Below are 144,179 nucleotides of genomic sequence, written 5' to 3'. Positions count from 1 at the left end.
AATAATTATAACTAATTTAGCTCTGGCAACTTTAATAGATTAGTTGATAGGAATATTCAGTAATATTTAACTTTATACATGTAAACTAAACAAATGTTTAAGTGATTTAATTTAATTCTATTATAGAAAGTGTATTTGTTTAGTGTCTATTGTATAACACATCTTCCTCTCTGCTGATGCTAGAGCAGAGAACAATTCTAATATACCTATCATTGTGGTTCTTATGCTTTAATGAGCAGTCAGAGAATTAATTAGCATATATAAAGTCAATAAGTATATGTAAATATAAATTAACATATACTACATGAGAAATATTAAATTGGATAGTTGCAAGAGTAGAGCATATTATTAGACATATATTTCTGAATCAAATATATTACCATTTGTAGAATAAATACCTTCTCTCATAACTTTTGCTAAAACTAATTTTCAATTCATTCACTTATTTATTCAATAAATATTATTTGATAACATTTTATGTGCCTGACACTGTCCTTGACACCAGCAATAGAAAAGTGAGCAAAAGGTACATGTTCTAGCTCTCATGTGTCCTATGTATTAGTGGGAGAAGAGAAACAAAGAAGGTAAATATCTTCTGTGTAGTTGGTCCAATAGTGTATATGCTGAAAAATACAAAGTATCTTAATAGGGAGAATTTAATATAGAAGGCTTTTTCAATATTTGTTGGAGACTAGAAAAAAATATGGAGGCAATAAAGAGATATTAAGTAGAGAAAGCTGTCAATCCTAAAGCTAGTGAAACAGGTGAGAGAAGGTAAATACATAAGACCAAAAATTTCAAAGAAGATTTTCATAATCTTGGGGCACAGAATTCTGGACATAAAGCATTGTTTATCTGTTGCTATTATGTCAGGAACTCAGAAAAAGAGCCTAATTAAATATTTGAGGTTCAGATCTCTTGAACAAAGCTCTATCTAGGCTCAATGGAGGGACTCTTAAGAATCTTTGAATAGAAGACATGAACCAGCTGCTGTTGCTATATCTACAGTCCTGGAAAGAAGTTATACAAAACTCTAATTCAGATGTTCTTGAAGAAGATGTTATCAAGATTTTTCTGGTACCTATGAATTCATGTCATTAGAGTGGTTCTGTGAGTTCCAAAATAAAGAATATGGCTAGTGACCAACATGTTGTTTAGCACAAGTCTAGAATTCATTCACTAGAATGAGTAGCAAAGAAGGATGGAAAAAAAATGGGGGAAAAAGTAAAAGATCCACAGGGCAGGAGTGTTGATTAATTTACCTGCACATTGAAGTAAACAAGAATTACAATATAAGAAAAGTTACATTTACTGTAAGTCAGGTGTTAAAATATTCAAGGAATAGGAAGGAGTAACATAAGAATTGAAAGATAAATGAAATATTTGGTCAATGTGTGGTATAGTTTCACAACATGAAGTTAAAGAAAATATATCTTTATGAGAAGGGGATGAAGAATTATCTAGAGATGCATTTGGAGCAAGGACATCACCTTGTGTTACATAACATGTTACAAAAATATCAAAGATAAAAAGTAGAAGGGAGGAGCCGGGCATGGTGATGGTTAAAACTTGTAATTCCAGTACTTGAGAGGCTGAGACAAAAGTATTGCAGGTTTGTGGCCAGTCTCAACTGCTTAGTGAGGTCCTCTGCAACTTAGTAAGATTCTTTTTCAAAATAAAGAATAAAAATAAGGCTGGAGAACTCTGGGTTCAATCCCCAGTACCAAAAAATAATTAGGGGAGAGACTAATGGATTAGTGAAAGGGGATTAGTGAAGAGAGGAGAGGGAAAGGGGAGCTGTAGGGAAGAAAACAGACCACATAATTTTATGTGCTTATATGTTTCTTTGAATTTCATTATCATGTAAAATTATAATGCACAAATTAAAATTATCATAAATAAAATAATTGTTTGAAAGTGCCATGCACTGAGAAGGTCATAGGCAATATAGTGCCTTAAATGCAAATCTAGGTATTAGAAAGGGTGTCATTAGATAAAATGTTGAAACCATAGGGTTTGTTGGGTGACCCTGGTTATAAAAATACATGGTGAAAGGATTTCATAAGATAGAGTGCTGTACGATATTTGAAAGAAGAAATGTTCAGTGCAAGGAGATTAGAGTTTTAAAGATGAGGAATGATTTAGGAAACAAGCTTCTTGAACTGATTTTAATGATCAAAGATAAAAGGCAGGATGAGATTCCTGATTGCTTCTGATTAGACCTGATTTGTGGAGATGGAGGCTATTTACAAGAATGTAATTATAATAACCCAGTTTGGGCCAAGATTTTCCTATATTATTACAATTAAACTATAGGTGTCTTTACTTTCACAGAATAGAGATTAATATATTAAATGTGCCAGCCTATCACTTTTCTAATTTTTTTCATGTCTGGGCCTTCATTTATGTATCCATAAAGCTAATTTTAAAAGAAAATATTGAAGCTTATAAATCATGTTGTCTTAAAAATTTTATTTCCTACCATATCACTCAGTTTTTAAGAAGTCAGACTTAAAAACAAATGTATCTTGATATCCATCTTTAGCCTAGTCAACTACTTTTAACTCCAAATTTAATCTTGGAACAAAAATATAGAACAGAGAAATTCAAACTTCTAAGTAATGAATACCAAACAGAAGTTACACATAGTAGTTTGGTCCTTTGGTAGGCCTGGAAACAAGATTATGTTCCAGACCATGACCACAATATATAAAACAATGGAGACATAAATCTATTCTTAAATGTTGATTATATAACTATACATAATCAGACCAGATATGCTCTGTTAATGTCAAACTCTTAGAATATAAGCAAATAAAAATAAATTGAATCTTTCAAGATATTAGGCATTACCCTCTAATTCTCCTCAAATAATCAACTAATATAATACAAGAAAAATAAAGTAGTCTGCTGCTCTGCAGAGATATTTTACTTGGAATTCAGGAAGAAATAATTTTTGAACAAATATTTATTATTTCCTGAAACTATATTTTTTGCATTTTATCATTGAGTTTACAATTCCAAAAATTTCTTCAAGTGCTGGCTTTTATCTGTAGTTTATAAAGAACCTTGAGATTTCTAGACTAGGTAATTAATATCTAGAAATTTCTAGTGTCTTTTTTAGGAAGGTCTGCTTAGCATTTATTGAATTTCTAATCATCACCTTTAAAACAATTCAGGATTATCTTATTATGATTCATTTCTCTGATATTTTGCCTGTTAATATTACTCAGTGAATTATTCATGTAAGAGAAAAGACACAAATAAAATCCCCAAAAGTTCTTATGTGGAATGATCTCAGTCCCCTTCTTTCTAATCTATTCTCAGTGAAAGTTAGAAAAATACATTATTAGGTCCCAGAATGTCTGCAGTTCTGAATCTTGTGACACTCAAGTAATGTAATCATTTGGAAGAAAAGGGCATGGAGAGAACAGACATAAACATTTTCAACCATTACAGCCAACAATTATAGCCTTTGCACACATTAGCATTAATTTGAATTCTTCCTAATTTATTCATGAATCTCTCCCCAGTTAGATGCATGCACTCTTTCAACTATTCCCATTTGGATAAGAGCTTCTAGCTCCTTTACAACTGTCTTCCTGACTGACAGGGGCAGGTGTCATAGCTTCTGTTGTACTCTTTTAATATCCTCATGTATTTTTAGCTCTTTCATAACCCCCCTGGATAAAAATGAAAATTGATGGTAATGCTTTCCTTTTGGAAATCTGTCACTGACAACATGATAGGCAGGTGGGAGTTTGCAGAATGACACAAACTGAAACTGAAACATAGGAAAACCTTGGTAGAGCTTGCATGGACTTTGTGCTGCTAACAAGGAGTTTGAGTCCATGGGATGAAGGAGCCCCATGAGTTTCCGAAACTCTCAAAAAATTATGAAAGAAGCAAACACCATTTTTTTATGATCCTGCATTTTCAAAATCCCTTCTACATTTGCATTTTGAACTCCTACTATTATTGTCACAAGCTGGATGTGGTAGTACACACCTGTAGCCCAAGTATATGAAAGGCTTATATAGGAGGATCACAGGTTTGAGGATGGCCTAAGCAAGTAGTGAGACTCTCATCAACCTATCAAAATCTTTTTTAGAGATAAAAATAAAAATTAAAATGGCTAGGGTTTGGCTTGAAGGTAAAATGTCCCTAGGTTCAATCATCAGTACCATACATGCATACATACATACATACATACATACATAGTCACAAATCCATGTTCAGAGTTAACTGGATGCTCTGCACAGAAGAAAACTACATTCATAAATCAATTCACACAAAAAATATTGAAAACAATTCATTTTCCTTGTACATTTTTTAAAAAGGAAGCCAAAGGATTTTTCTGTTGACTAAATCACAAATTGTAGAATACAAATTATTCTCAAGGCACAACTAATTGTAAACCTTCAATATTATTTTAATACAAGTATATACTTGAATACATTGCTCCAAGATCTTTAAAAAGGATTAATAATTTATTTTTCTAAAACAGCAAACAGCAAAGATAATGAGTCCATTCCTATAATGAGACTCATTCAACTTTGTCTTCTTTCTGTTCACATTATATTTCTAAACCCATAATTTTGATATCTGTGAATAAGAAGAAGAAATACAGCTTTAGTAAATATCCACTTAAAAGTAGCCAGAGTGAAATTATATTTTTATTGTTCCTTTGTTTTGTTTTGTATTGTTAGTAATGGTATTATTTATGGGTTCTGCATTAATCATTGCTATTTTGTTTATTTACTTTTATTTTGCTTGGGAAACACTAAAATATTCTACTGCCTTCCTTTTCCTTTCCACTGTTGGAAGAAGTAATGGGACTTCGTGCTATGGGAACTACTACAATTGCTTCCTCTAGAGGACAAATGATGGACATTAATTAAATGGCTGTTCATGCCATGGGGACAGCACTTAGAAGTCATTGTACAGGTTTTCATGACCAAAGCCAAATGGAGAACCGAGGCAATTATCCTGGTCCTTCAGCCTCAAAACTCAATTACTGCTATCTGAATTATCCATATAATGGCTTCAATTCTCTCTAGTGCTTTAGGCTATCATTGGGAGATGTAGTTATCATTTGTAGGGCAAACCCATTGCTTTATTAAGTACTTATTAGTCCGACTATGAAGGTAATCATTACTCTTTAGCCACTCATCTTGCAGTTGGTTTGTAATGGGATATTTGTGCAAATGGAGTAGCTAGTGTTTTGACATGGTATATTTTAAAGCCGATTATACAATTTTAAATCAAATAATTTTGTCATCTTTCAGAATATGGCAGTTTTGTTGGACAATGAATGTTTCAAATATGTCAATAAAGAAATAGAACTTCAATTTAATTTGAAGTGGATCTATATATTTTTAAATGTAAGAAAAATTAATATGGTTCCTAAAAGAATTAAGTTCATTTTAACTGTTCAATGTGTAAACTAGATTTGTGTTTTCTCAGAGAAAATGTAGATCTTCTTAAAAGGAATCTTGGTCAACTTACTAAAAACTAATTTAGTTGGTTACTGGATGCAGAAGCAACAGCAAATGAGGGAAGAGATACCAAGGTGGATCTCAGTCCTGAATTTCTGAGTGTTTGCTAAGATAAAAATTTTCTAGTTAGAATTTGAGAAGCTGAGACAGGAGGATTGTGATTAGTGAAAAGCCTCAGCTATTTAGTGAGGCCCTTTGCAACTCAGTTAGACCCTATTTTTTTTAAATTTCTTTCAGAGACAATTACTTTATTATCTTGGAAAAAGCATAAGCCAAAATTGAACATTTCTGTAAGTTTTGGCCAAAACTAATGAATGTTTGTCTTTCTGCTACATGCATTTTTTTAAAGTAAAATGTGCCTTTTAAGGCCAACTTTTTTTTGCAGTCTTTTTTTATTGGTGCATTGTAATCATATATCACATTGGAATACAAGACTTGAGAGGATATACAAGCACACATCATCCAATTAGACCTCATCCAGTCCCCATCCCATTCCCTCCCCCTCCCTCGATCCCAGGATGGTGTCAGGGCCAGCAAGACCAGAATCGGGGCCTCCCATGAGGCAAGGCCGCTGCTTGAGCCAGTGAGCTCTGGATCAGTCCACCGGGTAGCCAGGCCACTACTGGGGCCATCAAGAGTGGGATTGATACTTGCAACGCGGCATGCACAGAGAAATATCGCAGAAAATTAAAACCAGATGCTTCCCCTAATCAGCAAAACTAGGAGGAAAGGGGCAACAGGAATAAGTCGAGCTATAGAAAGGGCCCTATAGTGAAGTAACTAAGGTGACCAATCAGAGGGTATGGAATAGGGGAGGATGGAGCCTCTTTAAAACGCAGGAGGTACATAAACAAATGTTTCAAAGTTAATCACCAAATAGACCCTGTTTTAAAATAAAGAATAAAACATTGAACTGGGGATGTAGCTCAGAGATAGAATGTCCCTGGGTTCCATTCCCAGTACCACAAAAAAAAATTCTAGTACTAATAAGGAGTCCTGGGATAACACCAGGATTAATTTAGTTTGGGTATTTTTTGGATGGAAATGGAAGGGGTACTGATTATCAATGAATTCCAAATCGAAGGGCAAAGTAAAGAATATCATCCTATTCTTTCAGTATTTCACTTTGCATCATATGTGTGTTTGTGTGTTACTGAAGATTGAACCCAGGAGCATTCTACCTCTAACTACAGTGTCAGCCCTGTATAATTATTTTATAAGCACCAACTGCTTAAATAAATATGATTTTTACACTGTTTGCCAAATTTATAAGTTTAGAAGTTTTGTGTAATTCCAACATTACAAGACACGTATGTTAAAAATGAGGAGTCTCTTTAGTGCTGCATGAACAAGAACTTTGAAGGAGAAGAAAATCTTTCTTCTTCAACTCCTTAAAATCACTTCAGAAGCTAGGACAGTCAAACCCAGGTTCAGGAGTAAGTTTCACAGTCCTATCAATAAACAGAAAATGCAGGCCTGGTGACACAAACTTGTAATCCCAGATACTCCGGAGACTGAGCTAGGAGATAAAAGTTCAAGGCCAGTATGGGCAACTTAGTAAGAATCTATCTCAACATTTAAAATGTTTGATCCCATGTGTAGTTTAGTTCTAGATTGGATTCAATCCTCAGTATCACAAAATTAATTAGCTAGTTAATTAATAAGTAGAGTCAAGCAATAATATATCAGGAATAGATTTAGAGAGACCAATAGTCTATCTAAGCTACTTATCCATATAAATATTTAGAATTAGATGAAATATACTTAATAACAATCCAGTTGTACATAAAAAAGTTGGAAATATATAAAGTGTGATATAAAGATTGCTAAAAGCCCAAAATTCCACACTACCACCTGTAGCATTCAACTCTCATGAAAAAACACCCATATTTGTTTATGGAGGCTAAATAAGACTCATAATACCCATACTTGATTATGAAGTTTTAGTAAAACTTAAGAGTACCATATACAGCAAATAATTGGTGCAGGTGAAACTACAACCTACGGTTTTGACTTTTAGCCCATAGCTCTTCATTCCACATCAAAATTATGTCCTTGTTACTGCTCATGCACTACCTTAAGCAGTGAATAAAATTCTCTAGCACTTTTCCTATTCAGGTTATGTTCCATTGCTTCCATGAAGTGTTCCTTTATAAACTATCAGAGGAAACTTTGTATATTCTATACAGCTAAAACCTTTATACCTATAAATTTTGCCTATACATGTGCATGCACATCCAAACACTTAAGCACACACACCTACATACTGTATACATGTACATCTGTGATAACCTTTGTTCTTGTACCACACTGACTTTGGGGCAAGAGTTATTATTTCTCTTCATTTGAAATGACAATATCCTCTCCACAAAGCTTTAGAAATAAATACATGATATTTCTCTTTAAAAGCAGTGGACTATGGTGATTGGGAACACGTAGTTTAGAATAAAACTGCTTAGTTTCAAGTTCCAGCTTTATTTCTTAATTAGTTGAGTGTCCTGTATGTTAGTATATTCTCAAGGAAGGGTACCATTTTTAGAAAGTAGCATTTATAGAGAGTAACATCTACTTTCTAGAGTTGTTTGTGAAGATTACATAAAGTAATGTTTACTCTGTACTTACATGAGTTCCTGGAATACAGTACTGTGTGTGTGTGTGTGTGTGTGTTTGTGTGTGTGTGTGTGTGTGTCTGTATGTAAACTATATACCTAGCCCCTAAATATTTATAAATGTACAATCACATGGCATTAAGAACATTCACATTGTTATATAAACATCACCACTATCAATTTCCAGAAATTTTTTTACTGGATGTGGTATAGCAATCCTTTAATCCCTGTATTTGGGAGACTGGAACAGGAGGATTATAGGTTCAAAGTCAGCCTCAGCAATTTAGTAGCACTCTAAGCCACATAGTGAGATTATGTTTCCAAATAAAATGTAAAAAAGGCTGAAGGTTCAACCTCAGTACCATACACACAAAATATTTCCAGACATTTCCACCTTGTCAAATTGAGACTATGTACCAAATAAACAATCACTCTTCTTTGTCCCCTCTACCTTGCCCTTGGTATTGGACTGCTTTCATAAATAATATAATTATACAATAGCATTTTGTAATTGTCTCACTCTCCTTAGTACAATGTTTTCAGGAATCATCATACATATTATAAACAATCATGGACACATTGACAAGCATTCTGACACGGTATGTGTAAGAATTTCCTACACCGCAAAATTGAATGATATTGTACTATGTGTTTATACATGTTTTTATTCATTCATCCACTTGTAAACATTTGGCTTTATTCATCTCTGGCTATTATTCATAATTCCCCTCTGAACATAAATGTACAAATACCAATTTAAGACCCTGATTTCATGTATTTGGGGCATGTGCACTAAAGGAAATTGATGAATCAAACAGTTATGATCCACCAATTATATTTAAACTGTAAGGAACTGCTGCATTTTCTTTTACCATGATGACATAATTTTACATTGTAATCAACAGTTTACAAGGGTTCCATATTCTCTATACTGTCATCAACACTTGTTGATGTCTATGATCTTCATATCACATTCTATAATATACTTTATGCCTATTTTTACAATAAGCAGCACTGAGATTCTGATAGGGATTGAATCCACCTGTAAATCGCTTTGGGTAGCACTAATATATCAACACAGAATGTTGTTACATTTATTTATTTACTTTTAAATTTATTTTATGAAGCCAAGCGTGGTGGCACACGCTTGTAATCCCCATGTTTGGGAGGTGGAGACAGGAGGATCGTGCAGGTTCGAAGCCAGCCACGCTGAATTAAGGGACCCTGTTTCTAAAAATAAAAAAGTATAAAATAGGTCTGGGAGTGTAGCCTGAAGGTAGAAGGGCTTCCAGAAACCCCAGTACCACCAAAAATAATTTTATTTTTATGAAAAACTGTAAAAAAAGTTGTGCCATATGTTTTCTCTCAGATGTGGAATATAAAGAACAAAAACAAAAGAAAGGGATCCCATTAAAATAGAAATAAAATGAGTAGGCTAGAGAAGTTGGATCAAGAAGCAGGAGGAGAGGAAGAAAAAATGAGTTACTAGGCAATGAAATTAGCCAAATTATGTTGTGTGCATGTATGGATATTACAAGGAACCCCAGTATTTTCTATAATGTACCAATAAAATAAATAAATAATAAATACAGGATTTAAATAGAAAAGAATGTGTAGTGTTTAGTTTAAAACTTTTTCAAGCTATCAGCAGTCGTATGTATATACAACCTCAGTATTTGGGTTAGCAATGCAGGGAATCTTAGTGATGCCCCACTTCAAAATTAAAATAAATAAATAAATATATAAAAAAGTAAATGGAATAGGGCTCTAGGTGCAGCTCAGAGGTAGAATGTCTCTGGGTTCAATCTTCAGTGCTATACATGCAAAAAACCTTTCAATATCTTGAATAATTTTATACTTAAGTATTTTATTCATTTTAATGGTATTTCAAATACAATTGATTTAATTTCCTTTTAGAATATCTCGGTGTTAATATGCAAAAATAAATTTTATTTTGGCAGAATAATATTTTATCCTTCAACTCGATTAAATCCATTTATTAGTACTATTTTTGTGGAATCTTTACTGTGAAATCATAGAAAGTGTTATAAGTGTTTCTATCCTTTTCAATTTTATGTAATAGTCTTAATAGAATTAATGTTAATTCATTTTTAAAATTTATTTTATTGAAAGTAAATGTTATACATTTAATATGTATTTGGTGCCCTTCCCCCCCCCCCTCATTTCCCTTCTCCCCTCCTGATACTTAATACCCAGGCTAACCTTGCTATATTCGTACTTTTACACCTATTTGGAAATAGCCGCTCATCAGTCAAGTTCAGCTACCTTCCTCTCTTAGTTTTCCATTCAAACTTTGCTGAGATTTCCCTTCCATTATCTGGAGTCCCTCTGGTATCCCCAATGCTCACTCATTTGGGCATATTAGAGGAAACATAGGTCCCTTCTCTTTCTGTGTTTGGCTGATCTCACTTAACATAATGCTTTCCAGCCCTTTCCATCTTCTTACAAATGACGTGATTTTGTTCTTTATAGCTGAATAGAATTCCATTGTGTGTATTTCCCATAATTTTGCAAACCATTCATCTGTTGATGGGGGCCTAGGTTGATTCCAAATTTTGGCTATTACAAATTGTGCTGCTATGAACATAGGTATGCATATGTTGCTGCAGTTCTCTGTTTTCAACCCCTTTGGAAAAATACCCAGGAGTGGTAAAGCTGGATCATATGGTGGATCTATTCCCAGTTTTCTAAGGAATCTCCACACAGATCTCCATAGTGGCTGAATGAGTTTGCACTCCCACCAACAATGTAAAAGAGTTCCTCTTTCCCCACATCCTCACCAGCATTTATTATTGTTTGATTTCTTTATGCTTGCCAATCTCACTGGGGTTAGATGGAATCTCAGTGTAGTTTTGATTTGCATCTCCCTGATGGCTAATGATGAAGAACATCTTTTCATGAATCTATTGGCCATTTGTATCTCCTCATTTGTAAAGTGTCTATTCATTTCAGTTGCCCATTTCTTCATTGGGTTGTTTGTTTTGCTAGTGCAGAGTCTTTTGAGATCTTTGTACATTCTGGATATTAGCCCCCTATCAGAGTGGTGACTGGTAAAGATCTTCTCCCATTCTTTAGGCTTTTTCTTTAGGTTCTTGATGGTTTCCTTTGATGAGAAGAAACTTTTTAGTTTGATGCTATCCCACTTGTTGATTCTTGCTTTAATTTCCTGAGCTTTGGAGGTTTTATTGAGAAAGTTACTGCCTGTGCCTATATGTTGTAGTGATGAGCCTATGTTCTCCGCTAATAACTTCACAGTCTCTGGTCTGATTTCTAAGTCTTTGATCCATCTTGAGTTGATTCCTGTGCATGGTGAGATATAGGGGTTTAGTTCTATCTTTCTACAAATAGATAGCCAGTTCTCCCAGCACCATTTGTTGAAAAGGCTGTCTTTTCTCCAGCATATGAGTTTGGCCCCTTTGTCAAAGATTAATTGACTGTACGTGTGTGGATTTGTTTCTGTATCTTCTATTCTGTTCCAGTGGTCAGTGTACCTGTTATTGTGCCAGTACCATGCTGTTTTTACTACTATTGATCTATAGTATAGTTTGAAGTCTGGGATTGTGATGCCTCCTGCGTGATTCTTGTTGCTGAGAATTGCTTTGGCTATTCTGGGTCTTTTCTTTCTCTATATAAAGTTCATGGTTGCTTTTTCTAGGTCTGTGAAGAATGTAGTTGGTATTTTGATAAGAATTGCATTGAATCTATAAAACATTTTTGGCAGAATGGCCATTTTGATGATATTTATTCTGCCTATCCACGAGCATGGGAGGTCTTTCCATCTTCCAAGGTCTTCTTCAATTTCTTTCTTTAATGTTTTATAGTTTTTGTTGTAGAGGTCTTTTGCATCTTGGGTTAGGTTTATTCCTAGGTATTTTATTGGTTTTGAGGTTATAGTGAATGGAATTGATTATTTTATTTCTTTCATTGTGGATTCATTGTTGGTATAAAGAAAAGCCTCTGATTTCTTTAGGTTGATTTTGTATCCTGCAACTTTGCTGAATTTGTTAATTAACTCCAGAAGTCTTTTGGTTGAGTTCTTAGGGTATTCTAGGTAAAGGATCATGTCATCTGAAAATAAGGATAATTTTAATTCCTCTCTTCCTATGCGAATTCCTTTGATTTCCTTCTCTTGTCTTATTGCTGTGGCAAGAGTCTCAAGGACTATATTGAAGAGGAGTGGTGATAGTGGACATCCTTGTCTTGTTCCCGATTTTAGGGGGAATTCTTGCAGTTTTTCCCCATTCAGTATAATGTTGGCTTTGGGTTTGTTGTATATTGCCTTAATGATGTTGAGGTATGTTCCTTTTATTCCAATTTTCTGTAGTGTTTTTAACATGCATGGGTCTTGGATTTTGTCGAAGGCTTTTTCAGCATCTATTGCTATGATGATGTGCTTTTTATTCTTGATTCTAATTATGTGGTGGATGACATGCATTGATTTGTGTATGTTGAACCAACCTTGTTTTTCCAGGGTGAAACCAACTTGGTCATGTTGTATTATTCTCTTGATATGGTTTTGAATGCGTATGGCTAGTGTTTTGTTTAGAATTTTTGCATCTATGTTCATTAAAGATACTGGGCTCTAGTTTTCCTTTCTTGAGGTATCTTTATTTGGTTTGGGTATTAATGTGATACTGACCTCATAGAAGGAATTTGGGAGAGTTCAATCTCTTTCAATTTCCTGGAATAAGTTATGAAGTATTGGTATTAGTTCTTTACTGAAGGCTTTGTAGAATTAAGCTGGAAACCCATCTGGGCCTGGGCTTTTCTTTGATGGAAGAATTTTTATTGCCATTTCTATTTCTTTGTTTGCTATTGGTTGGTTTAGGCTTGCATGTCCTCTTGGTTCAGGTTAGGTAGGTTAACTGTGTTTAGGAATCTATCAATTTCTTCCATGTTTTATTGTCTATTGGAGTATAAATTTTTAAAGTAGTTTCTGATAATCCTTTGAATTTCTTCACTATCTGTGGTAATGTATCCTTTTTCATTTCTGATTTTAGTAATTTGCATTGATTCTCTTTTTCTTTTGGTTAGGTTGGCCAGGGGGTTATCAATTCTATTAACCTTTTCAAAGAATCACCTTTTTGTTTTGTTGATTCTTTGAATTGGTGTTTTGTCCTCTACTTCATTTATTTCTACTTGGATTTTAATAATTTCCTGTCTTCTGCTGGCTTTGGAGTTGGACTGTTGCAGTCTTTCTAGGTCCTTGAGTTGTGCCAATAGGGTCTGAACTTGGTGATTCTGAGTCCTTATGTGAGCACTCAATGCAATAAACTTTCCTCTTAATGATGCCTTCACAGTGTCCCAGAGATTTTGGTAAGTTGTGTCTCTGTTTTCATTTATTTCCAAAAATTTCTTTACTTCTTCCCTAATTTCTGCTTTTACCCATTCATCATTCAATAGTGTATCATTCAGTCTCCACGTATTTGCATAGTTTCTTTTGAGTTTCCTGTTGTTGATTTCTACTTTAATTCCATTATGGTCTGAAAAGATGCAAGGAATTATATTACATTTTTTGAATTTGCTGGTGCTTTCTTTGTGTACCAGGATGTGATCTATTTTGGAGAAGGTTCCATGGGCTGATGAGAAGAATGTGTATTCTGTAGTTTCTGGATGAAATGTTCTGTATATGTCTATTAGGTCCATTTGGTTTATCATTTTCTTTAGTTCTAAAGAGTCTTTAGTCAACTTTTGCCTTGAAGATTGATCCAGTGGTGTGAGAGGACCAGAATTATTGTATTTGGGTCTATTTGTGATCTGATGTCCTGAAGGGTTTGTTTTACAAATGTGGTTGCATTCACATTTGGAGCATAAACATTTACTATCATTATATCATCTTGGTGTATTGTTCCTTTTAATAAAAGGAAGTGCCCTGATTTGTCTCTTCTGATGTGTCTTAGTTTAAACTCTGTTTTGTTGGATATCAGGATTGCTACCCCTGCCCTTTTTTGTTCTCCAGTAACATGGTATATCTTTTTCCATCCTTTCACTTTTAGTCTGTGAGTGTCTTTGGCTGTTAGGTGAGTTTCTTTCAAACAGCATATATTTGGGTTATGTTTTTTGATCCACATTGCCAATCTATGTCTTTTGACTGGTGAGTTGTGTCCTCTGACATTAAGAGTTATTATTGAAATATGATTTTTCTTTTCTGTCATTTTGTGTTCTGTCATCTGTTTGGTAGCTTTTTCTTTCTTCCTTACTTAGAAGCCCCTCTGATCATTTTCCTCTCTTCTCTTGTTCTGAAATCTGCTTCTTTTTTCTTCTTTATGGTTTATTTCTTTAAGTATTTTCTCTAGTGTTGGCTTTGAATTCATAAATTTTTTGAGATTTTATCCTGAAATACTTTTATTTCGCCGTCGACTTTGAATAGTAGTTTTGCTTGATAAAGCAGCTTCAGTTGGAAGTTATTTTCTTCCAAGGTCTGGATCACATCATACCAGTCTCTCCTGGCATTCATGACCTGGGTTGTATAGTCTGGGGTGATTCTTATTATTTTGCCTCTGTATGTCACCCGACCTTTTGTTCTCACTTCTTTTAAGATATTTTCCTTGGCCTCTATGTTAGTCATTTTGACTATTATGTTGCGTGGGGAGGTTCTTTTTTGATCTTGTCTTAATGGTGTTCTCTGTCTCTTGAACATGAAGATCTATCTCTTGTTCCATGTTTGGGAAAGTTCTCCACAATTATTTCTGTGAAGAGATTACAGATGCCCCTGGTCTGTACCTCTATCCCTTCTTCAATGCCTTTTATCCGTAAGTTAGGGCATTTCATGTTGTCCCAAATTTGCTGTATGTTTAGGTTTTGTTGCTGTAATGACTTCTGCATACTATTGATTGTGTTTTCGGAGTTGGATGAACTGTCTTCTAACAGTGATATTCTACTTTCCATTTCCTCTAATTTTCCAGGATTTCTTTCTATTGCTGACTTCATTTCATTTATTGACTCTTTCATTTCATTCCAAACCTCTTTCTGATTCTTTTTTAGTGTTTCTAACTCATCTTTCATCTCCTCTAAACTTGTTTTAAATCCTTTCATCATATTGTGGATCAAGATTTGGAACTCCCCTTCCTGCATTTCTTGTAGGTCAGTATTTGTGATTTCTGTCATTTCTCCATTGTTCCTAGTTCTCATATTTTCAGAGTTCTCATGTCTGGTTTTCTGCTGTCTTCCCATCGTTAGTGGGTATTATTTTAACCCGGTCTTTGTATTAGGACTTTAGAAAAGACTTATCCCCCCAGAAAAACTTATTCCCCCAGAAAACCAAAAACCAAAACAAACCCAAAGACCCAAAAAGTGAAACAAACAATACCAAACCACAATAGTAAAAAATAAAATATAAAAGGATAGAAAAATAGTAAAAAAAATAATAATAATAAAAAAGAGATAACAGTCCTACTATGTTGTTGATATATGGCGAATCTTGTATTTGCTTGGAGTGTCCCCTTGTGGTCCCGTGCAGGTATCGCACCTTAAGCGCTCTTTGGTCACAGAGTTGAACTGGCCCACTTTGTGCACACTAGCAGACATATATCATACTCACTGTGTGCTCGCGGGGTCCGTGGCTCCTCTGAATTCACGCTGGCAGTCCAATCTGTGGCTCTGAAGCTCTGGCAGCTCTCCCGTATCCTGCTGACTTTTCGCTCCTGCGGTGAGCAGGTCCACTTCCAGGTCCCTGCCGATTTCTGGGCGTGTCTGTGGGGCTGCCTTTGTTGGGTGCAGCTCAGGAGCTCCAGTTAGCTAGCAACTTCAGGTATTGGAACTTTCTGGTCACTTTCAGATTTTAGAGCTTCTCTGGGAATGTTAAAGACCCAAAAGTCCCATTTGGGCCAGCGGCCCTGAGGCCACTGAGCCTGCGCCTGCACTCTACCGGCCACCGATTCTTCAGCTCACTATCTACTTTATTTGTTTGTTGTGGTGAATCTTGCAGTTAAGTTGCTGGATTTTTTCTGCCGTACTCCCCTAGTCTGTTTTGGATCATACATTTAATTTTTTCTTTTTTAAGACACTTCTGTCTCAGTAGTTGAACTTAGTTTGCTTCAGCTAGTGAGGGACGCTGCGTCTCTCCATCGCCATCTTGGAAAATCCCCTCATGTTAATTCATTTTTAAATATTGAATGGAATTTACCAGTTAAGCAACCTTGTTTAGGGCTTTATTTTTAATAGGTTTTGATAACTTACTGATTTAATTTTCATGATGGTTAAATGTGTATTGATATTTTCTACTCTTTCTTTGTAATATACTTTTACTGGTGAATTGTAGTCTTAAATTGTAGTTCAAAGTGACAGGAACATACATGTGTATAGCACTTGGTGACCCTCCATTCCCTGTGACTTCCTTCCTATTTTTTCCCTCTCCCCATACATGATATTCATAGATTGGCAATAATCATTTTACATATGTACATTACATCAGTGAAAGTGTTTTTCTTCATTAACTCTCCCTTCTCTCTCCCCAACTACCAATCCCTACACACACTCCATCTCTCCACTGTAATTTTTTTAATGAAGATTTACAGGGTCTTTGTTGGCCAACATTTTTAACAATATTGTTTATATTATCCTTGCTGCTTGAGGATCCAGAAATGATAAGTATTACAATGTATAGTGCCTTTTACCTCTCCTTGGAAAAATATCTTTTTAACTATTCCAGATTATCAATAGCACCCGACACCCCAAAATTATGGCTTGCTTTAACTATTTAGGGTATTAGGATAAAAAGGACATAATTTTACCAAGTATTATGTTATAAGAAAACAGAACTCTACAGATTTTCAAACTGCTCTGTTTCCTTGATGCTTAAAAGCTAGGTACTGAGCCACTATCATGTGTTTTTGCATATACCAACTATCTTTTATTTTTATACTTTTATTGGTGCCTTTTAGTCGCTCATCATGTCATTCATAGTGATAGTGACATACATACACACAGCACTTGGTGGGCTTTCCCTATGCTCTCTTCCCACTCCCCCCTTCCCAATACATGATATTGAGATTGGCATTGACAATTTCACTTATGTACATAATGTCAATGGAAGTGTTTCCTTTATTAATTCTTTCTCCCCCCTCCCCTCCTCTTGACCACCTCCCTGGCTCCACTGAGGTTTTTCCTCCATTATCTAAAGTCCCTTTGATATCCTGATTACTCCCAGCTTCTGCATGTGGAAGAAAACATATGACCCTTTCTGTGAGTGGCCAATTTCATTCAACACAATATTCTCCAGGGTCATCCATTTTCCTGCAAATGACATATTATTTTTCTTTATTTCTGAGTAGAATTTTATTGTGTGGCTATCCTATAACTTTTTAATCCAGTTATCTGTTGATGCACACCTAGGTTGGTTCCATAATCTGGCTATTGTGAGTTGTGCTGCTATGACTATGAATATGCATATATTACTGTAGTTCTCTGATTTCATTCTCTTTATAAAGATACCCAGAAGTGGTATAGCTGAATCATATGGTGGATGTATTCCCAGTTTTCTGAGGAATAGCCACACTGATGTCCATAGCAGCTACACTAATTTGCAATCCCAGCAAAAGTGTAGAAGAGTTACCGTTTACCAACATCCTCACCAGTATTTATTGTTTCTTGACTTCTTGATTATTGGTTTTCTGATGGGGATTAGATAAAATCTCCATGCAGTTTTGATTTGAATCTCCCTGATTGTTAATGTGGTTGAATATTTTTCAAGAGTTTTTCTTTTTTCTAAACTCATATTTTATAGGTTTTGTGTTCATAAGAAATTATTTGATTCATCTAGATATGTAATTTGTTGTTGTGTAATTCTTCACAGTACCCTCTTGTAATATATTTTGTTTCTGTAAAATAGGTAATAATGTCCTTACTTTAACTTCTAATTGTACAGATTTGAGCATTTCTCCTTTCTTCTAAGTCAAGATAAAGTTTTGACAAATTTACTAATATAATTTACAAAACAAATATTTTTTATTTTATTTCTAGCCTAATCTTTATTTTTTTTCTGTGAGATTAGGATTTAGTTTGTCTTCTTTATAGTACTTTTTAAAATCAGGTCTGGTGATGGAATCCAGGGGCATTTGACCTCTGAGCTACACCCCTGCCCTATTTTTAATTCTTTATTTTGAAACCAGGTCTCACTGAGTTGCAGAGAGCCTCACTAAGTAGCTGAAGCTGTCCACGAACCACAATCCTCTGGTCTCAGCCTCCCGAATGCTGGGATTACAAGCATGCACCACCATACCCAGCATTCTTTATAGTACCTTAAAATATAAATCTAGATACCTTATTTGAGATATTTCTTCTTTTTCAATGTAAGTGTTGACATCTATAAATTTTTTCTTACAAAAGCATTCACTGCATTTTATTGGTTTTAGTATATGGTCCTTTCATTTTTTTAATTTTTCTCAATTTAATTTATTCATTTTTTATTTATTTTATTTTTACTGGTGCATTGTAGTCATACATCTTAATGGAGTACAAGATGGTAGAGGAATATATGCACACATCACTCATTTAGCTCTTCCCCAATTCCCTCCCTACTCCAACTTTCTCTACTTCTCATGCTTGGCTTAGTGATTGACTTAAATATGTTTGTGAATATACATCATGTACATTAGAAAATTTCCCTCTTCCCCCCTCTCAACCCCCTCATTTAGGTCACCTTATTTGATCATCTATAGTTTCTCCTTCATCTACAGTTCCTCCTATGTCCCATTTTCTCCCTAGCCTCCACATATTATGGAGAGAATTTTTTCTTACTTTTTGTGACTGAATAATCTCAGCACAATGTTCTCCAGTTCCATCAATTTTCCTATAAATGATGGTAATTTTGTTCTTCTTTAAGGTTAAGTAAAATTCCATTGTGTATATGTCCCATAGTTTTGTAATCCACTCATCTGTTGATGGACATCTTGGCTGGTTCCATACTTTGGAAATTGTGAATTATGTGGCTATGAATGTAGATAAACATGCATTAGTTTGGTATTTTGGTTTCCATTCTTTTGGCTGGATACCCAGAAGTGATATTGCTGGATTGTTTGGTAGCTTGGTTCCCATTCTTCTGAGGATCATCCATACTGTTTTCCAAAATGGTTGCACTAATTTGCAATTCCACCAAAAATGTATCAGAGTTCCCACTTCTCCACATCCTCTCAATCATTTGTTGTTTTTTGTGTTTTGGATGATTGTCATTCTACTTGGAGTTAGGTGAAATCTCAGGGTAGTTTTTACTTGTATCCCTCTGATTGCTAATAATGTAGAGCATTTTTTCATACATTATTGACTATTTCAATTCTTTTGTGAAGTATCTATTTAGTTCACTTTCCCATTTTTTGATTGGGTTATTTGTTTTCTTAGTGCTGAGTTTCTTGAGTTCTCTGTATATTCTAGATATTGGTCCTTTATCAGAGGAATGGTCGACAATAATTTTCTCCCATTTTGTCGACTTTCTGCTGAGGTTTTTGATTAGAGAAAATATTCAAAGAGATTTCCTCAAGTTCTATTTTTTCTCAATTTTAATTGTTATTTTGATTTTTTGACATACTGATTTAGTATAATACTTAATCATAATACATGTTTTAATTTTTCAGTTTTCTTTTTCATTCCATTTTGTGTTTGTATGTGTGGTACTGAGAGTGTAACCCAGGGGCCTTCTAACTCTGGGCTATACCCTTGGACCTATTTTATTTTTTTATTTGGAAACAAAGTCTCACTAAATTGCTGAGAGCCTCACTAAGAAGCTGAGGTTGGGTTTGAACCTGTGATCCTCCTGTCTCAGCATCCCAATTACTGGGATTACAAGCTTGCGCCAACCATGCCTGGCTAATCCATTTTAATGAGAAAAATTTCTTTGTATGTTTTTAATCTTTATTTTTAATTATAAAATGTATAGATTATAAAACATAGATTATCCTGGAAAATATTTAATTTGTACTTGAGAAAAAAATGGTTTTTTTATTTTTAGTTATTTGATTTTTATCTCCTTTAGAATATTTAAAATATTTGTATTAAAATATTTGGAAGGATGCCGTGGTCTGGGCCCCTGGGCCCCCGACACGGGGCGAGTGGGCAGGCGCTGGCGGGGCGCCCCTAGGCGACCCCCCTCTCCTCTACCCGGAAGGACCCCGTGGTCCAGACCCCTGGTCCCCCCGACCCTGGGTGGGTGGGCAGGTGCTGACGGGGTACCCCTAGGCGAACCCCTCTCCAACAGGAAGGACCCTGTAAGAAAGGAAAAGAAAAAGAAAAAAGGAAAATATCGGAGAGGGGTCAAGGAGGTGGAGGATGCCAGGATACTGGAGATGCAGACAAAACTTATTCAAATGAACTGGAATTATTGGAAAAATTCCCCACTAAGGAGGACTGCTTCTTCTGTACATTGTTAAGAATCTTGGACATCACCTGTAAGGAGAGAGACTTTAGCGGAGACCAAGGAGAAAGGCGGTGCTGAAAGCGGTCTCTGTGTTGGCGGTGGAGAATTGTATTCAGGAGAAGCAGAAATCGGAGCCTACAAACCTTATTTTTTTTTTTTTTGGAGAAATTACACCAAAGGTTGAATGCTACCGTCGCGCATGCTTAGGAAGACTGGACAACATTCAGAGTGGAAAAAGAGCTTGGGAAAGATTTGAAATGGTGGAGGCAGTGGCAATGGCAGTGGCCAGTACTCAGGGGAGGCAGAGATCTGATACATTACACCTGGAACTTTTGAAGTAATGACCCCAGAGGCAGAATGCTACCACCACCACGCACCCTCGAGAACGTGCGACTAATAGTTGGGCGAAGAGGGTGCTCGGATTAGAGCCTGCTGAGGGGTGAGGCCGGTGACGGACACAGCAAAGCTGGGATCGGAGCCTGTCATGAGGCAAGGCTGGTGCTGGGGCCTCAGAGGCCGGGATCGGAGCCTGCTGAGGGGTTAGGCTGGTGCCAGGTCCAACGGCCGGCATTGGAATCTTCTGTGAGGCAAGGCCATTATTGAGGCCTCCGAGGCCGGGATCAGAGCCTGCCAAGGGGTTAGGCCGGTGCTGGGGCCAGTGAGGCCGGGATCGAAGCCTGCCATGAGGCAAGGCTGGTGCTGGAGCCTCTGAGGCCGGGATCAGAGCCTGCTGAGGGGTTAGGCTGGTGCCGGGGCCACTGGCCGGCATCGGAGCCTTCCATGAGGCAAGGCCGCTATTGAAGCCTCTGAGGCCGGGATTGGAGCCTGCCGAGGGGTTAGGCCGGTGCTGGGGCCAGTGAGGTCGGGATCGGAGCCTGCCGTGAGGCAAGGTCGATGCTGGGGCCTCCGACGCCAGGATCAGAGCCTGCTGAGGAGTTAGGCCGGTGCCTGGGCAACTGGCCGGCATTGGAGCCTTCTGTGAGGCAAGGCCGCTACTGAGGCCTCCGAGGCCTGGATTGAAGCCTGCCGAGGGGTGAGGCCGATGCCAGGACCATCGGCTAACATTGGAGCCTGCCATGAGGAAGGCCAGTGCTGGGGCCTCTGAGGCCAGGATCAGAGCATGCCAAGGGGTTAGGCCGGTGCTGGGGCCAACGGCCAGCATCGGAGCCTTCCGTGAGGCAAGGCCATTATTGAGGCCTCCAAGGCCGGGATCAGAGCCTGCTGAGGGGTTAGGTTGGTGGCGGGGCCACTGGCCGACATCGGAGCCTTCTGTGAGGCAAAGCCACTATTGAGGAATCTGAGGCCGGGGTCGGAGCCTGCCGAGGGGTTAGGCTGGTGTTGGGGCCAGCGAGGCCGGGATCGGAGCCTGCCATGAGGCAAGGCCGGTGCTGAGGACTCCGAGGCTGGAATTGGAGCCTGCCGAGGGGTTAGGCCGGTGCTGGGGCCAACAGCCGGCATTGGAGCCTTCCGTGAGGCAAGGCCACTATTGAGGCCTCTGAAGCCGGGATCGGAGCCTGCTGAGGGGTTAGGCTGGAGCTGGGGCCAGTGAGGCCTAGATCGAAGCCTGCTGTGAGGCAAGGCTGGTGCTGGAGCCTCCGAGGCCGGGATCAGAGCCTGCTGAGGGGTTAGGCCGGTGCCAGGGCCACTGGCTGGCATCAAAGCCTTCCATGAGGCAAGGCCGCTATTGAGGCCTCTGAGGCCGGGATCGGAGCCTGCCGAGAGGTTAGGCCGGTGCTGGGGCCAGCAAGGCCGGGATTGGAGCCTGCCATGAGGCAAAGCCGGTGCTGGGGTCTCCGAGGCCAGGATCGGAGCCTGCAGAGGAGTTAGGCCGATGCCAGGGCCAACAGGGCCGGGATCGGAGCCTACTGTGAGGCAAGGCCAGTGCTGGGGCCTCCAAGGCTGGGATTGGAGCCTGCCGAGGGGTCAGGCTGGTGCCAGGGCCAGTGTGGCCGGGATCGGAGCCTGCCGTGAGGCAAGGCCGGTGCTGGGGCCTCCGAGGCCGGGATCAGAGCCTGCCGAGGGGTCAGGCCGGTGCCAGGGCCAGCGTGGCCGGGATCAGAGCCTGCTGTGAGGCAAAGCCGATGCTGGGGCCTCCGAGGCCAGTATCAGAGCCTGCTGAGGGGTTAGGCCGGATGCTGGGGCCACTGGCCGGCATCGGAGCCTTCCATGAGGCAAGGCTGCTACTGAGAAATCCGAGGCTGGGATCGGAGCCTGCCGAGGGGTCAGGCCGGTGCCAGGGCTAACAAGGCCGGGATCGGAGCCTGCCGTGAGGCAAGGCTGGTGCTGGGGCCTCCAAGGCCAGGATCCAAGCCTGCCGAGGGGTCAGGCTGGTGCCAGGGCCAGCGTGGCCGGGATCATAGCCTGCTGTGAGGCAAGGCCGGTGCTGGGGCCTCCGAGGCTGGGATCGGAGCCTGCCAAGGGGTCAGGCCAGTGCGAGGGCCAGCATGACCGGGATCAGAGCCTGCTGCAAGGCAAGGCTGATGTTGGGGCCTCCGAGGCCAGGATCAGAGCCTGCTGATGGGTTAGGCTGGTGCCGGGGCCACTGGCTGGCATTGGCGCCTTCTGTGAGGCAAGGCCGCTACTGAGGCCTCCGAGGCCTGGATCAGAGCCTGCCGAGGGGTTAGGCCGATGCCGGGGCCATCGGCTAGCATCGAAGCCTGCCATGAGGAAGGCCGGTGCTGTGGCCTCCGAGGCCGGGATCCGAGCCAGCTGAAGGATTAGGACCGTGTCGGGGCCAGCAATACCAGAATCGGGGCCTCCCACGAGGCAAGGCCGCTGCTTGAGCCAGCGAGGTCTGGATCAGTCCACCGGGTAGCCAGGCCACAACTGGGGCTGGCAAGTGTGGGATTGGTATTTGCAACGCGGCATGCACAGAGAAATATCGCAAAAAATTAAAACCAGATGCTTCCCCTAATCAGCAATAACTAGGAGGAAATAGGCAACAGGAAGTGGTCGAGCTATATAGAAAGGGCCCTATAGTGAAGCAATTAAGGTGACCAATCAGAGGGTATGGAATAGGGGAGGATGGAGCCTCATTAAAAAGCAGGAGGTACATAAACACATGTATCAAAGTTAATCACCAAACAAGCATGGGATCGAGGGAGGGGGAGGGAATGGGATGGGGACTGGATGAGGGCTAATTGGATGATGTGTGCTTGTATATCCTCTCAAGTCTTGTATTCCAATGTGATGTATGATTACAATGCACCAATAAAAATAAATTAAAAAAAAGAAAAAAAATATTTGTCTTGCAAACGAAAAGTATATGTTCTTTTAAAATTTGTTTCTGGAAATTTTTTGTTCCTTTTATTGGGCCATGTTTTCTCAGTTTATCTTGTGGGTTTCTTAGCTTTTCTTGAAAATTATACATATAAATAATCATTATATTCTCCCGGTATTTGAAGTCTGGCCTTTGCTGAGGCAATTATTTATTAATTAGCTATTTGGGCTCTGAACCTTGGCATTATCCCAAAATGTAAATAAAGCCTTCTCAACTACTTTCTGAAATATCATCTTGCCTGGTTCTATATATGTCTTTTTCCATTCTGTGGTCTAGGTGCATTTTTTTTGTGTGTGTGTATCTATATGGAGATTTAATCCAGGGGAAATCTACCTTCAAACTACACTCCCAGCCCTTTTTATTGTTTTCTTTAGAAAGAAACAAGATCTTGATAGGTTGCTGAGAGTTTTGCTACATTGTATAGGCTGTGCTCAAACTTGTGAATTTTTTTTTTTTTTTTTTAGCCTCCCCCAAGTACTGGGATTACAGGTATGTGTCACAATATCTGGGAAGGTGAATGATTTTGAACATCTTATTTTTCCAAATATCTTTACCCATTTTCTCTTACTGCTTTAGATAGTTTATTAAATGTCTTCACCTGTATACTATTTCCTGGGGCATCTTGAATAATTATTTTCCCTGAAGTTTTCAAGATTAGTGACTATTGCCCTTTTACTTGAGTAGTGATCTTTGCTATCTACTGATCAATCTGTGATCACATTTACAAATTCTTCTTTCTGCAAACTCAAATCTACTATTAAACTTCTTTATTGTTTTATATTTAGGGTTATATAATGTTAATTCTATTTTATTTCTGTTTTTAAAACAATTTCTTGCTCTATCTATATTTTCTATTTGATGGAACACTTCCATTCTTATGTTTCTTTAATACGTCAAGTATGATTCTTTTAAATCAATACTTTATTACCATAATATTCTGACTTCTGTCCTTTGGAAAGACACCTAGGAGTCACATACCTTGATCATATGGCTGATTCATTTCCAAACGTCTGAGGAATCTGCACATTGATCTCTATAACAGCTGCATCAGTTACAACCCCACCAACAGTGTAGAAGAGTTTCTGTTTTTCCATATCCTCGCCAGGATTTATTGTTGTTTGACTTATTTATTATAGCCATTCTAATTGGGGTTAGATGGAATCTCAGTGTAGTCTTGAATTCTATCTCTCTGATTGATAATGATGTTGAACATGCTTATAGCAGAACAATTCACAATAGCCAAATTGTGGAATCAATCTAGAAGTCTATCAACATATGAATAGATTATAAAAGTCTGGTATATACAGAAAATGGAATTCTACTCAGCAATAAAGAAGAACAAAATAAATTTATTTGCAGGAAAATGGATGAAACTAGAGAAAATTGTTAAGAATAGTCAGTCAGAGAAAGAGAAGGATAATATGTTTTCTCCCATATTTAGAAACTAGGGAGTAAACTGGATACCAGGGCTACTTCAGATAATGGATGAGTAGCCCCAGTAGAGTGAGAGAGGTAGTCTATGGGAAGGTGAGGGGAAGGGAAGAATTAATTAAATAACCCCTTTTATTTATTTGAATCATGTGCATTTGTGAGGATACCAATGCCAAACTTAATATCCAGATTCAGGGAAGTAGAAGGGAGGAGGGAGAAGGGACAAAGCTCATCAAGTGCTATTTGCATGTATGTCACACTATCACCATAAACTACATTATGATATGGGACTATAATGCACAAATAAAAAAAACATCAAAAATGTTTCTTTACATGTTTTCTTTTTATAATTTTTGACTGAAAATTACACAGTTAGATTTACAATCATATAAGCAATAAGGGATAAATACTCATAAATAAAAAAGTATGTAACTCAGTAGAGAAAAGCAATGGCCTAGTCAAAATATGGACAAAGGACCTGAAAAACATTCTCCACAGAAGACATACAAATAATGAACAAGTGTTTAAAAAGGTGTTCCAATTACTATCATGCAAATGGAAGTCAAAATCACAATCACATTAGTTTTATTATAGATAAACCTAATATCAAAACTCCATACATATTAGGATATCCTTTATCAATATCAAATGTAACAAGAGTTGCCAAGAATCAAAAGAAGAAAACACATTTATACATGGTATTTAGAATGTAAATTAGTACAACTATTATATAAAACAATATGGAAGTTCCTTAAAACTTAAAAATGAAACTACACTATCATACTGCAATCCTACTTCCAGGCATATATCAAAAAGCAAAAACAACTATCTCAATGAAAGATTTACAATCATTATGAGAGTGCAGATATCAGATTATAGAAACAATATCTACAAATGAATAATGAAAATGTGTATATTTTCAATCTATATATTATTTGCCTTAAATATGAAGGAAATCCTGACACTTATGACAGAATGGTCATTAGATTAAGTGAAATGAGCCAGGCATAGAAAGAAAAATATCACACATCCTCATTTATATGTGTAATCTAAAAAAATTTGGTGATGGTACAATATTGGTTAAAGGGTACAAACATGCAGTTATCAGTAAATTCTGGAGACATTATGTGCAACATGGTGATTATAGTTAATGGTAATGTATTTGATACTTTCACACTTTTCTGTGAAAATAGATCTTGAATAATTTTTCCATAATTGTAACTCTGTAAAATAATGGATACATTCACTAGCTCAATTTTAACTCAGTACTCAGTAGTCTATACTTTTTGTATGAGCACTAAAATAAATATTTTAAAATAATCACTTATTAAATTAAAATATTATAAATGAATAGCAATGGTCTTAGGGGAAAATACATTCAGATTTTCAGATTCAGTTATCACAAGTAATCCTTTCTCACTTTAGCCCTTTTTAGTGATCTCCTAAATTTACCAAATGTACAGAGGAATTGAGGATTCCTCTATTGCCAGGTCACTGATGTAAGTTCTCATTGCCTGAGCACAAGGCTACAGTAGGATAGGAACTGAAATGGATAGTGAAAACTGTAATTGAGAAAAGTGCATGAAACCTGATAGAAGTGGAGCCTAATATCACCAGGTACTTGATACTTGGTACTCACATCTGCATGTCCTAGAGATTGAGGCTGAGGATTCTAATCAAAGGCAGAGGGTGAAGATTAGTGATGCAAGCTGAAGGAATAAAGGAAAAGAATATTGAAAACAATTCCTAAGTAGTAGTAGTAGTAGTAGTAGTAGTAGTAGTAGTAGTAATAAAAAAGAAACAACTTCTTGTATTTATAATAAATAAGTAATAAGCAAATACCATTATTTTTATCCTATGCTCTTACTTTTCTATAATAATTTTCAGTTTTTAATCCTTTCATGTACATGTTGATTTCACAAATAACTCTGAATAGAAAATAAAGTTGAAATCATTATCCTTATTTCACAAATGAGTATATTCAAAATTTGTTTACTTTTTAGTTGATTCAAAATAGAGGTATCTATCACAGGGAAGCAGATGCTACAAGGAAGCACACGTTAATTGTGTGCTAAATGCCCAAGAACAAATATAGTCTGCTAGGTACTGGGTGAAACTGCAAATATCAAGCTAATTATAAGTTGCACCATATTAATCAAAATGTGTTAATTTTATATTATGCATAAATTCATAAATTTTATATTCTCATTTTTAAGATCTATAGGCCATTTGAAATATCTGTTTTTTTTATTGTAGTAGCTGCTGGAAATTTGACAAGTTATCAAGTCTACCCTGCAGCACACTGCCTGTCAAAGATCTGATGGTCAAATGCTTCACATATTGCAATTAGACTGTGTATGTAAGATTTGAAGAATTCCAAAAGAAATATGTCAGTGAAGAAATGAAGGCAAAGTCGCCTGAAGCTTTTGGAGCATGTTGATCCAATTACAATGACATGCTCACATTTTTCAGGGTTTTTTTTTTCTTTAAATCAATTTTACCTCATTTTAGAGATTTTTATAGGGTACTACAGAGTAACATCTGTTTGGGTTCTGCAGATGCATTATCTCAAGAAATTTTACTTTTACTTTTGTTTCTGCTAAACATTGAATTTATATTTCACAAGTGTCCTTAATTTCACACCAGTTCATTTCTTTTTTGATATTCAGAAAGCATATTGCTGACAAAACTTCTATAAAAGACAATTGTATATATTAGAAATATACAACTAATGAGCTCACTGAGTTTCTGGGTATATATTTGGCTGCAGATTATGGGAGAGTCTCTGAAGGATATTTCTGGCTTCGGTGGCTTATTCAAACTTTCAAATACATTTCAGTTCCCCTTGGTTATGATCAAGAAAGAGTTTGCTCCAAGTAAATATCAGTGAAGAAAAGCTAAATTTGATGTAATAGATATTTGTCAAGGTTGAGCAAACCTCCAGAATAGATTATGTTGTATGTTTATGCTTCTCAGTATTTAATATGCATGCAAATTACGTTGAGATTTTTTAATGCCAATTCTGATTTTTTTTTAGGTTTGCAGGGGAATCTAAGGTTCAACATTTCTTTTTTAATAAATTTTTATTGATGTATTATAGTAATACATCTCAGTGGAATAAAAAAAAATCTTGTGGAGATATACATGCATACATCACCCAATTAGCCCCTACCCAGTCTCTAACCCCTTCCCTCCACATCCCTCCTACCCATGCTTGGCTTCCTGATTGACTTTGATATGTTTAAGTACATCATATGCTATAAAGAGTTTCCCTTATCCTCCCTCTTATCCCCTCAGATATGTCAACTTCTTTGCTCCTCTATAGGGTCCCTTCTTCATTTAGAGTTTCTCCTGTTACCCATTTCTCCCTAATATTTTGCACATTAAGAAAAGCATCTGATTTCTTATTTTTGTGACATTTCACTGTAAATGCCATTATTTTGTTCTCCCTTATGGCTGGGTAAAATTCCATTGTGGTACATACCCCATAGTTTTGAAATCCATTCATTTGTTGAAGGACAGCTTGGCTGGTTCCACAGTTTGGCAATGATGAACTGTGCAGCTATGAACATGGTTTTTCATGCATTAGTTTGGTATTTTGGTTTTCATTCTTTTTGGTAGATACCCAGAGGTGGTATTGCTGGATCATATGGTAAATTCATTTTTCTTCTTCTGAGGATCTTCTATACTGTCCTCCGGTTGCACCAACTTGTGATCCCTCCAACAATATATTAGAGCTTCTATTTATCCACACTTATTCCCACTTACTGAAAACCTGAAAGCCAGAAGCTGGGTAACTCTGATAGGATGATCCACTCTCAACCATTTTTTTTTTAAATAGAGGAAACCTGGATCTGGAAATCTGCTGAGATATTAGGTGAGGAAGCAGCAGCTTCTATTGCTTCCTGGCCACACAGCTGAAGAAACCCACTGGCTCTTTGCTGTGAAACAGGCCCCAGATCCAGGCCTGCTGCGCAATAGGCTCCTGGCCCAGCCTCACTGGCTCCAGACCTGGCCCCGCCGCCTGGCAGGCTCTGGTTCCTGTCACTGTGGGCATGACGTTTACAGAGGTTCCCATTTTTCCCTCTCTCTATTTTTTTAGTAGGAGAAAACAGCACATGTCATTTGCAGAAGCTGAGAGCCCAATTTGCTAGCAGTGATGAATTTTATCTCCCCACTGAAAGCGGAGGTTTGCAGCCTCACCATGAAGAGTGGAACCCGCTACTCCAAGCACACCCTGACCCCGAGTGCAGTGCAGAGGAGTGCAGCAGCCATGAGCTGAGGTCTCCCAGGACACCCCAGGCAGCGAATTGGCCCAGCAATATGAGCAGGGCTCCCTCCAACTTGCCCCAGACATTTTTCTTACATAGTATGCTGTCCAGAATTCCTGCACATGTGCTGCAGGAGCAGTCTGCTTGTGGGGAGATTTTTTTCCAAAATTCAAGGTGGATTGGATTGGATCTGTCTGCCTCTCCTTAATACTGGCCACCACTGCTACAGCTCTCTTGGTCCATCTCCACAAAACTTTTTCTTGCATAGTTTGTTGTTCAGAGTTCCTGAGCATGTGGGCCAGGACCAATCTACTTTTGGAGAGAGTTCTTAAAAAGTTCACAATGGATTTGGTTGGATCTGTCTGCCTCTTCTGAATATTGGCCACCACCACTGCCATCTTGGTTTCTCCTAGAGTATGTTGTTGTTAAGTATTCCTGTGCATGTGTGGCAGGAACAGTCTGCTTTCTGATCTCTTCTGGAATATCCCTCCAAAAATCACTTTTCTTGCAGTGGCGGGCGCCGCACTGCCATCTTACCTCTAATTTCACCATTTTCCACTCTCTCACCTATATTTCAGATAGGAGGTCATGACTGAAAATGTTTCTGTGTGTTGTCCCATTCAGCTATTAAATCAAAATCTGTTGTCCAGGGTTTCTCAGGGAAATTCATATCTTATTTGGCTGCTACTAACCATCACCGCCGTGGTCGTGGTCGCTGCTACAGCTGCAACTGCAGCCGCCGTCATCTTCCTCCCTCTTCAATTTTTTTTAATTCAAGAAAACAGTACAAAAAATAAAAAGAAATAAAAGGAAATAAAAAGAAAAAAAGAAAACAGTATGTGTTTATATTTAATTAGGAAGTCATGGCTATAAAAGTCTCATATATTGTCCCAATCAGATAGTAAACCAAAATCTGATGTTCAGGTTTTTTTCAGAGAAATACCTGTCCTATTTGGCTGTTGCCATCTTCCCTCGTTCTCCACAAAAATCTCAACATTTCTAACAAGCTTCAAAATGATACTAAAGTTGCTTGTCAGAAATATACCTTTTATGGAGTAAAATTCTAGAAGACAAAACTAAAGTGGAAATAGCTTGTGGTCTAATAGGGAAATAAAAAACATGATTTGTTTGTTCTTTTTGTTGCTTTGCCCTGTCTATTTGACCCACAGTTCTGTGTTCCAAAAAATTTCCTTCAATAACATCCTGTTCCTTTGAAAATCTCATCTCATAATAAATAATGTTAAACACATCAATAATAAAGGCTTAGTATCCCCAGTACTTGGGAAGCTGAGACAGGAGGCTTGCAGGATTGAGGCTAGTCTCCGCAATTTAGCAAGACTCTCAGAATCTTAATTAGATCATGTTTCAAAACAAAAAAGAAAAGTCCCAGGGGTGTATCTTAAAGGTAGAACACCCCTGCGTTTAATCTTCAGCACCACACACACACACACACACACACACACACACGCATACACATGCATACATACACAATCGCACCTATATAATTAGACATAAAATCATTTTTAAAAATAAATCCTTATATCACTTGAAATAATCTTATATAACAGTATTATACTTGCAACAAGTTGACATTATTTTAGCCTAGAAAACTACATTCTGAGGAATATATTTGACTACTATCTCATTACCTAAGAAAGAGGGCCCCTTATAATACAAATACACACAAGGTAGAAATTTATTACACAGCAGATGTATCTGTCACCTCAGGATAATATTTTCAAGGATAGCACAGCAACATCTTGTGCTCACAAATGTCCATTACCTCTGAATGCTGAGGAGGTTTGTGGGTTCTGAACTTAGTAAATTTAGAGACAGACATTGCTGTTGAGTATAGGACTTTGGAGCTGAGAATACATATAAAAGAAAAGACATGCTAACTTACCAAATGTCTTTTTTTGGGTGGCAAGAGATCCTTGTACAAAAAAGTATTATTTTATTACATTAAATGTACATGGCACTTGAGAATCATTTAGAAATAATATACTACTCATAAATTTGCATAGACTTTTAACTACTCTAGATATAACATGTAAAGTATACCAATTACTTACATTGGAAAATATATGAACATGTCCATATTTTTAATATTCATATATATTATTTATACATATATCATTTCTATAAAACACATTTCTGAAACTAAAATTGAATAGTCATTTTTAGAGTTTTAAATTGTATTTTATTGTGGTAAGAACATTTGACATACCTAGTCTTATGTCTACAGCTTACTCTGCTTGAATAAAACTTTATGCCTGATAACTTTCCATTTACCCTTTTTACTAACCCCTGAAAACCACCAGCTCGTTTTCATTCTATGAATTTGATTATTTTGTGTAACTTATATAAGGAGAACAATGTAGTACTTTTTGATGAATGGAATATTTTACCTAGCAAAATATCCTCAAAGTTCATCCATGTTGTCACATATTGCAGGCTAAATAGTATTTCACTATATGTATATATCACATTTTCTTGATCTATTCATCCATTTAGATTTTTTCCACATCATAGCTGTGTTCAATAATACTGCAATGGTTGGGCATATTTCACACAAGCTTGTAATTCCAGTAATTGGGAGGCTGAGAAGGAGGATCACAGGTTCATGGCCAGCCTCTGCTACTCTGTTACAACTCAGTCAGACCCTGTTTTTTTGTTGTTGTTTTTTTGTTTTGTTTTGTTTTGTTTGTGTGTGTGTGTGTGTGTGTGTGTGTGTGTGTGTGTGGTACTGGAGGTGGAATCCAGGGGCTTTTCTACCTCTGGGATATACTCCCAGACCTATTTTATACTTTATTTGGAAGCAGGATCTCACTAAGTTGCTGAGAGCCTCACTAAGTAGCTGAGGCTGGCTTCGAACCTGTGCGATCCTCCTGTCTCAGCCTCCCAAGTGCTGAGATTACAAGCGTGCACCACAATGACTGGCTAAGTGAGACCTTGTTTTAAAATAAAAAATAGGTCTGGCACTGTAGCTCAGAGGTATAATGCCCCTGGGTTCAATCCCCAGTACTACCAAAAAAAGTGATGCAATGAACATAGGATGAATATATTTCTTGGACATACTAACTTTATATATAAATATACTTATGTCTAGAAATTGGATTGGTGAATCATATTGTACTTCTATTTTTTGAAAATTTCAATACAGTTACCAATATATGTTGTATCATTTATAACTCCCACATACACTGATCAATGGCAGAAACCTACAGCTCCAATTAGCCAGTGACCTACAGTGTACCATGTTATTAAGCTCTGATATTCAGTAGGTTAGATATATTACCTGTACCTTCAGATAACAATATTTTTAAGTTATGATGGTTTCCTTGAGTGTAAACCCATAATAATTTCATGACCATCAGTATTAATGACATAATGCAGATTCAAAAATGTTATAAAGTTTATAATTTATTAATTAGGCTTTCTCTTACTTTAATTATTCACCTAAATATTGCCAACTAATCAATGGGGCTTACAAAAATGTACTATAACATTTGAATCCAAATATGCTTTTGTGTGGATTTTAATTCCTATGAAAAATATTGTATTATACGTAGGTATAGTTTTGATCTGGAATGCCTCCACAAAGCCCATATGTTAAATGCTAGTTCCCCAGCTGCTATGATTATATGAAAAATGTGACTTTGTGCATTTATGTTCTTGATATAAATAATTTGTCAGAATAGTATTTTCATCGGTATATAAATCTCTTGTAAAGGATGTATTGGGTGGCAACCTAGGCAAGGGGGGTGTGGTTACAGAAGGTGGGTCCCTGGGAGTGTAGCCCTTGGAATTGTGTTTTTTCTTTGAATCCCCTTTCATGCTTGCTCTTTTTTGCTTTAGGTATCCATTATGAGAGCAAAGCATTTGCTATCTTCCTCTGCCTACTTTCCACCAGCATGCCCTGAAATTTGTAGTTCCTGGTTCCCATTGACTGAATTTGAAAACTCAAAAAATTGTGAGCAAATAAATCTTCCTTCATCTGAATTGTTTGGTCAGTAGATTTGGATTGTAGCAGTAAAATATGAAGACAAAAATTTGTATCAGAGAAGTGGGGTCACTGTTCCATCTAAGTATGAAAATGTGTATTTTGAGTCTTTGGACCTGGTTTGTAAAGAACGTTGGAAGTGCCGGAATGCTGATAGAAAGGCAAATGGGACAGACTGTGTTCAGGACATTTGGGAAGGTAAAGAGCATTACATAGGAATATGGAGTGAGGTCATACATGTTATATTCTGGCAAAGAATTTATAAGCATTTTGCCCAGGTCCTGAAATTTTGGGGAGGCCAAGTTAAAAGATGATGGACTGATGAAGCTGGTAGTAGAAATCTCAAAAGACCAAAGTATCCAAACTACATTATGGATATTTATGTCTGCATTCAGGCAATTTGTACAGTGAATTTTAGAAGCAGGATGCAAAGCAGAGAAATTTCATAAATTTTCAGATTGGCCAGGAAGGCATGTGTAAAATTGGGGCCCAGAGTGATAGTGTTGTGAAATAAAGATGGCTGAAAGGAAATAATATATTTTGTATATGAAATAAGAAAGAAATGTGTCAGAACAGTTCAAGTCTAAGCACAAAACAATGTAAACCAAGACCCAGTGATGGTGACTATGATTGAAAAGGTCCTGGAGGCAGCCAGCATTAAAACATGCTCAGTAGCAACTAGCATTGAGACAGTCCCAGAAAATGTCCAGTATTAAGAAAGGCCCAATGTTGACAAGAATTGAGGCAGGCCCAGCAGTATCAGTGATTAAAAATGGCCCAGTGGCAGTGATTGAAAAGGGTATGATTACTTTTCCTGCTGGTGGTCAATTTTGACAGTCAAGTAATGTTGGCTTCTCTAGAAAAGAGGATTATGGAGTCTCCCTCAAATTGCAAAGGAAGGACTAGGAAGGCAGGCAATAAGCGGCATGGTCAGAATCCTGGCAAGAAGACAAAAATGGGACAGTTTGTGAAGTTTTGAGGATAAAGTTAAGGTTGCAAAAAAATACATGAGATTTAGAAATGCGGAATGACTGTAAGATGAGAGCTACAAACTAAGATCCATGGAAACAGACGGGAAGAGCCAGTAATCTCACTGCAATCAACCAGGCCACAGGAAAGGTCTGCTAAGGCCCCTTGAACATTGCCTCTCATGACCATTTCTGAAATGGAGCTGCAGAAATATTGCTTTCTCTACTGAATTTTGATTCTGCTTTTGTCCCATTCCTTCTATTTTTCTATTTCTCCCTTTTGGAATGCAAATGTTTACTTTGTGCCATTGTATCTTGGATGTACATAACTTGCTCTTTATTTGTATTTTTAAAATTTTCTTTACAGGAGTTCACAACCAAGAGTTCACTTTCAGACTCAGAAGAAACTTTGTACTTTGGAAGTTTTGAGTGTTGCTATAACTGTTAAGAATATAGGATCTCTTGGAGATCGACTAAATGCATTTTGCATTTTGAAATGGATATGAGCTCCTCAAGGGCCCATGGGTGGAATGTTAGGTTTACATAAAAAATATCTGAAGAGCTCATGTATCAGTGTTCAGAGTTGACATAATTAAGTTGTGAGTATTATAACCGCATCAGTGGATAAATCTATTGTAGTGGGTTCACTGGGTTATAACTGTATAAATAGGGTGTGGTTGGAGAAGGTTGGTCTCTGGGAATGTGGCCTTAGGTATTATGCTTTTGTCTTTGAATCCCCTTCCTTCCTTGTATTATTTATTTATTTATTTATTTATTTATTTATTGCTTCTAGTCTCATTGATATGAAAGCTCATCTCTACCTCTATTCCTCTCTCTGCTTCTGTTACCATGCCCTGAGGTCCATTCCTCACTTGGTCTGAAGCAAGAAATGTTCAAGCTGTAAGCAAACATATATTTCTTCCAAGGTCAGTTGTTTCTTATTATAGTAGTGAAAATGTTGACTGAGACACCAGCTTAGGAAACTATTTGGAGATGAGAGAAAACTTAAAAAGTTGGTTCTAGAGGGAGATCTTAGGTAACTAGGGGCATCCTTTCAAAGATCTACTTATCCTTGGACTTTTTTTATTCACGCAATGAACAATTTGCTACAAAGTGTGCTTACCACCTTCATGTGCTATTTTGCCACAGGCCCAGAGGATGGTTTCTAGTTAGTCATGGATTGAAACTGTCAAAATCTTGAGGGCAAATAAAACCTTGATTCTTTCAGACATTTTATAGTTACAGAACTGCCAAGTTCACCAACAATATAGGAATATTGTTTTTTTTTCTTTTCTTGAATTGTCATTATTTGGTTTTGGTATCAGTGTGATGTTGGCTTTATTGAATATATTTGGGAGAGTTCTATTTCATTCTATTTTATGGAATAAATTGAGAAGTACTGGTATCAGCTTTTCTTTCTTTTTTTTCTTTTACTTTTTTCTTTTTTTTTTTTCTTTTCCTTTCCCCATTTTCCCACCTGGCCCAGCCCTGAATGGGCAACCATCCATCGGTCCCAAGGTCTCCGGGTCCATCTGTCCATCTGTCTGCACCAGCAGGTCCCCTGTTGGTGCCTGACACATGACTGTCTCCCACTCCTCCCGCAGCAGCGGGGCTGGCCGCTCAGGCCCGGAGGCCTCCTCCTCCAGGCCCGAGCAGGAGTCTTTGAGGAAGCCATCCTTCTTGGAAGCTGCTGCGGCAGCTGTTGTGGTGTCCTGGGCATCGAGTGCCGGAGCCCCGAGCTTGGCATAGCTGGGCAGCGGGCAGTGACCGTTGGTGGCTGCAGCCAGCAGCAGGCGGGGGCTGAGCGGCAGGCCGAGCCCGGCGCGGCGACCCACATTGGTTACGCTGGTGTGGGACACCATTGGGCCATAGCTGTAGCTGCTGGTGCCGCTGTGAGCCTTCCGCTTGAAGTCCAGGGCCAGGGTCTAGCGGCTCCAAATTTTCTTGATCTCAGCCTGCACCTCCCCATTGCAGAAGCAGTTTATGATGGCGATGAAGAATCCCTGAAAGGAGTTGAAGACCATCTCATAGTGCATCTGGATCTGCCAGAGCGTGCCCGAGACCTACGTGTAGGGCAGGGCCATGAAGATGGTGTTGTGGACCCCGAAGAGCGGCATGAGCACCAGGGTGGACTTGAGCAGCTTCCGGTACTGCTGCAATGTGTCACACTAGCCGGCGTTGGTCTCCCGCAGCTTGGTGGCCAGCACGCGGATGATGTTAATGAAGAGGATGAAGTTGAGCACAACGGAAGCCAGGATGGACACCTGGATGATCCACTTCTTGTGCCCAGAGCTCAGATCCCAGCACACAGTGTTGGCCAGAGTGGCTCTGACACCGACCCACATGGCCACGAATACGGTGGGCAGACCCCAGCCGAAGACGGTGAATCCCCACAGGTACTTCTTCTCCAAGAAAAGCCCGGCGGTGCAGGTTCGGGCCCTCCACCAGGATCCAGTAGTAGTTGGTGGCCAAGAAGTAGAGGAAAAAGGTCACGGCCACCCGGCAGCCGGCGTAGCCCACAGCGGGCGGCGGCATTGCCTGGGCGATGATGTGCAGCTCCTCCTCGGTGAGGCTCTCCCCCTTGTCCAGCGTGAAGCCCGAGTAGAGCACCGCGTCCTTGACGAAGATGCTGGCGGCGCGCAGCATGAAGGACAGGAACCTGTGCAGGTGGACGTAGTTGCACAGTGCAGCCGCCTGAAATAGGCCAGGATGAGCACCGCCACGGTGAGCTAGGCCAGCTATCCAGGCGGTCGAACACCTCCCGTTCTCGCGTCTCGTTGGTCATGAACTTGAGGCACTCGCTGTAGTTGGCCCAAGTGCGGTTGTGCCCGGGCACCACCTCCCAGCTGCCGTTGTAATCGCAGCGCCAGTAGGCATGGCCTTTGTGATGTAGTCCGGACAAGACATGACCACAACCTCGCTGGGAGTCCCCAGGGGCCAGCACACGATGTTTTCCCACTCGGGCAGGCAGGGGCGTCCTCGGCGCCTGCTGCGGGGGAGCCCCTCCTTGCCCTCCATGGACTTCAGGGTAGAGCTTCCTGGATGTCTTGTCCTTCCTGGGCTTTCCCGACGTGGACGCGGGCGTCCATCCCTTGTCTGATTCAATTATGTTGGCTGCAGTGCGCAGGACTTCTCTGAGCAGCTGCTTGTCTGTTCCTCCTTGGTGAAGACGTCGTCTGCGTCCACCTGAAGCGCGCCCTGCACCTCTGGCCTTGGGATCCAGGCTGCTGAAGGGTCTAAATGTTTCCACCCTACTCCGACTTCAGGAGGAATTTGCTACCATGCGGTTGTCCAGAGTATACGCGGAGCCGAGCACCCGGAAGCAGAGCAGAGGATAGCGCGGGTTTAACGCCAGCCGCGCTGTTTTAAGAGACCCTGTTTCCACATAAAAATGTATAAAAATAGGTCTGGGAGTGTAGCCGGAGGTAGAAGGGCTTCCAGGAACCCCAGAACCACCAAAAAATAAAAAATAAAAAAATAAAAATAAAAATTTGCTTGGTAAACCATCTGGTCCTGGGCTTTCGTTTGAGGGTAAGCTCTTCATTGCCACCTCAGTCTCTGATTGCTATGTTAGGTAGCCTAACTGAGGGGGATGGGAGAGGAGAAGATGAAAATACCCTAATGTTTTTGAAACTTTTGCGCACATTTTTGTCTTGACCCAGAAGGCTTTCTCTCATTTGTTTGCTTGTAGGAAGCTTATACATACTTTAAGATACAGTCAAATTTACAAATTTTTCTTTAACACCATCAGGTAGATTTCTTGCTGCTTTTGCATATTATGTTGCTATTATCCATTGCATATTACTCTAATATTATAACTCTTATCATGCTGCTCTGATACCCTATTTTTCCTTGTAGATTATATGTCCCTTGAAGGCAATGAATTCTATGCTTTTTTGATTCCTTATTTTTTATTGGTGCATTGTAGTCATACATCTTAATGAAGTATGAGATGGTAGAGGCAATACATATACTACATACATCAATTCTTACCAATATCATCTTCATATTTTTAGTACAATTAATTGAGATACAGAGAATATAATTATGGGCTGAGCCTAAAATAATTAAATTTAATTTCCATTCAGCTTTTCAAGGCATAAATATGAACTTTATATCCTATACTCAAGGAATAAAACTTAAACCAAAGATGAATTTAAAATATTACATTTGGAGCCGGGCGTGGTGGCGCACGCTTGTAATCCGCGGTTGGGAGGCAGAGACAGGAGGATCGCGCAGGTTCGAAGCCAGCCGCATGCGCTGGCTTAGGAGACCCTGTTTCCAAATAAAAATGTAAAAATAGGTCTGGGAGTGTAGCCCGGAGGTAGAAGGGCTTCCAGGAACCCCAGTACCACAAAAATATATATATATATTACATTTGGGGCTGGACCTGTAACTTAGTAGTCAAGTGCTTGGCAACCATGAACACGATCCTAGGTTAAACTGCCAGCACCACAAAATAATAAATAAATAAAAACATTAATATTCAACAGGTTGAACTCATGCAGAGAAAAATGTTTTGAAATGCTAATTAATGAGAAGAGAGTAGCTATATCAAGGTAAGAAAGGTCTTTGAAGCAGATTTTACTCCTTTGAATATCTCAAAAGATGTACATGTTTATGTTTTATAGTCTTTTATATGTTAGTATTGTATGTTTTGTGGTTTATTTTTGTATGTTTGTTAATGTTCATTGTTAATTTCAAGTTTCACTTCAATTTTTTAAAATAAACTTTATTTATGTTTTACTAGGGACTGAACCCAGGCATATTCTGTTTCTAAGCTACTTAACTACTTTTTTTTAATTCTAAAACAGGGTCTCACTAAGGTTCTAAGACTGCCCTAAAACTTTCAGTCTTCTTGTCTCAGCCTCTCAAGCACTGGGATTACAGGCATGAGCTATAGCAACCAGAAAAAAAATTATTTTGAGATAATTGAATAAAAGAATGTAAATGTAAGAAGCAATATCTTTCATTAAGATTTAACCCATTGAAAAGTGTTTTATAAATATAGTACATGGTGGGAATAAGAAAGTTAATGTTTATCTACTAAATTTATTCAGTTTTGAGTAGTTTCACAAGTAGATATTGGTATAACAGTATCTACACATGTGTGTCCATATGTGTAAATGCTTAGTTCTATGTGATTGCATTATATACATAGTTCCTATTTTCTCCTACCACAGTCAAGATTAGAGAAGACTCATAGAACAGTACATTATTCAGCCACAAAGGAATCATTTGTTAACAGAAATTACAACATGGATGACCCTTGAAAACGTTTTTGCTAAGTGAAGGAAGTTAGGCAGTAAATGTAATATGTTGTACCATCTATTCATATGAAATGTACACTATAAGTAAATCTAGAGAGGAAGAATTATTTGCCTAAGATTGATGGTCATGTGTGTGAAAAACGGGGAGTATTTGCAAACATGTTTGGAATTGCTTTTATGTAGATATAAAACTGTTCTAAAGTTCATTGTATTTATGAGTTTGCTATCTTATCAATATAATAAAGCCATCTTCTAATGTCCTCTAAAATGAAGAATTTTGAGAACCTAAAAAATTTTTTCTTAATTCTAGGGTATAGTTTGGATGTAGAATGCCCCAGGGTTCAATGCCTAATACCAAAAATAAAAATGGCGAATCTTATCATAATCAAATTACATAAAAATAGATATGTAAGTTTCATCACAAGGATTCTTATGAAACTTTTGTACAGCCTCTGACATTTCTCTACAGTCTCTTCTCTCAAATAAATTACAACCACTAATATTTTTTATTTTTTTATTTTAAAATGTTCTATAAATATAATCATATACTATGCAATGCTATGGCATGGATTTTTTGTATTAGAGATTAATCAAAGTTTTTGAGTATATCAATAGTGTATTCTTTTTGGTTGCTGAGTAAAATTCCTGGGATGGATATGCCACACTTATAATAGCTCAAAGGGCAATTGGTTGTTTTCAGATTTTAGCTATTACAAATAATGTTTCTTTAAAACCTCAAACAATGATGTTGAACATTTTTATGTATCTATTGGCTATTTATATCTCTTCTTCTGTGAAGTTATTCAATTCAGTTCCCCACTTCTTAATTGGGTTATTTGTTTTGCTAGTGTAGAGTCTTTTGAGCTCTTTGTATATTCTAGATATTACCCTTCTATCAGAGTGGTAGCTGGTAAAGATCTCCAATTTTGTAGGCTTTCTCTTTGGATTCTTGATGATTTCCTTTAATGAGCAGAAAATTTTTGTTTGATGTCATCCCACTTGTTAATTCTTGTTATAATTTCTGGCATTTTGTGGGTGTTGTTGAGGAACTTATTGCCTGTGCCCATATGTTAGAGTGTTGAGCTTAGGCCCTCTTCTAATAGTGTCACAGTCTCTGGTCTGATTTCCAGGTCTTTGATCCATCTTGAAAGAAGTCAAATAACAACAAATGAAGTCAAATAGCAAGAAATGCTGGCAAGGATATGGGGAAATAGGAACCCTTTTACACTGTTGGTGGAAGTGCAAACTAATGCAGTTGCTATGGCGATCAGTGTGGCGATTCCTTAGAAAACTGGGAATGGACCCATATGATCCGGCTATACCACTCCTGGGTATCTTTCCAAAGGGGTTGAAATCAGAGAACTGCAGTAACATACGCATACCCATGTTCAGAGCAGCACAATTCCTAATAGCCCAAATATGGAATCAATCCAGGTCTCCATCAACAGATGAATGGATTGCAAAATTATGGGAAATACACACAATGGAATTCTACTCAGCAATAAAGAAGAACAAAATCGTGTCATTGGCAAGAAGATGGAAGGAACTATAGAACATTACTTTAAGTGAGATTAGCCAAGCACAGAAAGAAAAGGGACATATGTTTTCTCTAATATGCTCAAGCTAGGGAATATTAGAGATACTAGAGGGACTCCAGATAATGGAGAAGAAAGCTCAGCAAAGCCAGAAAGGAAGGGTAGAGGAGATAAAAGCTGAATTTTATTTATGGAAAAGCTACATTAGAATATGTGTATACATGTGACTATAACATTGTTAACCTGGACACTCAGTATTGGGAGGGAGGGAAAAGGGAAAACAGAGAGGGGGAGGGCACCAAGTACTGTGTGAATATATGCCATTGTCAACATGATCGTGAGGTGAGACTATAGTGCAACATGATTATGACGTGAGACTATAGTGCACCAATAAAAATCCCTCATATATAGGTAATTGTGTGAATGTGTCTTTTATTTCTTTGGGATAAATGCCCCAAAAGGAGTGAAATATCTGGGTATTGTGGCATGCACATGTTTAATGTTGAAAGACACTATCAAATTAATAGCCAGAATAAACCAGGTGTGGGGACAAACAAATGTAATCCCAGTAATTGGGCAGCTGAGACAGAAGGATTTCAGGTTCACAGCAACTGAACAAGACTCTCAGCAACTTAGAGGGACCCTATTTCTTAATAAAAAATAAAATAGGTTTGAATTTGAAGCTCAGAATTAGATTTTCTCTGAGTTGAAATCCCAGTACCAAAATAAAGTATTATCCAGAATAATAGTAACATTTTTCTTCCTTGCATGCAATATCAATGTTACAACTTCTCTCCACCCTCACTAGCATTTAATTTTATCTCTGTATCTTATTTTGACCATTCTGATATATATGTGGCACTATCTCATTATGGCTTTAATTTTTATTTTTATGACTTCTATTTACATTAGACATTTTATGTGATTTTATGGCATCCATATAATCTCAATAAGGTTTCTGTTCATTTATATGACCCATTTTGATTTTTTTAGTTTTTTTTCTTTTGTTTATTTGTTCGGGTACTGTGTATGGAACTCAGGGGCATTCTACTTAGGAGTTATGTCTTATACCTATTTCATATTTTATTTTTGAAATAGGATCTCATTACGTTATTGAAGGCATCACTAGGTTGATGTGGTTGGCTTCAAAACTACAACCTTCCTTTTTCAGCCTTTCAAGTACTGAGCCTACAGGTGTTCCTTACTATGCCTAACTATATTGCCCATTTTCTAATTTTGTTTTCTTTATTATTGAATTTGGGGAAACCTTTATATATTCTAGATACTTGGAAACAAATGGAGCCAAATATTCTTAAAGGATCACATGCAGAAAAATCATGTAATATGAGAGGGCCAAGAACTGGCTTCTGGAAGTGTTTTAAACTTCCAATCCAACTTCTAAGATGTTTACTACTGAAGGTCATCTTTCATTTTCTTTACACCACAATATGTTCAGATGTGGCCTTGTTTACTGCCTGCTACATTCAGGCTTTTTCCCCAGAAATTTTTAATTATTTTGGAAATTTTCAAACCAACCAAGTCTCCCTGCTAGTCATCTACTAAGAGCACTGAATTCTGAGGGCAGCAAGAAGCTTCAGTTGTTGCTTGCAGAAATTTATCCACAAAACTGACCAGACTAAAGGACATTACTTCATTTTATTTAGTATCAAATGGTTTGAAAATAGACTATTTATGAGATTAGAGATTGGAATAAAACTGGAGAAGTCTGGAGTCCAGTAATGGTTATTTTTCTCATTCTTAAATGAAATAATACTGGTTCAATAGCATGCATAAGGCTATTTAATCCATTTCAATCCTTTACAACTTAATTACATTTGCCAAATCTGACCACTAAAATTCCATCCACTTGAAGTGTTAACTGTGCTAAAATCTAAGCCAAAACCTGAATCTGTGAAATGTATTTTCTGTTTAGATCTGCCTCTGAGCATACCCTTAACAATAAAACATCACTTCACTTAATTTCACCTATAATTTCAGTACATTGAAATACATATCCTCAAATTATAAAGTGTCTAGCTGTTATTTGATACGTGGCTATAATTTTAAATATAGTACACTAATCACTTGATGGACCAAATAATAAAAATTACTTTCTCTTTAAATCTTAAAAATAAATTTGAATATAAAAATATCATCATATTCAAAAGTGAGTCTTTGTATAAATAAAATATGCAACTCACCAGGAAGTATCATTAAGGGCAAGATATTTAAAATATTAACACGTGCTTTTCTTTTAATTCCAAACACTTTGGTTGAATGAGAATAACAGATGCACTTGGCTAGATTTTTTAAAAATAGAATACATTAAAAATTTTATTTTATACATATCCAGGTTTATATCAGTACAATTTACAATCACCAAATTATGGAACCAACTAGTGTATCCATCAACATATGAATGGATCAAAAATGGGGTCTATACACACAATCAAATTTTACTCATCCTAAAAAATTATGACACTTTTAGAAAATTAGATGGAACTAGAGAATATTATGCTTAACAAGATCACCCAGTCAGAAAATCAAGGGTCATATGTTTCCTCATATATGAAAGCTATAGATAAATTATGAAATATAAGGGGATTATGATAAATCAGGAGAAAGACTTCTGTAATATTGTAAAGAAATAGGAGGAGGCAGGTGAAGAGGGTGTTTTGTCAGCAGTCTCACTGTTTTGACACAAAATAACTGATTACCACAACTTAAAGCAAAGAAGATTTATTACTCACAGTTCTGGAGATTTCAGAGGTTTGTTAGTCCAATTGAAGTCTATAGAGCTCATGATATGGTAGTGGGAAACAGAAAGCAAATACATGAGGAGGGACTCTGCTCTCATATCATGGAGGCTAGAAGCAGAGAAAGAAAGAGCAAGGTTAGTATGAAATATAAATATATTTCACACCCCAGCTCCTCTCCATAGCAAATGAGTTCTACCTCAAACATGGCTGCCTTGTCTACCACAAGTGGTCTGGGAACAGTCAAGTTCAAACCGTAACAGTGGTCAAAAAGAACTGAGAAAGGAAACAGTTCAAGGAATGTTATACCCATATATGTAGATATCACTTACATTTATGGGGAGGGAACATGGGCAAACAGGATGGGATATAGAAATACACCAAGAGTTGTGTTCATGTATGATTGTAGCACTTTGTACCTCAGTCTGATTTAAAATTAAAATGCAGCAATAAAAGTGTATATATTTCTTCTGGAATTGCAGTATCTAGAATAAAAGTTATTTAATTAGTGCATGAAGACACAAAACAATTTGAGCCAGATGGAAAAGATATAAGGACTTACAATTACCTTTTAGTATGTGCTTAAATGTCAAATTCTGATTTCTACTAGTCTTTGACCAAATGTACTTCTAATACTTTGAAACTTATAAAAAATAAGAAAATAAAATTTTAATTTAAACCAATATTTGGGAGCTCATTTCAGGTTCTTTACATTAATATTACCTCTTTAGGAAATGATGAGCAAAAGATAACATAAGTTTTCTCAGTGTTAAGGAGCTACTCTGACACATCTTAAATTTGAAAAGACAGGCAGTAGTCCACATTTAGGATATTTGGGTAGTGATTTATCATGGTAGAAGTGTTTACCCATGGCTATTATGAAATTTGATGAACTCTGAACCATCTATTACTGGGTTACTAAAAATCTAACAGTTTTGAAGGGGCCCAGAATAAGAAAAGGCTTTTCAACAGGTCAAGGATGCTTTACTCTACCACTTTGGATATATAGATAAGCATATTTGATTGTGCTTGACCAATTCAATGGCAGATAGTGTTATTCTTTGAATTGTGTAAGAGATAAATTAATGATTTCTGCATGCATGCCTCCACCATCTCATACTCCATTGAGATCCATGACTACAATGCACTAATAAAAAATAAGTGACTTGCAGCTTGAAGGGTTCAGAGAAGATTTGCCACACTATTTTTCTACAGTTAATGGCATACAGGTTTAATTTCTTGCATTCCTTAAGAACATTCATGTTACAATTTTTCTGGGGGGAGACTAAAGGGATTAGAAAAAACATGACAAAAAACTTCACCAGGAAAATTTATTAACAAGAGACCGGGTTTAAGAAAATCAGACTAAAGTGTGCTAATCTAATTTGGGGGGAGGATGATAACTATAAAATTCATAATTATACAATAAAATGAAAGGTATAGAAGGTGAGAAGCATCAATATCTAATGGGTCAGACATCTGCTCAAGGAAAATAATTATACAAGTCAATAAATGGGATATCACATTAGAAAGCTTTTGTGCAGCAATGAAAACAAATAGCAGCTTGTAAAAGGAGCTTACAAAATAGAAAAATCATTGCCAGCTACTTTCTCAACTAAGGATCAATAGCAAGATATGAAAAGTACTAAAATATCAATAGCAAAAATAATAATCCATTCAATGAATGAACAAAATGAACTGAACAGATACTTCTTAAAAAAGCACCAATGAGCAAAAGTCATATGAAAAAAATTCAGTATTTGTATTCATTTTATTTTGTTTTTTAAATAATTTTTATTAGTGCACTGTATTCATACATCATAATGGGATAAAAAATACTTTTGTAGACATACATGCACATATCGCCCAGTTAGCCCCTACCCGATCCCACCCCATTCCCTCCCCATCCCTCCTTTTCATGCTTGGCTTACTGGTTGACATCTAGTATTATAACAATTTATCCAAAATTAACAATGATAATCTCACATAACAGTTTCATTTGTCTGATACCAAGCTTTTGATGACTTAAAGATAACATTTCAATATTTCTTTTTGATTTCTTTCTTACCAGAGAATATTTTTTCTTTTCTTTTTTAGGTGAGACTATCATACATTTATTTATTTATTTTTCAGAAAAAAATCTATCCTAATATGGAATATGGACTCTAGATACCCAAAACGATCTTGAAAAAGAACAATGCTAGAAGATGTATATTTTCTGATTTCAAACCATATAAAGTTACAATAATTGAAACAGTGTAGTACTGTTATAAAGGCAGATATATAAACCATTGTATTCATTTTATTTTTTTAATTTTTAATTTTTCATTGGTGCACTGTATCCATACACCATAGTGGGATACAATCTTTTGTAGACAAACATGGACACATCACCCAGTCAGGCCCCGCCCGATCCCCACCCCGTTCCCTCCCCATCCCTCCTTCCCATGCTTGGATTAGTGGTTGACATCTAGTTTTATAGCAATTTATCAAATATTAACGATGATGATCTCACATAACAGTTTCATTTGTCTGATACCAAGCTTTTGATGACTTAAAGATAACATTTCAATATTTCTTTTTGCTTTCTTTCTTACCAGAGAATATTTTTTTTCTATTTTTTTAGGTGAAACTATCATATATTTATATATTTATTTTTCAGAAAAAAATCTATCCTAATATGGAATATGGATTCTAGATACCCAAAACGATCTTGAAAAAGAACAAAGCTAGAAGATATATATTTTCTGATTTCAAACCATATAAAGCTACAATAATTGAAACAGTGTAGTACTGTTCTAAAGGCAGATATATAAACCATTGGAGTTAAATACAAGCCTAGAGCTAAATTCTTCCCTATATTATCAAGTTATTTTTGACAAGGTTTCCACGAACCTTTGGTGGTGGAAATAATAATCTTTTAACTAAATATTATTGAAAAATAATACTTACATGGAAAAGAATAAAATTGGACCCTTACCTAATCCCATATACAAGTATTAACTCAAAATAGATAAAAGACCTAAATATAAATCTTAAGACTATAAACTTTTAGAAGAAAATCTGGGTCATAAAACCTCACAACATTGAAATTGGCAGTGATTTCTTGGATATGATTTCAATGGCACAGGCAACAGAAGAGTATACAAACTCCCTAAAAAATAAAAAAATATTGTTATCCAAAGACAATATAAACAGACTTAAAAGTTACTAAGAGAATTGGATAAAATATTTCCAAATGCTATATCCAACTAGAAATCCTAAAAATTAACAACAATAAAGGCAAACAATACCATTTAGAGATAGGTAAAAGACTAACATAAATAATGAATCTCCACAGATAACCAATCTTAGTTGTCTGTTGGATGGAAAATCTTGTTTCTCTGGTTCTGGTGTGTGTTACCTATTTCTTCTTTATAGTTAATCTCTTTGAGTATTTTCTCTAGCGCTGGTTTTGAAGATATAAATTCCTTCAGTTTCTGTTTGTCATGGAAGCTTCTTATTTCTCCATCTAATTTGAAAGAAAGTTTTGCTGGGTAGAAAATTTTTGGCTGGAAGTTGTTTTCTTTCAGAGTTTGGAATATGTTACTCCAAGCCCTTCTGGCTCTCATGACTTGGTTTGGGAAGTCTCGAGTGATTCTAATTGGTTTGCCTCTGAATGTCACTTGACCTTTTGTTTTTGTTGCCTTTAAGATTCTCTGCTTGGCTTCCACATTGGTCATTTTGACAATTATGTGGCGTGGGGATCCTCTTCTCCGATCCTGTCTAAAGGGAGTTCTATAAGTTTCCTGAACCTGTGTATCAACCTCTTGCTCTATGTCTGGAAAATTTTCTGCTATTACTTCCTTGAAGAGATTGTTGATCCCTTTGGTTTCACTTTCTTTTCCCTCCTCTATTCCAATTATTCTTAGGTTAGCTCTCTTAAAATGGGCCCATATTTCTTCAATATCAGATTCCTGCTGTCGGATATTTTTTTCTAGGTTAGAAACTATGCGTTCATTTTTGGAATGATCATCTTCTTAGAGCGAGATTCTGTTCTCCATGTGGTTTAATCAGTTGTTTGTGCTTTGAATTGAGGCCTTTACTTCATTAATTGCATCCTTTATCTCTTTTTGGCTCTCTCTGAGTTCTTTTCAAAGCACCTCTATTATTTCTACAGTTATTTTCCTGATTTGATCTTCTAGAAATCTCTGATTTTCTGTTTTATCAGGTTCTGATGTTGTGGGGTTGTGGGCATTCATTGCTCCAGTGTTATTCCTCTTTCCCATGATTTCGAAAGTTTGTGCCTTCTCTGGGTTCTTCCCTTGGGTTACTATGACTTCACTTAAGGTGGATCTCGAGTCTGGATCTCGTGTGTGTAGTATCTCACACCCCACTACTCCTTTACTGGGTTGTATCACAGAGTCTTCGACCCAGGGAGTCGATAGAGGCTGCTTTAAACTATGGGAGGTGCCAGGTTGCACGTTCTCCTATGGTGTGATATCTCTGCCACCGCCACTCCCCCACTGGCTCAAGTCCCAGGGAGTACAGTACTGGGATTTCTCCTCTGTGGCCCGCAATTTGACTCACTGTTCTTGAGTACGCAGATGTAGCTCTACTGGACTCGGTGAATTCGCTGCTGCTGCAGCCGGTGGCAATATGGCGCCGCTGCTACGCCCTCAGCCGTGAGGCTGGCTTATTTCTTCTTGGTTTTGAGTTCCACTCTGAGTCCCTGCAGCATGTGCTGAGCTCAGCCACTGGGAGCTTTAGATGCTCCCTGCGCTGAAAAATCCCATCTGGCTGTTCCGCAGCGGCTTACCTCGGCTTGCTGTAGCCGTCCGGTGAAATCACCGCTGCCGCCAGCAGTATGGCACTGCTGCCGCGTCCTCAGGCATGAGGCCGGTGTATCTCCTCTGCGGCTCTGAGCTCTGTTCTCAGTCCACTTTCTCTCTGGAGCCTGGTGATTTTTTTTGTTTCTCTGGTGATGGTGTTTTCTGGCAATGAAAGGCGCTGATTTTGTGGTAATGGAGATTGGTTGTTAGCGGGGCTCTTAAGCCACGCTTTTCTCCGTCGCCATCTTCCTGGACGTCCATTGTATTCATTTTAAATCCAAATAAAAAGTACAAATATATTTCATCTTACTCAAGTCATAATAGTAATCATTGAAAATACAAATTTCAATAAATATACGTAAAGATGTGGAGAACAATGAACTGTAGATAAAAATATATATTAGTATAGTTGCTATGGAAATCAGTATGGAGGTCCATCACAAAAATATATACCATATAATCAAGCCATGCCACTTCTCAGTATTTATCAAAATAATTAAAGTCACAATATGTTATAGATGCATGCATACTCATGTTTATCACAGTACATTTCAAAATAGCTAGTGAAAGAATCAACTTTTTGGTTTGTTAATAGATAAATTACTAAAGGGAATGTGGTCTTTTTACACAATCGAGTTTTATTCAGTTGTAAGAAACAAAATTATGCCACTTACATGGAAAAGCATGGAACTAGAGGGTATTATGTTAAGCAAAATAAGCCTGACTCAGAGTGACAAGGATTGTTTTCTCTCAAATGTGAAAAAAGAGTAAAAAGAAATATCATGAAAGCAGAAAGACCAGTAGAAGTAGAGTAAAAGTGATCACATCATGTAAATATTAATATATAAATATGTTACAATGAAACCAAGTATTCTATACAATTAGTATGGATTAATAGAAAAATTGTTCACTTCGCTCAATAAAAAATAACTATCTCTTGAATAAATTTTGTTAATTTGTATTATATAAAATGAAAGGAATAGTATTTAGAGTGTACCTTACAGGCACTGTTGGAAAATCTTGGTCTTTTAGTGCTCTTAACAATATCAAGTAAGCATGATAATTACTACTTTATTTATTGGTACCTGAAATCTCAAGAACCAAAAGTTGCCTAAAATCACTATCTAAAATGTTAGAGATTGAGCCTATGTTTATTTGACTACAAAGTGTGTGTATGTGTGGTTATTTTCACCAGTGTCATTCTCCCTAGTTGACTGGGGATAAAGCCCATATTGAATTTTCATCCCAGTTTTGTACTTTCAAAATGACTGGTTCAGTTTGGGGAATATCGTTCTTGAACTATGATACTTTCTTTTTTCTGTGGCTTCAGGTTTTCTGTCAGTGGTTGAAATATAAATTATGCAGCAGTGAAAGAGAAAGTTGTAAATGATCAGATTCTGTCAGATTAAATACTCACTACCTCCTGAATTCCATATTTGATATCTCTCTGCTTGTCAATCACTCTTGGAAAATATTAAGACAGTAGATGGTGACACATGTTAACAACTGTTAACTTAAAACACAATAGAAATGAAGTATGAAAAACAAATCACTAGAGACATTTTAATGCATTTCTGGTTCAAAGCATATATTGAAATATCTCTGATATGCATATGTATGTCTCCACCATCATGGATCCAATTAAGATGTATAACTACAATGCACCAATAAAAAATTTTAAAAACTAAAAAAATATTTTCTAAAACTCATGTTGGTGTAAGACGAAGCCTAAATACAAAAACCTTGTTTTTTTTACCTGACCTAGATTCAGAACAAAACAGAAGAGACATATAGCTGCCTGGCCCATCAATTTTTATTGGTGCATACTAGTTATTTTAATGATGGATTTCCTTGTTGCATAATTATAATTGCATATGGCACCATTTGACCAATTTCACAACCCAATACCTCTTTGAGCCCTCCCCTCTTCTCTACCACTTGTCCCTCTTTTCTAATTTATTGTTTTCTCTCCTATTTTCATCTTGTAATTTTTCTATTTTTTCTTCTCACTAGCTTCCACATAAAATATTGCTCTTTCTGAAACCTGTTAACTTTGTTTAACCTGATCTCCAGTCCCATCAATTTTCCTCAAATGACTTAATTTTATTCTTCCTTATGGCTAATAAAACTCCATTGTGGATATACACAATATTACCTTTAGCTATTAATCTGCTGACAGACAGCCAGGCTGGTTCCATAACTTGGTTTTTACAAATTTTCCAACAATATACTTAAACATGCATGTATCTCGAGAGTGTATTGACTTTATTTTGGACAGATATAGAGGAGTAGTGTAGCTGAGTCATATGGTAGCTAATATTTTAGATTTTCAGGAACCTCTATACTGCTTTTCACAAAACATATTTTGATTTATATCTCAGGCAACAGTTTATGAAGGTTTCTTTTTCCTGTAATCTCATAAGCATTTATTCTTATTTGTATTCTTCATTATTTTTATTCTGACCTGGAAAAGAAGGAATCTTAATGCCACTTTGATTTTCATTTCTCAAATGGATAAAGATGTTGAAAATTTTTTATATAATAGTCATCAGTACTTTTCCTTCGAGAAGTGTATGATCTCTTCATTTGACCATTGATTGAATGGCCATTTTTTCTGTTAAATATTTTGTTATTTTAAATATTTTGGATGGCCGGGCGTGGTGGCGCACGCTTGTAATCCCCGCGCTTGGGAGGCAGAGGCAGGAGGATCGCGCAGGTTCGAAGCCAGCCGCGCTGGCTTAAGAGACCCTATTTCCAAATAAAAAAGTATAAAATAGGTCTGGGAGTGTAGCCCGGAAGTAGAAGAGCTTCCAGGAACCCCAGTACTACCAAAAAAATAAATAAAAAATTTTCAAAAATAAATATTTTGGATGTTAATCTTCAGTCGTGAGATTACTTGGCAAACATTTTTTTTTTTTTTTTTTTTTTTTTTTTTTTAATTATGAGAAAATATTTACTGAGCACTTACTACGTGGCAATGTGATAGAGTAGCATAAAGCATGATCTTCAGAATTAGACACACTTGTTCAATCTCCGTTCCTTTATGTAGCAGACTTGGGATGCTGAGAAAGCTTTCTTTTTTTTTTTTTTTTTTTTTTTTTTATTTGGTGCCCTCTCCCCCCGCCCCCATTTTCTCCCCCCCCCCCACCAATGGTTGGCCAGGTTAACCATGTCTTATTCATAATTTTACACATGTTCAGGTGAAGATGCTCCTTAATCAAGATCGGCCTTTCTCCTCTCCTATCTTTCCATTAAAACTTAGCTAGTATTTCCCCTCTAATATCTGGGGTCCTACTGGTATCCTTTGTGTTTTCTAGTTTGGGCATATTAGAGGAAACATGTGTATCTTCTCCTTCTGTGCTTGGCTGATCTCACTTAACATGATGCTTTCCAGGGCTTTCCATCTTCTTGCAAATGATAAAATTTTGTTCTTCTTTATGGCTGAATAGAATTCCATTGTGTGTATTTCCCACAGTTTTGCTATCCATTCATCTGTTGATGGTGATCTGGGTTGGATCCATATTTTGGCTATTACAAATTGTGCTGCTATGAACATAGGTATGCATATGTTGCTGTATTTCTCTGAATTCAACCCTTTTGGAAAGATACCCAGGAGTGGTATAGCTGGATCATATGGTGGATCTATTCCCACCTTTCTTAGGAATCTCCACACAGATCTCCATAGTGGCTGAACTAGTTTGCACTCCCACCAACAGTGTAAAAGAGTTCCTCTTTCCCCACATCCTCGCCAGCATTTGTTGTTGTTTGATTTCTTTATGCTTGCTACTCTCACTGGGGTTAGATGGAATCTCAGTGTAGTTTTGATTTGCATCTCCCTGATGGCCAGTGATGAAGAACATCTTTTCATGTATCTATTAGCCCTTTGTATCTCTTCTTTTGTGAAGTGTCTATTTAGTTCATTTGCCCATTTCTTGATTGGGTTGTTTGTTTTGTTGGTGTAGAGCCTTTTGAGCTCTTTGTATACTCTGGATATTAGCCCCCTATCAGAATGGTGGCTGGTAAAGATCCTTTCCCATTCTGTAGGCTTCCTCTTTAGGTTATTGATAGTTTCCTTTGATGAGAAGAAACTTTTTAGTTTAATGTTATCCCACTTGTTTATTCTTGCTTTAATTTCCTGAGCTTTGGAGGTTTTGTTGAGAAAGTTACTGCCTGTGCCAATATGTTGTAGTGTTGAACCTATGTTCTCCTCTACTAACTTCACCGTCTCAGGTCTAATTTCTAAGTCTTTGATCCATCTTGAGTTGATTCCTGTGTTAGGTGAGATATAGGGGTTTAGCTTCATCTTTTTACAAATGGCTAGCCAGTTCTCCCAGCACCACTTGTTGAAAAGGCTGTCTTTTCTCTAGCGTATGTGTTTGGCCCCTTTGTCAAAGATTAATTGACTAAAGATGTGTGGGTTTGTTTCTGTATCTTCTATTCTAATCCACTGGTCAGTATATCTGTTTTTGTGCCAGTACCATGCTGTTTTTACTACTATTGCTCTATAGTATAGTTTGAAGTCTGGGATTGTAATGCCTCCTGCGTGTTTCTTGTTATTGAGAATTGCTTTGGCTATTCTAGGTCTTTTCTTTCTCCATATGAAGTTCATGATTGATTTTTCTAGGTCTCTGAAGCATGTCACTGGTATTTTAATGGGAATTGCATTGAACCTATAGATCAGTTTTGGCAGAATGGCCATTTTGATGATATTTATTCTGCCTATCCATGAGCACGGGAGATCTTTCCATCTTCCAAGGTCTTCTTCTATTTCTTTTTTTAATGTTTTATAGTTTTTGTTGTAGAGGTCTTTTACATCTTGGGTTAGGTTTATTCCTAGGTATTTTATTGGTTTTGAGGTTATAGTGAATGGAATTGTTGTTTTTGTTTCCTTCATTGTGGATTCGTTGTTGGCATAAAGAAAGGCCACTGATTTCTTTAGGTTGATTTTGTAACCTGCGACTTTGCCGAATTTGTCGATCAGCTCCAGAAGTCTTTTGGTTGAGTTCTTTGGGTCTTCCAGGTAAAGGATCATGTCATCTGCGAATAAGGATAATTTCACTTCCTCTCTTCCTATGTGGATTCCTTTGATTTCCTTCTCTTGTCTGATTGCTGCAGCAAGAGTCTCAAGGACTATATTGAAAAGGAGAGGTGAAAGTGGGCATCCTTGTCTTGTTCCTGACTGTAGCGGAAATTCTTGCAGTTTTTCCCCATTCAATATAATGTTGGCTTTGGGTTTGCAGTATATTGCCTTGATGATGTTGAAGTACTTTCCTTCTATCCCAATTTTTTGCAGTGTTTTTAACATAAATGGGTGTTGGATTTTGTCGAATGCTTTTTCAGCATCTATTGCTATGATGATGTGGTTTTTGTTCTTGGTTCTATTTATGTGGTGAATAACATGTATTGATTTGCGTATGTTGAACCAGCCTTGTTTTTCTGGGATGAAACCGACTTGGTCGTGATGAATTATTCTCTTGATATAGTTTTGAATGCGTATAGCTAGTATTTTGTTTAGAATTTTTGCATCTATGTTCATTAAGGATATTGGTCTGTAGTTTTCCTTTCTTGAGGTATCTTTATTTGGTTTGGGGATTAATGTGATACTGGCCTCATAGAAGGAATTTGGAAGAGTTCCATCTCTTTCAATTTCCCGGAACGTGTTATGAAGTATTGGTATTAGTTGTTCACTGAAGGTTTTGTAGAATTCAGCTGGGAACCCATCTGGGCCTGGGCTTTTCTTTGGTGGAAGAATTTTTATTGCCGTTTCTATTTCTTTGGTTGTTATTGGTTGGTTTAGGCTTGCTATGTCCTCTTGGTTGAGTGTAGGAAGGTTAACTGTGTTTAGAAATCTGTCAATTTCATCCAGGTTTTCAAATCTATTGGAGTATAAATTTTTAAAGTAGTTTCTGATAATGTTTTGAATTTCTTCACTATCAGTGGTGATATCTCCTTTTTCATTTCTAATTTTGGTAATTTGAGTTGATTCTCTTTTTCTTTTGGTTAGGTTGGCCAGGGGTTTATCAATTCTATTAATCTTTTCAAAGAACCAACTTTTTGTTTTATTGATTCTTTGAATTGTTTTTTTGTTCTCTATTTCATTTATTTCTGCTCTAATTTTGATGATTTCTCGTCTTCTGCTGGCTTTGGGAATGGATTGTTGCAGAATTTCTAGATCCTTGAGTTGTTTCATTAGGTTCTTTACTTGGTGGTTCTCCATCCTTTTTATGTGGGCACTCAATGCGATAAACTTTCCTCTTAGTACTGCCTTCATGGTGTCCCATAGGTTTTGGTGGGTTGTGTCTCTGTTTTCGTTTGTTTCCATAAATTTCTTTATTTCTTCCCTAATTTCTGCTCTTACCCATTCGTCATTTAGTAGTGTATCATTCATTCTCCATGAATTTGAATACTTTCTTTCGAGTTTCCTGTTGTTGATTTCTACTTTTATTCCATTGTGGTCTGAAAAGATGCATGGGATTATATTACATTTTTTGAATTTGCTGGTATTTTCTTTGTGTCCCAGGATGTGATCTATTTTGGAGAAGGTTCCATGGGCTGCTGAGAAGAAAGTGTATTCTGTAGTTCCTGGTTGAAATACTCTGAAAACGTCTATTAGGTCCATTTGGTTTATGGTTTCCTTTAGTTCTAGAGCATCTTTACTCATCTTTTGCCTCGAAGATCGATCCAGTGGTGTGAGAGGCGTATTAAAGTCTCCCAGAATTATTGTATTTGGGTCTACTTGGGATCTTATGTCCAGAAGGGTTTGTTTTACGAATGTGGTTGCACCCACATTTGGGGCATAAATATTTACTATCATTATATCTTCTTGGTGTATTGTTCCTTTTAATAAAAGGAAGTGCCCTGATTTGTCTCTTTTGATGTGTTTTATTTTAAAGTCTGTTTTGTTGGATATCAGGGTTGCTACCCCTGCTCTTTTTCGGTCACTGGTGGCATGGTATATCTTTTTCCATCCTTTCACCTTCAACCTGTGAATGTCTTTGGCTGTGAGGTGAGTTTCTTGCAGACAGCATATGTTTGGATTATGTTTCCTAATCCACATTGCCAGTCTATGTCTTTTGATTGGTGAGTTAAGTCCTTTGACATTAAGTGATATTATTGAAATATGCTTTTTGTTTTCTGCCATTTTGTGTTCTGTCTACTCTTGGGTGTTGTGATCTTTCTTCTTTACTTAAATGGCCCACTTATTAACTTCCTCGCTTCTCTGATTCTGGAGTCTGCTTCTTTTTTCTTCCTTATGATTTATTTCTTTAAGAATTTTCTCTAGTGTTGGCTTTGAATTCATGAATTTTTTGAGATTCTGTTTATCCTGAAAGACTTTGACTTCCCCATTGATCTTGAATAGTAGTTTTGCTGGGTAGATTAATTTGGGCTGGAAGTTATGTTCTTCCAGGGTCTGAATCACGTCATACCAGTCTCTCCTAGCATTCCTGACCTGGGTTGTATAGTCTGGGGTGATTCTTATTGTTTTGCCTCTATATGTCACCTGTCCTTTTGTTCTTACTGCTTTTAAGATTCCTTCCTTGGCCTCTATGCTGGTCAATTTGGTTATTATGTGGCGTGGAGTGGTTTTTCTTTGGTCCTGTCTCAGTGGAGTTCTGTATGCCTCCTGTACTTGAAGATTCAAGTCTCTTTCCATATTTGGAAAATTCTCTGAGATTATTTCCTTGAAGATATTACATATGCCCTTGGTCTGTACCTCTATCCCTTCCTCAATGCCTATTATCCGTAAATTAGGGCGCTTCATATTATCCCATAATTGCTGGATGTTTAGGTTTTGTTGCTGTAAAGATTTCTGTATATCGCTGACTGTGTTTTCGGTTTGGGATGTACTGTCTTCTAATATTGATATTCTGTTTTCCATTTCATCTAATCTTCCAGAGTTTCTTTCTATTGCTGTCTTCATTTCACTTATTGCCTCTTTCATTTCATTCCAGACCTCTTTCTGATTCTTTTTTAGTGTTTCTATTTCACCTTTAACCTCCTCTATACTTGTTTTAAAACCTTTCATCATATTGAACAACAAGATTCTGAACTCCCCTTCTTGCATTTCTAGTAGGTCAGTATTCGTGATTTCTGCTGTCTCTTCATAACTCCTGGTTCTCATATTTATAGTGTTCTCTGTCCTGTTTTTCTGATTTCTACCCATCGTTCGTGAGTAATGTGTTTAGTCAAATCTTAATATTAGGAGTTTAGGAGTATCGGCCAGTCAGCAGAGCCTTTCCAGTGTTGAAAGTGGGTGATGTGGGAGGAGCTGGGGTGATGGGTAAAGGAGTCAGATTAGGTGGAGGATATGTTAGGTTGAGAAGGACTTTAAGTATGATAAAGTAATAACTTGCTATGAATGAGAGAGAGTTAACTACTAGGACTCTTGTTGTTAGTAGAGTAGTTATGGATATAAAAAATACTTTGAGTTTTAAACCATGAGGTATATTATGGGGAAAAGTTTTGGGGGAGAAATGTATGTAGGTTAGTGTGGGAAGGTTTGTAAATAGGGATGCTGGTAGGAGCAGGCAGACATAAAAAAAAAAAAAAAAAAAAGAATCCGCTCAAGATACCAAGACTATTATGTAATCCAAGAAAAAGGAAGGTAAACCAATCAAAGGAGGAGAATGAAAGAAAAGGAAGGAAAAGGGAAGAAAGAGGAAAAAGGAAGAGGAATAAAATAAAAGGAACTAGCAGCCGTGTGAAATAAAGAAATAAGGCAAACTATCCAATGTATATATATATATAAAACAACAAGTTAAAGTAAGAGAAGTTTGGATTAAAAGAAGAAAGAAAACGAAAAAAAAAGAAAACAGCAATAACCATACTAAAACAAAAGCACTTTAAAAGCAAAAGAAAACATAACATCCACATTAAAAGTAAAACAAACAGTCCTACTTATTTACGCATATGGGGTCAGGTCCATATAATATGTGTGTATCTGATTGCTTGGTAGCTTTCAGGATACCGTCCAATGTCTCTTAGTTTTCTTTGTACTCTATTTTTATCTTCTTAAGTCACTCTGGGTGTTTGGACACCTTTTTCTCCTTTAGCTGCTTTAGGTTTATGTGTCCGGGTGTCTGGTTTCACTGTTATTTGATTCTGTACAGTTCACAGATTCTGCGAAATTCTAACCTGTGGTCAGCACATCTGCACTCACCACCCTCGCCTCCAGCCTGTGCTTCCCTACAGCAGGGGTGGAGAGTGACTAAAGTGTAATTGGCACTTCCCCCTGAGGTCCTGAGCAGATTTTGTGGCCCGATGGATTTTCTTGTGTCTCTGGAAATTCCAGCTGGGCTAGCCAGGTGTGGTCCCAAGATGTGCCCTGGGCAAATGAATGCTGGTTCCTGGGTGGCCACACTTACTGCCAGAGCTCTGCCTATTCCAAGAGTGCAGGCTGGATGCCCTGTTAATACTGGACCCTAGTGAGAGTGGGTGCAGCTGTCTATTGCTGCTGGTTTGTTCTTCCAAGGTGTATTGAGCTGTGTTCTCACTTAGAACTAAGCATCTGGCTACCAGGAGGTTGGGAATACCCCGCGGTGGGCCAGGGGTGCAGGGTAGGTGCTCAAGGGTCCAGTGTGCGGTGTCCAGCAATGGTCTCTGCGTCCCGCGGGACGTAGAGGCTGGGGGTGCCCCAAGGAGATTTCCGGGTCTCCCAGTGCTTTTGCAGCCTGGGGGGTAGGCTCTGGCAAGGTGGCAGGGGTTAGCCACAGAAGCAGGCTCCAATTTAGGAGGGCAGTGTACAGGCGCTGATTACTAGTAGGGGACAGGCAGGAAGCGCGAGGAGAGTGCTCTGAGGCTTGAGCCCGTGGTGGGGGTTTGAGACTGCGACTCCGCACACGCTAGGACCCCAGTTACTAGGGCGCCCTCAGGTACCTGTCTTGGTGCAGGAATCCGTGTGAGTCTCTGTGCCGATGTGATCCGGTCGCTGGTGGGCAGACAGAGTTCTGGAGGGTGCTGCTCGCTGCTTAGGATGCGGTCCTAAGTCCGTTTTTATTCCCGGATTATCTTGCCGTGGAAATATCGGGCAGGCAGCTCCTTGGACAGCTGCCAAAGCAGCCCGCGGCTCAGCGTTCTGGTCCGCGGTCAGATTGTATCTGCAGCAGGTCCCGTGTCCGATCTTTGTTCTTCTTGTTCAAGTTCAGGGTTCCGCCGAGGTACAGGATGTGTTTTGGTTCCTGGTATGTATTTGTTTTGTTGATTTAGACACTGCTTTCTCAGTATTTAAACTTTATTTACTTCAGCTACTGAGAGGTGCTGTGTCCCTCAGTCGCCATTTTGAAAAAAAAAAAAAAAAAAACTGGCAAACATTTTTATCTATTCTGTTAAGCGGTCTCTTCATTATGTTAGTTGTTTCCTTAACTGTGCAGAAACTGTTTTTAATTTGATGTAATTCCATTTTTTATTCTTTCTATTATTTCATGAGCTACTGAAATCCTAGTCAAGAAGTTGTTACCAGTGGATACCAGTTGAAGTTATTTCCCTATAATTTCTTTGAATAATTGCAAAGTTGATCTACCTTGACTTTTGTAAGAATGAGAGATAGTGATCTAGTTCATTCTTCTACCTGCAAATATAAAATTTGTAGATCACATTTGGTAATATTGACATTTTTATAATATTAATTCAACCTATTTGTGAACATGGGAGGTATTTTAATGTCTTCTTCAATTTTAAGTGTTTTGTAATTTTTCATTCAGAATTGTTACACTGCTTTTGGAATTTATTCTTAGGTATTTTACCTAGTTTTTGAAGTTTTATGAATTGAATTGTTTTTTATTTCTATATCAAAAGATTAAGTATCAGTATGTTGGAAAGCCATATATTTTGCATAATGATTTTATATCTTGTTACTTTGATAAATTTTCTCATTAGGTTTAGAAGCCCCATATAAAATATTTATAGTCCTATAAGTGTAGATATATTTCATCTACAAAGAGAAATAGTTTGAATTCTTCTTTTTATTTTCCTCTTGCCAAATTGCTCTGGTTAATATTTCAAGAAATGTATTGATTATGTGTGAGAAGAGTGGAATATTTGTCTTGTTTATCATTTTTAGGAATGTGCTTAAAGCTTTTCCCAATTTAATATGATTTTGTCTTTGAGTTGGTCATATACAGCCTTTATTATATTAAGATAAGTTTTTTTTTTTGGTAGTATTGGGGGTAGAACCCAGAGGCTTTCTACCTCTGGGCTATACTCCCAGACCTTTTTGTTTAATATTTTATTTGGAAACAGGGTCTAAGTTGCTGAAAGCCTCATTAAGTAGCTGAGGCTGGCTTCCAACCCGTGTGATCTTCCTGTTTCAGCCTCCCAAGCACAGGGATTACAAGCATGTGCCACCACGCCCGGCTAAGATAAGTTATTTTCCTTCAAGTTCTAGTTTCTTCAGGATTTTTGTCCTGTAGGTGTGATGAATGTTGTCACAGACTTTTCTGCATTTATCGAAATGATCATTTGTGTTTTGTCCTTGGTTTTATTTATGTGGTTTATTAAATTTGTTGATTTTTTTTTTTTTGGTGGTACTGGGGTTCCTGGAAGCCCTTCTACCTCCGGGCTACACTCCCAGACCTATTTTTTATACTTTTTTATTTGGAAACAGGGTCTCCTAAGCCAGCGCGCGGCTGGCTTCAAACCTGCACGATCCTCCTGTCTCTGCCTCCCAAGCGCGGGGATTACAAGCGTGCGCCACCATGCCCGGCTAATTTGTTGATTTTTTTAATGTTGACACTTCTTTACATACCTGAAATAAAACCAAATTGATCACCATGTATAGTCTTTTTAATGTGTTGTTAACTACATTATGCTTAGATTTCACTAAGAACATTTGCATATGTCTTCATTAAGGATATTAGTCTATAGTTTTTTTCTTGAATTATTTTTATCTGTTTTTGTATCAGGATGATACTGGCTTCATAGAATGGGTTTGGAAAAATTACTTCCCTTTCTCTTACACAAAATAATTTGAGGTTTATTGGTGTCAGTTCCTCAATAAAGACATGGTACAATGCAGCTGTGAGTCTGCTTGTGATCTTGTCTTTTTGGGGAGGATTTTATCACTGTTTTAATCATATTACTTTTTATTAGTCTGTTTAGATTTTCTGTGTCCTCTTGGATCATTTTGGTAGATTTCATGAGTCTATAAGTTTTTATTTTTCTAGATTTTCCAATATTTTGGACTACGGGTTTTTAAAACAGGCCAAATTATCTTGTGTATTAAAGTAGAGTCTAATATTCCTATTTTATCTCTAATTTTATTTTCACTCTCTCTCCCATCAGTTTAACAAAGGGTTTATCAATATCATGTATATTTTCAAAGAACCAACTTTTGTTACATTAATCTTTTGTGTTGTTTTTCAATGCCCATATAATTAATTTCCTCTGTGATCTCTATTTTTTCTTCTACAAGTTTTGATATGGGTTTGTTGATATCTGAGAACTTGGAGATGCCTCATTAGGTACTTTAAGTCTTTCTGATTTTTTCCATTTCTGCAAAATTTCTTTTTCTTTTTTTCTGATTTTTAATGTAGGTACTCACATATATTCTAAAGATTCTGGTATATTGAGTTTCCATTTTCACTTAGTATTAAATTTTTGAAATTTCTTACTTTATTTCTCCAATTATATACTCAACATTAAAAAATGCAGTGTTCCATCTCCATATATGTACTTAATTTATCTAGTTTTTCTTGGTGTTGATTTCAGATTTTATTTTATAATGATTTATAGAGATTTAATGTATTATTGTATTTCACTGAACTTGCTTTATGGACTAATATACATTCAATTTTGTGGAAAGTTCCATGAGCAGCTTTTAAGAAAGTTCACTGTTATGTAAAATATTTTGTGAATATTGGTTAATATTTACAATATTTTAGTTAACATATTATATATCTTTTTTATTTTTTTGTAGATAACCTGTCAATTTTTTAGAATTGGTGCATTAAAATCCCTCACTATTATTCTTTTAGAGTCTATCAACGCCTTTAGATCAAGTAATTATTTGTATAAAATTGGGTGTACTGGTACTTTAGAAATATATATTCTCAGTAATTTTATCTTCTTGCTTGATTCTCCCTTTATAATTATATAATGCACTTTTTTACTTTTCCTAATTTTAAATTGAAGTCTGTTTTACCTAATGTGAGTATAGCTGTACCTGATTGCTTTCAAATTACATTTTCATTGAAATATCATTTTCCAACCTTCCAGTTTTAATTTATATATTTCTTTGCTTGTGAGGTGTGTTTCTTAGAGAAAGAATACAGCCAAGTCTTGCTTTTAGTTCAATCTGTCAGTCATTGTTTCTAGATTACAGAACTTAAACCATTTCCATTTAGTGTTACTGTTGCTTTCTGTCATTTTACTTTCTTTCTAGAGTAAGAAATGTGTCTAATATTCATTTGTTTAGTTGTTTTTCTAATGTAATTTATTCTTTCTTATGTTCTCTGTGCTATTTTTATCTTCCTCTTCTAAGTGTAGAAATCTATAAAATAACTCCTGTACTGCAAGCTTGGTGGTCATGAATTGTTATGTTATATCCTTATTTTGAAAGGTTTTTTTCATCTTTTATTCTGAAGTTTAACATTGCTGAATTTAAAACATGTTGGGCTGAAGTAGGTGTGTGCTTCCTGTATAGTTATCAGTCCATGGTACCCCAAGGCAGAGGTGCAGTAGCTTGCAGCAGAGGTGGTACTTTCTACATCAGAGGCATTCCAGACTGTGGCAGAAGTGGTCTAGCTCACAACAGAGGAATAGATGCTCCCTATGTGATACATTCCTGGGAATTGTCATCCACTTCGTTGTGTTCTGCTTCTGTTGCCAGTGGCAGGAGTTGGCAATTCACTGTGATTCCACTACACCAGTTACTCAGACAGTCTTGTTCAAAGGCATTCCCTATAACTATATTTGTTGTTATCTCTAGTTGAGATAAAATAGGTATTTTAATCATTTGTATAGATTCACAATTAGATATAGTCTTTACATAATGTATCCTACCACAACACTCCATCAACAATTGAGAGAAAAGGAACACATGTGATGCACCAGGTGGCTTTGTAGCTCCTGCTCCAACTTAATTCATTATAATTTTAATTCTTCTACCACTGTTTCTGAAGTAAACTTCTCAGTTTTTCTTCCATTTTTTCTCCCTTTATGATGTCACCCAGACCTGTCTCTGTGCTTCAGGTATAGGTTGGAGTCTATCAAAATCTTCCTGATATCTTTTCTAGTAATTAAAATCTCCAAGTGTCCCCGAGTCTCTAAAAGTCTAATATTTTGTTTTCTGTACATTCCTTCTGTTACCAAACTTGATGATTAGCTTTTTGTTTTGGTTCCAAACTGCAGAGGAGCTGAGATTTGCAAACTACCTCTACTTTGCCATCTTGATTTTCTCTATTTAGTAGTAACTATACTTACATCAGACAAAGAAACTTTTAACTCAGTTTAGAGATGTATTAATTTTCTTTGTTCATGAAAACATGTAGAAACTCTGACATATAATTTCCTGTTGCTCAGGGTTTCCAGCATCCTCCCAGCAGATCTCCTACCCACCACTTGTGGCTCACAGAGTCACAGAGCACCAAAATAATTTTAACCTACCCTGAATTTACCTTTACTTGAATTTATTGGAACTAAGTTATATTGAATCTCTGATTTCAACTACAGGCGACCTCATTCAGAGAAAAAGCTCACCTCAATAAATTTGCCCTATGACGATAAATAGATAAGCATATGTCTTTTCTGTGGGTAAGCTGTACCTCCATGAAAGAATATAAGAAACACTTAAACCATGCTTGCTTATTTATTTGCTTTATATAAAATCTCAGTGAGGGGTGGAGAAAAGATTGATGTATTAAGTCAGTCATTTTACATAAAAACAAGAAATGGGAAACATGCTCCCATGTAATAACTTATTTTCACAGAAGCATAGTCATGAGGAATAATAAATTTCACTATTTACTTCCTATTTTCAGTGGTGTAGATAAACACCAAATTAAAAACTTGAATAATAACCTTTGTCATTTTTGAGTAGTGTGTGCATGCATGTGCATGCATATTTGTTTGTTTCAGTATATGAGTGAAAAGAAAAAAAATATGAGAGTACATGGTAATATTTTTATATTTCTGATGTTATGTCCCCTGGATATCATCAAGATATTGGTAAATCACCATTATTCAAAATATAGGACCCTGTAAGAAACAACTCCAGCACTAGTCTCATGAGCATTTCTTCTGGATATAACAAATACATTAGTTAAAATACAGTGCTAAAGTTCCAAAAGTACCACATCACTTGTCCTAATGTTGGGAATTTTTAAGTCAACTCATTTCTTGTAGTTGTCATATCCTGGAAACTCAATGAAGGTAATCTCACCTTTCCTGGAGAATTTCAAACTCACATCCCCTCCCACTTTTGAGCTTCTCTACCTATGATTTCTACCATTTCTTCCATTAATTATAGCCCCACCTCATCATCCATACTCCCATTACAAGAAACACATACACACACACACAAACACACACACACACACACACACACACACACACACACACATATACACACACACATACACATTCAGGTGCCATAAAAATTTTTAACTTTTTAAAGTTTTTTAAAAACATTTTAAAAGTGGACTATTGTGGGTGGGTTCTTTCTTTTCATCTTAGTATGTTTCATTCTTCTTGTCTCTATTAACATCATAACAAATCCCGAATTGTTTTCATCTTCATTACTGTATTCACCAAATTCAAGAATGAGTCAGGATTAAATCAAATAGTTATTTTTTCACATGTTATTTTAGTGGATATAGTCCTGTACTTGGCTCTGTCAATTAAGCACTAACTAATCTCTCCCATCTATGCATCCATGCCATCACACTCTTCTGATATATTTTTTCTTTTTTAATATATATATATGCATTGTAGTCATACATCACAATGGAATACAAGACTTGTGAGGATATATAAGCACATATCATCCAATTAACCTTTATCCAATCCCCATCCCAGTCCCTCCCCCCCCCTCGATCCCATGCTTGATTGATGATTAACTTTATACATTTGTTTATGTACATCATGAGTTTTAAAGAGATTCCATCCTCCCCCATCCCATCCCTTCTGATTGGTCACCTTAATTGCTCCTCTATAGGGCCCTTTCTTCAACTAGATCTCCTCCTATTACCTATTTCTCCCTAGTTTTTGCATATGAGGGAAAGCATCTGTTTTTTATTTTCCATGACATTTCTCTGTGTATGCCGCATTGCAAGTTCCGATCCCACTCTTGACGGCTGCGGCACTGGCCTGGCCACCCGTCAGACTCTGATGCCAGCCTCGCTGGCTCCAGCACCAGCCTTGCCTCATGAAAGGCCCCGATCCCAGCCTCGCTGGCCCTGACACCAGCTTAACCACTTGGCAGGTTCCAATCCCAGCCTCGGAAGCCCCAGCACCGGTCTTGCTTCACGGCGGGCTCCGATCCTGGCCTCACTGGCCCCAGCACCAGCCTAACCACTTGGCAGGCTCTGATCTCAGCTTCGGAGGCCCCAGCACCAGCCTTGCCTGACAGCAGGCTCCAATCCCAGCCTCGCTGGCCCCGGCACCAGCCTAACCCCTCGGCAGGCTCTGATTCAGGTCTCAGAGGCCCCACCACTGGCCTAGCTTTATGGCAGCCTCCGATCCCAGCCTCGCTGATCCTGGCACAGGTCTAACCCCTCGGCAGGTTCTGATTCTGGCCTCAGAGGCTCCAGCACCAGCCTTGCCTCACGGCAGGCTACAATCCTGGCCTTGGTGTCCCCGGCACCATCCTCACCCCTTGGCGGGCTCCAGTCCTGGCCTCGGAGACCCCAGCACCAGCCTTGCCTCATGGTGGGGCCCCAATCCCAACCAGGCTGACCCCAGCACTGTCCTCACCCCTCAGCAGGCTGAGATCCCGACCTTGGAGGCCCCAGCTCCGGTCTTGCCTCACGGTAGGCTCCAGTCCCGGCCTCACTGGTCATGGCACCAGCCTAACCGAGCACCCTCTTCACACAGCATGTTGTCCCAAGTTCCCAAGCATGCACAGTGGTAGCGTTCTGCCTCTGGGGCTATTTCTTCAAAACATCCAGGTGTTTTTCATCAGATCTCTGCCTATCCTAAGTACTGGCTGCTGCCATTGCCGCTGCCTCCACCATCTCAATTCTTTCCCAAACTCCTTTCTCACACTGCATGTTGTCCAGTATTCCAGAGCATGCACAACGGTAGCTTCCACCTTTGGGGCAATTTCCTCAGAAGATCAGGGTGGGTTGGATCAGATCTCTGCTTCTTCTGAATACAAGTCTCCACCGCCACCACAGCCACTGCTGCCAACACCGCCTTCCTCCTAGGTCTCTGCTGAGCTCCCTCCTTACAGATGATGTCCAGGATTCTTAAGCATGTTAGGAAGAAGCAGTCCCCCTTCGCGGGGAATTTTTCCAAAAGTTCCAGGTCACTTGGATATGTTTTGGCTGCATCTCCAGAATCCTGGCTGCTACCACAGCCATCTTGGCCCCTCTCCAATGTTTTTTCTTTTCTTTATTCTTTTTCTCTTGTTGTTTAATAAGAGAAGACAGTATGTGTGGTTTGAAGAGGTTGTGGGATCAGGCATTTGGTAGCAATGAATTTTTTCTCCCTTCCAAGAGCGGAGTCCCACAGCCTCACCGCACAGAGTAGGGTCTTCTGTTTTAAGCACATCACTGCCCGGCGCAGCACAGCAGTGCTGAGTTCCTCGGTACCTGCAGCTTTGGGCCTTCCCGGGAGCGGGCTGGGCCACCCGCCCCCAGCCCGGCTCTGGCCCTTCCCAGGAGCGGGTAGGGCTCTGATATATTTTTCTTAAGTGGGATTTTCTTGTTTTTTTCCTCAGAAGGGCCAAGAATGCAAATTGAAACAGCCCCTAATAGTCAAATTAGTACCATTGATCTATAAAATATAAAGAATATTAGTTAATAATCCAAAGATTAAAATAATTATCTTCAAGCCCATAATATAAAGAAGTAATTAAATAAATAGAGCAAATCTTTCCTACAGAAAAAAGTCAAATAATTATTATAAGATGAATGAGGGAATTATAAAATTCCTTTAAAATACAATGGTACTATATTTGCTATATGCAGGATCCATTACTAAATTTATCAGTACATCTATAAGTAAAAACAGAATCTTTGCATAAACTCAAAGTATCTCCCTCAAATTACACATTCATTACTGTGCTGGATGTAACATATGTCCACAAATATTTTGACTCTTCTCTCTATAGTATCCTCATTCTTCTTGGAAATGAATCTAATTTCGCTGACTGAAAGTGTGAGATTAACTAACTTTGATACTTATTTTCAAACAATAAATTATAAGAAGGATAAATTGATAATGTTACAGCTGATAAATATTATAGATATCACCTTAATCAAATGATAAATGAATACTAGCTCAAAAGTGATTAATCATGCAAAAATCATGTAACCCCTGACATTACATAATGAAAGGGTACTTCACCTCTGTGGTGTTTTCCAAAAATACATAATCCCAACAAAATAATTTAAAAAATAACTAACTGAAAATCATTGTACAAAGCACTTTGCAAATTTCAGTGTCATGACAAAAATGGAATGACAGAGACAAAATCACAAAGCAAAGGTGAATAAGTACATGACAAAAGTAAGATGGTAGCTATCCTGGATTACATTCTAAAGCAAAGACAGGGAAATAGCAAAAGATAAAAATAAAAAAGCAATCAAAATAAAAATTAACTGTAGTTTTGTTATTTCTATTGTACTGATGTTAATTTCCTAGTTTTGATAAATTTATCATAGTTATATAATAATTAAAAAGTAGTTATTACTCAGTGGTTTCTATTATACATAAAACTCTTACGTGTTCTCCTTTGACAATGTAATTGAATACTATGATTGCAAATACTACTTATATGTTAATGAATCCTAAATCCTTATTTTCAGTCCAGAACTTTGCCTGGATTTCAAACTTAATAAAATTTTCTAAGGTAAAACAAATTTTTAAATTGATATACACAGTTTAATAAGTCTTAACAGGATTTTTTTAAGAAAAACTAAGAGCATCAGCATTTTTTAGTAAAACAAACTCAGGATTTGGAGAAAAAGACTAGGAAAAAAGATTAAGCCTTCCATATCCATTTCTATCCATGTTGGTTGATTGAATAAATTGCATTAAATATATAATCTGTTTTCTCATTTTAAAAATGGTGACAATAATACAACCCATCTCACAATTATTTATAAAAATCAAATAAGTAAATTTATTTAGAAGCACTCTGTAAAGTGTTATATGTAAATGTTGCCTATTATCCTTGTCAATCTGCAGTTTGCTCCAATTTAGTCATAAAGAAGCCCATTTCACTTTAAAATTTTGACATGGGAAAATTTTTAAAGCCTGTCATGTTTATGCCTGTAATTATTGGTGTATAGGACTAATTGCACCCACAAGTGGTTAACAGCATCTGCTAGGAAGCTTTGAGGGCAAAATTGCCCACTTGTACCTTGTTTTGAAGGTGCAATTAGCTGCTTACAAAACTAATTGAGGGCATAAAAAGAGAGAGAAATTGGGCTCAGTTAAGGCCTCAGAGCCTTCATTCTATTCTCTTTTGCATTGGAGGATGAAGTTTTCAAATGGGCCCTCTTCAGGATTCTATACATTTGCTTAGAAAGATTATGTGATTGACCCACCAGCTGCAGTTCCCCAGAGACAAAATGTCTTTATGGAAATGTTAAGAAGCTTCAATGTACAAAGCATCAAGTCACAAGGTCTTAGAAATACCTTGTGTCAAAAATGCCTGGCCTCAGAAAGCCTTCCTTGATTCTCTAAAAACAGCATCATTATGACTAAAAATAAAATAAGCACAAAAATAAAAAGACAAAATTTTAATCCTAATACTAAAATCTATTAACTGGATAATCCTGGAAAAATGTCTTTATCTCGTGGCCATTAATTTTTCCTGCATAAAATGTATCCATAAAACTTTACTTGCTAAATTCCAGCAAAATGTTATTATATAAAATCTTGTTTAAATAAGTACCACTGTTATTGTTATTAATCTGTCTATACACAGGGCCTTTCTTGTTCTGAGGTGTTTTATTTTGCACATATCCTCCAAACAGGCAGTTTTCTACTTGACATATAGAATCCAGCCCTGGGAGTGATTCATTTCATTTACATAATCCCAACTATTAAACAACATTGACACTAAGACTGAAAGAAATGGGAAGATAGCATCAAATCCAACCGCATCTAGTAACTCCCAACATTATATTCATTTGCATACCCTAGAACACCATACATATACTTCAGTATATTATGCCTTCAGTTGAAAACCCATGCTAGACAATGCACATATCATGTGCTTCAAGAGATATTGATGGCAAAACAGATTTTATATATCTCTTGCAGTCATACACCACACAATGATGCTCATATCTTCTAAAAATTATGTTCTTAGGCAATTTCATCGTGTGAATAGTTATAAGAATGCATTGTTAGGCAGTTGCCTAAAGAACCATAGTGTGTACCTCACAAACACACAAATCTCAATAGTATAGCTGATTACACACCTAGGGTATATAATATATCCATTTACAGTCTAAAAATCTGCAGAGTATGTTATTGTACTAAGTACTGTAAGCAATTGTAACACAATTATAAAAATATATGCAATCATATCTAAACACAAAAATGTACAGTAAAATATCTTAATATGGCATATAAGATAAAGATATCTATGTAGAAATATTAATTGAACTTGAAGGGCTAAAAATTTCTATAGGTAGTTAGTGGGTGAATGGTGACTGAATATAATGACCTAGGACATTACCATATACTACTGTAGACTTTATAAATACTGTACTCTTAAGCTATACTGAATTAACAAGCATAGTTTTCTTCTTCAATAATGAATTATTATAAACTTTTTGTGATAATGGAGATTAGACCTACTGGCATTTTACCATTGGGCTACACCTAAAGCCCTTTTTTGTTTTTTATTTTGAAATAGAATCTCATTAAGTCCAAGCACTGGTCTCAAACCTGCAATCCTCTTGCCTCAACCTCACAAATTCTGCGATTATAGATGTGGGCCATTATGATTGGCTTATTTTTTAACTTTTTGCTCTCTTGTAATATCATTTGGCTTAAAACATATGTACATTGTACAGTTGTACAAAAATATTGTCTTTCTTCACATTATTATATATATTTTTCTATTCTTAATTTTAAATTTGTTTTAAGTTTTTTTTTTTTTTTTTGAACGTGCAGATGTGGAAGCCAATAGTACTTATTGGCTAACACTTTACTTCAGGACTATTTTATTTATTTTTTTTCTTTTAATTTTATTTTATTGGTGCACTGTATTCATACATCATAGTGGGATAAAAAAAACTTTTGTAGACATACATGCACACATCGCCCAGTCAGCCCCCACCCGATCCCCACCCCATTCCCTCCCCATCCCTCCTTACCATGCTTGGCTTAGTGGTTGACATCTAGTATTATAGCAATTTATCCAAAATTAAAAATGTTAATCTTACATAACAGTTTCATTTGTCTGATACCAAGCTTTTGGTGACTTAAAGATAACATTTCAATATTTCTTTTTGCTTTCTTTCTTACCAGAGAATATTTTTTTCTGTTTTTTTAGGTGAAACTATCATATATTCATATATTTATTTTTCAGAAAAAAATCTATCCTAATATGGAATATGAATTCTAGATACCCAAAACGATCTTGAAAAAGAACAAAGCTAGCAGATATATATTTTCTGATTTCAAACCATATAAAGCTACAATAGTTGAAACAGTGTAATACTGTTCTAAAGGCAGATATATAAACCATTGGAGTTAAATACAAGCCTAGAGCTAAATTCTTCCCTATATTGTCAAGTTATTTTTTACAAGGTTTCCACGAACATTTGGTGGTGGAAATAATAATCTTTTAACTAAATATTGTTGAAAAATAATAATTACATGGAAAAGAATAAAATTGGACCCTTACCTAATCCCACATACAAGTATTAACTCAAAATAGATAAGAGACCTAAATATAAATCTTAAGACTATAAACTTTTAGGAGAAAATCTGGGTCATAAAACCTCACAACATTGAAATTGGCAGTGATTTCTTGGTTATGATTTCAATGGCACAGGCAACAGAAGAATATACAAACTCCCTAAAAAATAAAAAAAAAATTGTATATCCAAAGACAATGTAAACAGAGTTAAAAGTTACTAATAGAATTGGATAAAATATTTCCAAATGCTATATCTGAAGGTATATTAATATTCCAACTAGAAATCCTAAAAATTAACAACAATAAAGGCAAACAATACCATTTAGAGATAGGTAAAAGACTAACATAGATAATGAATGTCCACAGATAACCAATCTTAGTTGTCTGTTGGATGGAAAATCTTGTTTCTCTGGTTCTGGTGAGTGTTACCTATTTCTTCTTTGTAGTTAATCTCTTTGAGTATTTTCTCTAGCGCTGGTTTTGAAGACATAAATTCCTTCAGTTTCTGTTTGTCATGGAAGCTTCTTATTTCTCCATCTAATTTGATAGAAAGTTTTGCTGGGTAGGAAATTTTTGGCTGGAAGTTGTTTTCTTTCAGAGTTTGGAATATGTTACTCCAAGCCCTTCTGGCTCTCATGACTTGGTTTGGGAAGTCTGGAGTGATTCTAATTGGTTTGCCTCTGAATGTCACTTGGCCCTTTGTTTTTGTTGCCTTTAAGATTCTCTGCTTGGCTTCCACATTGGTCATTTTGACAATTATGTGGCGTGGGGATCCTCTTCTCCGATCCTGTCTAAAGGGAGTTCTATAAGTTTCCTGAACCTGTGTATCAACCTCTTGCTCTATATTTGGAAAATTTTCTGCTATTACTTCCTTGAAGAGATTGTTGATCCCTTTGGTTTCACTTTCTTTTCCCTCCTCTATTCCAATTATTCTTAGGTTAGCTCTCTTAAGATGGGCCCATATTTCTTCAATGTCAGATTCCTGCTGTTGGATATTTTTTTCTAGATTAGAAACTATGCGTTCATTTTTGGATTGCTCATCTTCTAAGAGTGAGATTCTGTTCTCCATGTGGTCTAATCGCTTGTTTGTGCTTTGAATTGAGGCCTTTACTTCATTAATTGCATCCTTTATCTCTTTTTGGCTCTCTCTGAGTTCTTTTCGAAGCACCTCTATTATTTCTACAGTTATTTTCCTGATTTGATCTTCTAGAAATCTCTGATTTTCTGTTTTATCGGGTTCTGATGTTGTGGGGTTGTGCACATTCATTACTCCAGTGTTATTCCTCTTTCCCATGATTTCGGATGTTTGTGCCTTCTCTGGGTTCTTCCCTTGGGTCACTATGGCTTCACTTAAGGTGCTCTGGATCTTGAGTCTGTAGTATCTCAGACCCCACTACTCCTTTACTGGGTTGTATCACAGAGTCTTCGACCCAGGGAGTCGATAGAGGCTGCTTTAAACTATGGGGGGTGCCAGGTTGCACGTTCTCCTATGGTGTGATATCTCTGCCACCGCCACTCCCCCACTGGGTCAAGTACCAGGGGTACAGTACTGGGATTTTTCCTCTGGGGCCCGCAATTTGACTCACTGTTCTTGAGTACGCAGATGTAGCTGTACTGGACTCGGTGAATTCACTGCTGCTGCTGCCGCCGCCGGTGGCAATATGGCACCTCTGCCACACCCTCGGCCGTGAGGCTGGCGTATTTTTTCTTCTCTGGTTTTGATTTCCACTCTGAATCCCTGCAGCGTGTGCTGAGCTCGGCCACTGGGAGCTTTAAATGCTTTCTGCGCCGAAAGATCCCGCCTGGCTGTTCCACAGCGGCTCACCTCGGCTTGCTGTAGCCGTCCGTTGAGTTCGCCGCTGCCGCCGGCAGTATGGCGCTGCTGCCGCGTCCTCGGGCGCGTGTGTCTTCTCTGTGGCCCTGAGCTCTGTTCTCAGTCCGCTTTCTCTCTGGAGCCTGGTGGTTTTTTTGTTTTTCTGGTGATGGTGTTTTCTGGCTATGAAAGGCGCTGGTTTTGTGGTAATGGAGATTGGTTGTTAGCGGGGCTCTTAAGCCCCGCTTTTCTCGGTCGCCATCTTCCCGGAAGTCTGTTTTAAGTTTTATTAAAGACTAAGAAACACATTAGGCTAGATTACACAGGGTTAGGATCATCAATATCACTGTCCACACTTTTTCTCACTGGAAAGTCTTCAAATACAATAAGACATATGAAACTGTGATCCCTATAATAAGAATGCCTTCTTAAAGGAACATCTAAAAGACACGCCTGAGGCTGTTTTATAATTATAAATAAAAATGAATACTCCAATTAATGTTAAAAATGTGTAGTATAGTAAATACATAAACCATCACTATAGTTATTATATAATTATTAACCATTATATATTGGGCATAGTTGTAAGTTCAATGTGTTTAAAGGACCAGCAGTGAAGTAGTTTTGTTTACACCAGCTTCACCATAAACAGATGAGTAATGTGCTATAATATTATGATGGTTACAATGTCACCATGTAATAGAAAATTTTTAGTTCCACTATAATTTTATGCAAACACCATAAGATATGCAGTCAGTCATTGACCTTAACATCATTTTATTGCACAAGACTGTATTTAGCAATCATTTTGCAGGCAGAAAAACAGGTTTAACAAAATTATATTCCTTTTTGGTGGTCAAATTTTCTCTTAAAGCTGAACTAAAATGCATATTACATGATTTACTCTCAGAAGTTCTTTCTTTTTTATTTTTATACTTTATTCATGCATTGTAAATCATACATCATAATGAAATTAAAAGTGATACAAACTACACATGCCCACAGAACTTGGTGTTTTCCTTTGCACATTGCCCTCACTTCTCCATCCTCCTTCCCCTTACATGTTTGTGAAATTGGTAGTGATATTTTCATATATGGACACAGAATTATTTTTGTGCTCTTATTGGTGCATTATAGTTTCACATCATAGGGTAAATCATGTTGACAATGACTTACATGCACATGCTCTTAATGTCCCCCATTTTTGCATTATTTCAAATCTGTCTACTCCCAAAACTTTCCACTATTTTACTTTTCTTTCTCTTCATTTATCATAAATATATTTTGTTTCCTATTTTCTCTAGCTTTTACATATGAGAGAAAACATATGATCCTTTTCTTTCTGGGATTGGCTGATCCCAGCAAAGTATACACTAGTTCTAGCCATTTTCCTGCAAATGATGTAATCTTGTTCTTTATGGTGGAATAAAATTCCATTATGTGTATATATATCACATTTTCTTTGTCTGTTCACCTGCTAATGAACACCTAGTTTGGTTCCATAATCTGGCTATTGTGAATTGTGCTTCAGCAGCTCTTTAAACACAATGAGATGTGTGCAGTATGTTAAAATGTCTTTAGTTTAATACCTTTATCTCTAGAAAAGGAAAATATTTGCCATCTTAGTTTATACCTAGGCTATAAAAAAATTCTCTTCTGTTTATTTTAAATATCTTTGGCAGCAAATCATGTTCCTGGGTTATTTGGCAACTATAAAACCTCAAGAAAAGGAATTATACAGAATATTTTACAGTTTGTCAAGCCCTATGGACACTACTAAAATAATAATGATGATGATAATAATAACAAAAAAAGCCATTGATAAGTATTTTCATTTCTCAACCCCTATGTAACATATATAAAATGAACTATTTTATGTGAGACTATACTACACCATAGATTAAAAACTTTAATGGTAAGAATCATCTCTGCCAAAATAAAAATAAAATAAGTGATTTTATTTAATCATCACAAAACCAGTGAGACAGATACTATTTTTATTTAAACTTAATAGAGTAGAAACCTAAGATTCATCGGTAACAGATAACTTACCCAATATTTTACTAAAAAATAGAACATTCAAATATCCTTTACTTCTAACTTAGTAACCTTAATTAGATTAATAGATGGGTAAACAAATAATTCAAAACTTTGCCTGTCATTGTTATGTTTAATAATTGTACATGCTTTTATACTATTCATTATGGGATAGACATTAATTACTGGTGGAATCAGGGAGAATGAGATGAAGCAGAACATTTTTCTTCTTTTCTAAATTATAAATTAGTAGGAATATATATCGTCTCTGCACAGAGCCTAACACAAGGTAAAGTACTATTTTTCTTTATTTGTAGTACTGGAGATTAAGCCCACAAGCACTCTACATACTAACTGTACCCTCAACCATATTTTATTTTTTATTTTGAAATAAGGTCTAAGTTTCTGAAGCTAAATTCAAACCTATGACTCTCCTGTCTTAGTCCCAAGTCCTGAGATTATAGGTGTGTACCACCATGCATGGCTTGAAGTCATATTTTTCTATATTAATATTTGGAGCTATGGAAAGCTCATTGCTAAAATGTGTATCTTCATTCTGTCTTACCCCTGAGATTTATCATAAGAATTCATATTAAAAGTATTTAACAACAAGTACAATGAAAACACTTAAAAACAAGAAAAAAGCTGACATAAAATATTAGATCCTGGAACATTCCTGGTCTAACAAGCATTTGCCTTTTTGTCACTACATTCTGAGCAATTTCAGTGGCCCAGGAAAAGGGCCTAGTTGATCTGGATAACTGGGAGGGACTCTGAGAAGTTACCCACTAGTACACAAATATTTTTAATTATTTTAGAAATGGATATAGCTATATTGATGAGTATTCACTGAAAATCATCCCTGTCTACAGTACAAGTCAGTGCCTTTCACTCTGTAATAATATTCTAGGCTTGGAATGTAAACATGAATGGTTTATAAGCAAAGAGTAATGGATGAAACTGAATAATATTAATCAAGATGTAAGATTACAATGCACCAATATAAATAAAAAATACATGGGGGAATAAACTCAGAAAATTTACTAAGAAGAACTTCAGGAGATGATGAGACATCAGAAAAAAGAAAAAGATAAGATATTATAGAAAGAGAAGATTATATATAGAAAAGCTCAAATATTTAGTCTGAATTAAAATATTACCACAGGCAGGTTTTACTCACTTATTTCTTCTTTTTATAATTGCAATAGAACCTTTAGTTTTTACAGTAAGAAAGGCAGGGGAAGTATATCATGGTCCAAACATAATAGTCTCTGAAAATTCATTATTTAACAATTCTTAAGCCTATTTCAATGTTTGATGAAAGATAAGGAAAACAGTTCTCCTCCTCATTTTCATCTCTTATGTTTTTAGAAAGTCATACTGAGTATCATATAATATTATCTTTAATTTGAAAATAATTCAGACATGACTTATTTCCACATTCACCTCTTATACACCAGTTAACTGTTGGAGAGAAAGGAAAGTATCCTGAAAGTCATACAACTAATAATTGGCAGAAACTGGACTAGAACCATGTGTCTTGAATCCTTGTCAATTTTGCTATTTTACTACCTCATACAGCTTTTCCTTGATCAAATATTCATAGATTTTAGTTATGTTTTCCTAACATATCCCCAAGGTTCTCTGTGACAGTGAATTTTAGTTCAGCAGACCAATTCCATGAATGTCCAAAGTATTTTTGCTGGATATAGCCCTGACTCTAAGACTATGTGTAAGATGACCTCCAATATACTAAACCAATTCCATAATCCCCTAGGCTAACTCTTGAATGACTGTTCCTCATTTTCAATTATTAAGGAAGAATGCAATTCTAGCCTGGTAAATGGGCATTTTAAGTTTAAATATGATTGACGGTTTTTATTGCTTATGTAAACATAACTTTACCTTAGGTAGTTAACTGTAAAGTAAAAGCCTATAAAGAAATAAAGGCGTGGTAAATGAAATATAAATGCCACAATTTGTATTGTTAACTAATATATACCCACTCTTAATACTACTATACCATCACACCTATAACATGGGATACATGCTAATTTTCTGTTATATATCAGAAGTTTACCAATCTCAGATTTATAATTTCTATGAAAATGTACTGCACTACCATAAGTACCATAGTTTTCAGATTTTATGCCTTTCATCATGCTATCCATTACCTAATGATTAATGTGAAATTAGAATGTGATTATAAGAATTCCTACCTTAAATCCACATCTCCAAATTAAGTCAATGATACTCAGACTAAATTGCTTATATTAAAATTGACCACTTTCTTTTGAGAATTATGTGTATAGCTATAATAATGGCAGATCTTTTCATATTTGTAAAGTATTAAATTATAAAAATTATATTTAATTCATATAAACATTGTGCTGTAACTCATATATCTTAAGATTCATCCTTTAGTATACAATTCAGCAAATGCTGGTATATTCACTCAGCTGTATAACCATGACTCCTAATTCCTGAACATTTTTACCACACAAAAAATTATTTTACCCATAACTCTCCATTTATCCCCTTTCAAGCTCCTGGAAAACATTAATTTATTTTGTTACAGTTTTAGCTCTTTCAAACATTTCATACAAATGAGATTATAAGATATGTGGTGTTTTCTGGGTGTTCTCCTTTATAGGGCATGGGTTGAAGGTTAATCTCCATTGTAGTGTCCATCACTTTAGTTATTTTCAGTACCAAATATTATTCTGACACATGAATAAAGTCATATTTTAACATGTCATCTGTTAATAGACATTTGGGTTGTTTTCATTTTAGGCCTATGCTGAATAATAGTTTTGCTATGAACACTGAAAAACAAATTTTTGTGTAGGCATATATTTTCATTTTTCTTCGGTACACACTTAGAGAAGAATTGCTTTGTCATATGATAATTCTAAGTTAAACATTTTTAAGAACTTTCAGACTGTTTTACAAAGGGGATAAAACATTGTATTTTTTACTAGTAGAGTATAAGGATCTAAATTCTCTACATCTATGTCAATAATTGTTATAGCAATTATAGATAGATAATATACATCAGAGCCATTATGTGCATATATATTTAATATAATACATATGACATTATGTGAATATACTTTTAATGTAGCACAAATAGCTACATTCAAATGTAAAATAGTATTTCACTGTATTTTATTTGCTTCTTTTTAAAGTGATATTGAGTGTTCTTTTTTTATCCATTTTTAACTATTTTGTTTTTTGCCACTTTGCTTTCCGAGTTGTAAAAGCTTTTTTTTTTTTAACATATTTTGGATAACATTTAACTGATGATGTAAGTTATCCTATTCTTTATTCTATTTTCTACATTTTGGGTAATAAGAATCAAAACCAGGAACACACAGCCTCAAGCTATATCCCCAGTTCCTTTATTTTATTTTATTTTATTTTATTTTATTTTATTTTATTTTATTTGAAACAAGTTCTCACTGAGTTGCAGAGGGACGAAGTTGCTGAGGCCAGCCTTAAACGTGCAATCCTGTCTCATTCTCTGAAGTACTGAAATTTCAGGTGTGCATCACCTACACCTGTCTTATTTTATAATATTTGATAGTGTTCTTAGAGTATCAATAGTTTTTGATTGTGATGAAGTACAATTTATCTATTCTTCCTTTGGTTTTTGTAATTTTGGAGTCATATTTAAGAACTATTGCAAAATTATGGGAAATACATACAGTGGAATTGTATTCAGCTATAAAGAAAGATGAAATAATAGCACTTGCAAGAAGATGGAAGAAATTAAAGAACATTATGTTAAGTGAGATTAGTCAAGCACAGAAAGAGAAGGGACATATGTTTTCTCTAATATGCCCAAGCTAGGGAGTAGTGGTAATACCAGAGGGACTCCAGATGATGGAGGGGAAATCTCAGCAAAGCTTGAACAGAAGGATAAGAGAGGAAGAAAGCTGAGTTTGTTCAATGGAGGAGCTAAATACAAATATGTGTAATAACATAAATACAACATGATTAACCTGGACACTATTGGGGGGAGGGAAAGGGAGGAGGAAGGGCATGAAGCACAATGTAAATGTACACCACGCTCAATATGTTCCACTTATTAAAAAATAAAAATTAAATTAAAAAATAAATAAAACTATAAAAAATAAAAAAATTAAAATACCAAATAGTAAAAAAAAGAACTATTGCCTAATCCAAAGGTAAAAGATTAACATCACATATTTAGAGAAAACGTGTAAAGTTTTGGCTCTTACATTTAGAACTATTATCTATTTTTATTCATTTTTGTATATGGAATAAAGAAAGGGTTGAACATTGTTCTTTTTTAAATTTTTATTGGTGCGTTGTATTCATACATCTTAATGAAATACAAGATGGTGAAGACATGCATGCACATATCACCCAATTAGCCCTTACCCAATTTCGACCCCATTCCCTCCCCTTCCCTCCTTCTCAGGTTTGGCTTAGTGATTGACTTTGATATGTTTGTTAATGTACATCATGAACATTGGAGAATTTCCCTCTTCCCTCCTCCCTTCCCTTTAGTTAGGTCGCCTTATTTGTTCATCTATAGTATATTCTTCATCTAGATTTATTTCTATGACCCATTTTCTCCCTAACTTCCACCTATTAGGGAAAGCATCTAATTTCTTACTTTTGTGACTGACTAATCTCACTTAACATAATGTTCTCCAGTTCTATCCATTTCCCTGTAAATGACATAATTTTGTTTTTCTTTATGGCTGATTAGTGCAAGCACTTTAGAAAACAGCATGGAGTATCTTCAGAAGAATGGGAACAAACTTTCTATATGATACAGCAATACCACTTCTGTGCATCTACCCAAAAGAATGGAAACTAAACTACCAAACTAGTGCATGCATGTCTATGTTCATAGCCGCACAATTCACAATTGCCAAACTATGGAACCAGCCAAGATGTCCATCAACTGATGAATGTATTACAAAACTACAGGATATGTACACAATGGAATTTTACTCAGACATAAAAACATCACTCTTATGCATGTATAACTATGTTGCTCTATCAGAATTCATAGAAAAAAAGTATTAGTCTTGGCACAATCATTAAAAATAAATTGACCGTGAATATGAGAGTTTATTTTTGAACTCTTAATTTCTTGTTCATTGAGGTATATTTCTGTCTGCCATTATTCTGTACCACAATATACTGATGTCTACAGTTTTGTTGTGAATTTGAGATCAGTAAGCATGACTACTTATTCTTATTTTTCAATACTGTATTGTCTATCCTTAGTCACTTGAATTTCTAAATAAATTTTATTAACTACAGGTTTTACTTAAATAAATATGAGCATCTATTAAAAAGAAAAAAAGGCCAGGCATGGTGGCGCTCACTTGTAATCCCCGCGCTTGGGATGCTGAGACAGGAGGATCACGCAGGTTCGAAGCCAGCCTCAGCTACTTAGTGAGGGTCTCAGCAACTTAGTGAGACCCTGTTTCCAAATAAAATATTAAAAAATAGGTCTGGGAGTATAGCCCGGAGATAGAAAGCCCCTGGGTTCCACCCCCAGTACCACCAAAAAAAATTAGTAAATTCTACAAAAAATAGGTGAGATATTAATATGAATTACTTTAAATTAGGAGGTCAATTTAGAAAATATTGCCATCTTCGCAATATTAATTCTTCAACTCTATGAGCTTGGAATATATTCTTATCCATTTGAGTTTTCAATAATTTTCCAACCATATTATTTTTAGTTTTCAGAGTTTATCTAAGTGTGTGTGTGTGTGTGTGTGTGTGTGTGTGTGTGTGTGTGTGTTTTACTGGTGTTACTGGAGTTTGAACTCAGAGGCATTCTTCCTCTGAACTACACCCCCCAGTTTATTTTTTTTTAAACATGGACTCACTAAGTTGCTGAGGCTCTCCTCAAACCTACAATTCTCCTTTCTCAGTCTTCCACATACTTGAATTACAGGTATAAGCCACCACACCTGGTTAGAGTACATTTTTTATTTTAATTTTATCTGGAAAATATTGAAAATGGTGTACATTTAGACTGTGCTTGATGCCCTCCCCCCACATTCACTTTCCCCTCTCCCAACAATGAGTGTCCAGGTTAACCATGCTATATTCATACTTTTACATATATTTGGATGTAGACCCTTATTAATCAAGTTCAGCTTTCTTCCTCTACTATTCTTCCATTTTAGCTTTCCTGAGATTTCCCCTCAATTATCTGCAGTCCCCCTGGTATTTCCAGTGCTCCCTTGTTTGGGCATATCAGAGTAAACATATTCCCTTCTCTTACTGTGCTTGGCTGATCTCACTTAACATAATGTTCTCCAGGACTTTCCAATATTCTTGCAAATGGCAAGACCCTTGTTGTTGTTGTTGTTGTTGTTGTTGTTGTTGTTGTTGTTCTCACTGCTTTTAAGATTCTTTCCTTAACCTCTGTGTTGGTCATTTTGCTTATTACATTTTGTGGGGAGGCCCTTCTTTGATCTTGTCTTAATGGTGTTCTGTGTGTCTCCTGTGCATGGATGTCCATATCTCTTTCTATGTTTGAAAAATTCTCTGAAATTATTTCTTTGAGAAGATTACAGATACCCTTGGTCTTGGCTTCTATCCCTTCTTCATTGCTGTTTATTTATAAGTTAGTATGTTTCATATTGTCTCAAAGTTGTTGGATGTTTAGGTTCTGTTGTTGTAATATTATTTGTATACTATTGACTGTGCTTTCAGTTTTGAATGAACTGTCTTCTAACAGTGATATTTTGTTTTCCTTTTCACCTATTCTTCCAAAATTTCTTTTTATGCTGTCTTCATTTCATGTATAAATTATTTCATTTCATTCCAGGTCTCTTCTGTCAGATGAGATTAGTTTTTCTTTATTGTCTTTCCTGTGGATCACCTCTCAGATCAAACTTATTTGTAGCAACTTAGAGGTGGCAGCAGGTTCATGCATGGGTAAATTGTGTTGTTTTTAATGGTAAGGTTTAACTGAGGAGAGAGAAGCTGGGGTGATGGGTATAGGAATAGGGTAAAGTACACAATATGATTAGGTTGAGTAAGAGTTTAAGTATAAAGTAATATTTGGTTGAGATGAGAGACAATGAATATATACTAGGATTCTTGTAGTCAGTATAAAGTATTTAGGTATAGAGACATGAAATAGCTTGAATATAGAACAAGGAGAAAGAAAGAGAAATCATTTTCAGAGAAAAGAGTAGACAGGATAGGAGGAAGCTTATAAAAGGAATGGAGGAAAGAATTGAAAAATATGCAGTAGATAACAAAACAAAACAACCAAACAACTAATAATATTAACTATAGCAAGTCAGTGACAAAATCAACCTAAAAAACACAACTAATGACAGTGATAGAAAAGAAAATATAATTCTGCAAATTTACACATACAGGGTCTACATGATCTACAGAGATAATTTCAGCCACTTAATGTCTATTAACTGTAGTAGGTTCTGGAGCATGTTCCAATAACTCTCATTTGCTCAATAACCTATTGTCACTTTTTGATTGTTTGTGCCCCTCTCTAATCTCTTACCACTTTGTTCTTAAGTCTAAGAGCAGTGGGTGTCACTATAAATGGGTTCCATGTAATTGCAGGGCTCTGGGCTTTCAGGCCCTCAGCTCTGTACCTTTTCATCCCTGAGCCTGCACCTCTCTTCCTGCACCAGCGGAGGGTGTCCAGTGTAATCTGAAAGCAACTCCCTTGACCCTGTGTAAATACTACACGCTGGGCACTATGTGCCTTTTCTGTGTCTCTGTAGGGTCTCTAATCTGACTACCTCGGGGGTGGGCTGCCAGATCTTAGCAGCCAGGGTCCCTGCAGCTGTTGTGGGCAATTGTCCCACTGAGAAATGCAGTTACCTTACTATCCTGCTGGCCCGGTTCTCTGGAGGGCACAGTGTACTGGTGTGAGTGCCAGCTTTTGGTGGGCACACTGGGTTTTGGATTTTTTTAAAAAATTTTTCCTCCATCCCTGAAGTATGGTGCTGTCGCTCAAGATGTTGGAGTTCTGCCACCACTTTTTTCACTTCAAGTCGTCGATGTTCTTGCTGGGATTTCTTGGGGCAGCATATCTAGCTATTAGTTTCATTTTGGGCCAGCAGCCAGAGATGGCACTGGCCACATCAGGTCAGTCACATGCACAGGCTCTTTGTTATCAATCTCACATTATGACTATTGTATTTTATTACAATGTGGTTCCCTTTTTTGTGTTTTTGTTCATATGTATCCTCACTGCTTTGCTTTTCTTGTCAAGGGGTACTCTCTGTAGTTGATTTTTTTTTTTGTTACAGCTATTGAGATGTGCTGTGTCCCACAATCGCCATTTTCTTTCCTCTAGAAACATTTTCAGAGGGCTAAAGACAACATTCTGTCTGCTATTGTTTCTACTGTGTTTGCACGTGGGAATAAGCATGAGCCTGGGATACTCAAAAACCTGGTTTTTGGATTTCCGTTTCTTGTTCATTGAATGTCTAATCTCAAATAAGTTATGTATTTGTTTTATGCTTTCATTTTCCCATCTGTAAAGTTAAGATTATATTATCAAGTAATAAAATAATTCTGTAGTGAATTATGTGATTTATGTGAACAAAATATGTAAAATACTTAAGGAAATGCCTTATATATTATATGCACTCAATAAACATTAGCTACAAGGATATTTACAGGTGTTCTCTTACCCCAACTAGACTGCATATTTTCTTGAGTAGAGTAGCCACTCAGTAAAGAACACTGTTTGATTAACCAAGTAAAAAGAGCAATCTGCATGAAATGGTTTTCCCTGGTTACTAAATATGAAAGGGCTGGCTACTACATTTACACTAAATGAATATTCATGCAAATGAAAAGGGGAAGATGTCACATGTGTCCTCAGTAAAAATGACTACATTAACTGGCATGCATACTGTGTTTATCCCCTCTAAAAGGCACTTTCCCATCTATTACTTAATTTGAGTCTTACAAATTGCCCTGTGCCAAGCAATAGGTCTTAGGAATCTATCATAATACAGCATATATGCTCAAATGCATCACGAATCAATCTGTTCATACAATATTTACGTGTAATCATTTTGGAAACTCCATCTTAGAAAGTACAGGTGATTCACCAAAAGTTAGATATATAAAAGTTACATAGCACGAACTCATATTTACCTTTCCTAAATAGAAAGTCCATTGTATTTTTCTCCCAAGTTCCTTTGGAATTATCAATCCATTCAAACATGACCATTCCTACCATTATTCTCCTGTACTTAGAAATCACTGTATCCTAACTTTTGTGTGTGGATGTGTATGATACTGGGAAATAAATCATAGACATTATACCTCCAAGCTATACTCAAAGATTTTATTTTTGATTTGTCTTGTTTTTTGAAACAGGTCTTGCTAGGTTGCTGTGGGTCTTGCTAAGTTGCTGAGGTTAATTTCTAACCTGCAATTCTTCTCTCTCAGCCTCCCAAGTACTGGGATTACAGACAAGTTCCTAACTGTATTATGCCTTTTTTGTAGGTTAGTTGTACTAGCATTCACAGTGCATCTTATCATACATGCTGTAATATGGCAGTTAGACTCCTAATCCTGTCTGCAGAAACCTCTAAGCAACATGTAGCTGAAGTAATGAACTTGAAAACATAACGACTATAACTTGTCTTTGATTTAAATCTGAAAATATTTTGTTCATGCCATTTTCATGGTATTTAACAATGACCTGCTTTGTACTATATTTATGATTACCTGAGATAAAAAATAACTATGCTTTAGCCGGGCATCGTGGTACACGCTTGTAATCCCCGCGCTTGTGAGGCGGAGACAGGAGGATTGCACAGGTTCGAAGCTAGCCACACTGGCTTAAGAGACCCTGTTTCCAAATAAAAAAGTATAAAAATGGGTCTGGGAGTGCAGCCTGGAGGTAGAAGGGTGTCCAGGAACCCCAGTACCACACAAAAAAAACTATGCTTTAGTCATATTTCTTTTTAGTTGCACTTAGTACAATGTCTTGCACATAGCAGTCTTCAGTGTTTGTTGCATTGCCCATTTTAGCCCAGAGAACAATTGCTTTAATTGCTTATCTCAAAGACACCATTATTTCATAAACTTTGGAAGCAGAGAGAAAAGGCCTTAGATAGTAAATGTTGCAATTTTGAGTGCTATTCAGCAAGTTTCTCTAACTTCTTTAACATTATTTTTCTTATATGTTAAACTGGGAGCGATATTTGCATAGTGCCTACTGCACTTCAGGTTTTTTTATTAAACTAATTGGATATGTAATATAAAACTCCATGCAAAGTTTCACTTAGGAATGTCTGACAGTTGTCTGTCCTTCCTATGTAACACTTTTTTTGTGTGTGTGGTACTGGGGTTCCTGGAAGCCCTTCTACCTCTAGGCTACACTCCCAGACCTATTTTATACTTTTTTATATTTGGAAACAGGGTCTCTTAAGCCAGCGCGGCTGGCTCTGAACCTGTGTGATCCTCCTGTCTCCACCTCCCAAGCACGGGGATTACAAACGTGTGCCACCACGCCCGGCTACATAACACTTCTTTTATTCTTATGGATTGCACTTGAGGAGAGAATATCTCTTTAGCTACCTACCATCATATGAAAAATCTTCCTACTTTTTTCATATATTACCTATTAAAAATAACAGAATAACAACTATTATTTACAAAGTGACTACAATTTTTCAGCACAGTAGTGATAGAAACTTCACATTTATACTCTCATTTAAACCACACCTCACTTTTACAAGAGAAGTATCATTAACTGTATTTTACAGAAAAGGAAACGTTAGACACATCTCAATGTTAAATAGTTTTTTGGTGGCACATTCTAGATTTATCCTAGGCTTTTCAAATTATTGAGTCATATATTTGTTTTACTAAATCCACTGATAGGAGACAATTATGAATTTTTGTGTGTAAAATGAATAAAGTAAGATTGATTTATATTTCAGAAATTAAATCCATATTCATAATTTTTACCAATTTTTGACAGCTCGTAACAGACATAAGAACACGAGCTGGAGGATTTTCCTAGGCAGATAAACACATTATGTTATAGGGGAAGGGTCAGGAGCTTCAAATGAGATATATCTAGTTAGAAGCAATGATATAAGATAAGAAAATTGCTTAAGTTTTCCTTCTTTATTTTAATCATCAGAACCTACCTTTCCATATAGGAATATGTTCAAAATTTAGGATTTTAAACCAGGTAAGTGGCACATGCCTGAATCTCAGTACTTGGGAGGCTTAGAAAGGAGGGTCACAAAATTAAGGCCAGTTTACAGTAGTCTAGAGAGACCCTGTTTGGAAATAAAAATTAAAATAGGGCTGAGAGTATAACTTAGAGATAGAATGTCCTGGGGTTCAATCCCCAGTTCTACAGAAAGATTTAAGAGAGTGTGTACTAAAATTTTAGCAAGTTTAATTCAAATATCTAATTAGCACATGTAAGCAATTCATTAAACAGGCAGCTTTTAACTAAGGAATAAATAAGGCACTCTATTGGACATAATAGAATTTTGTTGCTTTTTCTTAAAGTAGCATAAATAGTAATGGGGAAATAGTATAATACATAAAACAAATTGATTAAATATCAGATTGCTTTCCTTGTAATGGTTAAATCAGAGGGAACTTTTATCATGCTAACTAAAACTGGCTCATTGAAAATTGGCTATCATTTATTTCCTGATTTGAGTAAGGTTAGATAAAACAAATTAGTTTTGATTTGGTAGTGGAGAATGTTTACATGAGTGAGGCACTATTTTGGTTTGGTCTATATAGGAGCTCAGTCCTATACTTTTTATTTAAAGAAAGATGGAGCATCCAGTTATAACGTCACAGGCCTGTATTTCCAGTAATTGGGAGACTAAGAGAGGAGGATCATAGATTCAAGACTAGCATGCAGTAACATCAAATCCCTGCCTCAAAATAAAAAAATAGGAAGGGCTGTGGAAGTAACTTAAAGATAGAATGTCTGTGGGTTCAACCCCCAGTACCATAAAAAGGAAACATGGCATATAGTTATACAGATTTAGAGCACTAAGGAAAAGAAGAAAATGAGACTTCAGATATCAAACTTCCAGTTTCCAAAATGAAAGAGGAACAACAAGTCCTGAAAGATGATGCAATATTTAAGTACTAGTGTTTTGTATCCAGATAGGCCAAGTTCCAACCTTTGTTATGTCAGTTTTTATTTGCATGACCTTTGGGATAGTCCTTCATTTCTCCTAACACAATTGTCTCATCTGTGTAAGTTATTCAAAATAATAGTAACCACCATACAGAATTTTTGTGAAAACTAAATAAAATAATGTTGTGATCTGATGTTTGTATCCTTTCAGAAATCACATGTAGAAACTGAACCTCCAAAATTAATAGGATTAAGTAGAGCTTTTTGGAGTTAAGTCATGAGAGCTCCACCTTTGTGAATGGGATTAGTTCACAAATAAAAATATTTTAGGGAGACAGTTTGCTCCTTTTTTTCTTCTTTCATGTGAAGATGCGCCAAAATGTATCATCTATGAAGCAGAAAGTGAACATTCAACAGAGAGTGAATTTGCTGGTATCACACTATTGAATCTTTCAGTCTCCAGAACTGTATGAGATAAATTTCAATTATATTTAAATTACCCACACTTTAATGTTTTTGCTAAATAAGACAGTAAATTCAAATATTTTAGACAGAACCACACACAGAAAAAAACACTTAATAAATATTAGACATTATGATGATGACTATGATTATGATCATGAGTTTGACTATTTCTATTATTATTATTATCATTATTATTACTCTTACAGTGGCATCACAGAATTTGTGGATACAATTTATATGTAAGAGACACAGTGTGGCCTGTACCAGTATTGGGAATGGCCTAGGAAGATTTGAGAAAGCTATGATTATTAATATATTTCAAAAATTGGGTGAGGGGCAAATCTGTGCAAGGACTTGGTTTCTGGCTAAAAGCAGGCAACTATTCCAATGTAAATTAAGATAGCTAAAAGTAGTTAACAAGTCAATAGGAGAGGAGAACTAGGCCTTTCTCTATCTAAAAATAGATCTACATGATAAGCCAGCTAAGATGGTAGGAGGGGTCGACCTTCATGAAAGGAGACACTTTGTCACACCCTGCTGGGGGAGGTACCTTACAGGATAAGGGGAGGTACTTTACAGGGACGTTCACTACGTCAGAATTATGCAAACAAGATGAAGGTCATGGGTATAAAAATTCTGGTCCACGTGCTGTATCATGGGAGTGGTGAGTTGGCCCAGGCCACCCTCCCTCCTCATGTCATTTTGGCATGGGGCTGTAACTATTATCTGTATTTCTATTTTCTGTATTTCTATCTTTTTAATAAACTTCTTTAAATCTTCAGCAACTGTCCAAGCTATGCATATTTATTCTTAGCTTAGGACAAGAACCCACAGTAATTTTCTGGTTTTGGTTGTTTTGGGTTTTGTTATGGGTTGGGGGAAAGTGTGTCCCGGGAAACAGTTTCCCCACAACCATATTCTCCCAACCTAACATATTTGGTGCCCACGTGGGGCTGACTTTGTTTTGGGTGCCAAACCATCTTAGCTAGCTTATCTAATCATGTAGATCTGTCTTTAGATAGAGAAAGGCCTAGTTCTCCTCTCCTATTGACTTGTTAATTACTTTAAGCTGTGTTAATTTACATTTGGAATAGTTGTCTGCTTTTAGGCAGAAACCAAGTCCTTGCACAGATTTGCCCCTCACCCAATTTTTGAAATATATTAATAATAATCATAGCTTTCAAGTCTTCCTAGGCCATTCCCAATACTGGTACATTAGTGAGACCCTGTTTCAAAATAAAAACTAAAAAATAGGGCAGGAGGTGTAGCTCAGAGGTTGAATGCCCCTGGGTTCCATCCCCAGACCTGAAAAAAAAAGTATAAAAGCCAGGAAGAAAGCTGGAAAGGAACTTTTAATTTTCCCATGGATGTTCCATAAAGTCAATAATTTATTGATAGAAAATTAATAAACTTACTCTAGCATTAATGACAAATTTCTTTCTATAAATGTTAAAAAGTAGGGCTATATTTTTTTCAAGGTATTAAATGTTCCACCCAAAAAGATGTGGCAATAGGAGAAGTGCAACTTTCTGAAAGAAAGACAAGTTCACAGAAGGTGATGCTAGATGTATTTTATCACTGTTACTGCAGTAGCTTATATGTCTCTAAACTCAGATATAAACACATTCTGACATCCTACTCTTGACAGAAATTTGAATATAATCTTATAATAGCTTCCATGAAATATGCTGCAATCATATCTTCATTAACAAGAGGAGTAATATTCAGATTGCTTAATGTCTAACACAAATGGTAGACAAAGACTGGTTAATCATGTCGCTTCAAGGACCTAGAGATTAAAGCTTCCCACCATCTCTTAAATTTTATGAAATGGTCAATGTATCTGTAAAGAAACAATCTTTAGAAGGGGGAACAAAATAGGGAGAAAGAGATTAATTGATACTGCCCACACATTGTTGCAAAATTACAGTTATTGTTTTTTCCTCCCCACAACACTTCACACAGCTTTATACAGTCCATGCCACAAAACATACCAGCAAACAACTGACACATTAGTTAAGAGGCCTTCCCTTTTACTTTGACAGTTCACAATAATGGAATTTAATTGTGGAAAAAAACAGAATAATTTTAGCTGAATGTCATTTGGTTCATTCAAACTGGGAATCAGGGACATTTTTAACAAAGGTTTTGAAACTTCTTTTGAAATCAGGAAGCTGCTATGCACAGATAAGAGGAGAGGTTTGAGGATTCTCTATCAGAAATTTCAAGGTTTTTTCCATCTGCTTTTTCACATTAACTGGTAATTATCCAGAAAGGCACATAATAGTGCAGAAATGACAGAAGCCAACAAAGGTTTTCCTAAGATATGTAAATTGTCAGTGATCGTCAAGGTGCAACAGAAAGGCTTTCTATGGCACAATTATTTATGCCAGTTCAGTTTTTTTTTAGGTAGCAGTGATGGTCTGCTACAGCATAGCTCCTTATCATGGGCCCTGCACATTAGCTTCCACCACATACTAAGAAAATGTGGCAAAATGTTGCTTAAAAGGCTGATAATTATTCCTTATTTAGAGAGTGTTTTCTAAAATATCAAAACAAAACAAAAGCAGTAGTTTGACGATCAGGCTGACACATTAAACAATAAAAACTTTCTTTAATTTTCCAGCATGCCATATCTAATGTATATTTTCCAAATGACATATGGGAGTGTGTGTTTATGTATGCATATGAGTAAATGAGTATGATCATAGTATGAATGTACATCTTGTCAAGACCCTAAAGATCATCAAATCATGTATTCTAATGGTAGCCCCATCAATTCTTTTATCGTATCAGGGATTGCACCCAGGGGTACTCCACTGAGTACCTCCACACCTTTTTATTTATTTATTTATTTTATTTTGAGACAAATCTCATTAAGATGTCAGGGATGGCCTCAAACATGTGATCCTTCTGTCTCAGCCTCCCAAATATTGAGATAGCAGGTATGACATTTTTTCAAGAAACTTCCATAGTGCAGACACTAGTTTGAGTTCTTTACAGAAGCTCTGCTCAAAAATAAAGGTTTTCCAGGGTATATAAAAAGGTATAGCACAGCAAATCTGACTTGCTCAAAGTCCTCACTTCTATCATTTTATATGTGCCACAAAATGACAAAAGCTTAGTAAATGTACATATATATCCTAATGAGTAATATTAATACAAACATAGCAATAATGCTATTATATACAACTGTCATTTATGGAGTGTTCACTAGAAGTGAAAACATTAACTCATTCTATCCATCCCAACAAAGACCCCAGATGTTTATTATTTTCCCAAATTTACATATGAGGAGAGAGACTCAGAAAATCTTAACTAATTCAAGGACATACCTTATGAATAGTAGAGTTTGGGTCTCAGGTTTATTTTGTCTTAGAAGACTATTCTTTGATGAAGAAGACAACATTTCTATGATTAATATTTGTTGAAAAAAATAAATAAATGACGACATTCTTTATTACTTGCCTGCCGGAGCCAGCCAACAAAAGTGCAGGTTCCGAAGAGAGGAGTGAGTATGAAAGAATTCAATTCTAAGAATATAATTCAAATAATTTTAATTCAAGCATGGAAAGATCACCAGTCCACTCCTGGGTCAATATCTCTACTGGCCAATCACAGGTTTATTTCTCTTGTCCTATTTATACAGTTTCAGGTCAATCGATCCCTCGTGCCATCACCACCTGAGCTTCTCTTAGACCTTTTACTTTGAACTTTCCATGCCCCCAAACCTTGTTGACTCTGGGCAAAGGATAGTCAGAAGTATTCTTTTAGGGGAAAACCTTAATGGCTCCCCACAATTCCCCCTTTCTTATTATATTCAAAGAAGACTATACCTGTCTTAGGTTGTTTCCTTCAGGTATCAAGGATTACCTGTCTTTGGACAATACAGAACTATAAGCTGTATATCCTGTCTTAGGTTTCCTTGTCCCAAGGAAATCTTACCCATCATTGACTACCAGCCTCTTAAATGGGGGTACTTTTTAAATGTAGATCATGCACTTCTGCTGAATATAAATGTTCTCAGTTTGTCCGAGGACACACTTTGTCCCGAGTCTCTAATAAGGTATTGGGAATATCATGAAAAAAATAGGTATTTCAGTAAGACATTTCCTCCAATTAACACTATGATTTCTACATTTTAAATCAGTTTAACAGGGTAAGCAAGTTACTGGGGGACTAACATTTTTATCTTTTTTCCCTGTGTAACTAGGGCCCCACAAAACCACACCTTCAACAGCACAGTTACTATCAGTCTTTGAACTTGTCTACAATACCACGGGCGTCAACTGCAGGCATCCCATCTTCTTGACATTTTTAGAAAAACATAAGGGTGTACCAATTCTTTGTCCATAAAAATTAAAAGTTTCTATAATGGGTGTAAAATTCAAAGCAAAAAGTCCCAGCAATCGTGAGTTGTCACCGAAGACAGCGATTTCCCATTGTTCCCAAACAGCTGAATGAAGTATGGGATGATCTGGAATGTAAGTCTATGTTTCATTCATCATTGAAGCTGGGAGCATCAGCAGCATTAATTTTAAATTTTTCCATTTTTGCTTGATCCATATGTCGTACCAGCTGCTCAGGTATCCACCGTACATTATCTTCATCCTGTGAGAAAACACACACATGCCCTCGTCCCCATATTAGTACGGAGTCGGGACCTTTCCAAATTCCTGTGCAAGGATCTTTCCATTTTACTAGAGCAAAATTGTTTTTGGAGGATAGATGCCAATATCTATCTGCTGCTGTGCAACCAGTTTTGTCAACATTCAAGAAATTAAGAATAAAAAGAGCATCATTTAAGAAGTTCTGTGGTGAATGGGGATATAACTCCCCACCTGCCACTGTCCCCAGGGTGGGTTGCAAACTGCCAGAGCCAGCCAGCAAAAGTACAGGTTCTAAAGAGAGGAGTGAAGACGAAAGAATTCAATTCTAAGAATTTAATTCAAAGAATTTTAATTCACTTCTATTGAAGCATGTGAGGGTCGCCAATCTCTATTGGGCCCATCACCACTTGAGCGCATAATGGTCAGGTCAATCAATCCCTCATGCCATCACCACCTGACCCAAAACCTTGTTGACTCTGGGCAAAAAGCAGTCAGAAGTATTCTTTTAGGGGCAAACTTTAATGGCTCCCCACACTTGCCTACATATATAATTTTCTCATTTCTATCTCCACTTTCCTTCTTCTTTTTATTACTCCATCGATTCTCTCTCCAATCCAAGCCTTAGTGCTGCTTAATATATATGTAATTTCTCCTCAGCTCTCTGATTCTATGACCAGCCTTTCTAATGAACCCCCCAGACTAGAAAAGACCCTGTCTTCACTTGAATCCTGTCACTATATGCTGTTATAGTTTTCCTCAGCCTTGAACATAGTGCTCACAGGTTTGCAGATATATATATATATATATATATATATATATATATATATATATATATATTCTCGTGAATTTTTATAGTATTTATTTTTTTGGTTTTGACTATTTTTCTGTTTTTATTTTTTGTATTTTTTGTGCATTGTAGTTATACATCTTAATAGGGCAAAAATGGTAGAGGCATACATGCACTTATCTATTATTTATCCCTTCCCCAATTCCCATTCCATTCTCTCCTCTCCTTCTTACTCATGTTCTGCTTAGTAATGACTTTGATACGTTTGTGAACATACATAATGTAAATTAGGGAATTTCCCTCTTCCCCCCTCCCATCTCTCTCAGGTCGCCTTATTTGCTCATCTATGCTTTCTCCTTATTTTTCTAAAGTACTTCCTATGACCTATTTTCTCCCTAACTTCCACGTATGAAGGACAGAATTCAATTATTTATTTTTTGTGACTAATATAATTTTTTCAGTTCTATTTATTTTCCTGCAAATGAAATCATTTTGTTTTTATTTATGGCTGAGTAAAATTCAAACAATATTTAAATAAATTTATAGTTTGCATAAATATAGTTCACCAGACTAAACTTTTTTGCACTGACCCTCTAAAAGGTGACCAATACTGCACAGCAGTTTATCTTTGTCTGAAAAGGCAATTATGTAATGATTTTTCAATATGTTTCACCTACACAGGGCATTTTCATGAAAATGGATTAAATCGTACTTATTCTCTTTTGTTTCCTATCTCATTATATATTGGAATAGATTAATCCCAAACCCAGTAGAGGGCAGGAAATAATTAAAATCAGAAAATAATTGCATACCATATCCAAGATGGTTTCATTCTAGGGATGCAACACTTCTTTAGCTTATACAAGTTGATGCATGCCATTCTACACATAAATAGAACTAAGGACAAAAATCACATCATCAGTCAATGCTTAAAAAGAATTTTACTAAATCTTACACCTAATTATGTAAAAATGCTACAGAAAATTGTAATAGAAGGAATTTAACATTATAATGGCAACATACAATAAACCCAAAGCCCACAAATATTGAATGGAGGAAACTACAAATATTTCTCTTAAAATAAAAAATTAAACAAGGATGCCAAATTTCACCATTCCTTTTCATTCTGGTACTTGAGACTTCAGCCAGAGCAATACAGAAAGAAAAGGAAATACTAGGCATACAAAGAGGAAAGCGTGCTCAATTTATTTCTATTTGCAGATGACATGATCCTATATTTAGAAGATGCAAAAACTTTCTTCTTCACTTAGTTGCTCATCTGTTAGAATTTGTCCCATCTCTGATTCTGATATTCATTCTTTGTTTCTTCTTTGTTAATTTTTTATTTGCTGTGTAGAAGGTTTTCAACTTGATTCAGTCCCATTTGGCAATTATTGCTGTTACATTCTAAACTATTCAAGCCCAATTGAAGATGAATTTTTTATCATTATATCATGAGGTGTTTCCTCTATTTTCTTTTATTATTTTGTTAGTAGAAAACTTTATGTCGCAAGTTGGCTCTTACTTGTTTTTGGTGCAATCTATACCAGATACTTTGCTTAGTGTGTTAACAATACATAATTATTTAAATGGATCATTTGGCTTATTGCAAAACTATATGTACACTCAAACAATAGTAGATTGTATCACTCAAGCAATAACCTATACATCATAGCCTAGTCTTAGAGCTTCTAATGGAGAGTTACCTACAGCCATCTTCCTTGGACATTTGTCTCTGATTCTTCTAACAGTAAGATATATATTCACCTATGCTAATCATTTTTCAGCTTGAGAATGGATCTCTGTTTTTTTCAAATTGTAAAATATTCAATTTTGTCAAGAAAAAGATGTAATCAAAGTGTCATCAATGCAAAAGCAACAAATACAACAAATTCAGGCCCTTTCCCAGGGAATGAATTGTGTCTCTAATTATCTTCCCTAAAACATATATATTTGCATTAACTTATAATCAGACTTGTTGCAATCCAAGATCCAAAAAAGAAAATTACAGACCAACATCCTTGATGAACATAGATGCAAATGTTCTTTTTTTTTTTTTTCGGTATTGGGGATTGAACCCAAGGGCATTTTACCTCCAAGCTACAGACACCAGGCCATATTTTTATTCTTTATTTTGAAACAGGGTCTAACTGAATTGCAGAAGGTCTCCCTAAGTAGCTGAGGCTAGCCACGGACTGCAGTCCTCCTGTCTCAGCCTCTCAAGTACTGGGGTTATAAATGTGTGTCACTACTCCCGGCTGCAACATTCTTAATGAAATGCTTCTATTCTCCATATAATGAATTTGAGATTAATACATATGGCAAGAAACCTACACTAACATATGTAATCCTAAAAAGAAAAAAAGAAAGTATTTTGTAAAATACTTTCCAAATCCTCAAGATTATAATTACAAAGCTTCTGGATGTATCAAACTGGACTTTATATTAAGGGCTATTTCAGAAATAACTAGTCCAAAATAAGTATCTACATTCCGTTCTTAAAAGGCTTGCATGTTTAGTGCCTTTTTGCAACATAAATACAAGAAGGATTATAAAACAATAATGTCCCACTACCAAGGAAGTTCTCTGCAAAACTCCATCAGGTACATTCAACCCTTCCTCTAACTATATAATTTCTCTAGAAAATTGAAAAACAAAGTGCTTCAGTACTGTCGTCAAACATGTTTCAGACTTCCATGTGTTTATATTTCAAATGACTGATTTATTTCTCTTCTTAGATTCCTGTCATTTCTGCTGTTATGTACACTAGGGTCCTTGATAGTATGAATGAAAGTATGCCAAGTATTGCCATTCTTCTTTTTCTAATGTTTTTATTGGTGCATTGTAGTCATACATCTTAGTGGAGTAAAAGATGATAGAGGTATACATGCACACATCGCTTATTTAGCCCTTTTCCAATACCCAACCCATTCCCTCCCACCTCCCTCCTTTTCATGTTTGGCTTACTGATTGACTTTGATATGCTCGTGGATGAACATCATGTATGTTAGGGAATTCCCCTCTTCCCTCCTTCTATCCCTTTCAGTCTAGCCTTATTTGCTCATCTATAGTTTCTCCTTCTTCGTCCAGAATTCCACTCTTTTTTTCCCTAGCTTTTGCGTATTAGGTAGAACATCCAATTTCTTACTTTTTTGTGACTAATTTATCTCACTTAGAATAATGTTCTTTAACTTCTTGCTATTTCTACTTTGAAAGATAGTCTGACATTCTGAATTCCCTCTGGTATCCAGATTACTCCTGAGCTTCCCATATAAAAGAAAACATATGACCTTTCACATTCTGTGACTGCCTAATGCCATTTAGCATATTATTATTCAAGTCCATCCATTTTTCCAAAATTGATATAATTTCATAGAACTTTAACAATTTTTTTAATTTTCCTATTGGTGCGTTGTAGTCATACATCTTAATGGAGTGCAAGATGTTTCAAAATGTAAAATAAGGCATATGAATTTGTTTATAGACCGCTAAAATTTAAAATGTTAGCCAGAAAGTGGTGGTGTATGTCTGTAACCCCAATACTTGGAAGATTTAGACAATAGGGTCACAGGTTCAAGGCACTTGTCAGCAACTTAATGAGAGCCTAGCAACATATTCAGACTCTGTTTGAAAAAAAATATATATATAGGGCTAGGGTTGTGACTTGAAATTATTATACTCATGGCTTCATTCCTCAGTACCAAAAAAATGTAAAATGTAATTTTATTAAAATTCTTTTAAATAGGTGAAACTATATATTAATGTAAGAAAATATGTAAAATCCATATGTACAATACATCATTTTGGCAATAAACTAATAGAGACAGGTATAATTGGGAGATGATAACAGGCCCATGAGTGGAAATTTTCAATATAAAGATGTTAATTAGTTGTAAATTAAACTACAGATTCAATGCAATATGCATCAATATCTCAGCATATTTTATAATAATTAATAAACTGAATCAAAACTGTGTAAAATTCAAAGGGCAACAAAAATAGCAAGCATAATCTTAAAGAATTGATATCAAATATTATTATAATGACTATAATAAAAATTACCTAATACCGGTAAAGGAAACCAATGGAAAAAGACAGTGAGTCCAAATGAGAGGATAAGATACTTAGGCTTTTTTAACTATTTTGCTTTCTTTATAAAATTTTTTCCAGATGTATAGCTTCCATACTTTCTTCATTTCTTTCACAAATCACTATTTTACTAATGATTTCTTAAACTATCATAGATTATAAGTCCTTCAACATTTCATATTACTTTTTCTTGCTTTATTTTCTTTCTTTTGCACTTGTTATCTGGAAATGTAGATCTTTCACCAATTTACTGTGTTCACTTTCTGTCTCTTCCACTATGATATTATGTTTAGACTCTGGAGTGTCCATTCATTACCAGTGGCCATACCCAACAAAAGCATCAGTATTATCCCATGTGAGCAGGGATGCTTCCAATGACCCATTTCCTCCAACTATGTCAGATCCCCCAAGAGCTTTTTAAACTATTAATAGTTAACCAGTAAGGTCAGAGCTCTCATGACCCAAGTATTACCTAAAAGCCTTAACCCTGAACATTTTTAATTAGATCCCATGTTTTCAACATATGAACATTTGCCATTTCTGATCCAAATGAGAGCAACAATTTTACTGAGATGTTTTCTTTAAAACAGGATTGAACCATGATCATCCAGCAAAGTCTTATGAAAAGCACCTCCCATAGACCTCAGTCTTAACGGAAAAGACAGCCTAGTCAGCCTTACAGCTCATCTTCAATTATTGTTGACGTCCTAGGACTTTGAGAAATAGTTCTTGGGATAGTAATATCCAATATACCAACAGATGCTCACTTTAATTGATAAAATCATATATCAAGTTGAGTTTACTGTATATCACTTTCAATAAAGTCCTGGAATAGAAATAATGTGTCCTGAGCTAAAGAGAAAATTTATTATTGATAAGAATGAACATATAATTCTTTGTTTCACTAAATGCTGATTTTTTTTCCTGTGAGAAGCATATAGTTATTTTGATTGAAAATATCTCTAATTAAATAAAACATTATCTTTCTTATCTGAGGCATTGTATGATAGATTCAATTTCAGTGAATAATACTACAATTCAGTGGCTCTTTTGTACAATTTTATAGGCTTTCTATCATTTTCATACATAGAAGTACAAAATTCTAAAAATGGTTGTATTTCTTTGGAACCCAAAGAATACTCACTGGGCATGAGAGTTTGGGGTTTATTAAGTGAGGGAATAAGCTAGTTTTCCCAGTGATAAATAATATAGAAGATACTATATTTATCTGAGAATATAATATTTTCTTAAAATTCATATTAACTTATCTAAATATTGCTTCAAATCATACCTAACCTGAAGAATGACATGACACTCTACATAAAAAAGAATTAAAGTAAACAGGCTTTGGGGGCTTTTGACATGTGAAATAGCTTGTCAGTGACTGGTATCAGTAAGTAGAATGTAAGTTAATGCACTTTTTACTGAAAGCAGAAGAAAATAGGTTTAAGAGTTATACTGTCCCTTTATCATTATAATAAAAGAGACTCAATTATGTTCTTGTCAGTTTAGGAGAAATATTGAACATCTTATATGTCAGCTTGCCCTGCCAGCACAATGCTTAAGTCCTTTTCATAACATTTTTACCAATTAGTTGCCTATCCTATATATGAACTAACACCTTTCTGTAACAACTCCATCTTATCCCAGCTGTGCCTATCTCTTGCTTAATATAAAAGCCACAAAATTTTCACCCTTATCTTCCACTTGCTGGTTGTATTTCAACCCCTGAAGAAATTTCTTTCTTTCTCCCTTTTAAAATTTGGACGATAAGCCAGGCATGGTGGTGAATGCCTGTAATTCCTTAGTAACTTAGGGAGGATTCCAACAACTAACGAGGCTGGTTCAAAATGAAAATAAAATAAAATAGGTCTAGCCGGGTGTGTTGTCTCACGCTTGTAATCCCTGCTCCTGGGAGGCGGAGACAAGAGGATCGCACAGGTTCGAAGCCAGCCTTGCTGGCTTAAGAAACCCTGTTTCCAAAAATAAAATAGGTCTGGGAGTGTAGCCCGGAGGTAGAAGGGCTTCCAGGAACCCATGTATCACCAAATACATACATACATACATACATACATACAGTAGGGCTAAGGATGTAGCTTAGAAGTATAATCCTCCTTGATTAAATCACAAAAAATTAACTGTAGTTGTCTTCACTCTAAATTTTTCAGTCCATGTATTCCTAGTTTTCCAATTAATTTATCATATTAAAGTTTTATATCTTTATTTCATCTTCATCATTCTCCTCTGAATATGCTACTTGTCCTTCAATCTCAAATTCTAAATATAAAACTATGATGCACTAATAAATGTACAAAAATAAAATAAAGAAAATTCTTATTCTTTTCCTCATTTAAAAACATCTAAAGATAAAATGTCAATACATATGTATGTCATAACAATATAGCAGAAAAGATAGCTTTCTGAAAACATATGCATTATTATAACTTATTGCATATTGATGAACATCTTTTTTTTTTTTTTGGTGGTACTGGGGGTGGAACCCAGAGGCTTTCTACCTCCGGGCCATACTCCCAGACCTATTTTATATTTTATTTGGAAACAGGGTCTCACTAAGTTGCTGAGAGCCTCACTAAGTAACTGAGGCTGGCTTTGAACCCGTGCGATCCTCCTGTCTCAGCCTCCCAAGCGCGGGGATTACAAGCATGTGCCACCACGCCTGGCTATGAACATCTTAAGGATATACACAATTCAATACTTTTCAATCACCACAAACTACACTCAATTCTGTTTAAAAAACAAATCTTAAATTGTATTAAGTAACTAAATGATGATTGTTTTGAAAATAATCATTTTATGCAGATGGCCATCTATGCCATAAATAAAAAAATGAAAGAAGTTCATCTTCAAATGAAACAAAATTGTATTTGGAAAATATTTTATACCATATTCAGTTCACAGGTATTTAGTGATCATCTGAGTGTTCAACGCTGTTCAATATGCTATGTAAAATGTATAAGATAGAGATATTCTCTATCTTACTTGGAAAGGCAGTTATGACCTATATGTATGATGGATACTTACTTGCCTATTTCAATTATCTTGGCATAATGAGATAGTATCCTACTTAACATACGTGCTTTAATTTATTTTTTATTTTATTTTTGTTTTTGCAGTACTGAAGATGGAACCCTGGGGCATTCTACCTTCAAGCTACATCTCCAGCCCTATATTTTATTCTTTATTTTGAAATAGGGTCTCACTGAGTTGCAGAGGGCCTCACTAAGTAGCTGAGGCTGTCCATGAACCTGCCATCCTCCTGTCTCAGCCTCCCGAATGCTGAGATTACAAGCGTGCACCATCACACCCAACTAAGTGCTCTAATTTAAACAACAAATTATACAATTACCTTGTTTATATAAAAGACAAGACAGAAGAAAATACAGTCTGTGTAACAAGATGTGAAGAGCACTCAATTTACAAGACTATTAAGGATAGAATTTAATTCACTGAGGAAGTGAGTGAAGCAGAGCGTTAACTAGTGTTTGACAAATGTCTCCCTTCTATATTTTGAAACATAGATGAACTATATTTCCAGCTTCTCTTGAAGTCATTTGCAATCATATTACTGAGTTCTTGACAATTAAATATAAATGGAAGTAACAGGAAGCATTTTCAGACTTGGCTAATAAAAGCCAATTATACAATACCCCGTACTCTTTCTCTATCCTCATCTACAAGTTAAATGCAGAATAATTTGGAATCTAGAGGATAGTGAAGTCACAAGTAGGAAGGACCATGGGTCACTACATTTTTATGTTGTGCTGAGACACTGCTCAACAAATGAACTTACATAAAAATGGTGTGAACATAAAACATTTATTGAGTTAAAGCCCTGAGATTTGGGATTATTTGTTAAAATATTTAGTCTACCATCATGAAGACAGGCATCAGGAAAGTTACCCCTTGATAAAAATTGCTCATTTTTACTATACGATTTCCAGGTTGCCTAAAACAAAAAGAATATGAATTTGGAAGTGAATATGATCCCAGAACAATACTTACATCTCAGCTACCTAAACACCTTATAACTCATCATAGGATTGACATGTTGGTGCCAGGCAGGTTTTAACTAGTAAATACTAGATTTATGTAAACTCTCTAAAGCACATGATGTACTTAAACAAGAATATCAAAGTCAATCACTAAGCCAAGCATGGGAAGGAGGATGGGGAGGGAATGTGGTAGGGATCAGATAAGGGCTAATTGGGTGATGTGTGCATGTATGTCTCCACAAGTCTTTTATCCCATTTGGATATATGACTACAATGCACCAATAAATTTTTTTAATGTATTCTGCGGGAGATACTGGGGATAGAACCCAGGGGCATTATTATTATAAAATTTACGTGTGTGTGTGTGTGTGTGTGTGTGTGTGTGTGTGTGTGTGTGTTTCTGTGAATGGAACTCAGGCTACATTCATACCCTGTTTTATTTTTATTTTAAAATAGGCTCTCACTAAGTTGCTGAGAGTCTCATTTAACTTCTGAGGCTGGCTTTTCGCCTGTAATCCTCCTGTCTCAGACTCCCAAGAATTTTGATTACAGGTGTTAATCACCATGCCTGCCTTAGATATGTTTTTCAGATAGAGTTTTATATAAAAGCAAATGATCCAGGAATGGTGGCACACACTTGTCGTCTCAACTCAGGAGACTAAGGCGGAAAATTTCAATCTCAAAGACAGTCTAGAAAATTTAGTTAAACCCTCTCTTAAAATAAATTATAAAAAGTGACTGAGGTTGTAGATCAGTGGTAGGCCTGGTACTGCAAAATAGACAATTAAGTTTTAAGTTATTACTAGTCCTAATTAAGTAATGAATGGATAAATATCTAAGGATGGCTTTTATACATTGTGTGTATTTCTGATTAATTTAAAAATTATATATTCTTATATAATATTAACCTAACCCCAAATATAAAAGTTGGAGAAAATGAACCAAAACATCATTGTCCAAGAGAGAATTTACTTCTATTGTCACATCAGACTCTATCTACGAATCCTTTTGTACCTCAAAAACTTCTATTAAAATTCATTCAGCTTTCTATTGCTTCTGGAACCTATCTTCCTGATGGAAATTTGTGCATAAACACATTATTTTATGAAAGAAATGCAAGGGACATGATTATAAATCTTTACTTTCTCTGCTCTATTATTGTTTTTGGTCATAAACATGCATCTCTACATTGAATAGATAAATAAATGGCAAATATATTATCTAAGAGATAATTTATGGAAAAGAATTACCACTTAAATGCCAATGGAACATAAGTACAACTCTAAGAGGTATCATTTAAAAACACTTACAAGAGACTTTAAATAAAACCTTTAAATATGAGTGCATTTCAAAATGTCACAAAACTGGGTGTTAGTGGTTTTCAGACAAAGGTCTATTATTGTGTGTAGAAGCATAGTGGGCCCTCCACTGAGTTCAATTGGTAAGTCTAAAAGTGCACTTATACTTTCTGAAAGAGGATAGTAGCACTCTCTGACATTTCAAAATCCATTACCAAGAATAGAATAAAAAAAAATCAGTGACAGTTGAATAATCACTTAGTTGCTATATCCCCCAAGTTCGAAATGTGCTTGTGATCTTCATTAAAGAAAAATAATTTATATGTCCATATGCCCCAAATTCTCATTCTGCACACACACAACACAATTTACCCTAATTAATCTCTAATTTATATCTTCCATATTTACCCTATGTCACTTTATTGCACTGTACCAGTTCCCTTTAAAAAAATAATTCAAACTTACAATTACATTGAAATTCCAATATGTAAAGTAGTAAAAATGTAGATATCAATTTTAGGGAAAAATAATCAAGACTCCAATCTTCAAATCTTATCATGTTAAATATTTCAGCCATAAATATTTCTGTTAAGTTATTGAACATTAAGTTAATATTAGTGAAATGCCAATAAATACAAAATATTTATTATCCTCTTTAGAACCCCAAAACGTATGCAGTTTATATGTCCCTAGAAAGCAATGATTTCCATTTTTAAAATAAGCAGAAATAAGTGATACAAACAAAAAATTAGTCATTTCATTGGATTCTTTATATATAGCCTCTCACAATGGAGAACTAAAAAACGCACCAAGAGAAAGAGTGCCACTTTTTGGAGGCAAGAAAGGAAATTTCACATATTTTTACTCTTAAACCTATAAAAAATAGGTTTAAGATAAAAATAGGTTTGGAGCCAAGGCTCCAAACAACTTTAGAATATCTCAAAGCAAACACTGGTTTTAAAGTAGTGAGTTCCTGCATTTGGGACAGAAAAAATCCTCCTCTTTTCCTAGAGTGTGGTACCCCAAATGGAGGTATTGGAAAGATACATACTGGTGCAGAGAAAATTAATATATTTATTATGCTAAATTATTTAATATATATGTTACTAAGGCATTAATATTTCCAGTGATAAATTCTGAGCTTATTAATATTTTAGCTAAATATTAGACTACTATGATATCTTTTCTTACTATCTAACACTGGAATCTGAATTTCTCTTATTCCTAATAAGCCACAAATTGGGTATAACAAAATATTATTCAGTTAATACTAGAACTTTCACACAGAAGAAAGTAGGAATATATGATTATAAAAAAAAGAAATTAAAAGTACCACTGGGAGGGTCAAAGTAATCTCTTGACACATAAACCAATTTGAGCAGATATTCAAGTACTGAAATGCCTCCACAAGAAATAAAGATACCAAATAAGACACCATAATGCCTGGTTTTAGTATATTAAAAAAGATATATTAAAAAAGAAAGAAAGAAAATAGTCCCCCATGACCTTTACCCGAATTCCAAGTAACACAGCATGAAGAGATACCTCCTACTTGAAATATAAAGAAGAAATTAAGTCTAGTTCTTAGAACTCAGTACAAGGCCTGCCAAGACACAAGAAAAAAATATGAACAAAAAATGCTATACTAGTAAAGCTATGCTTTAGAAATAAAGGAGAGATAAAGATATATTGAAACAAACAAAAGATGAGAAAATATATCTCCACAAGACCTCTCAGACAGGAAATGCTAAAGGCATCCCATAAATCTCAAAGAAAGAAGTGTGGATAAGTAAGAAAAAAATCAAAAGACATAAAAGTCATTGGCAGTAGTTACTATAAAAATTAAAGAAAAATTTAATATATGGATATGAAATGTAAAGTGTTCATGTACTTAGTATGAAAACTCATAAACAAAATTAATAACAATTAATTAATATGCTCAGAGACAGGCAATATAGAAATGTAAAAAGTGGGATATGAAATTCAAAAAAGGAGTCCAAAGGAGTGCAAATTTTTTTTAACATATATCTCTCTTTTACCTTTAAAATTATGATAAATTACTATCCTTTCAAAATAGCTTCTTATAATCAGTAAGTGGAATTTTAGAAACCTCATGGTAATTACAAAGCAAAAATATTTAATAGACAAATGAAAAGTAAATGCAAGGAACCAAAATATACTAATACAATGAAAGACATGGCCACACAGGAAGACCTTAAGAAAGGGAGAAAGAAAGACAAATAGAAGTGTATTGAAAGAAGTTACGGAACTACAATAGTGACCTTTTTTATAAATAATTATCTTGACTCTAAATAGATTAATTTTTTATTTAGAAGATGTAGAGTAGCTAAATGGATTAAAAATACAAAACCCAACTATATATTATTTACAAGATATTAACTTCACCTCTAAGAACACACATAGAATGAAATTGAAAGGATTAAATAAACGAGTCCATGCATTTGGAATGCAAAGAAAAACTGAAATTTAATACATATATCAAATAAAACAGACATTAAATCAAAAACAGTAAAAAGAGATATGGGGCAATATATTTACATTTATTGTTTTATTTCTAGTTCTCCTTTACTTAGTTGTTCTTCTAATTGGATTTATCCCTTCACTGGCTCTGAAGTTTATATTTAATTTCTTCTGTGTATTTTATTTCTCTAAGTGTTTACTGTAGTTCTGGTTTAGTAGTGATACATTTTTTAGCTTTTGCTTATTATGGAAGGTTTCTGTTTTCCTTTTGATTCTGCAGAATAGATTAAGGGTACATAGCAATCTTGGTTGGAAGTTATTTTCTTTCAGGGCTTAGAATGATATACTCTATGACCTCCTGGTTTCAGAGTTTGGGTTGAAAAATTAGGAGTTATCCTTAATGGTCAGCATTTGAGTGTGAGCTGGCCTTTTTATTTTGTTGTTTTAAGGATTCTACTCTTGACCTTTAAGTTAGGTATTTCATTTACATTATTTTTATAGAGTTTCATTTGGAAAATTTCAATTTGGAGTTCTGAATACCTCCTATATGTAAATGTGTGTATATATATATATATATATATATATATATATATATATATATGCTTTGGGAAATTCTTTGAAATTTTTCACTGACAAATTTTTCTTTTTTATATTTTTTAAAAATTATTGGTGAATTGTGGTCATAAATCTTTTTTAATTTAATTTTTATGGCACATTGTATTTATGCATCATAATGGGGTAAAAAAAAACCTATAGACATACATGCACACATCACCCAGTTAGCCCCTACCCAATCCCCACCCCATTTACTCTCCATCCCTCCTTCCCATGCTTGGCTTAGTGATTGACTAAGTGATTGTCCCAGAGTTTTTGAATATTCTGATTGTGGTTTCTTATTATATTTTCTTTATTCTTGACTGAGTATTCAGGATTATATACCCTGACCCAGGTAGGATGGTGCATTTCTATAATCCCAGTACTTAGGAGGCTGAAAAAGGAATCTCACAGGTTTAAAACCAGCCTCAAAAATTTAGTGAGTCTATCATTAACTTAGTGAGACAGACCCTGTTTTAAAATAAAAAATAAAATAAGGCTAGGATTGTAGCTCAGAGGTAGAATGTCCTTATATTCAATCCCAGCATCACACACACACAGACACAAACACACACACACACACACACACACACACACACACATTATATACCCTGTTTTTCATACCAGAATATCTTTTCCATATGCTCTTATCTATTAATGGAAATTTTTACTGATTTTTTATTTGATTTATTGTGTCCATTTCCAGGATTTCTGTTTGATATTTAATTAGAGTCTAATTTATTTATTAAACTGTTTCTATACCACATTTCTCAAGAAAAAAGAGTCCTTGACACAGTCATATAAGGGAAAAGATTCAATGGCCAAGTCACTCCAGGGCAAAGAGTGACTGAACAAATATGCATAGGCAAAAGTACTATAGTGGTTCCAATCCAGGGAAAGCAGAGGACTATGGCGTCACTCCACTAAAAATATTTGACTACCTATTCAATCTAAGAGAAATAATCACTGCAGGTGAAAATGTGGCTGACTGAATCTACATTAAGAATTCATAGCTGGCTCCACCAGAGAAAAGAGTCCATGACCCAGTGACCCAGTTACACCAGAGAGAGAGAGAGAGAGAGAGAGAGAGAGAGAAAGAGAGAGAGAGAGAGAGAGAGAGAGAGAGAGAGAGAGAGAGAGAGAGAGAAAAGAAGAAGAATAAGAAGAAGGAGGAGGAGGAGGAGAAGGAGCAGGAGGAGGAGGAGGGAAGGGAAGTAGATGATCAAATCTGCATGGGCAAAGAAATCTAGAGTGGACTCCTCCAAGGAAAAGAGTCAATGACTGAGCCAAACCAAGAAAATCAGAGGACCCTAGAGCCATGGCAGGGAAAATAGTAAACTACTGATTTGTTCAAGGTAAAATAGTCAATAGTGAGCTTATCCAGGTAAAATAGTGGATTTCTGAATCTTCCCAAGCCAAATAATTGATAGTCCATTTGTATCAGGGAATATTTACTGACAGAATTTTCCCAAAGGAAAGAGCTTAATGCTTAAAGACCAGTTTCAAAAGAACTGCCATCAACCTGTCACATTCTGAAGCTCTCAGTGGGTTTGGACTAGGGTCTCTCTCCTTAACCTCAGCTGATTTTTTTATCTGGGCACAAATATAACAAGTGAACAAAAGTGAAGATATGGCCATTGGGTTCAAGAAATCCAAAACATCATAAATAAAGAGAAAAGAAAGTGGGATAAAGAAAGTTCTGATCTGTGCAGAACAATCTATATAATAAATACCTTTAAGAAGATCCCTGCCAGCTGATGTTGCAGGCCTTTTATTCAGTACTTGTGAGGCTGAAACAGGAGGGTTCCAGGTTCAAAGCCAGCCTCATTTAGGCAAGGCCCTCAGCAACTTAGCAATACCCTGTTTCAAAATAAAAAAAAGGGCTGGTGGCATAGCTCAGGGGTAGAATGCCTCTTTTTCAATCCCTAGTACCACAAAAGAAAAAGAAGATCCCTTTTCCCATTTCTCACCACATACAGTGACCATTTCTGAAAGAGCAAGTATGCTCTTCAACCATGCCTGCTTATTCTGCTGTAGATAAATTTCCTTTCTACTCAACTGTATACTTAAGGTAGTGGAATATATACAGATGATTTTTTAAGTTTCCCAAAGAAAGCCTCCTCTACACTACTGAGCAGCCACTTGTCATGTGCTCCTGCAATCAATTTTCTTTCTTTTTTTTCTTTTTATCATCTTAGAAAAACACTATTCCTTCATTGCTCCTGATCACCATTTTTGAGTTAGATCCCATGATTTCCTTTTTGTTCCCCAGTCTCATTGTGCAGCTTAACTGTTGATCTAAGTCAGTCTTGAAGAGCATCCAGCTTCTACTGCATGCTGTCTATCCAGTTCTTCCTAGCAGTACTAGATTGAATATCTTTTTCAGTTACCATACAAGAAAGCTATAAATCAATAAGAGGTAAGCTTGGAAATTGTACATATACACAGAAAGTAAATGCTTTGCATCTCAGTAACCAAGGGATCAAGAGAGACGTGAAGAAGGAAATTGTTTAAATTTAAAAAAAAATAAAAATGGAGACATAATACAGTCAAAACTACAAGACACAAGGAAAGAAGTACCAACAAGTACCAATGATAGCACTTCATTATTATGGATGAATAGTATTTTTATAGTTATATGACACAGTTCCTTTATTCACTCAACTATGGATGAGAACTTAGGGTGTTCCAATTCTTAGGTACTGAGGAGTGTTTGTAGATGTTCTATGTTAAGATGAAGTCATAACTTATGAGGGTAAATCTCTATCCAACAATACTGGTGTTATTCTAGAAAGGGACCCCAAACCCAAAGATTTTACGAAAACTGGACTTATGCTGACTTAAGGGCACCTAGAATTCTTGTCTCCTGGGGCTTTCAGAGAGAGAAACATGGCTTTTCCAATGCCTTGGTCTTAGACTTGCAGCCTCAAGAACTGTGGAATAAGTTTCCTTGATTTAAGACATTTGCTGCGGTACTTTGTAAAGGCAACCCTAACAAACAATTACAGTAAGAGAAGAAAGATCTTGTCCAAATATTTTGATTAGGCTTCTAGAGAGGTATGAAGAAGAAATAGCAAATATATATGTTTTCCCAGAAACAGTCTGGAACTTCGGGGATAAATCTGAAGAAAAATATTGTTGAATAGGTAAATAATATTGCTTACAGAAAATGTTTTTAAAATATCATTTTATTAGTTCATTACAAGTATACATCACAGTAAAATTCCATGTGATAAAAACATGTACACAGTTCTTTGTGTCTGTAAACATCCCACCCTGCTTCTCCCTCCCTTCTCCCCCCACATGAGTCAATGAGATCGATAGTAATACTTTCCCATATTCCTATAGTATTATTTGAACTTTTTCCTTCCTAGGTCCTCCTTCCTCTCCTTAATTTTCTCCCTAACCTCCCTCAGTTACTCTACCTGTATATCTATGCTTTATTTAAAGTTACTTATGTTTTTAGTTCTCTCTACCTTCTGAAATAAATGAGAGAAAACATACCACTCTTGTCTTTCAGATACTAGTTACACTTAGCATAACATTCTCCACTTACATCTATTTTCCTGTAAGTTACATGACTTTTTCTTAAGGCTGAGTAGAATTCCATTGTGTGCATATGCCACATTTTATTCATCCATTCATCTATTCACAGACACTTGAGATGATTCCATTAATTGGCTATTGTGAATTGTGCTATTATAAACATAGATATGTATGCATCACTATAGTATTCTGATGTTAATTATTTTGGAAAGATATAGTGTAGCCGGGTCATATGGTGGTTCCATGCCTGATTTTTTGAGGAATATCCTAACTGATCTCCACAGTATTTGTACTGATTTACAATTCCACCAACAGTGTTTAAGAATTCCAATTTTACCACTTCCTCACCAACCTTTTTTTTTTTTCTTTAGTACTGGGAATAGAATCCAGGTGCATTCTACTTCTGAGCTATAGTCACTCCGATATACTGGAATTATAAGCATATGTTGCCAGACTAGGAGAGCATTTGTTATTCTTGATGATTTCCAGTCTAACTAGAGTTCTGTGGAATCTTAGTTTAGTTTCATTAGCATTTGACTGATTTCTAACGATGTTGAGCCTTTTTAAAACATTGAATTGCCAATTGTATTTCTTCTTTTAAGAAATATCTATTCAGTTCTATTGTCCATTTTTTAAGGTACTTTGTGTTAATTTTTTTGAGTTGTTGTTGTTGTTGTTTTGCTTTGTTTTTTGATACTAAGGATTGAACCCAGGGGCACTCTACCTCTGAGCTACACACCAGCCCTATTTTATTTCTTATTTGGAAACAGGGCCTTTCTAGGTTGCTGAGAATCCCACTATTTGCTGAAGATCAGCCTCCCAAGTAATAAGATAACAGGCATGTGCCACTACGCCTGTTTTTTTTCATATATATATATATATATATATATATATATATATATATATTTTGACAAATATTTTCTCCCTTTCTGTAGGCTTTCCGTTTAGACTCTTGATTGTCCCCTTCCTTGCACAGAAGCTTTTTTGTGGTACTAGGGATTGAACCCAGAGGCACTCTACCTTCAAGCTATACCCCTAGCCTGGTTTTATTTTTTATTTGGAAACAATGTCTCACTAGGTTTATGGGAATCTCAGTACTTTCTCAGCCTGTTCTAGAACTTGCATTCTTCCTGTTTCAGCCTCCCAAGTACTAGGATGGCAGGTATGTGCATGTATACCCAGCTACACAGATACTTTTTAATTTGGTGCCATGACAACTATTGTCTCTTGGTTTCATTTCCTGGGCATGGGGGAATCTTCTTTAGAAAGTACCTACCAGTATCTAGATGTTGAAGAATTGCTACTATTTTTCTTCTAGTAATTACATCATTTCTGGTCTAATTTCTAGGACTTTGATTCATCTTGCTTAACCTTTGTATAAAATAAGAGATGGAGATCTAATTTTATTCTTCTTATTCTGGATATCTACTTTTCTCAGTACTATTTGTTAAAGGGATAGGCTATCTTTTCTCTAGTGCATGTTTTTGGCTTCTTTGACTGTCCATAAGTGTGAAGGGGTGTGTGTGTGTGTGTGTGTGTGTGTGTGTGTGTTACTGGAGATTGAACACAGGGAAATTTTACCTCTGAGCTAAACCTCCAGCCCTATGTAATTTGTTGCTGTTTTAGAACAGAGTCTATTACTGAGTGTCTCACTAAACTGCTGAGGCTGTCCTTGAACCTGTGATCACCTGTTGGGCCACCCAAGCACCGGGATTACAGGCATGTACCACCATGCCCAGCTTTATTTATCTGTCTTCTATTTCATTGGACCATACATCTTTTTGTGTAAATACCGTACTGTGTTTTGTTATTATATCTTTGTAGTATAATTTGAATGCGGGTATTGTGATGTATCCAGCATGGTTCTTATTGCTGAAAATTGTTTTGGCTCTTCTGGGCTGTTCATTTGTCCATATGAATTTTAGTACCATTTTTATAGCTCTGTGAAGAATGCCATTGATATTTTGATAAGGACTGCATTGAATCTATACATAATTTTTTTGTGTGGTACTGGGGTTCCTGGAAGCCCTTCTACCTCCGGGCTACACTCCCAGACCTACTTTTATATTTGGAAACAGGGTCTCTTAAGCCAGCGCGGCTGGCTTCGAACCTGCATGATCCTCCTGTCTCCTCCTCCCAAACTCAGGGATTACAAGCGTGCACCACCACGCCTGGCCTATACATAACTTTATGTAGTATAGTTATTTTATTTATGTAACAGGAGGTCAAAATATTTAATGGTGGTTATGCTATCCACTCTCATTTCCCAACTTTACTTCTTTTCACTGCCTTCAAAGGTATAATCATATCACCACTGAGCTCTTCCTAAACTTAAAATAAGCCCAATGATATGGCATGTCAGGATGGAGAAATCATTAGTATTTCCTAAGTGTATTTTTCAAAGTATTAGGTAGAGGGAAAAATTTTGGATAATTTGGTTGTATTCTTAAGTCTGCATACCTTAAAAGTCCAGCAAATTAAGAATGAGTTGACTCATTCACCTCTAAGTTTCTGTAAGATGTAGCTATCCCACTTATGGTAAGTGGCTTATTTCAAGTCATAGCTATCACCCTTATTTCTCCAAATGACCAGTACATTTTAACAAGAGCCATACAACTTCATATATAATTAAATATTGCCATCATATTATCACAAAGCAAACTATAAAATTTAGATCTGCTATTCTAGGTACAATTTAGTTACCAAAATTTTTATTTACATGGAATCCAACTGAAATTATAAGCTAGAACAGAGAGAATTAGAGCTCTAGTTTTGAAGGCCATATAATTCTCTGTCACACATTTTATTTCTCATGGTCTCTTTTTCATATATAATATAAAGAGGCCATGACTAGGTGGTGTTCTCCAAGATATATTCACTTTCAATGTGTAATATTTTTTTCTTTATAAAGGTTTTTACTTTATTTTTTTCTTTTTTAATTGGAAATAAATGGTATACATTTAAACTGTACAATGTGTTATATATTTAATTCCTTTTTAGGGTTTCTGTTTTACATATAAGAGATCATATATGTGAAAGAAAGATATCAACTGATACAAGGGTTCATAATTTGACATGCATTTTATTGGTAAAACTTTAAAATCCACAAATAAATGTAATAAAATAAAAATGTATCATTTGTTACAGATCATTAAAAATTCTAAATTTAAATTTATAATATCTTGCATCATATTAAAAATATTCATGTAAAGTTGATTTAACAATTATTGAACACTAATACCCATAGCATGAAAGGATAATTAGCGGTTACTGGAGCTTTTATTATGTGATTATAAATATTACTAGCACTTAAATACATTAAATGAATTTCACTACAAACATACAGAAATATTAGAAATTTTAAACATATCAATAATGTATTTTCATGTAATGGTCAGTGTAATAGTTGTTCCCCTTATTGGGTTCAGATGCTGATTACAGCATATAAGAATCCTCAGAAGGACCTACATCTCAGCTTTTACTTTACTAATGACTTTAGTATAAAAGCCTATATTTTACTTTAGATTCTAATACAAATCAATAGTTAATCTAGAATTTTTTCTATCCATGTTCCATTAATTTATCCATGGACTTAATTATTAAAATTTTATAAATGATAAAAATAAATGCTTTAAAACCAGATAATTTGTCCTTAATAATGAAATAGATTAGGCAGTGCAGGTGAAAACATGATTCTTCTAATATGTTAATAATTCTTTCTTATTACTATCATTAAACATAATTGACTATCAAAGATGAACAAATGCATTCACAGAAATAGATGCAAACTTCCCCATCATTAAGTTCAGAACTATACCTCTCTGTGTTCATTAAAACACCATGCTATGCCACCATCCATTTTTATTTTTTTTATTTTGAAATGGGGTCTCACTAAGTTGCTGAGGGTCCTCCTAAATTCCTGAGGCTGGCCTCAAACCCATGATCCTCCTGTTTCAGTTTTTCATGTACTGGGATTACAAGTGTATGCCACCATTCCTGATTCATTTTAATTTTTTAGTGTGTGTTTAAATATCTTGCTCAAGTACAGTTCTCTTTGTGCTAGAAGAAAATATGATATGGGGAATAAAATATAAAATACCTTACAGATGTAATTGTTGACTTTTAACCATTAAAATGTGTGTATAGTAACTCAATGTCCATTTTTAAGGCCTATGTATTTAGGGATATGAGGGAAAATCTACATATCTCCTGTTGCATGCCTAAGCTTTAAATTGAGAACTGGCATTTACTGTTATGTTAGTTATAATCAATTGTTTTTCACAAGTCAAACTCAAGTCTGTTTAAAAAGAAAACACCTTTCTGTAAATCGGGTCAATTTTGGAAAGACTGAAAATTAAATTATGGCACCAGAGTTTGATATTACTCTATTTCTGTTAGTAAATTAAGGAAATTAGAGAGTCAGGCTTTTATCTCTGCAACCTGAAAGCATTTTAAAACATCTTCTAATTCCCTAGGAATGACTTTAAACTCTTACTTTTGTAGCACCACTCTTAAAATTCCATTTATTTGGCAATGGCATGTAAGTAATGGTCTGAGTGCTTGGCTAAAACCAAAACCTGAAATTTCCTTCACTTTTGTTCCATCCATGAGGAACCAACACAGAATATTTTGCTGTGGCTTTTTATATTTTATTTTTGTTCACTTCTGAAACTCTTCAAGCTCCTGGCCAATGAAATGAAACATAATCCCCGACACAAATACAAAAGGGGTTCCAAAGGTAGCAAACATGAATGACCATCCATACTGCACGTCAATGATGACATTTTCAGGGACACACCTGTTGCTCCTTTCTATAGATATATACTTTGGAAAATCAACAGCATATTCCTTCCATAGTACAAACAGGCTGAGGATCAGGCTAAAAAGGGCACCTGTGGAAAAAAGGCAAAAATAATTTTTTTCATAGAAATGAATAATCTTAAAAATCATTTTATCATAGATACATAAAATAACTTTGAAAAATATTAAACTGGCTAGTGTTTAATAAATACAAACATTTCATTGTATAAACACTCTCTGTAGTCTAGTCTATGAAATTAGCACTAGGCCAGAATATTGACTTGGGTCCTATTTACTGCCTTCAGCCTCTAGTTTAATTCATTTAATAAATGACTAAATGCCAACAAATGGATAACCAGTTTTGCCAACACCATTTATTGAAAAAGTTTTCATTTTTCGAACATATGTTTTGGCCCCTTTGACAATAATCTATTGGTTATCAGTGAATGAATGTTTCTGTACCTTCTATTCTATTCCATTGGTCTATGTGTCTGTTTTTGTGCTCATACCATGCCATTTGTATTACTATAGCTCTTACTGATGAGTTTTACTTTGGATCTTTTTGGGTTTTTTTAATTTCCATATGATATTTAATACTTATTTTTACTAGTTCTGTGAACAAAGACAATGATATTATAATAAGGATTGCATTGACTCTAATTCACTTTTGACAGAATCACCATTTTAATGATATTAATTAATTAATTAATTTATTTATTTATTTATTTATTTGTGGTACTGGAGTTCCTGGAAACCCTTCTACCTCCGGGCTACACTAATGGATACCTATATTTTAATATTTTTATTTGGAAACAGGGTCTCTTAAGCCAGCAAGGCTGGCTTTGAACCTGCGAGATCCTCCTGTCTACACCTCCCAAGTGGGGATTACAAGTGTGCACCACCACACCCAGCCTTAATGGTATTTATTATGCCTATTAAAATCATGGGATATCTTTCCATCTTCTAAGGTCTTCTTCAATTTCCAACTTTAGTATTTTATAATTTTTATTGTCTTTTACCTCCTTCCTTAGATTTATTTCAACATATTTCATTGTTTTGAGGTTATTGTGAATGGAATTGTTTTCTGGATATCTTCTTCAGTGGATATCATGGTTGGCATATAGAAAAGCTACTGGGTTTTTTAAGATCGTTTTTGTATCTTGCTACTTTGCTGAATTTGTTAATTATCTATAGAAGTATTTTGTTTTAGTTTTTTAATCTTTTAAGTACAAAAGCATGTCATTTGCATAGAGATTATTTGAGTTCTCCTAATTGTATTTCTTTGATTTCCATATCTTACCTTATGGCTCTGGCTAGAGTCTCGAGTGATATATTAAAAAGGAGTGGTGATATTTTTCTTATTCCTGATTTCTTAAAATTATCATAGATTTTTCTTATTCAATATGATGTTCGATTTTAGATTTGAATTTATTTTTATATTGTCTTTATAATATTTAGGTAAGTCCCTTCTATTAAAATTTTATGTATTTTAACATAGATGGGTATTAGATTTTTGTCAAATGCATTCTTAGCATCTATTGAAATGATCATGTGATTTTTTTCTTAGTTCTATGTATGTGTTGCATTACATGTATTGATTTCCACATGTTGAACCAGGCTTCATCCCTAGAATGAAACCAACTTGGTCATGGTGCACAATTTTCTTGATATGGTTTTTAATATGTGTTACTAGTATACTGTTTAGAATGTTTGCATCTATGTTCATCAAAAATATTGGCCTGTAGTTTTCTTTCCTTGCAGAACTTTTATTTGTTTTGGCCATTAAGATGATACTGGTCTCACTGATGGAGTTTAAAAGGATTCCATCTCTTTCTATTTCACAGAATAATTTGTGAACGATTAGGTTTAGTTCTTCTTAAATGTCTTATAAAATTCAGCTGGGAATTCATGTGGTCATGAACATTTCTTTTATGAAAGGCTTTTTATGAATGTTTATCTCTTTGTTTGCTATTAGTTTGTTTAGGGTTTTGATATCAACTTGGTTTAATTTTGGTATGTTGTGTATGCCTAGAAATCTGTTTCTTCTGTATTTTTCAGTTTATTCAAGTATATGTTTTCAAAATAGTATCTGATGATCTATATTTCCCACTGTGATTATGTCTTCTTTTTCACTTCTTAATTTATGAATTATTGTCAATTCTTTCTTTCGATTAGGTTGACTAAGGGTTGATCAATCTTGTTTATCTTTATAAAGAACGAGATATTTTATTTGTTAATCTATTATTTTTGTATTCTATTTCATTTATTTATCCTCTGATTTTAATTATTTCCTGACTTTTACTAGCTTTGTGATTAATCTGTTCCTGTTTATTGAGGTCCTCTAAGTATGTCATTAGGTTATTTATTTGATGACGTTCTGTTTTTCTTCTATGAGCACTCAGTGCTATAAATTTTTCTCTTAACCTTCAAAGTTTCCCATAAATTTTGATATGGTGTGTCTCTATTGTGTTTAATTCTAGGATTTTTTTAATTTTTACCCTCATTTTGTTTATGATTCAGTCTTCAATCAAAAGTGTATCATTCAATATCTATGTATTTTAATGCTTTGGGTTTTTCCTGTTGTTGATTTCTACTTTAATTTCATTATAATTTAAAAAGATGCACTATATGTTATGAATTTGCTAGTATTTGATTGATGACATAGAATATAGTCTATTTTTTTAAATATTACATGAGACACTGAGAAGAATATGTATTCAGATGTTTGGGGTTGAAATATTCTATGTATTTGTTAGATTCATTTGGTTTATAGTGTTGCATAGGTCAGAAGTGTTATCTTTTGTCTGGAAGTTAAGTTTAAGTTGGTGTAAGAGGTATTTTTAAATCTCCCAGTATTACTGTATTGGGTTCTATATGAGTGTTAATGTCCTAAATAATTTGTTTTATAAAAGTAGGTGTATCCACATTTGGGGTTTAAAATTTTATACTTTGTTGGTGCATTATAGTCTCATATCATAATTCAGTTAATAGAAATAGTGACATACATGCACAGAGCATTTCTTGGTGGATTCTACCTTTTATCAGTAAAAGATGATCCACTTGTGTCTAAGGACAATTAGCTTAAGCTCTGCTTCATTGTATATGAGAGTTTCTACCCCTACATATGTCCTGGCTCCATTTACATGGAAAATCTCTTTCAATCCTTTCACCATTAAATTAGAAATATTCTTACCCTTAAGGTGAGTTCCTATCAAAGAAGCATATAGTTGAATTGTGATCTTTAATCCACATTGCCACTCTATAGCTTTTAATTAGGGAGTTTAGGTTTTTGACATTCAATCATATTGTTGAGAAATAATTTTTGTTTTCTGTCATTTTGAATTTTATTTTCTGTTTGCTTTCATGTTACTTCTCCTTTGCTTAGTTGTTCATCTGACAGAATTAATTACTTCTTTATATCTGTTATTTATTTTATTTTATTTCTGTTTTATTCAAGTATTTTCTCTAGTTCTATCTTGGCAGTCATGAATTCTTTTAGTTTCTGCTTGTATTCGAGGGCTTTTATTCCTCTATCAATTTTGAAAGATATATTTGTTGGATATAGTGGTCTTACTTGGAAGTTGTTTTTTTCATAATTTAGAGTACATCCTACCAGTCTCTCCTGGCTTGCATGATATGTGTTGAGAAGCCTGAAAAGGTTGTTATTGTTTTGTCCCTGAATGTTACCCATCCTTTTGCTCTCAATGCATTCAAGATTCCCTCCTTGACTTCTATGTTAGATGTTTTGATTATTATCTGAATGCAAGGCCCAAGTTCTGCAGGGTCAGAGATTATGACCTTCTAAGGGGACTCTATCACTATATTGCTGGTTGTCATCACTTGAAACAATGTCAACCTCTGGCCTCTGTGTTTACCACCAGGCCCAGTTTTTGCTAAATGACAGATTGTAGCATTCCCAGTTTACAGAACAACTGAGTCAAATTACCACAGAAATACCACTGCCGCTCTGCCAGCTGTGATCACATGAAACTCTGATAGCTCCTTGCCTCCCTGATTGCAGGACCCAAATTCTGCTTGAGGAAAAACTGTGACATTTTGAGCCTGGGACATGGGTAGCTGAGTAACTGTGATTTAAATATAAGCAGTCAACCTCCAGAGTCAATACCTTACCTGTAACAATAGTGTCTTTAATCTCTTCCTTGATTTTTGTTACCATTTTTAAATCTAGATTAATATCATTTGAGTATGAATGAGATATAAAAGTCTTTATCTGCTCTTGTAATTTTAATAAATTATATCCGCTAATATAGTTTTTCAAAAGGAAGGGATGGCTGGGCATGGTGGCACATATTTGTAATCCCAGCACTTGGAAGGCTGAGATAGGAGGATCACACAGGTTCGAAGCCAGCCTTAGCTACTTAGTGAGGCTCTCAGCAACTTAGTGAGACCCTGTTTCCAAATAAATTATAACATAGTACTGGGGATGTAGCCCGGAGATAGAAAGCCCCTGGGTCCTATCCCCAGTACTACAATAAAAAAAACAAAAATAGGGCTCGGGGTGTGGCTTTGAGGTAGAATGCCCCTGGGTTTCATCCCCAGTACCTCCCCCCCGAAAAAAAAGAAAAAAAGGAATAAATGTTTTTAAAATAAATTTAATTATGTATCTTGTGGGGAAATATTTAAATATTAATTTTTTCTAAAATAAACTATAAAACCATTTTGATTATATACAAGACTTTTATATTTCTAACTTTAGGTCCTCCTCACACCACTTACAGCTCTAAGAATGTTCAACTGTCTTTTATGCCATTTTTTCATATATCCATCTGCCTAAAATAACTATTCTTATCTGAATACCATTGTCTATTTCTCCTTCAAAATTTAGTTTATGTATATTTATCACCTTATAGTACCTTTGTGCTTACTTCTATTGAAACTGTAATATATTATTGTGATTATCTCCCCCAAATATTCTAATGTATATTGTTAACAAGATAACCTTCAATCACAAATATTCTAGGAGTGAAGTAATGTTTGCTGAAAGAAGATATAAAGAATATTATCACATAGAGCTAGTAAAATAAAACTGAATTTTAAGATTTTTAATGATCTAGAATTTACCCATAATTACAAAGCTGATAAAATAAGAGCCTAATATCAATATGTGTCCAGATTCTTCCTGCAACATTACTAGCTGTTTAATTCTATGTAAGCCTGTGAGTATTTATTTCCTAAAGTAGGAATAATTCTTATTTCTGTACATTAGTTCTTTAGTACTTATTCAGCAAGATTTAACTTTTGACTAAAATGTCCCCAAATCCCCTAACCAGCAAACACTGTTAAACACATCTATTCTATTTCTTTGAATTCAGTTTTTTAGATTCTACATATAAGTGTGATCATGAAATATTTTCTATATGTGTTTTTCTTATTTTATTTAATATAATATCCTCCACATTCATGCATTATTTATATAAAATCATAGCTTTTTCATTCTTAAGACTACATGATATTGCATTACATACATAGGTAGATGGCAGAGAGATGATGCATAGAAAATAGATAGATAATAGCCATCTCATGTTTATCACCTTTTCTTCATTCATCAATAGATATTTAGGTTGTTTTGATATCATAGATATATGAATACTGCTGTAATGTATATAGAAACATAGCAAGATGCTATAAAAGTATTAAGTCCAAGAAAATAGATTAATAAGAAGAATTGAATTCAAAAGCAAGTGTCAGTGACATTGGTCACCAAGAGAAAAACAATGAGAGGATAGTTGTTTTCCTATGGTGCACATGTAAAAAAGGCCTCATTAAGCAAACTTCATTGTGTATTAAAGCATCATTAACCTCCTTAAGAGAATACAGTTACTTAAGCCCACATTTTCTGACAAATAACTGGCATTCCAATTACATGTTTGTCTATTCATTAAAGCTGATTTCCTCCTTGGCAATGCTATATTGTCCCATTAATGTGTGTAAAACTATTTCTTTTTAAAACATTCTGTCATTCATGCCTCTATTTCTCCCAAATTAGTTTAAATTAATGTGGTTTTAGCATGAATTCAACTTAGTCTTGGCTCACATAATATAGTATCTTATCTTTTAAAGAAAGAAATGAACATATCTATAGAAGAACAGAATTGCATTTCTCCTAGGAAACTAAATTCATTTCACAGACTTTGCTAATGATACGAATACCAATGATTGGCTATTAGATACCGATTCTCTCTTGAAACATGTTGCCTCTAATAGATATTAATGATAATAAAATGTAAAATGACCTTCAGCATTCCCTCATACATTGTTCCTATGGACAATTTGTATCAAATACAAGAAAATTTTTGTATAGGTACTATAATTATACAGTGACTTATTATTATGGCCAGAAAACAGCAATTGTGACCCCTTGCTTAGATTTAGGGTATATTTTACTTTAATTTTGTTCTATTATTTTTGCAAATATATCTACAAATCAGATATTTCTTTTATAAAATTGTTATGTTGAGAGCCTGAAAATTGATTTAATAAGCTTGTATTTTCCCCTGAAACATTGCAGACTTAGAAAACTACCACCTTTCTAACAATTATTTATATGGCTAGCTAGCTTTCTAGTTAATGCAACCTACCTACCTACTTATATTCATGGTCTTATTGCCATTTTCACCATTTTGGTCAACTTGAAGGCATGATTAATACCGAAATAAAGTTAATACTAATTTTTGTGTTAATAATTCTCATCCCCTATGCCAAAGTCACTTTAAAGAAAATAGAAGATGAGTTGGTATCCCAGAACTGTGAAAAACCTGTGAAATGAAGAATGGGATACAATCCTTCAAAGCAAAATACCTAAAATTAAGTGTCAAAAAATTGCAGACATTTATCTCAGTTATAATATTGACAATTTCAGCCAAATCAGGTGTTTGTTTGAAAAAAGTTACCCACCACACCTATATCTTTTAAAATTAATGTTCTTAGTTTATCTGTAGGAGAAAAATAAGTCAACCTTTTCCGAGTCCCTCTTTAGACATGCTAACCTTAGTTTACCCAGTCTCATTTCTGCTATAAATTGATATCATATTGGGAATTTAATTCAAGGTGAATAGTGAGTTTTACTTCAAGACTCATTAGTTCTTGGGCCTTTGGAAGTGGCACTGAACCTATGAAATAAAAAGAATAAAAATATTTTTTCTGAAAAACACTGTTGAATTTAAATGTACAAAAGTGTTCCAAAGTTAATAGTACATGCAGAGAAATCTCTGTCTCATGACCATAGTGTTTTACGTAAAATGCCAAAGCAAATTTTGAAATAACTCCAGCTTTTTTTCAATTGTGTTTTAGTACTTCTGGAAAGAAAATATAGGCTGTCTTATTTTTATTTTAAATCACATTTGGCCGGGCGTGGTGGCGCACGCTTGTAATCCCCGCGCTTGGGAGGCAGAGACAGGAGGATCGCGCAGGTTCGAAGCCAGCCGCGCGTGCTGGCTTAGGAGACCCTGTTTCCAAATAAAAATGCAAAAATAGTTCTGGGAGTGTAGCCCGGAGGTAGAAGGGCTTCCAGGAACCCCAGTACCACCAAAAATAAATAAATAAATAAATAAATAAATAAATAAATCACATTTGATTGAGAATAGTGAGATTAGTCAGTCATAAAAAATAAGAAATCAGATGCTCTCCCTAATATGTGAAAGCTAGGGTGAAAATGGGTCACAGGAGGAATTCTAAATGAAGAAGGAGATACAATAGATGAACAAATAAGGTGACCTAACTGAGGGGATGGGGGAAGGGAAGAGGGAAATTCTCTAATGCACATGATGTACTTTAATAAACATATCAATGTCATTCACTAAGCCAAACATGAGAAGAAGGGAAGGGGAGGAAATGGGGTGGGAATTGGGTAAGGGCTAATTGAGTGATGTGTATATGTATGTCTTTAACACCTTGTACTACATTAAGATGTATGACTACAATGCACTGATAAAAATTTTAAAAAAGAATATAGTTCATGGGCTAAGGTGACTTCTTGCAAAGTCTTTTCCATCATGTCTCATTTATTTACTATTATTGTTATTATATTAATGTGGTTAGTAATATAATTAACTATAATTTTGTATAATTTACTATATATAACAAAGCACCAGAACTTCTCTAGATAAGAGCCTTTAAGAGCAGGCACCAATATATTTCAAATGGTATGTTTATCACTTCATAGGATAAATGTCATAATATAAATCATGAATCTGAATTCAGAGAAGCCAAATTTCAACAAAAATAATCAATTATCAAGTATTATTTGAACTCAGAATTTTATATACCAGATAAAACATTACACCAGTCTTTTATCCCAAATAAACTTAAAATCTTATTGGGGAGATAAGACTCCATGAAAGGAAGTAAGTTTCCCTCTGAAACTTCATAAATACCCAAGATTCTGCAAATGCATCGAGAAAAAAGAATATTTTCTTAACAAAGTAATTACCATACAGCAATTATAGATGAATTCACATACATATATATGTACAAACCACATTTAATTTTGAAGACTTAATCTAGACTAAAGTGTTAAATTCAGATATTTGGGAAATTTGATACATTTATTGTGAAAAAACAAATTAGCACATATGTTTGATGGAATGATTTGACAATACATTGAAAGAGTCTTAACATTTACACTGATCTTTTGGGTTTTGGGGATAGTATTTTTGATACTGGGATTAAAAACAAAGCTATTCTAACTTGGAGCTACACCCATATTTTTTTTTGTTTTTAAAACAGGTTTAACTAAGTTTCTGAGGATACTGTTAAACTGTTGAGATTGACCTCAAACCTGTGATCCTCTTGTCTCAATATCCCAAGCACTGGGATTACAGGGCATGAGCCACCATGCTCAGGTTCACTAGTTTCTCACTGTAAAATAATGAATAATATATATAAAACTTTATATCTTTTCATGATTCTTCTACCCTCATCTTCTTTATGTATCACAAGTCCTATAGTCCTATTTTTTTCTACTACATGTATAAATCAATATGGAATAATGCTCACATATATGTACATATATTTTAAAACTACCTACTTCTCTATTGACATTATTTCTAATCCAACCAAATATAACCTTACACCTAAACTCCAACAATGCACCAATAAAAATATACTAAAAATAATAAAAATTAAACCACTCTCATGGTTTCCTTGCCTGTTTAACCATTTTAGCACAAGGCAACAGTAATGATAATTTCACAATGTAAAGCAAATTATGCTCTTATTGTAATTAAAACTGTTTTATAGTTTTTATGAAACAAAAGAAACCTACAAAATCCTGGATATGACCTGTACAAATCCTATTTCATGCTACTTTCCCCACATATACCTAAGGACTAGCCATGCTGAATTTCTTTTTGAATTGTCAAATCCATAAACTCTTTACCAACTTAAGGTCTTCACATAACTGTTTTTCATTATGATACTCTTCACACACTAACCAATATGTTTCAACTCCTTCTCCAAATTCACACACATACAGAAACACACACATATTGTTCCCACATCTGGGTCCTTCTCAACATTAAGATATAAGTGTAAATATTACCTCCTCATATATGCATTTCGTAACCACCTAATTTAAAGTAATCCCTACAACCACTTCTTCATTACCTAAATTTTTATTTTCTCTTTATAAAACTATAAATTTGAATTATATACTTGTTCATCTACTTATTTTTGTATATCTCATTATTAGATTTTAAATTCCATGTTGCAACAACTTGCCTAAATTGTTCATCAATATTTACCCATGGCTTACATGGTGCCATAAACATAGTGTTTTATAAGCACTTGTCACATAAAATAATATACAGAATATTTATTGTAGCATTTATTTTTTTGATACTTGGAGTTAATCACAGGGTCATTGTTCCTCCAATCCAAACCCCAAGCTCTATTTTTTATCTTTGTAAATAATTTTTTATTGGTGCATTGTAGTCATACATCTCAATGGGGAAAAAAGAAAACTTGTGGAGATATACATGCACACATCACCCAATTAGCCCCTACCCAATCCCTAACCCTTTCCCTCCCCCTCCCACCTACCCATGCTTGGCTTCCTGACTGACTTTGATATGTTTGAGTACATCATGTACTTTAAAGAGTTTCCCTTGTCCTCTGTCTTATCTCCTCAGATATGTCACCTTCATTGCTCCTCTATAGGGTCCTTTCTTCATCTAGAGTTCCTCCTGTTACCCATTTCTCCCTAATATTTTGCACATTAAGAAAAGCATGTGATTTCTTATTTTCTTGTGACATTTCATTGTAAATGCCATTATTTTGTTCTCTCTTATGGCTGAGCAAAATTCCACTGTGTACATATCCCATAGTTTTGAAATCCATTCATTCATTGAAGGACAACTTGGCTGGTTCCACAGTTTGGCAATGGTGAACTGTGCAGCTATGAACATGGTTGCTCATGCATTAGTTTGGTATTTTGGTTTTCATTCTTTTTGGTAGATACCCAGAGGTGGTCTTGCTGGATCATATGGTAAGTTCATTTTTTCCTTCTTCTGAGGATCTTCTATGTTGTTTCCAAAGTGGTTGCACCTACTTGCAATCCCACCAACAATGTATTAGAGCTTCTGTTTCTCCACACTTATTCCTACTTACGGAAAACCTGAAAGCCAGAAGATGAGTAACTTTGACAGGATAACCCATTCACAACCAATTTTTTTTTAAATAGAGGTCACTCGGATCGAGAAATCTGCTGAGCTATTAGGTGAGGCAGCAGCAGCTAATATTGCTTCCTAGCCACACAGTTGAAGAAACCCACTGGCCCTTTGCTCTGAAGCAGGCCCCAGTTCCAGGCCTGCCACGCAACAGGTTCCGGACCCGGCCCGCTGGCTCCAGACCCAGCCTCACCATGTGGCAGACTCTGGACCTGGCCTTGCTAGCTCCAGACCTGGCCTTGCCACCCACAGGTTCTTTACTGTTGCTGTGGGCATGACATTTACAGAAGTTCCTAGTTTCCTCCATATATATATAACTTTTTTTAGTAGGAAAAAACAGCACATGTCACTTGCAGAGGCTGAGAGCCCAATTCCCTAGCAGTAGTGGATTTTATCTCCCCACTGAAAGTGGAGGCTCACAGCCTCACCATGGGGAGTGGAATCTGCTGCTCCAAGCATACGCTGAACCCTAGTGCAGTGCAGAGGGGCGGAGTGGCAATGAGCTGAGGTCTCCAGGGACCTCCAGTGCAGGGAATCAGCCCAGCAACATGGGCAGGGCTCCTTCCGACTTGTCCCAGACATTTATCTTACATAGTATGTTATCCAGAATTCCTGCACATGTGTGGCAAGAGCAGTCTACTTTTGGGGAGATATTTTTCAAAAATTCAAAGTGGATTGGATTGGATCTGTCTGCCTCTCCTGAATACTGGCTGCCGCTGCTACCACCAATTTGGTCTGTCTCTGCAAAACTTTTTCTTACATAGTTTTTTGTTCAGAGTTCCTTAGCACGTGGGGCAGGAACAGTCTACTTTTGGAGAGATTTCTTCAAAAATTCAAGGTGGATTTAGTTGGATCTGTCTTCCTCTCCTGAATACTAGCCACCACCTCCACCTTCTTGGTCTCCCCTACAGTATGTTGTTGTTAAGTATTCCTGTGCATGTGTGACAGGAGCAGTCTGCTTTCTGATCTCTTCTGGGATATCCCTCCAAAAATCACTTTTCTTGCAGTGGCGGGCGCCACGCTGCAATCTTGCCTCTAATTCCGCCATTTTCCGCGCTCTCTCCTATATTTCAGATGGGATGTGATGACTGGAGATGTTTCTGTGTGTTGTCCCATTCCGCTATTAAATCAAAATCTGTTGTCCATGGTTTCTCAGGGGGATGCATGTCCTATTCGGCTGCTACTAACCATCACCGCTGCCACTGCAGCTGCTACGGCATCCACCGCCATCATCCTCCCTCTTCAATACTTTTTAATACAAGAAAACAGTATGTGTCTTTTGCAGGAGTTGGGCCCCAAGTACTTAGTAGCAATGTGTATTATCTCCCCGCCAAGAGCGAAGGCCCACAGCTCACCATAGAGAGCGGATTCTGCTGCTCATAGCTCACCCAGCCCCAGCGCTGCACAGAGGATTTGGCAGCTGGGAGCGCCCTTGGCTCCCCCGACGCAAGGCGCTGGCCGACCGGACTATGCGGGGCTCCATCTGACATGCCCCAACATTTTTCTTACATAGTATGTTGTCCAGAGTTCCTGAGCATGCGGAGCAGGTGCAGTCTTTCTTTTTTTTGGGCGGGGGGGGGGGGTTTCTCCAACAGTTCAAGGCAGGTTGGATTGTTTTTATCTACCTCTCCCGAATACTGGCTGCCACTGCCGCTGCCACCGTCGTCTCTGCCATCTTCGTCCATCTCTTCTTTTTTTTATATTTTAGTTAGGAAGTCACAGCTATAAATGTCTCTATATATTGTCCCAATCAGATATTAAACCAAAATCTGATGTCTGGGGTTTCTCAGAGGAATACCTGTCCTATTTGGCTGCTGCCAGCTATTGTTGCTGCGGTCACCATCTTCCCAGAATTTCTATTTTTTATCTTTTTTTTCTGTGTGGGTTTAGGGATGGAACCCAAGGGCATTTGACTTCCAAGCTACACCCCCTGACCTATTTTTTATTCTTTATTTTGAAGCAGGGTCTCAGTGAGTTGCAGAGTGCATTGCTAAGTAGATGAGGCTGTCCGCGAACCATGATCCTCCAGTCTCAGCCTCCGGAATGCTGGAATTACAAGAGTGCACCACCATGCCCTGCTTATTTTTTTTATCTTAAGAAAGGGTCTCACTAAATTGCTGAGGCAAGCTTCAAATCTGCTATCCTGTCTCAGCCTCTCAAGTACTTAAATTCCAGGTATGTGCCACTGCATCAGCTGTGGCATTTATAATAGGAAAAAATGAAAAAACATTGAACTCCTAACAGTAAGGCAATGGTAAAATAAATTATTGTAGGAATAAATGGTAGAAAACCATACAGTTATTAAACATCATGTTATAAATATTAATAATGATATTAGACACTAAAATTTAATTTTAAGACATACATTAATATGTTATTTTCCCCAAATTTGTAGCGAAATAAATGTGTATATAGGAAAATATTTGATAGAAATACACCAATATGTTATTGGCTATTTTAGATTGTGTTTATGAATGGCCTTTTCTTTTCCTATTTCCTTTACAAATAAAATATAATGCTGGTTAAAAATAAAATACTCTAATGTACATAATGTACATTTACAAACATATCAAAGTCAATCACTAAACCAAACATGAGAAGGAGGGAGGGGGAGGGAATGGGGTGGGAATTGAGGAAGGGCTAAATGAGTGATGTGTGCATGTATGACTCTACCATCTTGTACCTCATTAAGATGTATGACTACAACGCACCAATAAAAATAAATAAATAGCACAGTTTCACCAATAAAACTTAAAGGTAAATTTAGTTTAAAAGCAAATACTAACTAACATTTTAGGAGGACTTTTATCTAAAACTGGGGGAAAGTTTAATTTTAATTTGTTTTGTAAGTAAAACAGTCTTGCTTTTTTTACCTGTATCATCAAAGTATCTTATAGTTTAATTTTGTATTAAAAGCCTATAGTAGAGTAAATCCAGCTATACAGGAGTCAATATGCACTAGGTATTTTGTTTTTTTATGGTACTTTTTCTTTTCAACAAATTATGTTTTTACCCAGAGTAAAGTCAACATAAAATATAATTTTTACATACTGAATATTGTTGCCAATTAAAAAACGGAAGGATTCTAATGTTTATTTCTGGAACCTAACCAATTAGAGGGAGAAAAAAAACACGAAGATTTTAGAAATAAATATATAAGTTGTTAAACATCTGTCTATAAAACCACTAAGGGAAAATTTCATGTATGTAAGATAAGGAAACAAATGTTTATACAAAGTTTATATCAAAGGAACATATCCAACTCACCAGCACTCATTAACTTACATTACATTTCTTATCAGTACTGTTTCTATTATCAATATATTTCTTATCAGTACAGTTTCTTTTCAGACACAGTCACCTGTGTGCAGGTGAACATAAACACACAAGTCTTTCTAGATACTATTTTGTCCCTATAAGATGAAATAACAACATACCTGATATCATCAGGAAGCCACCTCCAACTTTGTAACACCCAGAACTGGCAAAGGGCATACCACACACCAGCAAAAATCCTCCAGCCAGACCAGAACCAACACCTAATATAATAAAGATTGTCCAGAAGCCTCTATAAACTAGTGAGTGAAAAGAAAAACATATATATTAAAAATAGTCTGTAGCTTAGGACTATTCCCTAAAACTAACCTGTCATTAATGATAAAAATCAAGTTTGTTTTAATCTCCAGTTTCATAGTTATATGGGTAAATGCCTATAACCCCTTGTTTGATCATATGTTTTTGTGGTACTGAATATTGAACCAAGGTGATCTGTGCCATTGAGTTATACCCATATCCCTTTAAATTTTTGTTTTTAATTTGAGAGAACGTTTCACCAAATCGCTACTGCAGGCTTCAAACCCATTTTTCTCCTGTCTCAGCTTTCCAAGTACTGATATTACAGGTGTGAGCCACTGTGTCAGTCCTCGTCTCTGTTCTTTACCTAATGTTCAACTACACAACTTGTTTTTAACTCAGGGACATTCTGTCTCTGCCTTTGGGATTGAACTTAGGGATATTCTGTCTCTGATCCCCAAATCTATCTTATTTTTCCTTTGAAATAGATTCCCATTAAGTTTCTGAGGGTTTGCTAAATTGTGTATACTGGTAATGAACCTGCAATTCTCTTACCTGAGCCTCCCAAGTACTGAGATTAATGGTGTGTGCCAAAACTTTCTGCTTCCTGCACATGTTTTAAAGCACAACATGCAGATAAAGGAGGATGGTAGATTTGAGGCCATCCTTAGCAATTTAATGAGACTCTGTTTCAAAATAAAAAATAAAATAGCAGTGGGGATTAGAACACCCCTGGCTTCTAGCCACAGTACCACAATAACAAAAAAGAACTCATTTATAGTATAAGCATGAATTATAATTAAAATACAAAAATAAAGAAAGTATTAATGATATTTCAAAATCACCATGCAAGGAGACAAAACATACAGGCTGTTTGGATACCTGCTTCCAGCCAATCAAAACTGTCTTCAAAATCATTTGTCTTTCCTGTTCTCATAGGGGTAGATTCCATTGATTCCTGCATCAGCTCCACATAAAGTATACTTGCTCAGTTGGGATTTTCCCACAACCACCAATGTGGTAACTGATTTAGACCATCATTCTTGGGAAAATTCTCAGAATCTCTGACTTTATCTCTGCAAACTATATTTATGTTAGGTCTGATTTGTATAGTAAATATCTATGTTTTCAGTGGGAATTACTGTATTCATGAGTGCATGATAACTACAGTGCTGCTGGTGAAAAAAACTGAATGAAGAGTTGGGGGTGTTGCTCAGTGTTGAGTGTTGCTCAACATAAAAGCACATAAGCTTTTCTCTAGCAGGCCTCAGGCTCTTCGTTCCACCCTCAGCACTACAACTTGATACTAGAAGGAATACTATAAACTTTACAAATATTTGGTAAATTAAATAGCATGTTTCTAAACAATTTATGTAATCAAATAAATAATCAAAAGGAAAAGTAATTGATTAAAGATGGTAGAATAAAGAAGAACAGTATTTTGGTTTTCCAAAGACTCAGAACTCAGTCAGCAGGAGGACTGCTTTTTGGTGAGATAAGAAAGTAATCAGAACTCAGTAGAAGAAAGACAATAGAAACATAGTGAAATTAGTGCAGCACAAATAAAAGAGGACTGAAGAGGCTCATTAATCTCATCTGGTGAATGGAGAGCCTATGCCTGGGCTGGTGCTGCCAGGACATGGTGGCTCTCAGAGATCAACTCCAGCAAAGAAAAAGCAGAACCTTGTTAAACCAATGATTGCCAAGAATTATCAAACTTCTTTCCACACTTGAATAACTAAAAATTGCAACTCCCCAGACCTTTCAGCCAAACAACACTGCAAATGCCTATGATTGCAGCCAAACTAGAACCATGAAATTATAGGATTTTCTTTCAGAGAATGCAGAGTCTATAACTTGCCTCATCAACACTACTGTGAATTTACAGACCAACCATCCAGTGAACGTTGATGACTGCAGATTTCCTGCAGGGACCCAAGCAGCACCATCTGAGGGTGAGACGTTTGCATGACTAAGGTACTTCTGTGGCAGTTAATGAACCCATGGAGTCTGTAATTTGGCAAACCAACCATGATGGTGGAGGGAGCTACATTTGGACATGACAGATATGTGAATTACCAGACAATCCCTAGGGATACTTGTGCAGGTATGACCTAGGGTCCACAGGAAAAGTGTATAGGAAATGAAAAAAAAAAACATGGAGAAATTGAGACTCTAAGTAAGAAAGAGAATCTTTGACCAAAATTAAGAAGTCAATAAATGAATTAAAAACCTCAATAGAAACCACTTTGGGTAAACTATACAACATAGAAAATAGAGTAATTCTTGGGAGACAGTTCATTCAAAATTGACCACAGAGTCAGCTGTATGAGGAAGACAATATGATGACAAGACAAAACATCCAAGAAATATGAGATAATAAGAAATGGCCTAACTAATGGATAATAGGCATTGAAGACGGTCTAGAATCACAAACCAAATGCATTAGAAACCCCTTCAGAGAAATAACATCATAGAATTACCCAAACATAGAAAAAGAATTGGAGATTCCCTTACAAGAGGCACTCAGGGCATCAATAAGACAAGATTAAAGAAGAACTTCTCCCCACCGCACAGTAATAAAATCACTACTATAGAGGCCAATGAATGAATATTAAATGCATCAAAAACAAAATAATGGGTGACAGTCGGGCGAAACAATAACAATCACTTTAGAATTCTCAAACCAATTATGAAAGACAGGAGGGATTGGTATGATATACTCTAAACTCCAGAAGAAAACTACTTCAGTACAACCACAACTGCTATATCAAACAAAAATATTATTCAAAATTTAGTGAAAAATAAAAACTTTTCAAGTAAAGCAGAAATTAAAATAACTCATTATTACCAAGCAGGCAACAAGAAAATACTTAACTAAAAAGGGATAAAAAGAAGCAGATATCAAAACCAGAGAAATGGTGAATTGCACCAGATGGGCAACTAATCAAAGGAGAAATAAAATTATATCAAACAGAGAATATAACTCAAAATGGCATGAAACAAAAATCATTTTCACTAATAACACTGAATATCAAAGGTCTGAACTCCCCATTTAAACGGCATACATTAGCAATGTGGATTAAAGAACATAATCCAGCTATAAACTAATTTCAAGAAACTCACTTTACAGGCAAAGATATTCATAAGCTAAAGACAAAGGGATATAAAAACTTATACTATGCAAATAAAGGCTGAAAACAAACAGGGGGAGCAATGTACAAATCCAACAAAGTAAACTTTAATTCAAACCTTATCAGAGACAAAGCAGGCCACTACTTACTAGTAAAAGGAACAATCCAACAAGAACATGTAATGATAGTAAATGTTTATGCCACAAATGGGAAAGCACCTACTTTATAAAACAAACTCTTTGGGACATTTGGTCTCAAATATATCCCAATACAGTAATATTGTGAGACTTCCACAAACCACTCACACCACTAGATCAATCTCTCAGACAAAAGATCCATAAAAATTCTTCAAGCCTAAAGAACAATATAAAACAATGGACCTAATAGATACATATATAATATTCTAACCAAAAGTAGCTAAATACACATTCTTTTTAGATGTTCATGGAAGTTTTTCTGAAATAGACTATATACTTGTCCAAAAAAGCAAGTACTAGCAAATTCAAAAATTGTGACATAACTCGTTGCATCTTTTAAAAACATAATGAAATAAAAGTAGAAATTAACCTCAGGAGAAAGAAATACATAAATACATGGAGACTGATATACTTTTGAATGAGGACTGGCTTATAAAAGAAATAAGAGAACAAATTTTAAAAATTTCTAAAACTTAATTTTAAAATTGACATAACTTACCAAAATCTAGGAAACTTTGAAGGTGGTCTTAAGAGAAAAACTTATAGTATTGTTTGCCAACATAAGAGAAACAAAGTCACCAAATAAAAATAGAAACAGGCTAATCTTAAAACCAGTAGAAGGCAAAATATAATTAAAATCGAAGCAGAAATCAGTGAAATGAATAGAAACAACAAAAAAATACAAAAGTTAAAAGAGCAAAAAGGTCCGGGATTGGGGGTGCATGCTTGTAATCATCGTGCTTTGGAGGCAGAGACAGGAGGATCGCACAGGTTCTAAGCCAGCCTCTCTGGCTTAAGAGACCCTGTTTCCAAATTAAAATATAAAATAGATCTGGGAGTGTAGCCTGGAGCTAGAAGGGCTTCCAAGAACCCCAGTACCACAAAAAAGAGCAAAAAGCTGGTCCTTAACTGGGAGTGGTGGTGCACACTTGTAATTCCAGCATTCGGGAGGCTAAGACTGGAGGATCGCAGTTCACGGATAGCCTCAGCTACTTAGTGAGGCCCTCTGCAACTCAGTGAGATCCGGTTTCAAAATAACAAATAAAAAATAGGGCAGGGGGTGTAGCTCGGAGGTCAAATGTCCCTTGATTCTATCCCCAGACCCTTAAAAAAAAAAAAAAAAAACTGGTCCTTTGAAAAGATAAACAATATTGATAAACCTTTAGCCACTCTGACCAAAACAGAAAAAGAATCTACCCAAACTGTTAAAACCAGAACTCAAAAAGGAGGAATCCTTCTCTTAGAGTTATGGTTATGGTTATGGTTAGGGTTATAGGTTATGGCTAAGGTTATAGTTAGAATTAGTAAATCCAGAGGACCATCAAAAACTATTTTGAAAATTTATACTGTAATAAGCTAGAAAATATAGAAGAAATCAACAGATTTCTAGACACATACAACATACTTAAACTGAACCAAGTAGATTTACAAAATCTAAACTGAGTAATCAAAGCAAAGAGAGAACAACAGCAATAAAAAGCCCTCCGACAAAGGAAAGTACAAGTCCAGACAGATAACCAGGTGAATTTTATGAAACAGTCACTGAAAATAAACTCAATACTTATCTTGCTATTACATGAAATTGAGGAAGGGATTCATTCTACAATCCTTCTATATGCTAGCATCACCTAAATATCAAAATTTAATAAAGATTCCTCAAGCAAAGAAAATTACAAATCAATATCCTTGATAAACATAGATGCTTATCAAAAATATTCTAAGCAGCCAGGCGTGGTGGCGCACACTTGTAATCCCCGCACTTTGGAGGTAGAGACAGGAGGATCTCACAGGTTCGAAACCAGCTACACTGGCTTAAGTGACCCTGTTTCCAAAAAAAATAAAAAGTATAAAAATAGGTCTGGGAGTGTAGCCTGGAGTTAGAAGGGTTTCCAGGAACTCCAGTACCACCAAAAAAAATTCTAAGCAAAATTATAATGATATGTATTCAAAACCATATAAAAAATCCACCATGACCAAACTAATTTCATTTCAGTAATTCAAAGCTTGTTCAATATATGCAAATCAATGTCATTCGCTATGTAAATATAACTAAGAATAAAAATCACATAATTATCTCAAAAGATGGTGAAAGAACATTTGACAAAATCCAGCATCCATTCCTGTTAAAAACACATTGCAGAAAATTGTAATAGAAGAAACTTAACTTACTTTAACATCATTAAGACAATATAAAATAAAATCAAAGCCAACATCATATTCAATGGGGAAAAATTATGAGAATATTCTTTAAAATGGGGAACAAGACAAGGATCCACACTATCACCACTCATTTTCAGTACAATACTCAAGACTCTTTCTAGGTCCATAAAACAAGAGAAGTACATCAAAGGAATTAAATAGGAAAAGAAGAACTGAAATGACCTCTTTGTGTATATGATATGATCCTATATTTAGATGACAAGAAAAACTCAACCAAAAGGCTTCTAAAGCTAAGTAACAAATTCAGAAATGTAGGATACAATAACATTCCAAAAAATCAGTATATATTTTTATATGCCAACCAGAAATATACTAAGAAGAAATCCAGAAAATGATTTTTAGCAGTAATCTCAAAAACAATAAATTACCTAGGAATATATCTAACCAAAGAGGTAAAATACCTCCAAAATGAAAATTATAAAACACTAAAATATATTGAAGAAAATATTAGAAGATGGAAAGATCTCCCATGCTCTTATATAGGCAGAACAAATATCAAATTGGCCATTCTACTAAAAGTGATCTTCAGAGTCAATGAAATCCCTATCAAAATGTCAATGTCATTCTTCACAGAGCTAGAAAAATAAGTCTTCAATTTTATATGGAGAAATAAAGACCTAGAATACCCATACCCTTTCCCAGCAATAAGAATGCCATAGGAGACATCACAATAAAAGTATATAAAAAAGGAAAATTAAAAGGTATATTAAGATAAAAATTGGAACACAACATACTAAAGTCTTTGGAATGGAATCAAAACAGTACTAAGACAGGAATCTACTAATGATAATATCTACATTAAAAATATGAAAAGTCAAATAAAAAAAATTTGCATCTAAAAATGCAAAGAGAAGAAAGTAAATTCAACATGACCAGAAGGAATATTCAACACATGAATGAACGGATATAAAACATGGAACACAAAAGTTAAGGAATCAATAGCAGTAAGAGCTGGTTTTATTTTAAAAAACAAGAAAATAATGTAAATAAGCATGTAGGTATTCTAAAAATCTTCAAAGACAGAGGTACATGAAAAGCTGAAGTGAAGCCCTTAATGAAATCAAACCAGTGGTTCTCTTTTCTCAGCCTCTCAAGTACTGAGATTGCATGCATGTGCTACCATGCCTAGATATATATGTGTTTTAGGCAGCTGGACATGGTAGCACATTCATAGTAATACTAGTACTTGGGAGGCTGAGACAGGAGTATAGGTATCAAGGCCGGCCTCAGCAACTTAGCAAGAACCTGACCAACTAAGCATAACCCTATTTCAAATTTTTAAAAAAATAGCTTGTCATGATTGTATATACCTGTGGTCTCAGTACTTGAGAAGCTGAGACAAGAGGATCAGAGGTTCAAGGATGCCTTAGCAAGTAGTGAGATTCTCAGCAACCTATAGAGGCTCTGATATTTTTTTTTCTTTTTCTTTTTGCCATACTGGGGATGGAGCCAAGGGGCATTCTACATACAAGCTCCACTCCAGGCCTTCTTACTGAGTTGCAAAGGGCCTCGCAAATTAGCTGAGGCTGTCAGTGAACTGCAATTCTCAGTTCCTGCCTTTCCAATGCTGGTATTACAAGTGTGCACCACCACGCCCAGCTCTAGGGGTCCTGTTTTTAAATTTAAAAAAAAGGCCTGAAAGTGTAGCTCAGATGTAAAATGTACCTGGGGTCATTTCTGAGTACCAAAAAGTATATAATAATAATAACAACAACAACAACAACAATAATAATAATAATAATAATAATAATAGTATATGTAAAGTTTTTAACTTTTTAAGCAATGAAAACATGTATCACATTTAAGTATACATTTTTAAAAATATTCATTGCATGAATAAATTTGAAACTGGAAAAAATAATGCAATGCAGTACAATGTAATACAGATGTCCCTTTCTATTAGATGTCTTCCCTTACTCAGATAATTTGGGTTAAGGGCCTCTTATTCTATTCAAACACACATTCACTCAATTTTTTAAAAATTTTTTATTGGTGCATTGTAGTCATACATCTTAATGGGATACAAAATGTTAGAGGCATATATGCACGCATTACTCATTTAGCCCTTCCCCAATTCTCACCCCATTCCCTCCCCCTTCCTCTTTCTCAGGTTTAGCTTACTGACTTTGATATATTTATTAATGTATGTCATGTATGCTAGGATATTTTCCTCCACCCCCTTCCCCTTAGTTAGGCCATCTTATTTTCTCATATATGGTTTCTCCTTCTTTGTCTAGAGTTCCTCCTATGATTCTTTTTCTCCCGAGCTTCTGCATATTAGGGAGAACTTTCAATTTTTTACTTTTTGTGACTGACTAATCTCACTTAGCACAATATTCTCCAGTTACATTCATGTCCCCACAAATGACATAATTTTGTTCTTCTTAATGGCTAAGTAAAATTCCATTGTGTACATATCCCCTAGTTTTGTAATGCATTCATCTGTTGATGGACATCTTGGCTGGTTCCACAGTTTGGCACTTGTGAATTCTGTGCCTAGGAACACTATCATAGTAAACTGAAATTGTCTGTTTCCTGTGTTTTTCCACAAGTTCAGTGCTCTTTGAGTGCAAATATTCTGTTGTTTTTGGTACCTACCTGTTTCTGGCACATCTTAGAACTCTAGAAATATCTATGGCATTGATTTGTATATATTCAACGAGGTTTAGTTCTGACAGAACAAGAATATAATTTTTTATATTTGTCTTGGGATTCCTAATAAATTCTCTGATTACAACAATTCTAAAAAACTTATGATTTTGATTTTCCACATGTGCATAAAAACATTAAACATGACTTCAAACTGAATAATTAGAAAACAAGAGTTCCACTTTCTAATTTTTGTGTGTGTGTGTGTGTGTGTGTGTGTGTGTGTGTGTGTGTGGTACTGGGGGTGGAGCCCAGAGGCTTTCTACCTCTGGGCCATACTCCCAGACCTATTTTATTATATTTTATTTGGAAATAGGGTCTCACTAAATTGCTGAGAGCCTCACTAAGTAGCTGAGACTGGCCTCAAACCTGTGTGATCCTCCTGTCTCAGCCTCCCAAGCCCTGGGATGACAAGCGTGCGCCACCACACCTGGCTACTTTCTAATTTTTTGACCAGGTTTTGCTACCTCCCTTCCTTCACAAAACGTACCAGTATCTGCCAGTGTCTGTTTAACTTAAACCTGTGCTGGCTTGCCTAACAATCTGTTTCTCTGATGACATGCAGCTGCTCCTGTTTTTCCTCTAGCCTTTCTGAGTGGTTGAGAATATGTTCAGGAAAGAAACAGAAGCAGACTGTTTCCCTCAAAACAATTCAATGTAAGTGAATTTTTAAAATAAAAAAGTAACCTTTATGCCCTGAAACCATAATGTGAGCTATGGAGCTTAAAAGTGCATTTCTCTTACCATTTTTAGAGGATCCCTACGAACTTTCTTTCTCTGATATAAAAATACTGTGTGGTACAAAAGTGAAGGAATCCACTAGAAGCAACTATCTGGATTGGGAAATGAATTAAATAATTTCTTTTAAATGCTCTGAATCTTTGGGAAAGAAGTGAAGTTCTTCAGGAAGCCTAAATTCTGAGTAATATAATCCAGTGCCTTGTTTACATTTCAGATAGAGTTTAAAATATATATTATTCTGTTTTATTACTTTTTACGTTTCTCTCTATAACTAAAACAACTTTCAGATATTTTCTCTTATTTTTATAAGTCGTAGGAATTGGAAATTTAGATATGTGCTTTGAATTCGAAGCTGCCACACTGGGACAGCTACTTTGGGGCAGATCTGGAGGTGAGATTGGCATTTAAAAATTGACAATAATCACTTTACTTTGCTTGTGTAAGAGTTATCAACCTCTTTCGAAGAATTTACACAGTCAAATGTCCACTTTTATTGGAAGAAGTGATTTGAGGTGCCTGATATTATGGAAGAGAGGTTCATATAAAAGACTACACAGAGGTATTTTATTGATTATGATAGTAGCATATATGTATGTGTCTGTATGTGTGTGTGTCTGTGTGTTCCTGGGGATTTAACCCAGGGATATTCTACTCTGACCTAAACACCGATAAATTTTCATTTTTGTTTTAAAACATGATCTCACTAGGTTACTGTGAGCATTACTAAGTTACTGAGGTTGTCCTCAAACCTGTGACATTTCTATGTCTCTATCTTAGCCTCCCAAGTACTGGGAGTACAGTCAGGCACCAGCAGAATCTGGCTAGCCTATACATTTTGAAGTATGCAGGTGTCTCTGAGAAAGACATATAATCAGACAACGGAACCTGCAGAAGAGAGGATCAAGGCAACTCTTCCAAGCATTGTGACCAAAATATTGATACTCCATTTATGATTTTTTCATGAGAATGTGGCGTCAATGCTTAAAGGTCAACATAAAGGACAATTTAGATTCCTCAATTAATAAGAAATAAACAGTCAATCAATTGAAATATCAGTTCCAATAAGGAAACACTGGAGAAAGGAAATGCTATGTAAAATTTCTTGTATGTGGAGATATAAAACATAAAAGAAACTATTGATATTTGTTGACTTTATTGGTGGCTGCAGTGTCTTTTGTGAATGTTTTGATGTGTGTCTGTTTTAATATGTTTATTAGTACATTTTAGTTATACATCACAATGAGATTAAAACTGATATATATCACTTGGTGTGTTTCCCTCTGTATCACAACCTTGATGTGCACCTAAAAAAGTAAATATTTCCAAGAGCTGGGTATCTGTAATAATTTACTCAGTCTTACTGAATCTCAGATTTTGCAAAAGTAAAATGGGGATAACAGTAACTCAGAGTGATTGTGATGATGGAATAAGTTTTATGTTTAAATATATCTCATTTTAATTAACATTTTAATTGAACTACAATTTTATTTCATTTACTTTGGAACAAAAAACCATAGCAGTTCCATTAAAACCCAGTGAAACTGAATTCCTCCTTTTGTTATTCTTTAAGTTAGACTATTATGTAAACAGAATAGTGGAAGGGCACTTTGCTAAGAATCAATATGCCTGACTTCATTCTTGTGTTGGCCGTGCCCCTGTATCATTTCTCAAGGAAAAGGGAACAGTAAAATAGTATATGTCCCTGTATTTCCCCTTTATGCTCCCCAAAAATCTAGCCAAGTTAAGGGAACAATGAGAACGAATCTCATACAGAAAGTCCAGATACATATTATCTTGAAAGCAACTGACTCTCTTAGGTACAAATGGGAACTGGGGCAAGTTAATGATATCTGTAGAAAACTAGTTTTTTGCATGTATGCCAGGACAGTTGCTCCTTGGGATGCCAATTACACAAGCAAACTAATCAAGCTGTAAACAAACTCTGCAGTGTAACATATAAACCCTTTCCTGAGTGGGGATGGGCATGGAATTGAGAGCCCATCAATAGAAAGGATACAGGTCAACTTTCCAGCCAACCACGACTAGACAAAACATCATGAGGGAGAGGAGGCACTGCTTGCAAAACATTGTGGGGAACAGAGGTGGTATCTGTCAGGTAGTCACCACCGAACTCTTATTGGAGCAGACATTGGTCTCTTGTAAGCTGTCCCCAATGAGTCATAATGTCTCCCATGCTTTCTCCATGTACATCCTCTGGCCTTTCCATACCTACCTTGCTACACTGACACAGATGGACTGCAGAGATGGCATACTTGCCCTGTATCCCTGAAAAAAAATCCTTTGATGTTGCTACATTTCATTTTTTTACTGTCAGAATGTATACAATAAAATTTTATGTATTCCTACCTCACCCTGCATAGTAGGATATTATGTTGTAGATGGTTTTGTGGTCATTTTTTTCTGAATGGGAATTAAATGAATTTATATATGTGTCACTTAACTCAACACCTGGACCGCAGTAAGCACTCAGTAGGTAATCATAATCTTAGGTTGATGAATTATTTAGAATGTAGTACACATTTTTTAATTCATTCATTAAATATTTATATAAACTGTAAAATTAATATTATTACCAAATAGGGTGGACCACAGTAATTACTCAGTAGGTAGTTATTACCAAACAAGGTAAACCATGGTAAGTACTCAGTAGGTAGTCAACTCTTTGGGTGGTGCATTTTTATTTAGAATGTAGTAGACATTTTATTTTTCAGTACTGGGGATGGAACCCAGGAACATTGTACCTCTGAGCTACACCGCCAGCCCTATTTTTTATTTATTTTGAAACAGTGTCTCACTGAGTTGCAAAGGGCCTAAATAGCTGAGGCTGTCCATGAACCGTGATTTTCCTGTCTCAGCCTCCCAAATGCTGGGATTACAGGTGTGTGCCACCAACCCAGCACTGTAGTGGACATTTTTAATTCATTCATTGAAAACCCATAACAAAATGTAAAATTAATGTTATTACTAAATGCTATTACTTAATAGGACATGGAATAACTCACATATGGCCTATGACCTCACATCAGCATCATTTTCTAACTCCTGAGTAGATCTACAGAATTAAGTGATGATAGGTGATGAGGAAAGTCTAGTAATGGGGTGAGAGTTAAAGAATAAAAATGTATATTTTGAATGTTACTCAGAAAAGTTTTTGATAACTTGTACTTTTTATATTTTAGTCTGTATAATAATGTTATCTGATAAGTTGGTATAAAAAAGGCTACCCCAAAATAAATATATTAAACTGCTTATATCAAAATCTTGTGTACTCACTAAGCTCCTTTGAAGTTTGTTGTGACAAAATAAAGTAATAAATATGAAAGTGCTTTGTGAGATTATCTATGATAATATCATATTAGTGTATTACATGAGTTCCTTGACTGCTTTTTATTTGACTTACAATCCAATGTAACTAGAGTAATTGTAGTTGAAATAATGTGATTTCTTGAAAATGAGTTTAACTACATGCCAAAAAGCAGGGCGAATGAATATATGAAACAAAATTATCAAGATGCTAATAATTTTTAAACTGAGTTATAATTGTATGTGGATTTGTACTGCTATTTATGATGTCATTCTCTTTATCTTTCTGTCTGTCTGTTAAAATACAGCCATTATTTCATATCTGTGGGCCCTGCATTCATGGATTCAACTAACCATGGATCAAAAATATTTGAAAAAAAATTTACATCTGTGCTGAACAAGTAGAATTTTTTTCTTGTCATTCCTTAAAAAATGCAGAACCTACTATTTACAAAGCATATAAAATTGTGCATAGATTATATGTCAATGCTATACCATTTTATATGAGAGACCTGAGCATTTGTGGATTTTAAAATTCTCAAGGGTCTTAGAACCTATCCTATGTTAATTTCCCAATGAGTTATTTTTAAAAAACTCAAATGTGCTCAACCTTCATCTATTTTCCTGAAAATTATACAATTGTGTCCTTTTCTATAGCTTGGTAAAACTCTATTGTGAGAATAAGACAATTAAATCAGCCAGTCTAAAAATGTCAAGGGTGATATGTTTCCTCTCATTTGTTGAAGCTAGAAATAAAATAGTAAAGATAAGGAATTTCATGATAATATGGAGACCAGTAGAAAATGGAAGGAGACGGGAAGGAAAAGGTGAGGAGAGAAACGGAGGCTTGAGGAAAGAAACAAACCAAATAATATTATGACTACAAATGAAGATAACTAACTTCATTAGCATGTACAGGGAGGGAAGGGGTGACAGGGAGGAGTTAGGAGAGGATCACACTAAGAAAGGATGTGTGTATATACGACTATATTATTTATTAATGGAAATTTAAAAATAGTTTTACAAGCATATTATAATTAAATAACATATCAAGATTTAAAGTGATACAAACATACATGCACAAATCACTTGGTATATTTTTCTCTACATTCTAAGCTGCTCTCCCCTCCTCCTTCAGTGTACATGTTAATGATATTTGTAGTGATACCTTCATATATAAATATAATATTATTTTAGCTCACTATTATGTGTACTTATGTTGTAGCAATAATTTTAAATAAAAATAAATTGTAATATTCTGATAAAAATATAATTACACTTAAACTCCAAAATGGAATATGATTTTGAATATTGTTAATAATAAATTTTCACAAAGAAATTTTAATTCCCTTGATCAGTTCTATTTTGTATCAGTGTAGCAATATCATTAAGACTATAGGTTTTAGAATAAAAATACTTAATACTTATTTTGAGTTCTACTATTTCCACCATTTCTACCATTTCGGTGTTAGTTCTCTTATCTATAAAATAAGTTCAATTATATCTAATGCATAGATTCATGCAAGTAGAACTCACTTTTGCCTAGCTTAACATGTAGAAGGTTTTAGAAATTGTTGCCTTTTCTTTTTTCCTTACTTATATACAATGCCACCTAATGAAAAAGTGCCCAACCTGATGTGGTGGCTCACACCTATAATCCAAGTACTTGGGACACTGAGAGTTGCAGGTTTGATGCTAGCCTAAGGAACTTAGACCTTGTTTCAAAATAAAAAGAGATGATGGTATAGCTTAGAAGTAGAATGACTCTGGGTTCAATGCCCAGAAAAGAAGAAGAAGAAGGAGAAGGAGAAGGAGAAGGAGAAGGAGGAGAAGGAGAAGAGATTGAGAACATAGAGATAAACACACCAAAATTGAGCATAATTTATGTAATTCATTCTAAATAAACTTTTAATAAGCATATTTTGGTTGAATGCACCAAGAATCCTGGAAATGTTTTTTTAAAAACTCACCTGTAGTAGCATCAAAGGAAGGATGTGGGAAAGGTCCAACAGCAATTGGCATAGGAAACAGATATCCAGGAATACAACGCTTGGGATGAGGCTGATTCACTGCAAACAAAATGACTCATTTTATTTTGAATTCCAAGATTTTAAAAAATAAACTGAGCACTTATTCATCTAGTATTTCAACAAAATATTTGAAGTACTGAAGAAGTAATAAGAAGAAAATACTTCATCGTGAAGATCATACTGGTGGGATGCAGAGAAGGGAAATAATAACTTACCTGAGGTCACTCAGAAAAAGAAATTAGTATCTTAATGTGCTGACTTAGATTTAATATATTTTAATGTCCTATTTTGATTTATATTGTATATGATTTCAATTTAATTTAAAAAATTTGCTCAACTCCCACTGTGCGCTAAAAATAACTAAGGTCAATACTGTAGGAACTATTAACTATTAACTCTCTGGCTTTACACAAATTACAAACTAATGGTGGATACAGGAACAGATGCTCATGGAGCCATAACTGGTGCATTCTGCTTTAAGGAATATAAAGTATACAAAAGATGTTCCTCTAGGTTGCTAAGGGTAGAAGATATTAATTTTAAGTGTGAGTTGAGTTCCAAAGGAGGAATCCTGGATATTACAGAACTTAATTTTAGCCTTGAAGGATGAGTATTGATTTATCACATAAAAGGGGAAAGAAAGAAATTCTATATACAGAATAGGGCAGAAGTACAGAGTTATATAGCAAAGTACCAAGTAAATTTCAGAAAAGAACTTAAATTTTAGCAATAGAAGAAAAGTAGAGATTTATACTTTTCATTTAGTGCATTAGGCATTACAGGGACAATTTGCCAATATAGCAGAGTGGTACAATTCTTATTTTATTTTCCAACTGAGATACAAGACAAATTAACAGGAATATGAGGTATATCGCAACAAATTAAAATACAGAATATGGCACACATAAAATCATGTGGAAGTATGTTAACTGTTTAGATGTTAGATGCCTGTAGTCATGGTAATCAACCTACTAGATGACAGAATCAGCATGTCAAACATACCCAACAATGGGTTGAATCCTGCACAGTAAAATTTAATATGGATAAATATAAGATATTGTTCATAATTTCAAACATACAGAATAGGAAACACATGATAGAAATATGCAAAACTTAAGGTATATATTTTATGGAATTAACTAGAAATTAAATATTAGTTGTCAATTAGTTTAACAAAAAGTGCCATTTGAAGCTGCATGAATAGAGCTTGAGTCCACCAACAGTATAAGTGATAAGTCATATCTGGAACCCTATGTTTATGATAGATGCCACATTTTAAGTGAAAAATGAGCAAATTAGAGTACAGCCAAGAGTTACTAAACCATCTGCAGAATAAGAGTTATATTCTGTTAGAAACAAGAGAATAATCAGGCATAGTGGCACACACCTGTAATCCTAGAACTTGGGGGGCTGAGACAAGCATAAAGGATGATTGCAGGTTTACAGCCAGCTCCAATAATTTAGCAAGGTCCTCTGGAACTTGGTGAGACCTTGTTTAAAAATAAAATGAAATAAAACTAGGGCTGGGGATATAGTCAGAGTTAGAATGTCCCTGGGTTCAATGACCTGGACCACACATGTGTGTGCACATGCACGCACACAAACACACACACACACACACACACACAATAAAATTAGCACACTTTAAAAATAGTACAAATGAGGTTAGAAGGGGTGATTGATAATGTTCATTAGGTATTTGATGAGTTATCATGTGTAGGTGTGACTTGCTCATTCTATATATTTCCATCGGACAGAATGAGATTTCATGGTCATCATTTTCAGATAGATTTTTGTTTAATAAAAAGAAACATGCAGAAATTAGAGCTGTCAAATAATACAATAGGGTGCTTGATGAAAAAACCTAACCTTTTCAATGAAAGTATTGAAGAATAGAATTAATGACCACTTTTTAACATATTATGAAAAACATTCATACATCAATCAGGTAGGAAGCTGGACTAGATAGCTTCTAGGGTTTCCTGTACCAATAATGTTCCTTGATTCCAGCAGTCTATGAAAATCATGTCATTACAATGGAAGTATCATTATGTCAATAATAAAACCAACACTTGTCATGATGAATGATAGACTGAGAACGTAGATGTTTAATGGAATAATC

General features: G+C 35.7%; 1 pseudogene across 1 annotated transcript; it reads right to left on the bottom strand.

Annotated features, from left to right (window-relative positions):
- Positions 1-33,514: 33,514 nt before the first annotated feature.
- Positions 33,515-125,419, bottom strand: LOC308279058 (parathyroid hormone/parathyroid hormone-related peptide receptor-like; annotated as a pseudogene). Its single transcript has 6 exons — positions 125,378-125,419; positions 124,131-124,137; positions 117,636-117,689; positions 117,451-117,589; positions 35,905-37,687; positions 33,515-33,609 (listed from the first exon to the last, which is right to left on the bottom strand). The product of its transcript is annotated as a parathyroid hormone/parathyroid hormone-related peptide receptor-like (transcript).
- Positions 125,420-144,179: the final 18,760 nt, after the last annotated feature.

Source organism: Muscardinus avellanarius, assembly GCF_963383645.1.
Source record: "Muscardinus avellanarius genome assembly, chromosome: X".
In the NCBI taxonomy this organism is placed as follows: domain Eukaryota; kingdom Metazoa; phylum Chordata; class Mammalia; order Rodentia; family Gliridae; genus Muscardinus; species Muscardinus avellanarius.
The sequence above is the reverse complement of the archived record's forward strand: the minus strand, read 5'-3'. Positions and strand labels throughout refer to the sequence as shown.